This window comes from Natator depressus, chromosome 3, assembly GCF_965152275.1.
Source record: "Natator depressus isolate rNatDep1 chromosome 3, rNatDep2.hap1, whole genome shotgun sequence".
Classification (NCBI taxonomy): Eukaryota; Metazoa; Chordata; order Testudines; family Cheloniidae; genus Natator; species Natator depressus.
In genome coordinates this window covers 116,420,330-116,564,508 of record NC_134236.1, presented here as the reverse complement: position 1 = coordinate 116,564,508, position 144,179 = coordinate 116,420,330, and the positions used below count along the sequence as shown (strand labels likewise).

The 144,179-nt window shown below is 41.2% G+C and overlaps 1 protein-coding gene across 11 annotated transcripts; it reads left to right on the top strand.

The window, feature by feature from the left end:
* The first annotated feature begins 62,615 nt into the window (after positions 1 to 62,615).
* Positions 62,616 to 135,285, top strand: RGS17 (regulator of G protein signaling 17). 11 transcript variants are annotated; one of them, XM_074948645.1, is made up of 5 exons: positions 62,616 to 62,931; positions 108,356 to 108,499; positions 128,519 to 128,608; positions 130,595 to 130,829; positions 135,060 to 135,273. In XM_074948645.1, exons 2-5 carry the CDS (start codon positions 108,381 to 108,383, stop codon positions 135,246 to 135,248), a joined length of 633 nt encoding a protein of 210 aa, XP_074804746.1. In that variant the 5' UTR covers positions 62,616 to 62,931; positions 108,356 to 108,380; the 3' UTR covers positions 135,249 to 135,273. The 11 variants fall into 11 exon arrangements, with proteins under 11 accessions (XP_074804746.1, XP_074804735.1, XP_074804736.1 ...); XM_074948634.1 differs by having other exon boundaries at positions 62,800 to 62,935; positions 135,060 to 135,276; XM_074948635.1 differs by having other exon boundaries at positions 62,802 to 62,931; positions 128,531 to 128,608; positions 135,060 to 135,274.
* Positions 135,286 to 144,179: the final 8,894 nt, after the last annotated feature.

Sequence of the window (144,179 nt, the reverse complement as noted above, 5' to 3'; positions counted from 1 at the left end):
TAGAGCACCCATATGCCAGTGTAATAAGTACAGAGGTAGATAAACTCCACAAAGAAATTTCCAAGATGTGCAGTTACTTTGTTATATGTAATCTATATGGGGGGGGGGGACAGATAGCTCAGTGGTTTGAGCATTGGCCTGCTAAACCCAGGGTTGTGAGTTCAATCCTTGAGGGGGCCATTTGGGATCTGGGGCAAAAATTGGGGATTGGTCCTGGTTTGAGCAGGGGGTTGGACTAGATGACCTCCTGACCAACCCTGATATTCTGTGATTCTATGAATCTTGTAAGAAAGCTTACAGCATAAAAATCTTCTTGGTACCTGCCATAAGAATAATAGAATGTTTCTGCATTTCTGGGAAACATGCTTTTCCAAAAGAGGGAGCTAAAGAACTATTAGAACAGAAGCACCTTCAGTCACGATCACCCCTGATAAAGAGCTACTGACAGACTATATCTGTGTGTGAAATCTCAGTCAATTCTAAATATATGTACTAGGTATTTTAGAGTCTGTCAAGCTGCAGCTGAGTGCTGTAGAGTATGTGGCTTCTCAATGTAATAGTACCCACAATTTCTGCACAACACAGTAAGAGCCCAAACCTGAATGCCTCCTCTTGTTGCCATTTTTTAAATTAGATGTAAGCTATATAGACCAGGGATCAAGTCACTTTATTTTTACTGTGAAGAACTTAGCAGACTTTTGATTAGTGTAAAGTAAGTAACACAAACAATTTAGATTCATTCTTTCTATCTCGTTATTTGTTTTGTAAAGAAATTACACTTGTAAAGATTAATGGATCAATGTTGCTAAAATGCAAATTCCTCTAGATATTTATAATTTGGACTGGTTCTAGCATAAACTTCTCCTTCTGCCTATTCCTGACTTATCACCTCTTTGTGATGTATTTCAATCACCATGGCAGCTCAGTCATTCTTAATGAAGCGCTTCCATATGGGGGTAAAGGTGGGTAAAGAGTTAGACATGGACATGGAGTTAGGCATTTGCCTTTTAATTTTCTAACTATTCATTTCTATTTCCCAGCTATGTCTGTTACAATAAGAGCTTGTCTTCACAGCTCAGGCTCTTCTGATAGTCATGGAATGACATCATAAACCTGTATTTCTGACGTATATCTGTTGCTATGGAAATTGATATGATGTCACAAATTCAATACCTTGCTGCATTGATGTAGGATAAAGAGAAAATGGACTGGAAACCAGACATGGCTAAAACACAATACAAACCCTGCTATGTTTATAAAATGATAAAATAGGATAAATAAATAATTACTTCCTCCTCCCCTGCTCCCTCACCTGGCCATTTTGTGTGGCACTAGATAGGTGCCTAAATTGTTCTTGCAAGAAACAGTATAGGCTCTTGGCTCCAGGAGAGGGGTTCTCAGCTGTGGATCACAGGGCTTCAGACACACCCCTCTCCTCTGCATCTTCCATTAGCTAATTTAGGCAGGTCCCTGCCTAGTCTGCTGACTTTTATGCATCCCATTTCCAGGGGCCTAGCATTTATTGTATAAGGAACCTAACTCAGGCTTTGTTTGATTCCAGTGATTTTCCTACGTGCCTAAAAGTTAGGCATTGCAACACTCAGCATTGCAGTACCTAAGTCTCTTTGAGGATCCAGGCCTAAGATACTACGGAGATATATAAGCCACAGCAAAGCATAAAATAAAATGTCATGATGTCATATTGAAGAAAAACTGTAACTACCACTACTCAGCTGTTGGGCAACCCGAGTGTAGCTTTAGGGAAAAGCTGATATGTTTTGCACATCCGCAGGTGCTAGGCTAGAGTACAGTACTTAGAAATTTATTTATCCTTTCCACAATTTACTAACAGGCTGGACTCTCAGCTTCATACAATAAACCACACACCTCCTTTTGCTGAATAGGCCCATGAGAGCTGAACTTCCCTACCCTGATCAGTGATTAAGGCACATAAAGCCCATTCCTGCTCCCATTGAAGCTAATGTCAAAAATTTCATTGAGTTTAACGGTGCAGTTTCAGCCCCTTGATGGGATAATGTCACACATTCTTGACATGACCCAGTAGCTTCTATATGTTTAGCCTCATCAGTTAGATAATGTAGGTATGGCCTATAAAATTTGTTGTAGTTATTTATTTCTTAACCGTGTTGCATTCTCTCTTAAACTGTTTTAGTTCTTCCAAAATTGATGAACCCTGTAATACTTACATAATATGAACCTGCCTAATAACTAAAAGAAATAGGTCCCCAGACCAGATGGTACTTGTGTGGGAAACGTCTTTGTTGCAGTTCATTTTGTGCTATTCCTTGTACCGCATTAATTTTTCTTTCAATACAAATATTTCTTTTAAAACCTCGTCTGTGAAAAACCCACTCCAACCTCTTTGAGTGGAGTTTGAATGCTGTAAAATTTCTCTGTGCCTCCACAGAATTATGTTTTCAGGACATGATGTATTTTAGAAGTAAACAAATTAATTTCATTTCCAGACGTATTTCCTGGCTCCATGCTCACTACATACATTTTTTTCAACCTCCCCCTGCACACCTGCTCTTCATATATTGTATTACTACATGTTAAGTTTGCATTGTAGGAAATGTTTGTAAAGGTTCCATGAACAGAACCATTACACTTTGCTTCCACTATTCGGCTTATACCTGCATCTTGTGTCCCTTCTGTAGGACTCCACTGTAGTGAATTCTGGTACCCATTTTATACTTTTAGGTCCTGATTCAGCAAAGCACTTCAGCATGTGCTAAGTGCTTTGCTGAACAGGGATGGATTTAAGCACACGCTTAATATTAAATATGTACTTCAGGCACTCACATACCACAGTGATGGGTGCCATTTAAGAACCAAAGAGAAGAAATTGTGCCATTTACTTTGAATTACCTTACTCCTTAGTTAGCCCTATTGATTTCAGTGGGATGGTCAAATCTGGCTCCTACTTACTTAATACAATTAGAGTTAAGTGCAAACAGTCATAGTTTTGTTCAAAAAAAGAAAACGCAAAGAGAAGTTGACTGTCTTTTGAAGGTGCCATATGAAATTGAGCATCACTGTTGTGGAGCTGCTACAAATTTATCTATTAATCATTAATAGATAATACTAACATAAATATTGGGAAGGAGATAAAACCTCATCTTTCAGGGTTTAAACCAATCTCTGGCTATGTAGGTCTCATCGTAACCCTAATGTGGCAGCGAGTAAATGCAGGGTTCTTCCACTTCTCAGATGAGTGCCCTAGCCACAGGACTACAAGATGATTCTGTTTCTGGCCCAATTAATATTTAAATAGTCATTTATTCAATTAAAGTGGCAGAGCTTCAATAGGAGAGACTGAGGGAACCCCGCATCAGAATATCCCATAGGCTTCTGGTTGGGGCACTCACCTGAGAGGCAGCAGATGCCTGTTCAAACCCGCTCTGATCAGGAGGAGGGGAACCTGAAGTGGGGGTCTCTCACATAGCAATGAGTACCATTACCACTGGCCTAAAGTTTTTAGGGGAAATGGTCCTCCCTTCCTCCAGCCATTTGGTGTGGAGTTAGGCACCCTCTGAGCATGCCTAACAGATTGGGCCCTGTGATGGGTTCAGTCATAGAGATCCCCTTGGGACTGTTGCCTGATGTGCTGAAATTATCTGAGCCCATTTTCCCTTCCAGCTTGGGACCCTGGAATCCTGCCTTGTTGAGCCAGACATGCTAGCCTGCTGCAACACAGACCCAGGGTCTGAACCACACGCCCCAAAGCTGCAGACTTAATTGAAAACAGCTTAAGAAGTTCTCCTATGTCTAGCACCCAGACATCCAGCTCCCCATGGGATCCAAACCCCAAATAAATCTGTTTTACTCTGTATAAAGCTTATACAGGGTAAATTCATAAATTGTTCACCCTCTATATCAGTGGTTCTCAAAGCCGGTCTGCCGCTTGTTCAGGGAAAGCCCCTGGCACGCCGGACCGGTTTGTTTACCTGCCGCATCTGCAGGTTCAGCTGATCGCGGCTCCCACTGGCCACGGTTTGCTGCTCCAGGCCAATGGGGGCTGCGGGAAGCGGCGCAGGCCAAGGCATATGCTGGCCGCCGTTCCCGCAGCCCACGTTGGCCTGGAGCGGCGAACCGCGGCCAGTGGGAGCCGCAATCGGCCGAACCTGCGGACACACCTGGTAAACAAACCGGTCAGGCGCACCCAGGGCTTTCCCTGACCAAGCGGCGGACCAGCTTTGAGAACCACTGCTCTATATCACTTATAGAGAGAGATGTTTGCTCTCCCAATATTAATCACTTACTCTGGGTTCATTAATAAACAAAAGTGATTTTATTAACTATAAAAAGTAGGATTTAAGTGGTTTCAAGTAATAATAGAACAAAGTAAGTCATAAAGCAAAATAAAAAAACATGCAAGTCTAAGTCTAATACATTAAGATACTGATTACAGGTAATATCTCACCCTCAAAGATTTCCAATAAGCTTCTTTCACAGACGAGACTCCTTCCTAGTCTGGGCCCAGTCCTTTTCCCTGGTACAGTCGTTGTTAGATCCAGCAGACATCTCAGGTGGTAAGCAGGGGTGTTCTCATGACTGGCAGCCCCTTTTGTCCTGCTCCACCCCCTTTTATAGATTTGGCAAAAGGCAGGGATCTTTTGTCTGTGCTTGGCCCCACCCCCACCTCATCAATGGAAAAGTACAAGGATTAAGATGGATTCCAGTATCATGTGACATGGTCACATGTCACTGTAAGACCCCTAGTCTCCATTCTTCCTGGATTGGCCAACATGTACACAGGAAGGCTTGCAGGTAAATAGACCATTTACAACCAATTGTCCTAGTCAATGGGAGACATCAAGATTCTAAACCACCGTTAATGGCCCACACTTTGCATAATTATAATAGGACCTCAGAGTTATACTTCATATTTCTAGCTTCAGGTACAAGAATGATACATGCATACAAATAGGAGGAATATATTCAGTAGTTTATAACCTTTGTTATGATACCATACAAGAGACCTTTTGCATAAAGCATATTCACACGTATAAGCATATTTCCATAAATCATACGGAGTGCAACGTCACAGGCTCCATACACAACTTAGGCAGAAGAGTGCTTATCTTCCCCTGGTTTGTGAATTCCCCTTTCGACTCCAACTTCTTTTTCTTCTGCATTTCTGTCCAAACATAGCCGTTCCTTCTGCAAACCCAACAACAAAATATGTAAGTAAAAAATGGTGCCAACTTATTACTGTATTACTGTATTCATTTGCTTATGTCAGATTCTCTATCCTAACCCTTCATCTATGTGAGGTGATATTGGTTTTGTGGATAGCTCAGATCAAAAATAAATTGCTACAAAACTTCCCAACCATACTTTTACTCTTTTCCTCAAATTTCTCCAAGATTTTTTGCATGGTTGGGAAGTTCTATAACCATTTATTTTTTTTTATCTGAGCTATCCACAAACCCAGTATCGCTCTTGATTGAGTTTATTAGGTGGGAGATGAGGCTCCTTGCATCCTATCCTATGCATGTGTAGCAGCCAGCCCGAGTCTGGCCTGTTACTCACATGTGTAGCCCATAGAGCTAGCTTAAGGTATTTTATGTAGCAGCAACACTAGAAACTTAGAGGCCTACATCCTGTAAGATATTTAGCTTAAGGAGCTGGCATAAGGCTGTGAGGCCTATGAGCCTTAGAATAAGTGAGTTACCCAACAGTGACTCTGAGTTATTGGGGAACTGGGAATATTATGTTTAGGGGTGTGACGAGGCGCCTCCCCTGCACTGGCCCTGAGAGGGTTAAAACCATCCTAGGGAGGCTGAGCGGCAGGCAGGCAGCCAAAGGAGTGGCTGCAAGTGAAACAGCCAATTAGGGCAGCAGCTAGATCAGCCAATCAGAGCCCCACCGGCCCATATAAAAAGAAGCTGCAGACCAGGATGAGGAAGTCTGCTGCAGGAAGCTATAGGGAGAAGACTAGTTTCCTAGAGGGCTCCTGGCGGGCTGCCAGGATTTGCAGGTTCAAGGGCCTGGGAAGAGGGCAAAGGAGCTGGAGCCAGAGGCAGGAGTAGAAGGAACTGAGGCTGCGGGGAAGTGGCCCAGGGAATAGAGACAAGTCAGCTGGAACGAAGAGGCAGCAGGGAGCTATTTGCAGGGTCCCTGGGCCGGGATCTGGAATAGTGGGGAGGGTCTGGACCTGCCCCACTAGCCACTGAAGGAGAAGCCCGGCTGTGGACAGCCTTGAGATCTTTGTTAGGATATAGATATTCAGGCCTGTCTGTAAAGGCCTATGCTCTAAGAATTTGGGTGTATTCTTATCACTTGGCTAGTTATAGAGCTATAAAAGAGAGAATCAAAATCACTGTCTGCCGGTGTAAGATCCTTCTCTTACTGTGACAGTCTGAGGCCCTGTTCTTAGGCTAAGGCCTTTGGCTAAGCAGCAGAGGCAGCCATAAGCTGGGAAGTGACCGGTCACATTCCAAACTCTTCACATTGAAAGAAGGTGCTATTGGGCTGTTAGGAATACAGTCCTGTCCTGATAATGCCTATCGCCTCCAGAGAAAGGGAGTGCCTAGAAAATGTAAAAGGAAACTTAGTTTGATAGCATCCTGTCTGGCAAGAACTCACTTATCAATAGCTGGGATGTGAAATCCTCACTTCTGTATTGTTTTGTCATTATAGTTCCCACTTTGCTATTGTTTGTCTGTATAATCTCTGTCTGGTTCTGTGATTGTTTCTGTCTGCTGTATAATTAATTTTGCTGGGTGTAAACTAATTAAGGTGGTGGGATATAATTGGTTACATAATCATGTTACAATATGTTAGGATTGGTTAGTTAAATTTCAGGAAAATGATTGGTTAAGGTATAGCTAAGCAGAACTCAAGTTTTACTATCTAGTCTGCAGTCAATCAGGAAGTGGGTGGGTGGGTGAAATGGGAACAGGGCATGGGGTGGGGAAATTGGAATCATGTTTGGCTAAGGGCAGGAATGGGAACAGGGACACAGGTGTAAGGCTCTGTGGTGTCAGAGCTGGGAAGGGGGACACTAAGGAAGGAAACTGGAATCATGCTTGCTGGAAATTCACCTCAATAAACATCGAATTGTTTGCACCTTTGGACTTCGGGTATTATTGCTCTCTGTTCATGCAAGAAGGACCAGGGAAGTAAGTGGGTGAAGAAATAAGCTCCCTAACAATCTTGACCATCAGACTCGCTTGGCATGCTGCAGGCAGGGTAGGACCCTTGTGGAACACCGCCAGTCTCTCACCAGTAGGTCTCCATGAGAAGGCTGTGAGGGGTGGTGCTGCCCAGTAGCTATATCTTCATCTGGAATCGAACATTTTGTGGTTTTACTAATAATGCTAAGAAAAAATACTTAAAGCTTTGTTTTGGCCTCAGTGTCATCGTCTCTTTGCATGCTGGGGCTCCCCAACCAGATATTGAACTTGATTCTGTTGTGCCTGATTCTGAGACTAGAACCTTTTAAAACCCTCACATTTTAATCAGTCTTTGGTTAAACTGATTTTGAGAATTTTCAATTAATCACCGCTCAGCAATATCAGGCAACACACGTGCCTTCTTTTTCTTCTAAGCTAATTAGTCTCTGCTTGCCTTCTACATTTCTGAGGAACTCTCTACAGCCTTGTGCATTTATTTATTTAATCAAGTCAATTTGGCACCATCCCAGTGGCAACTGCTGAGCCTCTGGGTACTACTATGATTTTGTGAATAGCAAAACTACTTTTAGCACCTGATTTTTCCATTGCCCTGCACCTTGTGTGGTCATTTAGGCTTACCTTGCTCTAATGTAAAGTAGGTACAAATGCTACCATTGTGACTCGGTAACACTTTACACTCACCTGGCACTCATTTTGTGCTAATGTAAATGACCACAGATAGTTCAGGACAATGCAGAATTGGGGCCTTTGTATCAAATGTCCTATTAGCCTTCCATGCGACCATAGTTTCTGGTGCTGGTTTCCAATTAAGCATGCCTCCAGCCTGCTGTGCTTCAAGTTGTATATGTGTACCAGTAGGGAGACCAATCTCATCGACACTGCACTGGAAACTGTGATGTATTGAAAACTGTGTTAAAATTCCAAGTTATCAGCTTAAATTTGTAAAGATGTTTCCTGGTCCTGCATCTGAAGAAGTGTTTTTTTTACCCGCGAAAGCGTATGCCCAAATAAATCTGTTAGTCTTTAAGGTGCTACCGGACTCCTCATTGTTTTTGTGGATACAGACTAACATGGCTACACCTCTGATACTCTTCCTGGTCCTGCTCGCAAGTTAGCGGGCTCTATTGGGAAGTGTGAAATCCAGTCCTTGAGCAGTCAGTTTGAAGAAAGCCAGGTAAAGTAAGGTGGGCTGAGTTGTGCCTCTCTGTTTTAAGGAGCAGTCTACTTTGTCTTTCTCTGTTTTGTGATTCTGAATTCTAAGAAATAAAGCAGTGTTCCTTTGCATCCTTCTAGCAAAAGTGTTAGATACAAACAAATGTCTCTGTGCATATGCTGGGAGAGAAATTTGCTCTGCTAGGGAAATTAGTATCTTGAGGCCAGAATCAAATCTGTTATACCACTGAAAATCTAGAGACACTCCACTGAATCAATGGGGTTACTCTGGATTTACATGAGAGTAAGTGAGATCAGAATCTGTCTCTTAACCAGAGCATGTTTTTTATCCTCTTTGTCTCTCGTTTTTAGTGGGGTTTTTTTCTTTTTAAAGCTTTTTTTTACTGAATGCAATGCAAGACATAACTCTTCTACTCCATTTTATACTTTAATCAACATCTTTTCCATGCTCCAGGCCATTGTTCTGATTTTCATGGCAACAACACTTTTTCCTTCCAACCGGGGTTGCCAACCACCCATCTGTTCAGTCAAATAAACACTAGGTGAAGGAACAGCATGTGTTACTGGACTTTCCTCATCAACCATTATGGAAAAACTGTCCTCATATACAAAGAAACACAATTGAAGATGCACACGCAGATCTAAATGAGAATTAAAAATATGATGTCCTATATCATTATCTTAAATCATAGTTTCTCTCTCGCTCACAGTAGCATTGTGTCACAGAATATGCCTTCCTAAAAGAACTTCAGTAACTAGTCCCTTTTATATTGATGAGTGAACAACTGCAGTGTTTTAGTGCCTTCTTGTGTTGATGCCTGGAAATGCAGATAATACACTAAAGATGTATAGTTCACTCTGTTCCATACATAATAAACAAAATATTCCTGCAGTTCTCCTCCCTTGTTATTTTGAAAATAATTTCAGATGTGAATCTGAAATTGCACACACCATAAAAAAGGGAGAATTGCTTTTGCAGTACCAGAAAAGCAGTTGAACTTAATCAGTGGGCTCTTAAATGTCTGTAGTTTTGAGTAATTCTTACCTTATTTCAGAACCTCCATGGTTGGGGGGAGGCCAAGGCTGGGTTGGGTTCTAGTGTGGGATGCATACTGATCATCCCCTCTAGCCCCACAGAGATTCTCCCAGACAAAGTTATGCATTCTGGGGCTGGTTGACCTGGCCTTGTGTGTATCTGCCAGAATCTTTATGTATCCCTGCTGAGCTGCCAGATATGGAGGTAGGTTCTGGCAACCTATTTCATTGAAGGGGAGGGCAGGGATATGCAAATTGTCATCCCCAACACACACACACCCAAAAGAATGTTACAGGTTTTACTGCAGGAGGAGATGATCCAGGTGTGGGCAGGAAATAACAAGAGAATCTATCTGGAAAAGAAATCTATGCAGTATTAGTTGTGGGAGGGAGGGAAATTCTCTGAAATCCAAACATTTGGAGGGGAGCTATTTGAAAAGGACTAGCAAGAGATAAAGTAAGGGGGAACAGGGTTCTCAATCCTCTGCTAAAAGCAGAAGGAAGCTCCCTCTTCTCTCCCTGGCATAGTGATCAGTACTTTGCCCCAGCTCCCCCTCTTCCTGGAGTGGAGCCATGACAGCTCCCCGTCCTGTTCTAATTATTCTAACCATGAATACTAATGGTGAAAAAGGACCAAAAGGGGATTTTGTTATAATATACAGCATTTTATCAACAAAGAAGAAGGTCCCTTCCCCAGTATGCTTACAATCTAATTCAGACACATCATCATTTTAACATATGTCAGCTGGGATGTTAAGGAGAGTTTAAACCAGGGGAAAGGGGTATCTAACACTCAGGAATTTATCACAAGTCTCTCTGTGTTTTTCTTAAAGCTCCAGCTTCTAGGGGCAGGTGACGAGGTAAGAATCTCAGCTGTCATTTTTTGGGGGGGAGAAGTAAGTTTCCAGCCCTCCTGGTTGCAGAGAGAAGCTTGAAAATATAACTCAGCCGCACCCAACAAGCTCAGAAACCAAAAAGCATATAAAAAGATCCCCACATTTATTTATTTTTTAATCTCATGATTTGTGAACACTTGGGGTTGGCAAGGCTGAAGTTAAAACTGCTATTAATGGAGGATCATTTAAAATTACAGGATTGCAAGTTTACTTTTCTCTTTTCTGTTGTAGGTTTATCTATTTTCTGTGTTTTCTTAAAATATGTTCTGGGAAGACTAGATAGCGCTGGTGCTGAGCTTATGGAACACTAATGGGATATGATCTTAAAATGAAATTATATAAAAGAAAACTTAGGTTGGATATCTGGAAACATTTATGAACAGTACAATCTACTGGGCTATCAAACAGAGTCACAAGGGAAGTCTTGGTCATCCCATTACATGAGTCATTTAGAGTGTGATTGTACTCTGAAAAGTGAGTCTCTATAAGTGGCATGATAAGGCTCTATGTTCATGTGGCAATTATTTCCTTACTGAATGGTCTAAGATTACAAGTAAAAAGTTGTTTCTAACTGCCAGTCCTGAAAACTAAAAGCTGAGAGTCATGCTAGATTCTCTTTATTATTCACATTGTGATAATGGTTCCCCAGTCCAAATTATACTCCCAGTGACACCCATTCCCTCCATTGTGCCTTCAATGGGTTTGCACAGGTGTAACTGGTTGGAGCTTAATAAATAATTGTGTTGATTCACAAGACTAAATGGACTCTGCATTTCAATCTTCTGAAAGTTTGGCTCTGCAGGACTGACAGGAATAAAGGGCAGTCAACATGTATTTTGTCACTAATGTTAGCAGAGATGATTGATTACAGACAGGAAGCAGATCTGTTGGGTCAGACTGTGCCATTTTTATGCAGTCATATTAACATTACTTTGAATGAAATGCTCTAGAATATATAGTAGGAAACAAACCTCTAATGGCAAGAAGATAGAAAAGATGACCTAACAGGTAGTTCTGTTTCGAATTTCTGCTACCATATGAAGATCTAGATCAGTTCAGTATGTATTTCCTATGGTGTTGCTGAAGAAACTATTTCTAAAGACAGCTGATATTTTATTAAGGGTATCACCTGTCACCAACCTTCCACTGAGCCTCCAGCAAAGTTGCTCTGCTGTGCAAAAAACTAATCTCAGAGGGGCAGTATCTGAAATAAGAATATCATTACTGTAAGAATGCCTTTGTCAAAAATCATAAATACGCTTCAGCCTGGAACTGACTTTCTGTAGGTCAGAAAATCAGTTGGCTTTAATTTGGACCAAGGTTCTTTTTCTTTTTCAGTAGCTATGATCAGATGAGAAATCCTTTCTCTTAATGTAGTACATCAGCCTGTCTCAACAAGTACAGACTTATTGGTGGCACACTGCATAACAATAAATAGCAAGAGCCTGATAACAATTTCTGCCTTATTGATCCATGTAATATCTCACCTAGATTCCTGATTTGTACCAGGAAGAAACTTGACAAATGGGGTGAAATCCTGGCCCCGTTGAAGTGAATGGGAGATTTGTCATTGACTTCACTGGTGAAGAGAGAGAGATCGGAGGTGAAATAACTTTTCCCCTCAGTGTTTTCAAACTGGGTAAGCCGCTAGCAGTTTAACAGCAGCCAGAGAAATTAAACCTTTATGGTTTCAGATATAATCTCTGAACAAAAACATAGCTTAATTCAAAATGAACAAAAACATAGCTTAATTCAAAAGAGAAATAAACTCTGTCAGGCAGGCAGTTGTTCAGGACTCTCTCTGTGTTGCACTCCCTGAAAGGGTAGTGGGGCAGCTGCTTGCTCTTTATGCTACCCAGGTTTCCTTGAGGCAATACCTGCCTCAGGCACAATGCTTCCCAGAATGCCCAGAGAAGCCATTCTCCTCCTCATCACCCTGCAGCTTTACAAAGAGAATCTCAAATAAGGCTTCAGCTCTTCTCAACTCCATTGTGTAAAAAGACCTTTCAGAGAGCCTCTTCCTGCAGGATTGGGAGAGGGATACTGCTCCTTAGAAATGTGAGACAAGGTGGGGGAGGTAATATCTTTTATTGGACCAACTTCTCTTGGTGAGAGAGACAAGTGTATGTGTGTAACATTCAGCACCTCTCTCCAGAGAGGTGAAGTATGGCACCTTCCCATACATTACATAGAGCAGAAAAGGTTTGATTGGCTGCAGGCCCACTGTGGGCTCAAATTCTTCAGCAAGACTTGTGTTCATCTGCTTGTGGCAGCCCAGTGATGTGTTTTAGTGGAAAGGTGCTGAACTATTTGGCTACAACTACATTTGAGCTGGGAGGTGTAATTCCCAGTTCACATAGATGTACCTCAGCTTGTGCTAGTGCCTAAAAATAGCAGTGTGGCCACGGTAGCATGAGTCGCAGCTTGAGCTAGGCACCCAAGTATATACCAACCCGGCCCCCTTGTATGTACACTTGGCAGCTAGCACAAACTTCCACTCATGCTACCAACATGGCTATTTTTAGTATGCCAACTCAAACAGCACTAGTGCAGGTACCCACTTATGCCATCTGGGAAGCATTGGCCCAGCTCAAATGTAGATACAGTGTAACAAGCTCCTTCCTTTGGATGAGGTATTACAATGAGTTCCTTTTAGCCTCTTTCTCGGGCCCAATCCTTTCTTGGACATAAGATGGTGTTTTCCTCTGGTTGGCAGAGTTTAAAAAGAGGAGGGAGAAAAACTCTTTCAAATTTCTTCTATCAGTAAACCTGTTTTGAGTGTAGTATCCAAAGCTATGTGTGGGCTATTGTTGATCTCTTAAAGGCTGCTGGGTTGTCTTATATAATCCTTGTGCTGTCAAAGCCTAGAATAAGTCTTTATTTTGTAGAGCACTTTGAAGTATGTTAAATATGAAAATGATATAAAAAGCAAATTCACTTTCCAATATACAGAAATATGATTTTTTCTTCCTAGTGTCCCAAATTCTTTCAGATCTGTTTTTTGCAAAAATATTTGGTGAGAAATGAGAAACTTAAAGGTAAAGAATTAGACCTTTCACTGTGTCCCTGATAGCAATATTAGCCAGAAGATATGCCTCACATAACTACTTGAAATTACATAATATTTAGAAGCTTAGTAATCTTAGTCCTCAAACACCGAAGGCTGAGACCCAGTAAAATGTTACAGTAATCTGAGGAGACAAACTGTGCATGTCAGACCTTTGTTGTAATGTGAGTCTATTCAGATATAATAAAACAGAATAACTAGGAATAGAAAACCATATTTGACAGTAAATTCTATTTCGTTGTAAGCTGCACTGAATCTATTTTTTTGCTAATAGAGTGTTCACAATGATAGCACTCACATACAAACACAGCTGCAAAGAGGGGGAGAATTGGGGATGGGAGAGAGAGAAAGGTGGTAGAACACAAGGGAAGGAAGGCTAGGAAGGGAGAAAGAAGGAGGGTCTAGCAGGGTGGCTGGGTTCTTCTACAGACACACTATGTTATGAGGTGTTTGAACCCTGTAGAGGGATGCCAAATGGGCCTGCTAACCCACTGTGGCAGTTTCCACATATTCATCCACCAGTGAAGAGAAAGTAGAATCATATAATATCAGGGTTGGAAGAGACTTCAGGAGATCAGCTAGTCCAACCCCCTGCACAAAGCAGGAACAACACCAGCTAAATCATCCCAGCCAGGGCTTTGTCAAGCCGGGCCTTAAAAACCACTAAGGATGGAGATTCCACTACCTCCCTAGATAACCCATTCCAGTGCTTCACCACCCTCCTAGTGAAATAATGTTTCCTAATACCCAACCTAGACCTCCCACACTGCAACTTGAGACCATTGCTCCTTGTTCTGTCATATTCCACCACTGAGAACAGCTGAGCTCCATCCTCTTTGGAACCCCCCTTCAGGTAGTTGAAGGCTGCTATCAAATCCCCCCTCACTCTTCTCTTCTGCAGACTAAATAACCCCGGTTCCCTCAGCCTCTCCTTGTAAGTCATGTGCCCCAGTCCCCTAATCATTTTCATTGCCCTCCGCTGAAGAGAGAGGAGAAAAGGAAAGTATTTTTTAAAAATTATGAAAACATCTCTAAGTTTAACATTGTAAAGGACTGGGGCATAGGGTGGTCTGGCCTAGCAGTCACATGTCTGCCCACCAGGGACAGTAGCCATCCAGAAGGGGTTGGAGGAATCGCAAGAGCCAGGTCCTGTAAGCAAGAACCAGGGTCAGGCTGGGGTTGGAAATGGGAGATCAGAGATATTACAAGGCTTGAATCAGGAGGCAGAAATCAGGGTCAGAGTCAGGCTGGAGTCAGAGATCAGGAGATCAAACAAAGTCTGGCATTGCAGCAGACCAAAGTCTGTGTGGTTACCCAGACAACTTCCTGGGGCAACCCCTGAGATTAAATAGGGTGCTGGCCAATAAGAGAGGGCTGCAAGGTACCATCACTCTGGGTCTTCTGTGGTGCCAACTCTCCACAGTGCTCCCTGGCTGTACCTCTGCATGGCCTCCCAGTGGCACTGTGGGAACATCATCTGTCCCAGGCTCTGCAGACCCCTTGGTCTAGTCCCTGGATTCTTACATCTATTATAGCAAATAGCTTAGTTTTTAAAGTGGGATCAGGTATTCATGAATAAGAACAGCGTTTGGTCTTGTGAAAATAGCATGACAAAGGCTATTTGTATCTATCTTCATGCTTCAGGATATAAGATAATCATTAACTGGGTTCTGGAAGAAGTTTTCCTCCATTACATAGTGTTACACAATTAGATCCAGTATGGCTGCGTAACACGTTCCTGTGAAGCATCCAGTACTGGCCACCACTGGGAGACGAAACTGAACAAGAGGGGTCTTTTTCTTAGATTTTTTTTTTGGGGGGGGGGGGGGGGAGAGTTCTGTGTATTCAGGGCTTGATCCTGAACTGTCCTGCACCCTCTGGACCAACACAGGAAAGCACTTACAGCCAGCTTTTCTTTTTACTTTGTTAACAGAGTCATTCTTTTATAACAGAAGTCTTATAAAACTTGTTTTACAACTGGAATAGAGCCACTCTTAGTACCTACACAATTACAAATTGACCTCTGGAAGTCCCTGCCACTGTATTGATGAGACTTGCTACCAGTCAATTTCTTCAACTTTGTAGTATTGTTCACATATTGTGGTTGATGCCTTTTTACTCTGTCTTCCTCTTTGGTCTTGTCAATCGGTATCATTGGTTTAAAGTCTTTCGTTATCTCTGTTTAGGTCCAAACTTCTGTTTTCCTTACCTTGAGATGTATAACCTATTTATTTGTTGTCCTATCAAATGCTACACACTATTAAGCTTTTTTCCTTTTTTCCTCCTATCTTCCTTATTTTAATATCTTAATTTTTATTTTTATTTTGACTAGTGTTGAAGAGGTTTCTAAATTGTCCTGGAAATTCTGCATCTTATAAAAGCCATAAAGAACTGATCTTCATCTCCTAGTCGCTGTTAGAATGACCATTGCATGATGGTGGGAGAGGAATGATTCCCTTAAAATAATTGATTGGTATCAAAAAGTGTAGGAAATTCTAGTACAACAAAAAATAACTCATCCAGTCAGAGTTCTACAGATTAGAATGAAAAAAAACCAACTACTTAGAAATTTAGTAGAACTTTTTGAAGTTTGCTGGAAGAGGGTAATCTCCCACCACTGATAATTTTAGGGCTAGATTTTCAAAGATATTTAAGTGCCTAAAAATGGAAGTAGATATCTAGTGGGATTTTCTAGAAAGAGGAATATGGATGATGTGCATAATTCCTCAGTCACCGTATGGAAAATTTATCTTTCCCTCAGAAATCTGCTGAATTATTTGCAATTTAGTTAATGTGGGAATATTGGGATCATATGATTATTTACATTACAGTAGTGCAATGGGGTCCCAGCTGAGATTAGGACCCATTATACGAGGACCCATTGTTTAAGAAACAGTCCTCACTGTGATGTTGCACACTATATGATTTTAGGAAAATATGCTAATGAGTGTGAATATAATGTAACTGGAATATGCTTTATTCAAAAGGTCTCTATAAGCTTTGTAATGATACTTTACAAATCTACTGAGTGTGGTCATCCTATTTGTATAAATGTATCACTCTTGTATCTGAAACTAGAAATATGAAATACAACTCTGAGGTCCTATTGTAATTATGCAAAGTGAGGGCCATTAATGGTGGTTTAGAATCTTGATGGCTCCCATCAACTAGGACAATTGGTTCTAAATGTCTCTGTTTACTTGCAAGCCTTCCTGTGAGTCAGGCCAGGAAGAATGAAGGCTTGGGATGTCTCAGGACATGTGACCCTGTCACTTGGTACTGGGATCCATCTTAAACCTGGTGCTTTTTCATTTAGAAGGAGCGGTGGGGACCCAGAGAGACAAAAGATTCCCACGTTGTGCCAAAACTATATAAGGGGGTGGAACAGAACAAAGGAGGTTCCAGTCATGAGAAATCCCCTAGTTACCACCTGAGCTGGAACTAACAAGGACTGTACCGGGGAAAGGATTGGGCCCAGACTAGGAAGGAATCCAGTCTGTGAAATAAGTTTATTGGAACATCTCTGAGGGTGAGATTTCATCTGTAATCAGTTTCTTAATGTATTACGCTTAGACTTGTGTGTTTTTGTTTTCTTTTGCTTGGTAACTTACTTTGTTCTCTCATTACTTGGAACCACTTAAATCCTACTTTTTATACTTAATAAAATCACTTTTGCTTATTAATTGACCCAGAGTAAGTAAGTAATACTTGGGGGAGCAAACAACTGTGCATATCTCTCTCTCAGTTTTATAGAGAGTGGACAATTTATGAGTTTACCCTGTATAAGCTTTATACAGAGTAAAACAGATTTATTTGGGGTTTGGATACCATTGGGAGCTGGGTGTCTGGCTGCTAGAGACAGGAGCACTTCTTAAGCTGTTTTCAGTTAAGTCTGCAACTTTGGGACGTGTGGTTCAGACCCTGGGTCTGTGTTGGAGCAGACTGGCATGTCTGGCTTGACAAGACAGGGTTCTGGAGGCCCAAACTGGCAGAGAAAACAGGCTCAGAGGTAGTCTCAGCACATTAGGTGACAGTCCCAAGGGGGTCTCTGATTGAACCCAACACACTCACCCCAGAGAGTTTAGAATCAAAATAGACAAGGCAGACAAAGGGTGAGGTGGGAAACAGAGAGGTACTCAAGATCATCTGGCAGCAGAGCCAGGAATAGCGCCCAGGTCTTCTAAGGCACGGCACAATTCTTTATGCACTAGGCCAGGGGTCTCAAACACTCAGGCTGCATGCGGCCCACGGAGTTATTTCCTGCAGCCCGCCATAGGCACCAACTCCACCAGCAGCCAAGTTTCAAACATTACTGAGGTGGTTATATTTTATTAAAATCCCTCTTCACATTACAGTTTAAAAAAAGTTAATACATTGACTTTTAATAGCATACTATATTACTCTTCATTTTTTACAATACTTTTGTATCATTGTATGAAAAGGTTTCAGTGATGCGGCCCTCGGGCCAATGTACTAGTCCCCATGTGACACTCATGGTGATTTGAGTTTGAGATCCCTGCGCTAGGCCATGCCATCTCTAAGGCATAGTTGGTTGTTATTTCAGTTACTTAATCCTATTCTGTTTGTTTTTAATGTTGTTGAATACTGTTTCTTTAAGAGATTAGAAATATAAAAACAGGAAGAAATATTTTACTCCTGGGGGAATTCTGCACCTCTGCACATGTGCATAATTGATGTCCCCCACAGGTTATTTTTTCTCCGCGTAATATAGATTCTGCTGGAGAGGCACTGCAGTTATAGCTTTCACCCAGCAGGGGCTGCTGTGGCACCAGAAGAGAGGGTAGCCAGTCAGAGAGGCTGCCACAGTGGGGCCAGGTGAGGAGGCACTGGACAGACAGAGAGAGGGGCATAAGGGGCTTCGGGGGAAGGGAGGGGTTACAGACTGTGGTTCAGAAGGGCTAGTAGGGGGACAGATTTGGAGTGGGCTCAGGAGCTAGTGGGGTGATAGCATTGAGCCAGGGACTGAATGGGAGGTGGGCTGCAGGGCTATGTGGGGACTGGGGGTAAGGAGGTACAGGTACACACTGGGACGAGGGTAGGCGGTGCAGGGACACTGGGATTGGGGGGTGCAGAGACATATGGAGACAGGGGCAGATGTGCCTGACTGGGAGAGGCTAGGGATCAGCCAAGGTCTGCTCAACTTCCTAACAATCCCTTCCTCCCAACCCGCAAAAAACCAGTTCCATACTTCTCCCACCCACACCCTGTAATCCTCCAGGTTTATTCACAAGCTCCTTCCCTCTCCCTCAACTCCTCTGTTAGCCCTGACTCCCCCAAGCATTTGCACTGCTTCTGAGGGGTTCAGGGGAAATGATTCTGTATTGTAGTTTAAATGAATTATTCCAATGCTGTAATCTAGCCTTTCAAGCAAGAAATTTCTTTACCTAACATCATACGTATTTAATTTTGCCCTTCACTTTACAAAAGGATTAAACAGAATAGGACCTGAACAGAGCCTGACTAACAACTTTCGGTGAATTCCTGGCTCCATTAAAGACAATGGCAAAACTTCCATTGTGTTCCATGGGGCCAGGATTTCATCACTTATTGTATTTATTGCATCAAAATGCATCATCTGGAAGATTAGAGGAAAAACAATATCTACAACGCTGGAGTTTAGTGTGTTTTGGAGGAAGGGGTGGAATAAGTAGAGGAAGGAATTTCACTATGGATGTTTAATTTTGAAAGAAACTAAAAAACTGATCTATCTACAATGTCTGTGGGTTGAGTTTACTTCCAGAAATATTGCAATCAATAAACTAGTTGAGTTTTCATTTATCTCACGTTATGCAATAGTAATTAAAAGGTACAGTTGGAAGGTGGAAGTCAAAAAAAAAATCCACTTCGAAAACTGAATCCCAGATTAAAAAATAAAATCTTAAAACTCCACTTTGGTCCCCGGTTATTACTTCCACATGATATAGAACTAATTACTGCTACAAAGTACCCTTGACCCTGATTGTCTGCACTGCTTCCAGCACAGAGAAAAGAAAGTTATTGAAATTATAGACCTTAGCTGAAGTTACATTATTCAAAAGATGTAATATAGCTTTATATCATCAGTTAACACTGTTTTATTTTGGACTGTACTTTAATTGGGTTACCCTGCTGGAGGTAAAAGAGTGAGCGTTTTTAATATATTTTCACCATACCATCATGAGCTCTATGTACAAAATGTTATACTTCAGATCTGTTTCCCATTTTCTCATCTCAGAAGCTCATTTGTAACATATACTCTATATTGACTAAACCTGTGTCTATGAGATGGAGTGCTAGCAGTTTAGCTCAAGTGCATTCAGTTTACTTGGGCACATCTCACCAGTTATCTGACTCTGTAGGTACTTAAAACTGTGCATCATCCCTGCAAATCTCTCCAGTGATTAAAGGTCAGATTTTGAAATAGTAAAGCTTGTGTGCTATGCTCTGAACCTTTAGTTTGAATCAACCATCTGCTACAGCCCAATCTTCAAAGGTCAAGACTCTGAGAAAAGTACAGAGTATAGTGACAGGTTTCAGAGTAGCAGCCGTGTTAGTCTGTATTCGCAAAAAGAAAAGGAGGACTTGTGGCACCTTAGAGACTAACAAATTTATTTGAGCATAAACTTTCGTGAGCTACAGCTCACTTCATCGGATGCATTCTGATGAAGTGAGCTGTAGCTCACGAAAGCTTATGCTCAAATAAATTTGTTGGTCTCTAAGGTGCCACAAGTTCTTTTTTAGAGTATAGTGAGTTTTTCAGGTAATATTTTTCCAAATTATTATTGAGTAATGAAAAACAAAGGGATAGCTTGTCAGTGCTGCTATCTCCCTATCAATGTGTAAACTGGGCATTCAATAAATTGGGTACTTTGAGAAGCTGTGCCTCCATTTCTCTCTAATCCAATGTGCTTGAATGGTGCCGGAGTACTAATGTGCTATTTCAGTTGACACTGAATTCCAAGGATAAAGTTAGAATTAAGGAGACCAAATCCAAGGTGTCGCACCGATGAAGTCCAATTTTTCAGAACACTGATGCTTTGGGAGCACATACAGTTCTTCAGAGGAAGTTAGCTATTTTCCCTTTTCCATACAAAATGGGTTGCATTTTTGCAAATGAAAAAATATATATATAAAATTAATAGGCCACACATACAATGTGGGAAGTAGAAATATCTAAGTAACAGAGCTGGTCAGAAAATTTCTAAAATTAAAAAACAAAACTGGGTAAAAAGTTACAATTCACTTCTCCCCTATTTTTTGACTAGCCTTGCTGGGGAGTAGAGCCATTTTAACTGTTTGTCCTTCCTACCTAATTATGTATGTCTCACATGGCTTGGGTGAAACTTCAGGTTTTTTACATTTTAACAAAGTCAAGGGTGTGGTTTTGATCAAGATATTTCAATTCATCCACAGCATGCTTTGACAAGAGTCTGTGCTTTGTTGCTATGTAGCCAGGGCAATGGAGATAATTAAGGCCTAGGACTTTGACAAATGTATTTAGAAAGTTTTTATATGGATTTCTGTCCTTCTATGAAGGACAACAAAACCAGGTGGGCCTAATAGGATCTGAATAAATCCAAAAATGGTATCTGCATACACTGAGATGAGACCCCTACATTATAATTGCATTAGTTTCTTTTTGCAAATATTGTAGCTATGAGTCAGACTGTGACAAGAAAAACATGGGTGCATAAATCCCTTGCAGCCAGTGAGCTGGGAAGGGGTTAATGCATGCACAGAAAGAGGCATGCAACCAGCTGGGTTTAATTTGAATTCCCTTGTAAAGAGACCTGGCTTTCAGAGCTCTCTGGAAAGGATTTAGGTCCAGATTTTTAAAGATATTTAAAGGTGCTACTTTGCTCAGTATTGTGAGGCCTAGGAGAAAGTCAGTGGGACTTAGGCTCCTAAGTATCCAAGTCACTTTTGAAAATGCGATTTAGCCAAGTCACATTCTTCCAGATTTCTGAAGAGATGTAGGTGCCTAAAGATGCAGAATGGAAATTAGGCACTTTTGAAAATCTCACTATCTGCATCTTTACGCACCTAAATACCTTTAAAAATCTGGGCCTTAAGACTCTTAAGCTGAAGGTTCTTGCTAGTGTTTGCATCAGGATCAGCAGGTGCTTAGCATGAATAGTCTAAGTTACAGCTCATTTGTTTGGACGGAGTGTTTTATCCCTTTTTCTTTTTGTATTGGGCCATTGTAGTGAGGTGGAGTGGATTCTCTGAACTGGAGAGCGAGGGACCACGACAGTCTCCCTCGTGGGCGGAGCCGAATCCACCCCACTCCTGGCACAAGAAGTCCCAGGACGGGACAGAAAGTATAAAAGAAGAGGCCTGGAGCTCAGTTGGTAGTGGACTGCCACAGAGAGCAGACGTCTCTTCCAGGGAGCCAAGATCACCTTACCTGATCACTCTTGTTACAGTGTGCATGGTAACACCCATTGTTTCATGTTCTCTGTGTATATAAATATCCCCACTGTATTTTCCACTGAATGCATCCGATGAAGTGAGCTGTAGCTCACGAAAGCTTACGCTCAAATAAATTTGTTAGTCTCTAAGGTGCCACAAGTACTCCTTTTCTTTTTGAAGATCTCTACAGGATCCTGGACTAGCCCCTGAGTGGAGCTGTCCCTGCGGTCAGAGGACAGACTAGTAGCCCAAGGAGCTGCCATGACCACCATCAGACGAATGCCCCGAGGAGCTGTGGGGACTGCCAGCAGCCAAGTACCCTGAGGAGACCAAGGACCTTTGAACTATGGAGCCCTACACCCAGACCGTGGTAGGAAGTAGCCCCGGGGAACCAGACTTTAGTTTGGTTTTGGAGCCAGCAACTGAGACCGCATGTTTCGAGTGGATCCCTGCTGACCCACTATTAGGGCCCTGGGCTGGCACCTGCTGGAGTAGGGTGGGCCCCCACACCCCTGCAGCCAATCCCACCCCTGTGGTGACAGCCAACTCCCCCATAGACAGTTTATTGCTGTCTGCCTCAGATTAGGCGGCTGCTGCCTAAAGACTGTTTGTGGCTCTGTCCCCCCCCACCCCACCCCCGGAGAGGGCCAGAGTTTCCTCTATAGACTGTTACTTGCTGTCTGCCTGTAGTGAAGTGAAGTTGTCTGCCTCCCCACCTGAAAGCAAGGGACATTACAGATGTAAAAAATCCCCAATGGAGTTTTGCTCATCTGTACAAAAGAGGGACAATGCACCACTTGCAAACAGTAAGGGGAGACGATAAAGATTCAACTTTGAGCTCCAAGTAGAGTATCATTCTTAAATGTGCATGTTAATTATGTAGATATAAGTGAGCACTCCTTATGATTTCCTCTCTTCAGGTAGAAAGGATCCATGCAGCATCGGTTACCTATAAGTGCTGATGTAGGAGCTATGTAAGTGGCTTGTATTTATTGGATGAAGCTTTTTTTACAGGCAATTCTGCTCCTTTCTTCTGAAAGGTACTTTGCTTGACCAAGAAAAAGGCTTCCTAGCATCTAAGGGTCACAAAATCAGGCCTAATTAGAGAACATTAACCAATCTCCACGCTTTATCAGCACTAGAGCAACCCAATATTAAGTTAGTTCCATTTAATGAGTTTCTGTATAACATTTTTATTTCTGTGGCTAAATGGTTTTCTCAGCTCTTCAGAGCATTCAAAGCATTAGGCAATCTAATCAATAAGCTTAATTAGTGCTGTCCACTGGTGGCCTAGACTTCCTCAGGCAGGAGGTGATGTGAGCATGATGCATGGTTTCTTCAGTTTCCCGGTTCTGCTGAATATTTTTGTCATATAAAGATCCTTACTTGCCAGTGATCTTATAAAAGAGATCACAGAGCACATCAGATTCTGTAGTTTCCTGTTTACCCAGAAATATGTTAGCTCCTTCAGTGTTGTATGTTGTAATTTCAGCTTTCAATATTTTGGATGCAACTAGTGCCAAATTGGAATATCGGCTAAGATTATCATCAATTTCTGGTATTTGTGTTGTGCTATTCAGCTTCAGATAAGTGCAAGAACTCCAGTCAGATATGAATTCATGTCCTAGTTTTTATTTTAATTTGAATCATATCCTAGTTATAATTTCCAAGTAAAGCCTTGCATTCCATGCTTTTGTAGCTATCACTCAGGAAGCTTCTCCAATATTATTGCTGATCATAGCTAAATGTCTACAATCAAGGAAGTGTTTGTTCATTCATAGGAATTTCAGAGGTATTAATTTCACTTCTTGTAAGAATAATTTCATGAAGCAACTTCTATTTTTACTGGTTTCCTAGTAAGACTGTTCCATTTCTACGGTTCTCTTTTTTTTTTTATCTGACTTTTTTTTTAAAAATTTTTCCACCAGGAGGCAAAAAGTTTATTCTTAATAACGATTTTAGTGACATCCCACAGTAGGCCCACCTCTGTTGCAGGAGTATCATTTTGAGGAAGGTACTTGTCTATCAAGTGAGACGCATGTGCTAACTCCAGAGCATCCTGCAATCACAGTCTGTTGGCAAAGCAACTGTTGAAACATGATTCACATGGGGAAAAAATTACTGACTGTGTCACATGCCTGGTAAAGACCCCTCTGCTGGCTTGACATTCACTAGACTTGTGTTTGGGGCTCACTTCACTAGGTCTTCTGTGCTTTAAGCCTCCTTTAAGTCTGAACAGAGTCTGGCACTGCCATGACTGGGGTCTCTAAGCACTCTCTCTGAGGGCAGATCATCTGTTTAGCACCCCCTTCTAAGACCTGGGACCCAACAGTCTAACTGCCTAGACCCTGGGACTAATGCTAACCCCTCAGACCCTCCTGTAGTTTAAGTACACACCATCCCTCGCCCAGAACTCCAGCCAATTTGGTGCTCTGTGTTTACAGTTCATTTCTTCAGGGTCACATGATAACGAAGCAAACAGACAAACTTTGCACAGGATTCTAAACATAATTTCTATTTACTTAGCATGAGACATGCACAGATCTAGACAAAATAATAAATACAGTCATATGTATTCTCTCTGGTTTGGTTTCCTCACCACTCTCAAGAGTTCTTTGGGCATGGGCCAGAGTTGTCTAGGGAGTCCAGAATCCTTCCTCTTCTCCCTGCCCTCCTGCACATGGCTTCTCATCCAGACCATGGAATCTCTTGTCTCTTCTCCCTCTCTTTAAGTGGCTGCTGAGAGGGCCTTTCTTTTACAGCCTCCAGCCCATGGATCAGACTCATCATGTGATAAAAGTCCCTCACCGGGTGATCCGTTGCTTAATTACCTCTTTCCCCAGAATTTGCACTCAGAAAACTAGTGTGCCCTGAGCAGCAGCTATTTCTCTGTCCAAGGTGCTCTATATAAATGGGCAATCATTTAGGTTAATAACTTCCCATTGTCAGCCCTATGTCACTACCCCCTTTGAATTTCAGTCCAACATGAAAGTAAAAATACAAGAGAAGGAAAACAAGCTGCATGTTCAAAATCCAGTTTGCAGCTCGACAAAGGCGCAAACAGACAGTTCACAATCTCACACAGAATTCCTAAATTGTACATAGACAGATACCCCAAACTGTCACATTAATCTAACAGAGTCATGGTCTGAAATTGTGATAATATCTTTTTCTCAGTCAGCACCAAGATTTTGCAGCATATCTAACCCAAAATAGAATGGTGTCCCTTTGGAAAAAATACTGTTCCACAGCATGAATGATGGACCTAAATAACCACAGGTTGTTCGTCATTTATAAACTTTTGCAGTACCTAGAATCCAATTTGTGAGGCCTAGCACTTGAACAGCACTTCACAGTCAAAGCAATATAATTCTCACTTACGAATGCTCGTCTACCCTGTGTATTTGCCACTAAAAGGGAAACATAGTTTTTAACAAATATGTCTGTCCCTGCTCCAGAGGTACAGGTTCAGTCAGTGGGACCAGCCTTACCTGCAACACCAGAAGGGACCACTGAGATCATCTAGCCTGACCTCCTGTATAATACAGACCACAGAACTTCCACCAAATAATTCTTAGATTATATCTTTTTTAATAAAACATCCAACCTTGATTTTAAAAATTCAGTGATGGAGAATCCACCGTGACCCTTGGTAAATTGTTCCAATGTTTACTTATTCTCACCATTAAAAAGTACCCCTTATTTCCAGTCTGAATTTGTCTAGCTTCAACGTCCAGCCGTTGGATGACGTTATACCTGTCTCTGCTAGACTGAAGAGTCCATTATTAAATAATATGTGTTCTCCATGTAGATACTTAATCAAGTCACCACTTAATCTTCTCTTTGTTAAAATAAACAGATTGAGCTCCTTAAGACTGTCACTGTAAGGCATGTTTTCTAATCCTTTAGTCTCTGAACCCTTTCCAATTTATCAACATCCCTCTTTAATTGTGAGCACCAGAACTGGACACAGTATTCCAACAGTGGTCGCACCAGTACCAAATAGAGAGGTAAAATAACCTCTCTACTCATACTCGAGATTCCCCTGTTTATGCGTTCAAGGATTGCATGATCCCTTTTGGCCACAGTGTCACACTGAAAGCTCATGTTCAGTTGATTATCCACCACAACCCCTAAATCTTTTTCAGAGTCGCTGTTTCCTAGGGTAGAGTCCCCCATTGTATAAGTATGACCTACATTATTTATTCCTAGGTGGATACATTTACATTTAGCCATATTAAAATGCATATTTTTGCTTGCACACAGTTTACCAAGCAATCCACATCACTCTGAATCCGTGACCTGTCCTCTTAATTATTTACCAGTCCCCAACTTTAGTCTAACTTTAGTTGCTTCTGTTTAACATCCTCCAGAGATACTAGTGGAACGGAAAGATTATCTTCACCATATGATGAGACTATATCATCTATTTTTCCCCCCCAAACATTACAAATATTATTGTTGAGAGTCAGTGGGCTAAATTCTGCACTGATTTATACCCCATCTAACCCCATTAGCCATTCATATGAGACTAATGTAAACTGCTGTGCTTCTAGAAGGCATCTATTGAATGCCCCATTTAGCATAATAGATTGATGTAAACAGCACTGATAAACCATCCATTTGCTTGATAGTCACCATTACTCTGTAGTACTACAAACCAACTGAGTAATTAAGCCCAGAGTTTTAAAGTTATTGAGGAGTTGCTACACCCAACATTCAAATGCCTTAGTGACTTAGAAGTCTAAGTCCCATTTTTAGAAGTGATGTAAGGACTTAGAGACAAATTTTAGAGATATTTAGGTGCCTAAAGAAACAGATAGGCATGTAGTAGGATTTTCAAAAGTACTAGGCATCTAATTTCCATTGATTTCATTAGAACCTGAGATTCTATTCTGCTGCAATTTATACTCCTGTGAGATTGTGCAAACTGTAAGTCAATACAGAATTTGATTGTGATTTCATCTGTCATTACAGTTAGATTGATGTTTCTTCTGTTGGGCAACACCTCTTCTTTCCAGTCTGCTAGGAAAATGGTGACATTCCCTGATCCATTTCTTCTTTATCTTCTCATGTGCACTTGCAATTAAGTAAATCTCATGTTGGATGGTTAATTTTACCCACTATATATGTACAAAAGTGATTATGCAAGTTCTTTTGGCCTGGAAACTAATTATTTTGGGTAATCTCTTAGAGCCCCTTGTAACATGGTGTGCTGAGTCAGGAGCTAATTCAGCACACTGTCACTCTACGGCCCACCAGTATATATTAATTGGGACCTAACTGGAAAACAGATCACTCATCAGCTGTAGCTCTACTCAGTTAAAGCTAATTGAAGTGGAAGCAACTCCAGTAGGTGAGATTATATAAATTGACAGGAAGGAAGTGCTCAGGGGAAGGAAACCTGGAGTAGGCAGCACTATGCCACAAATACTATACCCTTCCCTAGAAGCAAGTGGGGAAGCTGGCCATGAACTGTAAATATGTGTAAATGACACTACAGGCTGTGGCCTGCTGGAATGCAATAAAACATGGTGGTGAAGGAGACCAGGAGTGGTTGTGGTCTGTGGTTAATGCCCAAAAGGACTCTGAGGGGATCACCCTGTGACATCCCTACTGAGACTAACTTAAATTGGAATTTAATGAGAGATTTGCCCAGGCATGGAATTCAAGATTGGGTTATCTAGCATTAATAATTAATATTTTAGGTCTGATCAAAATACACACTGTACATTGCTGCAAGTATTTGTTGCGCTTAGAAGAGGATAAATGTTTTATCTACCCACCATCCCACTGTAATATCTATCAAAACCATCTAAAGGAACTGTGTTCCCAAAGCACAAAATCATGTGAAAGTACACTAACATCCTATGAGCAAGATTTAATTAATCCCCAAAATATAAAACACCAAATAAAGGACAATTATTTCTTTCATAATTAACAGGGGAAAATGTCTAATCTTGCAGTATTAGCTCTGCTGCCATTCCTGCCCATTCATGCAAAGAGTGATCTATGATGATATATAATGGAAAAAGAAAAAACACAACTTACTAATAATTCTGAACAAGAAGATTAATAAAATGGAATCCAATTTTAGATAATAAAATGCAGAATTTTGCTGGATTTTATCTAAATCAGAATTTGCAACCTAATAAACATATAAAAGACCTCATCTCAAAAAAGATATACTGGCTTAACAACCATGTAAAAGAAGCAGTGAGAGATAAAAAGGCATCTTTTAAAAAGTGGAAGTCAAATCCTAGTAAAGTAAATAGAAAGGAGCATAAACACTGCCAAATTAAGTGTAAAAATGTAATAAGAAAAGCCAAAAAGGAGTTTGAAGAACAGATACCTTTTGAGTTTTTGGCTAATAACAAAATGTTTTTTAAGTACGTCAGAAGCAGGAAGGCTGCTAAACAACCACTGTGGCCCCTGTTCGATAGAGATAAAAGGAGCACTTAAAGACGATAAAGTCATCGCAGAGAAAATGAATTGTTTTCTTCAGTCTTCACGGCTGAGGATGTTAGGGAGATTCCCAAACCTGAAGCATCTTTTGTAGGTGACAGATCTGAGGAATTGTCACAGATTGAAGTGTCACTAGAGGAGGTTTTGGAATTAATTGATAAACTCAACAGTAACAAGTCACCGGGACCAGATGGCATTCACCCAAGAGTTCTGAAAGAACTCAAATGTAAAATTGGAGAACTATTAACTATGGTTTGTAACCTGTCCTTTAAATCAGCTTCTGTACCCAATGATTGGAAAATAGCTAATGTAACGCTAATATTTAAAATGGGCTCTAGAGGTGATCCCGGCAATTACAGACCAGTAAGTCTAACGTTAGTACTGGGCAAATTAGTTGAAACAATAGTAAAGAATAAAATTGTCAGACACATAGAAGAACATAAATTGCTGGGCAAAAGTCAACATGGTTTCCGTAAAGGGAAATCATGTCTTACTAACCTATTAGAGTTCTTTGAAGGGGTCAACAAACATGTGGACAAGGGGGATCTAGTGGACATAGTGTACTTAGATTTCCAGAAAGCCTTTGACAAAGTCCCTCACCAAAGGCTTTTAGGTAAATTAAGTTGTCATGGGATAAGCAGGAAGATTCTTTCATGAGAACTGAGACAGGGAACAAAACATAGGAATAAATGGTAAATTTTCAGAATGGAGAAGGGTAACTAGTGGTGTTCCCCAAGGGTCAGTCCTAGGACCAATCCTATTCAATTTATTCATAAATGATCTGGAGAAAGAAGTAAACAGTGAGGTGGCAAAGTTTGCAGACGATACTAAACTGCTCAAGATAGTTAAGACCAAAGCAGACTGTGAAGAACTTCAAAAAGATCTCACCAAACTAAGTGATTGGGCAACAAAATGACAAATGAAATTTAATGTGGATAAATGTAAAGTAATGCACATTGGAAAAAATAACCCCAACTATACATACAATATGATGGGAGCTAATTTAGCTACAACTAATCAGGAGAAAGATCTTGGCGTCATCGTGGATATTTCTCTAAAGATGTCCACGCAGTGTGCAGTGGGACTCAAAAAAGCAAACGGGATGTTAGGAATCATTAAAAAGGGGATAGAGAATATGACGGAGAATATCTTATTGCCCTTATATAAATCCATGCTACGCCCACATCTTGAATACTGCATACAGATGTAGTCTCCTCATCTCAAAAAAGATATACTGGCATCAGAAAAGGCAACTAAAATGATTAGGGGTTTGGAACGGGTCCCATATGAGGAGAGATTAAAGAGGCTAGGACTTTTCAGCTTGGAAAAGAGGAGACTAAGGGGAGATATGATAGAGGTCTATGAAATCATGAGTGGTGCTGGAGAAAGTGAATAAGGAAAAGTTATTTACTTGTTCCCATAATATAAGAACTAAGGGCCACCAAATGAAATTAATGGGCAGCAGGTTTAAAACAAATAAAAGGAAGTGCTTCACACAGTGCACAGTCAACCTGTGGAACTCCTTGCCTGAGGAGGTTGTGAAGGCTAGGACTATAACAGGGTTTAAAAGAGAACTGGATAAATTCATGGAGGTTAAGTCCATTAATGGCTATTAGCCAGGATAGGTAAGGAATGGTGTCCCTAGCCTCTGTTTGTCAGAGGGTGGAGGTGGATGGCAGGAGAGAGATCACTTGATCATTGCCTGTTAGGTTCACTCCCTCTGGGGCACCTGGCATTGGCCACTGTTGGAAGACAGGATAGTGGGCTGGATGGACCTTTGGTTTGACCCAATATGGCCATTCTTATGTTCTTATGTTCTAATTTGAGTCTGTGTCCCCTTTCCTTGAGGAGTTCCAAGTCAATAGAATTGATTGAGACAAGTCTTTTTTTTTAAATGAGCTCTAGTTCACAAACTACTGTTTAAAGAAAATAGTTGCTTGCCTAAGAGAATAAAAGTGAGTTTCCTCCAGAATCCTTACCATAGTCCAGAGGTTCCCAAACTTTTCTTATCATGTACCCCCTTCCAGCTCTACCAGCTGCCTGCATACCTCCTTCCAGATCTGCGAGCTGCCCATGTACCCCTATCCTTATCATCACTGATACGTTATATGTTCTTCTTAACGCTACCTGTCTTTAGTTATCTGTCTATATTTCACTGTTGCATACAGATATAGTTATAGTGCAACTATAAAAAACAACTGAAAAAAACCCCTAAGTTCTGAACTCAATTTGGCTAGAAAGTTGCTGGACAACTGAGCCCATGCTGTACGGTGATTGGAGGTGAGGACTCTGTACATCAGCGTCTCTGAGTATCTGTGTTTTTAATTCATACATCTTGAAGTAAATTAACTACCATATTTTATATAACAAATTCCCACAGAGTTTTAAAGCTTTGTCTGAGTAGCCTATTATGAAAATGCAATAAATAAAATAATAAATAAAATCCACCATTACACAATTTCAGCTGTATACACCCCAGTGGTATGTGTACCACGGTTTGGGAATCCCTGCCATAGTCTATTGTATACCTTGTTTTTTAGTATATGTGAGTAGGAGCTCTAATGCTAACCAGCAGTTCTTCGCACTCTCTCTCTCTCTCTCACTCACATATATGCAGATATCAGAGATAGGGGTGCTGGAACAATTTGTATAGTGGAGGTGCTGAGAGCCATTGAACCAAACTGTAAACCCTTTAAATGATGGAAACCACTTCACCACCCTAACCGTAAGGGCACCAGCACCCCTAGTCCCAGCACCTCTGTTGAGATCCATGTCGAGTTTTGTAACCAGAGTATGGCCTCTGTATCAAGGGAGGTCAAGCATTGTAGACCACTCTCCACATATTGGGTTGGGCACTCTTCTACCACATGAGTTATTGTCTGAGATGCTGCCCCATAATCACGTCATGGAGAGGAAAACAGGCCAAGCCAGTACATGGTTGTGGCAACTCTGGTCGAGCCAGGGAGTAGCCTCTGAGCCTGGTCCAGGATCTGTGATCAAGTGGACAAGGAAGAAGTGCTGCAATGCCACCCTGAATTTACTTAGTGTGTTAGATTCTCTTTCCCACAAATGCTTCAACACTTGTAAAGACATAATTTTCAGCTCTCTGGCAGCACTAATCATCCATGCCTGGTAAATGGCCATTGTGTTCTTGTCCCAGAGTGTGTGAGCTGCTGTAGCAAAGTGGTGGCAAGAGACCAGCCATAGTGTCAAATCCTGAACCACAGAAGCGGGATTGTGCACTGAAATCCAGTTAGATGAAAATCTACTGAGTGTCTTGTTTCTAATGGCTCCCCCATCTCAGTGACTTACATTTTCTGACTGTGATTCTGATTTTTTAATCCTCTTTAAATTTTTCATCATAAATTCAGCAGCAAAGAGATTTTTTCTAAGAATAACGGGGTGGTGTTTTTACATATGTATTAGATATTTCTTCAGTAGCAGCATCTTGCTAATCTTTTTGGCAAATCAAAGTGAAGCTCAAATTTCTTTGAAGCTTGTAAACTTTAAATTCCAATGTTCTAGTTCAAGCCAACCCAACTTGAGAAAATTGATTCTCTGGTATGATACTGTAATTCATTTGCACGCTTATCTGTAAGAAACCAACATTCACAGTTTTAAATGGAGTCCTATCTCCTGATGGATAAAAATATTATGCCATGCTCCCATTTCTTAGATCCAGAAACTAAAGAAAATCCAGCAATCATTTCCTGTTTAGGAGCTGACAGTCATAGAATCATGGAATATCAGGGTTGGAAGGGACCCCAGAAGGTCATCTAGTCCAATCCCCTGCTCAAAGCAGGACCAATCCCCAACTAAACCATCCCAGCCAGGGCTTTGTCAAGCCTGACCTTAAAAACCTCTAAGGAAGGAGATTCTACCACCTCCCTAGGTAACGCATTCCAGTGTTTCACCACCCTCTTAGTGAAAAAGTTTTTCCTAATATCCAATCTAAACCTCCCCCATTGCAACTTGAGACCATTACTCCTCGTTCTGTCATCTGCTACCATTGAGAACAGTCTAGAGCCATCCTCTTTGGAACCCCCTTTCAGGTAGTTGAAAGCAGCTATCAAATCCCCCCTCATTCTTCTCTTCTGCAGACTAAACAATCCCAGCTCCCTCAGCCTCTCCTCATAAGTCATGTGCTCCAGCCCCCTAATCATTTTTGTTGCCCTCCTCTGGACTCTTTCCAGTTTTTCCACATCCTTCTTGTAGTGTGGGGCCCAAAACTGGACACAGTACTCCAGATGAGGCCTCACCAATGCTGAATAGAGGAGAAGGATCACGTCCCTCGATCTGCTGGCAAGGCTCCTACTTATACAGCCCAAAATGCCGTTAGCCTTCTTGGCAACAAGGGCACACTGTTGAGTCATAACCAGCTTCTCATCCACTGTAACCCCTACATCCTTTTCTGCAGAACTGCTGCCTAGCCGCTCAGTCCCTAGTCTGTAGTAGTGCATGGGATTCTTCTGTCCTAAGTGCAGGACTCTGCACTTGTCCTTGTTGAACCTCATCAGATTTCTTTTGGCCCAATCCTCTAATTTGTCTAGGTCCCTCTGTATCCTATCCCTACCCTCCAGCGTATCTACCACTCCTCCCAGTTTAGTGTCATCTGCAAACTTGCTGAGGGTGCAATCCATGCCATCTTCCAGATCATTAATGAAGATATTGAACAAAACCAGCCCCAGGACTGACCCTTGGGGCACTCCACTTAATACCGGCTGCCAACTAGACATGGAGCCATTGATCACTATCCGTTGAGCCCGATGATCTAGCCAGCTTTCTATCCACCTTATCGTCCATTCATCCAGCCCATACTTCTTTAACTTGCTGGCAAGAATACTGTGGGAGACCGTGTCAAAAGCTTTGCTAAAGTCCAGGAATAACACGTCCACTGCTTTCCCCTCATCCACAGAGCCAGTTATCTTGTCATAGAAGGCAATTAGGTTAGTCAGGCATGACTTTCCCTTGGTGAATCCATGCTGACTGTTCCTGATCACTTTCCTCTCATCTATGTGCTTCAGAATTGATTCCTTGAGGACATGCTCCACGATTTTTCCAGGGACTGAGGTGAGGCTGACTGGCCTGTAGTTCCCCGGATCCTCCTTAGCACCTGGGTGCTCTGGCTTCCACAAGTCAAGCACCTACGACATGCTGCAGAGTAGCCTTGGGCTGTATGGCATTGCCTTAATTGACTGTGCACTGGAGTTGGCCGGTCTAGAGATGCAATGATCAAGTTGTGCTGCATTACTGGCCCCAACACCTTTGACTGTGGCAGAGAGCCTCAAAATATGAAGCATCTTCTGCGATGCCAGCTACTTCAGTGAAAATACTCTTCCAGTGACCTGGCGGAGTGCAATGATCAGGCAATGGCAGGTGGACAGTGTCATATGCTGTCTGGAGTGGCTCACAGCTGTGAGTGCCTACATCACAGCAGACTGTCAGAAAACAGGGCAGACACCTCACGCTGTTGGTGTGTTCCAAAAATTAGATTCCACCAAGACAGTGACAAACGTGAACTCCTGGATCACTATAACAGTCTTACCATAGAGTCACAGACAGTCCCCTTAAACTCTCCAGTCTCTCCTACCACCCAAACAAACTGGATTTTATGATAAAAGGTCACTTAAACCAAAAATCACACCACATCAGGCTGCTCCCAGTCCCAAGAGACCAGTCACTTACCCAGATCAATTGGTACTCCAGATCTTATACCAAAGAAAGACAATGCTGGTAGTCAATTCTATAGTAAACTAACTAAAGGTTTATTAGCTAAGAAAAGGAAGTGAGAGTTATTGAGAGGTTAAAGCAGGTAAAATATATTAACAGATAAAACACAGCTTGTAATTCCAAATGGTGGCAGTGATGTAATAAACTGCCAGTTTCCCAAAAAGCTTTTCAGAGTACTCAGATTGTCTCTGGGGATCTCCACTTTGCACCTGGTACACTTCCCTGTAAGAGTCCAAACAATCCAGAGATGAAGGATCTTTCCTTGAATCTGTATGTATAACTTCTTCTGACATAAAGCATGCTGACAGTATATCTATCCACGTGGGCTTTTTTTTTTTTATGACGGTGAGTAAGGAATGCATTTTGAATCTTTGACCTCGGATCATCACACACAATGGCCACTTGCTTTGAAATTAGCTCTTTTCTGTTGAAGTCCTTCATCAGCATTCCACAAGGCTTCTTTGGTGGGTTATTTAGGTACAGGGGTATAAACAATGTAAATGTTTGCTGCTGCATGAAAACATGATACAGACAAGTGAAAACAATGCAAGTAACGTCTGATTAGTTTTATGAAGTCTAAACACGAAATGCACTCTTCTACCTTTAACAATCACTTTGATCTAAACTAATAGACAAGTGAATTGGCCTGAATACACTCTGGCATGACCTGGTCTGCCAGCATCACACACAGTTGTGCCGGGAAGCAGTATGAGAACATGACAAGACAATTTAAGAAAGTGTAGCTAAATAATCTCGTGAGCCTCATCTCTGTGAAACAAAACATTGAAGACCAAGCCATGAAGGTCTAACTTAGTCTTAACTTTGCAGCTTGACCCTATCTATCTCTATCTAACATCTGTAAAAAATAAAAACAAAAAAATATCTGGAGAAACAGTAGATATAGCATGGCCCTTGCCTCTGAGTGGCACTTGCTCTTGATGTTGTCAGTGATACATTATAGATTCAGCGTTAATGGAAGTCTTTAGCAGGGAAAAAGAGAAGAGGGATGAGTAGCAAACTGGTCTTTGATAGCAAAAAATGAGGCATAATATTTTAACACTGTCAGCTAATAGATATTTATTGTGGTATGGACACACACTACAAGGTTTTAAAGTCTTGAGTTGACACTTTGGGTTGAGCTCCCAAGAGTCTGCAGAAATACTAAGTGGGAGATTGGTGAGTAATATCCACAATTAAAGAGCATAAATTTCACTAATTATCAAATTTTGTTGGTTTATGTTTAGACATTTTGTCTTGCCACTCGAAGGCTGGCATTTTGGTCTTCCTTCACCAAGTAATTAAAGTGCTTTTGTAAAGCCAATCTATTAATATGCAAAAAGAAAAGGAGTACTTGTGGCACCTTAAAAAGAAAAGGAGTACTTGTGACACCTTAGAGACTAACAAATTTATTTGAGCATAAGCTTTCGTGAGCTACAGCTCACAAATTTATTTGAGCATAAACTTGGTAACTGTTCAGACCCTAGGCAAAGTAAGGAAATAATTACTCAGATGTAACCTTTCATATAGCTCCTTCCCTTCCATCTACAGATTTGCTACTCTTGAATAACCTGACAACTATTCTGTCCTTGACTCTATCATCTTCCCTACAGGTTTTCAGAATCAGACTGTGAAGGTAGATTCTCTGGTTTCAATGAAATGATTTGGGAATCTACTACATGACTCATAAATAGAGCCTGCCAGAGGCTGACCATTCCATTTCCCAAAGACTTTTGAGGTTCCTAAATTTGTTTTTGTTCTACATTAGCACATAACCCCAAACTCTTTGAAAGCTTTTGTGAGATGGAATTTTAACAACATGTCCATTTTCAGAGTGAAAAGGTCAGGTTTGGATTCAGCTCTCTACCTCTTTGGAATTGATCAGAGTCTATGCTGGATCTCAGGAACATTTCCATCAAAATTGATACATCTCCATAACATATTTTGGTTTTGATGAAACAGCATTTTCCAACACAAACAAGTTGCATAAAAAATGTTCAGCTTTATTAATTGATTAGTTAATGTCTGTACTGTGCTTTAAAGAAGTAAAACTCTATGTGGCATTATTATAGTTAATTATTAGAGACAAGTAAACTTTTTTTAATGTTGAAACTGGAAAGCAACTTTTTAAAATAAGATTTTTATTAGGCATGTGATACTAAATTAATGCTTCAAACAACACCATACTAAATATATACCCAAGAAAAACTCTCTCTCAAAATTTCACACAGTCTCATAACTACATATCCCTCATGCTGGACCAAAGGACCTGTTCTGATGGTCTGTTCATGAAGGACAAATACTTCTTATGCTGTCTATACAGTTTCTCCTAACCAGAATAACATTGGTCCTTTTGATTAAAGGTTGGTGTCTATCATTTGTGATTTAAATTTTCAGTCAGGGGACGAGGCTCAACCTCCCACTGCTATTAGAAGAACAGGTATCTGCTACAACCAGGTCAGCATTTTTTCATCTCTTAATGGTCAGGAGATTATGCCCATTTTTTTGGATGTGGCCCTTGCAACCATTATCCTTTGTGACCTCCAAATCAGGCTTTTCTAAATCACCCTCCATGGGGCTACACCTTAAATTAATCTGGGATTGAAGCTGGTGCAGAATTTAGCTTCCCACTTAAGCAGTCTGCCATTTTGTGAGCCCATTAAATCAGTGCTCTACGATCTGCACTTGCTGCCTGTTGGTTTCTGGGCAGATTTTTAAGATTTTTTTTTCCCGCTAGTAAAGCCTAAGATCTACCTCTCTTTTCATAAGATGCAGCCACAGTAATGGTCAGTGGAGGCACCTGAGCTACCGTTCCACTGGAAAAAAAGGAAGGGGCTACTGGCAGGGCATTCTCTGGGCTGGTCTCTTCTACGGGAAGATGGACGTATCAATTATGCAGGTTTAGTGAAAACCCACTAAATCAATGGCAGAGCGCTCTCCGGTCAACCCTGGTACTCCAGCTCTCCAAGAAGAATAAGGGAAGTTGACTGTAGAGGGTCTCCTGTTGACTCAGTGCAGTGAATTGTTGAATTTATTATGTCTTAACTGTACTTTTAAGAGTTTATCATGGATGGCCAGATCCTGGGATGGACATGCTTTTATGTCACTAGTACAAACCTCAGATAAGTAAATAAATAAATACATTGTATAGCTAGATTTCATTTAGCAGGTTTTATATATTTGGGTGGTTACATATATCATCTCAAAGACCAAACCAAAACATCTGGAGTCAAATCCAGAAATATTAGTCAGCTTTTTTTTTGTTCAGTCGGCTTTTTATTTTAGTCAGGCAAACTTCTATTGACTTCAGTAGGAGTTTGCATGAATAAAGCTGAATGAACATTGAATAGAACCTGAATAAAGACCTTAGGACTTGACCTTAGCAGCAGCAGCGGCGGCGGCGGTGGTGGCGGTGGCACGGGCTGGCCATGCTGAATACAAACCTGTCTGATCCCCCTGAGGACATACTTGGCATGTCTAGCCTGTGCTTCCACTGCCACTGTCCGGGCTACCTCAGATATGCTATTGCTTTTAACACACTAGCTTAGATGAGAGCTAGCACAAGTATATCTATGCAGGCTAGATGTAGTATGAGTTCTGGTGTTTTTAGAATGTGAAAATATTACATAAATTAAAGTCTTAACAGTTGTAAAAATTACAGTCAGGCCTGGATAATCTGCACTAGGTTTATCCATGTGTCTAAGCATCTACAAGAGACTTAGGTGGTAACCAATCCCACAGCATTTGTATATATTTGAAAATAATTTGGTAAGTTGGTACTTTTCAATTTGAATGCAAGACATTTGCAAATTGATTGAGATTGATTATTCCTGAGGCATACAGTCTCTACGGAGTTGCAACAAATGAAAAGAAAATCTCAGGTGTGAAATCACACAAGATTTTACGTGCTTTTATAGAAATTATTTTTACAATTTATGCTTGTCAAATCACATTTCTGAAATTATATGTAACCATCAAGTTAGTATAATCTATATTTTCCTTGCCTGGCCTGAATGTTATCTGTGTATCATGTTATCTGCACAATATTTTCTGTTGTATTATCACAGTTGTAACAATAAAATGATTCTTTTATCCATGCTATTTTTAACAACTGTGAAAGATTGTGTGATCAACCTTTGTTTTTAATTGGTCAGAGATTCATAATGTAAGTAATTGGATTTTTAATTGGTTCCTTCGACTTTCTATTTTTGGAGTTCCTTGCAAATAACCAGTAGCTATACTGACATTGTGATGGAATCCAATTGTAATTAACATTAAAATTTCTGGCCCCATGCACTGGAACTATGGTTCATGTCCTGGCATTTATGGTGACCCTTGGAAATAATGTGATAAAGCGCTCAGGAGTGTTCAGCCAATTAGAGTGCATGGATGACTGAACATTCCATGCCATCTAATTTTAGAAAGCGGGTACCTCATGCTGTGGAATGTTGTCTCTCCAATGTCTCCTAGAAGACCCTTGCTCCACTAGATTTTGGGACCAAGGCAGAAAATTGCAATACAAATATACTCTACTGAAATGAAAGTGTGTTCGCCAGTTCGAGAAAAAGGATGTTATAGATGAAGAAGCATAAGTGTATAGTCTGTTCCAGTAGTATTCTGATTGTGGGTGTCTGATTTGCATAATTCTGACAACTCTTATAGTATATGTGCACTCTGATTAACTGACCAATCAGAGTATAAAGGTTTGCGCAATCACTCTATGGTTATTTCTCAGTTATTGCACTGGGGACGTTCACCTCTGTGCAGAGGGACCAGCACAAAGTTTACTCACCATTTACCTTGTCTAGCCTGAGCTTTAGAGCTGGTCAAAATTTTCTGAATTTCACGTTTTTAAAAATTGTACTTTTTATGGAAAAATTTTTCAGCAAAAACTTTTGCAGAAATTCTGATGAGCTATAAACCTAGTTGGAAATCGTGGGTGATTTGGGAAAAAAAGTCAACATTTTTCCAAAGTTCAAGAAACAGTGAAAATGTTTGACAGAAATCAGTGAAATTTGTTTACTGATTTTTCCACCCAGCTCTACTATTTTGAGGACTTAAACAGGACATAACATAGGCCTTGTGCTGGGCCTCTGTTCAGCGGTGAATTTCACCCACTGTAAATATGTAAGTATCACTACTGGATTCTATATTAATTAAGTACTGACCATGTATTAGTAGAGGATATAGATATTAAGGCACTTCACTGCCCCGAAGAGTTTTAAAATCTAGAAGTCTCATGCAAAAGGCAAGACTCACTGGGAGATCCAGGAGAAGATACTTTAGATAATCTTTTTTTAATTAATAAAAAAACACATCCTGGGCTTCATCAGAGTTACACCAGGGATGAATTTGGACCAATAATACACATTAGAGCTGGTTGAAATGCTGTGATCAAAATGATGAAAAAAGTTCCTTTTTTGTTTTTTTTATGAAAAACATTTTAGTTGTTCTAAGTTTTCAGCAACTGAAATATTTCTTGATTTTTTTTTAGCATAAACCTGTAAAACATTTTTTGGGGGGAAAATAGTTTATTTTGAGTATTTTAAAGAAAATACCATTTGCTTACCAGCTGTAATAACTTACTGATCTTGCAGAAGTTTTCTGAACTTAATTCATTAATGTTTTTAAATGGTGTTGAGATCCTGGGATAGAAAGTGCTAGAGATGTTCAAAATACTGTTATGCTTACATATGCATACTGTGTCACCCCGTTTGTATTTTAGGTAACAAAATTGCTCAACTCTGCTTTCTATAGTGGACATATGCATTGGTCCTGCTCTGCTCAGGTATATCCCAGCTACAAAGTGATTGATTGGAGTCACTGAATTTCTAGACCTCTGTTTGTCCATGCATGGAGAGGACAGGTATCATTTTCATGTGCTAAGAAGAAAAATAACACTGGAGAAGAGGAATGAAATGAATTGTCTCAGCACGTGCTGAGTGGAAGGAACTTTTCATTGGCTCCATAATAATAGTGTGGTTGGAAAGCCCCAGTATGCTCAATTTCCAATCATATAACTTTCTTACTTTCCAATTACAACATATATGTTAACTTTTCTGAACCAGCTGAACTCTTTAGCCTCTCTGTTTCTTATAGTGTCTGAAATATAGACACGCTCTGTAGGTTGCACAAAGCAGTGTCTATTAATGTCTGATTGCTCACATCTGAAGGGAATAAGACACAAGATCAGGCATGATTCCTTGAAGTGTCAAGATTAAAGTTAATAAGTCATAAAGTAGGAGGTGCAACCAGAATTTTCATGTTAAAGAGATATAAATGTTAAACTTGTAGAGTGCATTTACAAAAGGCTGACAAACTTTCGTTTTGTTCCCCCAGGAGAATAAATTGTGGGTACAAATCTGAGTACTGGTGCCTCTTATTAACTCACTTGCACCCACAATTAAATTGAAGGTGTAAACTGAAGAGAGACATTTTTCAGGGGTAAATGGTGCTTGTCAGAAAAAAAGAAGAGGCTACTCTTTTGAAAGCCAGACCCACAGTGTTCATTGTTTAATGTGCCTTTAACTTAAGCATGCATTCACATTCTCCTTTAAAAAGAAAGCCAGGGGAAAAGGTCAACTCATAAGAAATAATTGTGTGGGCCTGTGATGTGATTTACCAACATGTTCCACAGCACAATGGATTTTTTTTAATAGTTCTTTGTCCCTTAGCTTGGGTAACAGTATCCCTAGCAGGGGGCAAATTCAGTGATCATCTTCTTCTTCAACAGTTAGCTGAACTCTGGGCCATAGTGAACTTTCACCATTTGATCCATTCCTGTGTGGCCGCAAGGGCTTGACAGGCCGAAAAAGCAACATCAGAACAGACTTCATGCACACAGGTAATAGGGGGTGTGCCTTTGGGCTGCCTCCACCCCTCGGTTGGTGGAATTTTATCCCAAATGTTACAAGCCATCTGGAGAACTTGCGGCATTCTGGCAACATGTCCAAAAAGCATAAGACGCCAGCTGCGGATAATGGCCCCTGTAGTCTGTAGATCGGAGCAACCGTAAATGTCTACATTACAAATGAAGTCATTCCACTTTATGCCCAATATCCGATGTTGGCATTTTGTGTGGAAAGCCTCCAGCTTTGCCCAGTCTGAGCAGCATAGTGTCTGTTTCGCAACCATACAGCAGTATGGAGAATATTGAGCTCAAATAGATCCTGAACTTGGTTACCGTGCCAAGATGATATTGATTCCATATTTTTGGCAAATAACCCATGGCAGATGCCAATCCAGTGAAGAACCTCCATATGAGAGTTGGAGGAACTGGTGAGTATTGAGCCCATATAGCAAAAGCTGGAGACTGCTTCAACTGTTTCATTATTCAAAGAGACTGGAGTCATGAGTAGACTTTATCCTAGGTTTTCCAACTTTGTCTTTGACCACAAGCTCCTCCTCCATTTGCTGGAGTACCTCGCAAAACCTGTCAGGGCTTTGTACTGGAAGAACAACAACCTCCGCATAGTCATGGTCTGATGGAATACTACATTATGAAATCCATTGCCTGACAAAAGAGTGCAAGGGCCAAGACACAGCCCTGCCTGACACCACATACTTCTTTAAAAGGTACCGACATCCGATTCCCGAGACACGCACTGGCAGTTGTTCCGTTATGCAACTTGCTAATCAAGTCCGGCAGAGTGGTTGGGACACCTACATACTTTAAGGCTTTCCATAGTGCTACTCTGTCAACTGAATCAAACCCAGCCTTAAGATTGACATATGCTATGTACAGAAGCTTCTTGAACTCACTGTGTATCTCGGACAGCAAACGGGGCCAAAATGGTATCTGATGTGGACCTGTTCCTCATTGAGCCTGACTGTTGGGGGCAATGCTTCTGATGTAGCATGGGCTCCAAATGCACCAGCAGAACATATGCAAACACCTTCCCTGACAACAAGGTGATAGACCTGTAGCTCTTACATTTGCTGTGCGGTCCCTTGCCCTTATAAAGTGACATCACAATACTGTCCTTCCAACTCTCCACACCAGGCAAAAGATGACCAAAAGTGATTCTGCTCCAGGATGAAAAGCACACGTTAGCAGTTCTAGGGGGATGGCATCAGCATCAGCTGCATGTCCGTTTTCCAGTTTGCAAGTGGCGCGTTTCGCTTCATCCAGCATTGGTGCATCAGTACAAGTGTCTGGGTCCGAAACCACCATGGCTGCCAAATCTTCAAGCTCAGAGCAAAGTGGTTCAATGATGGGGAAAGTCATTTCTAATTCTTATTTTGCTTTCTATAGTCTCCCCTCACTGCTGCAATTTTCAGATGGGCATAAACTACGAAGGAAGCTGGGGTGAGGCAATGCAGAGGGCCAAGGCAATTGTGCAGCATCTTTCTTCTTCCATGTAATCACCCCTCTGCAAAAGATATTGTACGGGAAAAGGGGGGCCTGGCCATGGGAAGAGACAGACTTAAAAGTATTTTCTCCTCCACAATAAGAGGAACATAATGCTAATGTTGCTTCAAACAATGTTACCTGCCTTGTGCACTCTGTCACCCCCATTAGTGGAGTCTTAGATTGCCATCATGGGTCAACAGCCAATGGCAGAATGCTACTGGCCCAGTTTTGTTGACACAGTTGGGGGACAGGTGGCAAGGAGAATGCAGTCCTAGATTCAGTGTAAATGGCTAACTAGAGATCCACAGCGTTGGGGCCACTGATATCCAGAGGGTTCCAGCCTTTGGTTCCTTTGCTGATCCTGACGCTACTCATTCCACACTCCCTGCCAGCCCTGCAGACCAAACTCAATAAATGTGCAGAATGTTTGTATTAATATGTATTTGTGCAAAGGAGGAGCATATGGGTGTGTAATCCTGCTTTAATCCTCCTTATCAATTCTGGGAAGGTCTCCTCTTTGATCAACACTGAAGTTGTCTATTGCATATGCTACACTGAATAAGTGCGGAATATGCCACTGATACATACCCATATTGCAAAGAAAAGATCTGGAGCACAGATCAAAGAGGAGAATTTTGCTTTTGGCTGATCAATGTTTATGTTCTATTTGTTCTATTTCTTCAAAAAAGTCTTTGGCTAACTAGAGCCTTAGAAACAGTCTGGCATAGCAAGCTCCCTCTGGAAAGTTCACTTTTTTCCACTCATGCAGCTTTAGTTTCACAATACTAGACATTCAGAAACTCAGCTTGCAGCCTTTTTAACTTTCTACCTTTCCTAATCCAGTCACAATACAATACTAAAAGAGCAGCATATAAAACCTTATCCACACAGGGAACATCTCATAGCATTATGTTCAACTTGCTTTGAGCCATGGGATTCTCATTCCTAAGTACCTACCTTAGGTATTTACATGGCCCCCATAAACTTATTGTCAGATCACCTCATAGTCTTTACTGTATTTATCCTCACAGTACCCCTATAAGGGAGGGGAAGTACAATTATGGGGAATCAAGGTTAGTAAAGGAATTTCATATTCCCCCTTATTGCTCTCCACGGCCGCACAGCAGTGATCATAGCTGAGTCCTTTCTTATTTTATATTGTGCACAATGTAGATATCTAAGCCCTTGACCCTGCAAATGGTTATGCACATGCTTAATGTTACATGCATGTTGTTTCACATGCATAACTTTAAGCAGATGGGTGGTCCCACTGAAGTCAAGCATGTGTGTAAGTTAAGCACAGGCAGAACTGCAGGATCATGGGCTAAGACAGTGCATGAATTTTATGATAAAAGAGACCCAGGAATCTGGGGAAGAAAAGCAAAGGAGCACCAAAAATCCATTGGAAAAGATAATGTAAAAAGGAGGTCAAAACATCAGGAAGGAATTGAGCTGAGTAGAAGGGTCTTGCACTGAATTTTCAAAGTAGCGATGGAAGGACTGACTGACACAGCTGGGTACAGAGTACCAGAAATGAGGCCCCTGAAATGCAAGAAAGGATTGGCCAGTGGTTAGGGTACTAACCTAGCACTCCAGAGACATGAGCTTCCCACATCCTGGGGAGAACAGGAACCAGCAGGCTGCTACTCTCTGACAGGGCTGTTGGACGGGAGTTGGCCCAGAGGAGGAAGTAATCTACACCTGAAAAATAGCTGGTACAGATTGCTTTCCCCTTACTTCAGGGTTAAAGTATAAATTAAACTCTGACTCAGAATTATGCACTACCCCATACTTAGTCTGACTTGTAGGGTTAGCTCAGCCCACAATAAATAGCCCAATAGGAAACGTACCTTTGTTGATGTTTGTGTGGTCAGAAATGACTATTCTTAGATATGTTTTTTTGCAATTAAGGGGAATTAAACTGAGACAATGGGGCATAGAACAAAATATGTATCTTTTCAATTCTATTATGCAATTCTGAAATAGGATCTTATAGCATGCCTATCACCATGTCTGAACACCTTTGGCTGTTTAAAATTATTTCTGCAAAGCACCCTGTTGAAATAGCTTCTTGCTTAGATCACCAGTGGTAAGTGGCAAGAGGCTAACTGGATTCCAGTGGTTTTTTACTTCTATTGGGAATAACTGGTCAGCATTTGCAAGGAGGGGCTCTATGCATAATCACCACCTTTGGCTAAGCATATTTCATTTTTCTCCAAGCACTTTGTAACTGTTTGATACAGAAACAATTCAGTATATTGGAGGTACTGCTTCCCCAAGCTTCTGGGTCTTTGCCCAGTTGCAATCTCAGCAATGTTATTGCAGTTCCTTCCTGTCCCTTTGATGTAGCATTTGCTTTTTAAATTCCTTTTGGTTTCACTCATTTTTCTCACTCTGCTTTTTGGCTTGATTTCTGAAGGTAGTGGGGCTCTTTCAGGGAGCAGGCTTTATCAGAGAGGGTATGCCTCTCCCCTCTGTTTCATGAACTCATAGTGTTACAGTCGGATAGATTTATTAAGCATTAACTGTCCCCAGGAATACTGGGAAGGACTACATCAAACAGACCATACATCGCATTGTGCTTGGAAAAATCCACTGCAATAACAACTGAGAAAGTGAACACTGTTTATTTCCAAATTGATCTCCTTTCTGCTCACAGGGCCCCAAACTTCCCTGTGAGTAGGAGTCCAGCACCTCCAAGGATGTATTCAGTGCCTTGCTGGATAAGTCTTCTAAGTGCCTAGCTCCCAGCAGCACTGAGAGTCTGGAAATGTAAGACTATATAAACTATACTAAGGGGGACTTCATTTCTTCTTTCTCATGGTGGCAGCAGAAAGAGACCCAAAAAGCAAACAGAAAATAAATACTGGAACGTAAATTGGATATTTAAAATTCTTTCAGTTTTAATCACCCAAGGTGCTATTAGTTACATAGGTAAGAACATTTGTTTCTTACAATATTTGTTTTTAAGTTCACAGTGTGCTTTCAACTCAGCACAGTTACTAAGGACATTAATATATCAGGGGGGAATAGACATTTTGTGCTCTGTACAAGTGGGGAAAAAAGAGGTAAAAATCTTGTCATTTCCAAAAAGAACATGCCAACTATACTATTTTCCCACTAAAATTAAGTGTCTAAAATATAGTTAATTATCCCTCTGGGCAAACTAAGAGGTGCCCCTGGTCTATATTCAGAATTTTTAATGCCCACAGAATTTACCATACTTGTGGTTCATTTAAAAAAGATGGACCTACCATTTTGTCATATATAAAATGCAGGTTTGAGTAGCTCAGGATTTTATCATTAGTTAGAAATCCAATTGATAATGGGCTCCAGGGAAATATTTCTCACTCAAATAGGCATTGTGGTTTAATGGACTGAGCAAAGAACTAGCAGTGAGGAACTCCTGAGTTCTATTACCTGTCTAGCCTTTGGGCAAGTCACTTAACTTCTACATGTCTCAGAATCTATCTGCAAAATGGGGATGATAAATATTTGCTTTCCTGCTTCACATTCTTCTTCACATTAAGGGCTTGATCCAGCTCCACTGAAGTCAGTGGGAGTTTCACCATTTCCCTTCAGTGGGAGCAGGATCAGGCCTTAATTATACACTACTTTTGAAGTGTTGAGCCAAATTCTACCCTCAGTTACAGCTTATTGACTTTAATGGGATTGTTCGGGTGCCACTGCAGGCAGAATTATTCTATCACCATAGCATCTCAGTGCCTACCAGGATTAAGAATAAACAAGATTAGTGTCTGTCATGAAGTTTTCTCTCCATTCCTCCCCGAGAGGGAAAAGTTAAGTGGATGTAGTGTGGGAGGATGTTGTTTTTAAAAATGTTATATGTGTGTATAGTGAGAGAGAGAGACAGAGAGATTCATATATGCTATGTGCTGCTTATTGGGAAAGTAAATTGAAGGTGATAACTTCGCATTTGGACTGGAAAGTAATGAGGCTTGTTACCATTCTAAGATCCTGTTCTATGAGCTAGATTTTCAAACACCAGTCTGTTTTTGCTCACATAATCTTGCAAGAACAAAAATTGAAGTCTGGTTAAGGCAGGACTGAAAATGTGGCCTCTAAATTGTATACATTTAGAAAGGAGAAGAAATGAACACTCAAAGCCTTGAAATATGAAAACATTTTAAGCATCCACATTTTTTCTGAAGGGTTACAGCCAACCTTTTTTTTTTTTTTTTTTTTTTTTTTGATAAAAGGAAAAATGATAATCTTGAAGACATTTTCATGTTCTCCAGCACGGACCATCATCTCATTCTTTGCACCCACAGCTGAACTGCAGGTACAAATCTAAGTATGAGCATTTCTAACCATACATCTAGGTAGGTAGAATTGCAAGTACTCAGGGCAAATCCTTAGCTGGTGTAAGCTGTCATGACTTCATTGAAGTCAACAGCAGTTCACACCAGGTGAGGGCTCTGCCCCTCAGCTTTTTGTATGCAGTTAATTCTGCAGGCCAGGGAAGATTCTGTGGGTAAGCAAAGGCAGCCTAATGTCACAGAAGGAGAAGGAGATCTTCGCACTGAGATAGTCCTGGTGGGACACTGTGAACATTCCCACCCCCGGGCACACCATGTCAGACAATGTCGTATCTCGGAGTTATGCTCTCCAAACAGGTCTTCTTATGCAAGAGAAATGCAGTAATTTTTTAACAGGGCACACGACATCACCTACTTATGTTGAGATGTCATTTTCTCAGTCAGTCAGAGGGCAGGGATGCTGAACAGTTACTGAAGCAAAATTTTACAGTTTTATTGCAAGTTATGCAACCTGAACTAGGGTTGGTTTGGAATTTCAATAACCATACCACATGCCAAACTTTTGAGTGTGTTGATGCCCACTTTTAGCCAGTCATAGGAAGAGACTGGCACAGTTATTGCTCAATAACCATCCTGTAAATATGCAGAGCTATCTATTTGGATGGCCTCTTTTAACCACTCTGCTTTGGCTGGTTCCTGCACTCGGACTTTTCAAGCTTTCTGTCAGCAATGATGATGACACCTCTGCTTCACAATCCCTTGGGTTAGAGAACAAAACCCTCCAAATTGAACTAGAACAAGAGTTTAAAACAAAAAAATGGATTGTGGAACCGCTGCAATGGGAATAGTTTTAGACGGGGTTACAAACCTTTTCACTCATTTACCTCCTGTGCCTCCCTTCCCTCCTCACACGGCAGCCAGGCTGTCATTCCCACAAGCACTGTTAGATAATTGTGGTGTTGTCATTGCCTGTGAACACTAGACGACCCCCAGCCCTTCCCTCCTAATTTTGAAACAAAATTCTGCTGCCAGTTAGAGCCATGTAAATCCAGAGCAATCCTATTGGAGTCAGGGGGAGTTTTGCTTGAGTAAGGAATGCCAGGAGTGCTGGAACAATTTTTCTAGTGGGGATGCTGAAAGGCATTAAACAAAACGGTAAGCCCTGTTTCTGATGGAGGCCATGCATTCAGTTATTATTGTTATTGCACCCCGCTGTACACCTAGTGCCAGTGGCCGTAAGGAATGCTGAATAAGACCTGGAGTGAAATCTTTGGATCCATCTGAAGTCAATGGCAAAATTCCCATTGAGTTCACTGGAGGCAGGATTTTACCCTTTGTATTTTATGCTAGAAAAATGGATCCAACATCACTTTATGCTTTTTTCACTATTATTTTCCACCTTGCCCCCATTAGAGGAATTTGTCCTGCATTTGGCCCTCAACATATTGAAAGGTCTGGCCATGGCTAAGGGGCTGTGGTAGGTAAAACTTTCCTGTCAGCTCCAGCACACACATGCAGACTATCCAGTGCTGCACAAACTCTTACAAACAACATTCTAACAGCCTTTGTCACCAGAAAACTCAGACATATTACCCCATATTGCGTTCCACAATAGCACACAGTCAAACAACCTCTAAAAGAGTCCATCCCAGATGCCTGTTGATGACAAGGTCAAGCTTGGTTATAAGGAAGCTGAGGATACTGAGCCTGTCCATATATGAAAAAGGTTTGAAATGCAGGATGACTTCTAAATGACTAGATCTCATTGTAGTTACTTTCAGGTGTAAAAAGTCATTGATAAAGGAGCTAGTCCACCCTCAAGGGACCAAATCCTGTTCTCAGTTGCCCTTGTTTAAATCTGAAATGTCTCCACTGAAGTCAACAGGGTTACTTTAAAATGACACTGGTGAAATTGAAAGTTCAGTTGGTTCAATACACAGCAATCCATTAAAGCAATGGCTTGGCCACTTGCTTTAGTTATTTTATGAGCATATTTTCCCCTGAAGCTTGCAGCAGTGAAGGTACTGCTGCATATGTATCTGGATCAGTGTGTGCATGCACGATATGATTTGTTTTATTTTTTCCTATAGCCAGTGACTATATATACCTTGTAGATGCTGTTTCTTTCTGTAGCACTGTATGACAGTGTGGCAAACAGAGCAGAAGTTATGTTTGCCTTTTCTTCCTATCAGCGATGTTACCAAGCTGGTGCCAAGGGAGAAAGGACTTTATTGTTTTGTTTTAAAAACATGTTGCCCTCCTGAGCACCCCTCCTTTGGCCATATCCCTCCACGCTGGGGCTTTGTGAGAAAATTAACTGGTTGTACACTTCTGCCCACAAGCGCAAAAACTGGTTCTGTGAACCATGTCTGGAACTGAGTTACCGTGGTGTAATCCTGTGTTAACTCTGTGAAATTCAAGGGAGTTTCTTTAGATTTACACCAGAAATCAAACTGGGGCCAAGATTTTCTAAGGTCGCAAGTGATTTTGGGTGCCTCCGCTTCAGGGCAATCAACTTGAGATGCCTTAAAGAAACTTGATTGTCAGAAAGTACAAAGCAGACCCCCTCTCTAAAAATCAGGCCCTTTATGGTATCTCAAGCTGGGCAGCCAGAAACCTAAGGCACTCTAAATCACTGGTCACTTTGGAAAATTTTAGCTTATATCTCAGCACGTTGGCTTTGCCTTCCTCTGACAACACATGAGTCATGAGTAACTGCCTAGACCTTTAAATAACAGTTGGTTAATGGAAGAGATGTATTGCAATCTAAGATGCTCTGTTATTATTTTATCATGTGCACTTCGATTTAATTCATAAAATAGTACATACAAATTCCTTGTAGTGCTCTTTAGCAGCTATGAGGCTCTTTTGGCTAGAGGGTGACATTTTAAAATAGTCAATTTTCAGAGTAAATTTGCTCTTTAAGTTCTGGTCTATTGTCTTCTGGATTGTGGCAGGCACTGAAATGCTCCTAACAGATAAACAACAATAATAATTCTTTTCTAAAGGAACATCCAGTTATTTCTTTATTTTCTCTGCAGTCTTTTGCAGGACAACTTTGGCTACATCTCATTTACTGAAACATTAATCTTCAGACAGGGCTGGCAAACAAGCCATTGATCTGAAGAGCCAGGATTTTATGCTATGCAAAAACTGGATTCACTGCCTCCTCCATATATAAGGTTATATTACTATCTTCATTTGCTTCTAGACTAATCAGAGTTGTTAACCCGTTTGTGTTTCATTGATGAAAAAAAACTTTAGACCAGATTTTGCTCTCATATAGTCATGAAACTCGCTCTGAAGTTAGTAGTTGTGTATTAATATCTAAAACACAGTTTGGCCTTTGTGTAGTATGTCATTCTGTGTAATATTATTGTTAGCACTTCTGCGAATTATAGATAAGTCCATCAGATGGCATAATGTTAAATAACCGAGCTCACTGTGAACTTTTATAGCTATAATTTACATAGTGCAGTAGATGAGCATGGTCCTTTACAGAACAAAGAAGGAGTCTCTGCCCCAAGGAGCTAACCATTTTAAAAAAATGCCAGACGGAGAGAACAAATACAGGGAAAGTTTGTGAGAAGAGGAGGAAGGTGAAAACAGTAAGTGTATATGGCTGCTTAGATGAGTGTGGCATGCATCGCTGGGGTTCTTGTTTTATTTAAATTACTATGTAAGGACTGTAGTTTACAAACCTCTTTGGAGAAATGGGTTTTGAGAAGGATGGAAGGAGGAAGTGGAGGCGTGGTGAGCTGAGCCCTCATGTCCAGGCACAGAAGGCTTATTAAAAGGAGATATACAGGTGAGTGTGGAAGGACAACATGAAGGACACAATCAAACCATATGTTGATATTTAGTCTGACACCAGTGTCGTTGTCATCTGGAAAGTGATATTTTCTTCCCTGACAAGAAATAATATGTGTAGAGTGAGCAGGTTGACATGTCTAAAGAACCCTAAACATGCCACCAACTAACAACATGACACCCTATTGCCTTTGCAGGGAACAAGGAATGATACCCCCTGCCTCTGCCTCTCTCCCACTTTGCTGTATCTGTTCAGTGTGGGGAAAGCACTGGGTTTTTCACTATCTGCGTCACGCTAATAAAAACAAGAAAGAATGAGCACATGCTAAATCTGCCCAAAAGAGCCAATTCCGACTAATGGGATAAGCAGCTCATTAACCCACAAATTAGGTACCCTACCAGCTTCTTGAACATATGTGTCTTTACTGCCAGGGGGTCTGTTCAGAATGCTTCATATACAGCCCACTGTAAACCGTACTTTTCCCAGATTTTTGGAGTTTAGTTCTCCTTAATATGAGCTGTTCTCTGAGAGTCTGGTAGTGATTCAAGGTATTTCTTGTCCTCAGAGATCAAGCACGTTGCCTCCTCGCTGGTCCTCTCCTAGAAAGCAAGACAAGTTTGGGAGTAAAATTCAGAAGTCTTGTCCAGTAGCCAAGCTGTGAAGCTGCAAAACTACTCATTTAAATTGTCACTGGTTGGCAGTGTGAAGTGTACATGGCTGCAGTCTCCGTGCTGGGTTCTGGGTTTAGTTCATTTTGCTGAAGCGGAAGGCCGCTCTTACTCTGTTTGTTAAATAGTGAAGAGGGAAGTACCAGCATTTCACAAGGACTTGCTGGGATCGTGGCCAATATGATGAAGATTCAGAAGGGTTGGCCAAAAGATAGCAGCATAAAGAAAAGGTATCAAATAAACTAGAAAATAAGCAAGGGCCACAACAAACTTGTTGAAAACATAATGAGAATACGAGCAGCCGCAGAGACTCCATAATGAGCAGGAAAGGGTGCACTTTCAAAGCAACTTGTTACTGAATTATGCCTATTTCCCTATCCTCTTGCTCTGCCACTCTGCCAGAAGCACAGGTAGCACTCCTGGACTGAACTCAGCACAGCCAAACCACAGTGGCTAGCTACTCCTTGGACTGAGGAGAGGTAGTGTAGTATATGTGATACTATTCAGGCATTGCTAGCCACATACAGATAAGCCTCCATCTGCCCCATTCCACTCTCCAATGGGAGTGATGGGATCCTCATCCAGAAGTGGCCCGGGGTGGATTTAGGAGGCAGTCTAGCTCCTTGCAGCAGACAGATTGAGCGGCATGTTTGCAAGCTCCCAGGGGCTGCACTGAGCTCAGAGGTAGAGCTGGCTGGGAAACTGACGTATTTGCCATTAGAAATTTCAAATAGAAAACTGAGGGGAGGGGTCAAAAAATTCAGTTTTCCAGCAGGAAATTTCAAACCAAAACAAAAATTTTCTGTTTTGAATAGACATTTTGAAACAAAATGATAACTTTTATTTAGTTTACATAAAAGGTTGATTTGTTTTGGTTTCTTTACACCAAAAAGCCAAAACAAAACTTTTCACAAAAACATTTGTTTTGACATTTCTCTTGGGAAAATAGACATTTTTAATCAGTATTGATTTCCATTTAAACAAATTTTTGGTTACATACAACACAGGTAAATTGTTCAGTGGAAAAACTTCCTACATGAAAAATTTCAAGCAGCTCTACTCAGAAGCCCCTGGGAAACGTTTACAGACTGTCCCGGGGGAGCAACCTACTGCTTGAGAGTCATTGTCCTGTCATAATGTATATAAACAAGAACAAAGAGTTAGTCACTGCAGGAAAATTAACTTTGTGTGTCCTGATCTTTTGCAATACAAGTTTGAACCTTAATATACATCGATGCCGTTTGTAGAAGATAAAGCATGACAATTTTTGCACAGTAACTTCCTGGGTTCAGAACAGTTGATTATGATAAATGTACTTGAAGGTACATTGTCAAAAATGACAATCGTCAACACTTCAACTTTTAAAATGACATGTTCTGTTTTAAAATGTCTCTCTGGTAGGTTTAAATAGCAGCATTTTCCCAAAAAAGGGCATAATGAAAAATCCCATCTCCTATGCTGAGTTGGTTGGGATGGTGGAACTGTGCTTGAATATCATGCAACCATGTATGTCATGACATATCTGTCCCCTTTTCCTCTCAGCTCTATTTCTATGAGATGCCAGGGGACTGAAATTGACAAGAATCCTGTCTCAAGTGCGCAGAGAATGAAAATTACTTCCATTTGTAAGCCTCTCACAAGAGTAAATCTGGCACAGACAGCAGCAGGAGAGCACCGCATTCACATCTGCAAAATTTGTTGTCTGTTGCCCACTTTAGGAGCTCTGTTTTAAGTCTGCTGAGTTCTTGCTTTGGAAGGACTGATGGGTTTCATTGTAATGTCTTTTATTAGAGTAATATTTTAAAATAGAAAATACCATGTTTTGGAAATGCAAATGTTGAGCTTGTCAACCTGAACAGTGTCCATAATCAATTGTTCTTACATCATAAAAGCATAATCTATTGATCTGACATCAGGACAACTGATTGTCTTTTTCCAGACAGACAAGTCATCATAAAAAGCTGATAATTGCCAACTAAATAACTGACTCCAATAGTGGTTGAAAACCCCTCAACATTTTTTAAAGTTCCAGCTGTTATTATCACACTTGTATTGACAAACATTTAAAATATCATTATTTCTTTAAAAATATTGTATTTCTAGCAAAGGTACACAGGTTATTGGTGTCAGATAAAATAGCCAAAGAATGTACCTTCTTTTCCCGTTTGTTAATTATTTGGCCAGGCACCCTGCAGATGTATTGGTTACTCACAAATATTTGATGAATTGTTTAAGAGGACAAATGTTAGCCTAGTGGGGTGTCCATTCACACAGAGTTCTCTTTTTATTTGGGCTCAGTTAGTTAGCAAAGTCATGTGATTTTGTTTCTACTCTGATTAGATAAACTTTTTTAAGAAGAGGCATTCACTAGTAACAAACAGCAAATATTGAATAGTGAGTATCAAACAGAGGATACGCTTGTTTGCTATGAATACCCTTGCTCACATGCAAATAGAATTTTTTGCAGACAGAACAACTGTTCTCCAAACACTTGCGCAGAGAAAACCCATTGGCACAAATGTTCTTGGATAGTGAATGATGAACATGGGCAGACCAAACAGTTAAGCTATTTTTCTTCTGTTGTCCGGTTCTAATTCATATAGGTAAGCCCTGTGGCCTGAAGCTCTAGAGAAGGTAGGGAGCTCTCTGCTCCCATCTATTGGTGAACAGGGAGAAGTATAGCTACAGGCAGAGCTTCAAAGTATAAGCTTTCAACCCAGCATAATTCCACTGGCTCATTTGGGAGTCACCATAAGAGTATGCAGATTCAGAATTGGTCAGGTAATGGAACTGAACAAGAGAAAGGGGAAGAAGACTTCTACTTTACAGCAAGGGGATTCATCTTCAGTGTCAAGGAGTCTGCTCAAGTGTTCTATGTGATCCTGGTTCCCATCCATTAAGGATCCTGTGCTTTGGGAATACACAGGCAACGATACAGAAGCAGCTCCTCAAAAAGGTATAGTTGAAGAGGACTCTTTACTGAAACCCAGCAGAAAGAAGTGACTCTGGTGAGTAAGCCCCACCCCCTACACACACGTTCTCTAACCTCTACATAAAGCTGAAATCACTGAACCTGAGTTGGGTAGTGGAGCCTCAAGACAGGACAAGGCAGCACTTACCAAGGGACTGGAGACAGGCCTGCTGCCCATGTACACCTCGGGACTCTGGGACCACACTACCACTGACCCCAAACTGTGAGTAGGGTTTAGCACATGGGGACATGGTAAAGGGACACTTGCCAATTGAATGATCATGCCAATAGGTGAGTAACAGAGTTAATGAACAATTGCCAACAGTACTCTGGGGGAGTATTTATTTATCATTCATACAGATACTGTTGCTACTTTTTCCTCAAAGTAATGCTATGTTGCCTTTTCCCCTAGTAAAGTTCTCCTTGTTCCATACGCAGACTCACTGATTATAGACAGGGAAATATTGCCCTTTGGGGGTATTCAGGGAAGATATTTAATGATCCCAGAAATTCAAGGTGAGGGCTCAAGCCAGTAGCACTTATGTAAGAACCTGGCTCTTGTTGCTGTTGACAACACCTGGCAAAACGGTAACACATATTGTGGGAAATAATTGGGTGGGGGGTGGGGGCGGAGGAATGGGCTGAAGTTAGTTACTGGATATGAAGTTAGATTTGTCTCATCATCGTAGGCTTTTCATTTCCATTCCAGTTCTGTTCTCATGGTTGATATATCACCCTTAGGTGAAATAAAATAACTTGCTTTACTCCACCTACAAGACTTCAGATGAAATTTATGCTTGTTTTTAGAGATGGTCCAATCACTTTTTTTCTCTTGTATTCTCTGTCTTCAAATATTTGGGTTTCTTTTAAGTTTAATCTTTGAATTTTCTGAGTTTCCTCAGGTTGTCTTGTTTTGTTTTGTTTGTCACTGCCATGTTCTTCTGAGGTTCCTCCCCAGTGAATTACCAGTTTGTACTCTCAACTATAACTCCAGTTTAATAAAGTCCATTGGGAGCATGAACACATAATATTAAGTAGAAATAAAACTGTGTGTATAAAGCAGGAGTGGCCAAACTTACTGACCGTCTGAGCTGCACACAATAATCTTCAGAAGTTCGAGAGCTGCAAGACACTCACAACCTGCCCTGGGGGGTGGTGCCTGCCAGGATGCAGGGCTTCTGCCCTGATGCCCCCTTCCACTGGACTAAAGCCCTAGACCCCACCCTCTGCAGGGCAGAAGCCAGTAGTCCCACCACCCCCACAGGGCAGAAGCCCTGAGCTGCCCCCTGCCCAGTCTTGTAGGCGGAGAATGGGAGGATCTCTGGGGGGCTCCTGGAGCCGCACTTGAACTGTAAAAGAGCTGCAGGCAGCTCACGAGACACAGTTTGGCCTCACCTGGTGTAAAGATTTACTGCAAGTACATCCCTCCCTCAGTTTCCCCTAGTGGACTTTCAATAAGTCTAATGAGGCTTACTTATACTGAACAGTGCCCCTTCAGGGGTATAGTTTATTTAACCCAAAGGTGGAATGTTACACAAACAGGTTTCCACTCCAGTGCCCTAGCTGCAGGGGAAAGGGGCTGAGTTAACCGCGGTCCATCAACCTGACTTATGTCCAGGTCCCTTATCAGTGAGGCCCTCTTGAGCCCATATCCTCTTCTGGAGCCAGGGCTTCTTATCACCTGGGAAAGGGTCTCTCCTCTTGGAACCAGGTCCCCACAGAGATCAAACTGCAACAACCCTTCCTATGATCTGGGGCTTCTGCTGCTACCTGGTGAAGCCCTTCCATGGGGCCAGGCTCCCCTAAGACTTGGCATTCATAGCTCCTTCCTTTCAGAGCCTCTCCCATCTCGGAACTTTCTTCCTTCGTTTCCTTTTCTGGTGAACCCCCTTCACCAAGCTCCCCCTGAGAAGCCCTCCCCTTGGGAACTTCCTCTTTCTAGGGACAGTTCCTCTCCCCAGGAGCCTCAGTTCTCTAGGGAGACCCCACTGGGAGCAGCTTCCTAGCCAGCTCCCCTGAGGAGTTATTTCCTCAGGCTCTTCTTCTCTTGTGTTTTCTCTTGCCTGAGCCCACATAACCCTTTATAAGGCCCAGGTGTTCCTTAACTAATTAACTAGTTAGGCCCAGATCCTTAGGTAATCATTTATCCTCAGAAGGATCTGGGCTGACTCATTCCCTTTGGCAGAGCCTGTCACAGGAAGGCTGAGAGTCTGACCATCCTCAGGGGCCAGCTCTCCTGTGACAGACCCCCATTCATAAAAACTTCAAAGCATGTGCTTAAGTCTACCCCATTCAGAAAAAATCCTTTAAGCATGTGCTTAAATCCCATTAACTTCAACAGGAGTTAAGCACACTCATATATTATAAGGTCAGAAGGCCATTGCGAACATCTTAGTCTGATATTCTATATAACACAAGCCATAGAACGTTCCTCAATTAATTCCTGTTTGAACTAGTGTGCATCTTGTAGAAAAACATCTAATCTTGATATTAAAATTGCCAGTGATGGAGAATTCACCACGAACCTTGATAAACTTGTTCCAATGGATAATTACCCTAACTGTGAAAAAACTTGTACCTTATTTCCATTCTGAATTTGTCTAGTATCAACTTCCAGCCATTGGATTTTTTTATACTTTTGCCTGCTAGATTGAAGAGCTCATCATCAAATATTTGTTCCCCATGTAGTTAATGCACTTATAAACTGTGATCAAATGACACCCCTCCCCCGCCCCCCAGACTTCTCTTTGTTAATCTATATAGATTGAGCTCCTTCCTCTATCACAATCAGGCATGTTTTCTAATCCTTTAATCATTCTCATGGGTCTGCTCTGAACCCTCTCCAATGTATTAACATCCATCTTGTATTCTGGACACCAGACCCGGACACAGTATTCACACAGAGGTCGCACATGCCCCAAATACAGAGGCAATATAACCTTTCTACCCCTACTTGGTATTCTCCTGTTTATACATCCAAGATCTCATGACACCATTTGGCCACAGCATCACACTGGAAGCTCATGTTCAGCTGGTTATCCACCATGACCCCCAACTCTCCATGACCTCCAACTCTTTTTCAGAGTCACTGCTTCCCAGGATAGAGTCCCCAGTCCTGCATGCTTTGTTGTTTACATTTGGCCATATTGAAATGCATATTATTTTCTTATGTCCAGTTTACCAAGCGATCCAGATCACTCTGTATCAGTGACCTGTCCTCTTTTTATTATTTGCCACTTCCCTGATCTTTGTGTCATATGCATACTTTATCAGTGATGATTTTGTTTTCTTCCAGGCACTGATAAAAATGTTAAACAGAGTAGGCCCAAGAACTGATCCCTGCAGGACCCCACTAGAAACACACCCACTCAGAGATGATTCCCTGTTACAGTTATATTTTGAGACCTGTCAGTTAGCCACTTTTAATGTAAGCCATGTTAGCTGTATATTGCTCTAGTTTTTTAATCAACATGTCATGCGTACCAAGTCAAATGTCTTGCAGAAGTCTAAGTACATTCCATCAGCGCTATTACCTTAAAGGTAGGCATGTGCTTTAGGTATTTCTTGAGTATACTTGGGCCAAATTCTGAAATCCTTATTCATTTTTTACTCAGTTCTTACTCAGACAAAACCTTAATGAGTTTTGAATCATGACATTAGTATTTGTCCAGTTATCTTTAAAAGTAATTAGGGATGAAACAATAATGGATTCTCACACTGGTGACAGAGCATGTAAATTGTTTAGACCTCAGTGGGGAAAGCCATATGACCCAGAAACAACCTGCCCAGACTTCCAGAGAAAATTAAGTGAATCCAGAGTGTGACGTTCTTTAGAAAATGGCCAAGAATGATGCTCACCCCACTGACAGCGCTTTCTATCCTAAAAATTCCACCCAACAAAGAAAAAAGCCTGAAACAAACCAGCAGATTAATACATATTTTTAAAAAATCTAATTCCTATCCCAAGCAGAGTTTTTATGCCATAAAGGGAGAATTGCCAGAAACCCCATGAAGTCCGCTAGAAACACCACGATTGCTACTGATTTTACAAGAAAGGTGCTCATATATTCTGGTTATGGGAAGCAGTATAAAATTGACAGACAGAAAAAATACCCATAATCCTTGAAAACAGTGTTAGGATGTAAACAGGTCACGGGCAACATCCTGAGATGCCAGCTGCCAATGTTTTACATGAAGTTTACAATAAGGCTATACTGGTACTTTTGGAATTATCACAGCTCTTTTTTAATCCTTTGGCTAGTAGATGGTATCTACAACATTAGCATCTTTCAGCTGTTGCGATGCTGTGTCTTACTCCCAAATATTAAAGAGAAGTAAGGTTATATAATCGATCCATGCTTCAATTATTTCTTTCAGTTATTGATTTTATACTACACTGAAAGCAGTGTTGTGGGCATTAACAAAGGTCACAGCTTTCTGATCCAGTTCAAGATTTTGTCTTTTCGGGTGTTTTTCTAGCATAATCATCATTGATCTTTGCCATTTTTCGGGTACTGAAGATGGTTATATTTATTTTGCTTCCTAATAGGGCTAGTAGACAAAACAATAACTTGGGTGTTCTCATCATTTGCCTTTTAACCTTTTAGAATATATTTCATTCACTGACTAAAATGTTTCTAATTCTAAAATGTAAAAGAAAATCAAATACATTGTATGAATACTTCAGAGTGCCACAGAAGTTCAAAAACCAAAACCCCTGATTATGGGGGGGTTTTTTTAGAGAAAATAATCCCATAGATGTTTCATAAACATGGAAAGGGAGTCATGGAAGGGGATTTAGGGTACTGAGGTATGTGGGACTGGATAGGATATGAAAGGAGGAAGGAAGAGGGGACATAGAAATGAGGACAGGTGAGAGGAGGGCCTGAAAGAGAAGTCATGGAATGGAGTGCAGGGGACTGCAAGAGTCATGAAAATAAGTAGTCAGTGATCTAAAGTAAGATAAAGAGAGTGAATGGACAAGACTGGGATGTATGGAGGGAAGATCAGGAGACCACAGGAGGTGAGGGTATGTGTACATGGAACCAGGGTAGATACAGATGGATGGGTTTGCTAGAGACTGGGAGGCATAAAAGGAGACATAGAAAGGTGAAGTATTTCAGTCAAACCAAAACTGTCAACACTTCAGATTTTCCAGATATAAAACTTGAAGCCATGGAAGTTTTCTCTGCAGATATGTGGATAAAAGCTCCCCCTCCATTTCCCTCCACTGTCCATTACCCCAGAGACAACCTGTGCAAATGGGAGGGGGGGGGAAATGACCCCACAACCCCCGCCCTCCATGTGTTGCCTCTGCATGACCACCACCTCCACCAAGGCATAACTTCTGTCATCACACATACCTACTATGAGCCTGCCAAGTCTGCAGCTGGGGAACCTTGCTTTGATAGCTTCAAAATACCTGTCAGAGCAGGGATCCCCTCCCGAGAAACTTATAAGCAAACCTGATTTAGGCTCCAGTTCAGGAAATCACATGCATTTAAGTCTCGTTGATTTCTGTGGACATAAGAATGAACTCGTAGCTTCCCAGGCCAGAAGGGATTACTTAATCTGACCTCTTGTAATACAAATCATAGAACTTCCCCAAAATAATTCCTAGATCATATATTGTAGACAAGCATCCAATCTTAAGTTAAAAATAGTCTGTGATCGTGGTCAGTCTTGGCAAAGATCGACAGTAGTTAAAGCATAAACCTTTTTAGGCAGTGGTCCTGCATTATTGATGAGCGGACAATCTGCTGTGCGGACTCCCTTTAGCCCTTACAAAGTACAGCTATCCTATCTCTGTCATCTTAATCAATTTAAATACAGCCATGTGAGGACAGGCAGGAATATAGAGGATTGCAGAGCTATGTGCATGGTCTAATTGCACTGAATCCCAGGGCCTGCTCCTGGCAGGTGCTGAGCACTCTTTTCCCACTGAAAGTGGAGTTGAGGGTGCTCAGCACCTAACAGGAGCAGCTTTGAGTAGGGGAAATGTGGACGAGTGTAGAGCCACCACTCTGGCCTCTGCACTGGCTATTACTTCTGTTCCTGCCCTGACGTTGGAGAAGGATGTCGCTTTTCCTTGGCCATGTGCAGCAAGCTGATGATTCTGGGCCATTGGAAGAGGCCCTGGGAGTGACTGGGATTGGGTGGCAGCCCTTGCTAAATTATTCCAATGGTTAAATACTCTCACTGTTAAAAATTTACACCTTAGTTCCAGTCTGAATTTGTCTAGCTTCAACTTCCTGCCATTGGATCATGTTATATCTTTCTCTGCTCAACTGCAGAACCCATTATTAAGTATTTGTTCCCTATGTAAGTACTTCTAGACTGTAATCAAGCCATCCCTTAACCTTCTCTTTGTTAAGCTAAATAGATCGAGCTCACTGAGACTATCACTATAAGGTAAATTTTCTGATCTGTTAATTATTCTTGTGGCTCTTTCTGAACCCTCTCCAATTTATCAACATGCATCTTGATATGCTTAACTTCAAAGTTAGGCATATGCTTAAGAGTTTCTCCTAAACAGGATGCTTTCCTAAAATGAAGCCTTAAAATTGTGTTGCTCATTAAAAAATATAGGACGATCTTAAAAAAAAAAGCTTTTATTTAAAAATAACATTACAGTTGAACATATGCTTCAATGGAATCCAGCAAACACCCCCAAAACAATATTACTTTCTTTATGAAAATTATACAGATTCTCATACTCTCACATTAAGAATCCTGAATATGAACAAATATGGAACGCAGACAGTTCCCACTGTCCCATCATTCTTTGCCGCTCACTAGTACTATCAATCCTTCCTGAGTTTTCCATATGGATCCCTACTCTTAAGAATAAGCAAATCCCAATGCACAAACTCATCATCTTCGCAAAAGCAAAAAGAAAAGGAGTACTTGTGGCACCTTAGAGACTAACCAGTTTATTTGAGCATGAGCTTTCGTGAGCTACAGCTCACTTCATCGGATGCATAAAGCAGTGACTCTTGTTCCACCCCCTCAGTCATGGATCTTAAGGTATAAAAAGGGTGTGGCTTCACCTGCCCCTTTCTTCCTTCTGACCATTGCAGTTGGATCTGGAGCACACGCAGTACCCAGGACACTTCAAATATCAGCTTTTCTGCTTGTTTGGGTACTTTGTTTGTTTGTTTTGTTTTAATGTAGGCCAAAATTGTCAAACTTAAATACATAAAGTTAGGTGCCTGCATCCTTATTTAGGCATCTAAGTGGCCTGATTTTAGAGGTGCTGAGCATTGACTCTGATTAACTTCAGCCCTCATCATTAGGAGCTTGAAGTGCCTCTTCCCAGAATTCAGGAACAGAGGCATATGATTACTATAGTTGTAGATTTAATCTGTAATTTGACTATAGTTAGTCAGTTTTTTATTGTAAAAGGAAACAAAGTGTTTGATGCTTATGCTGTTGTGAGGCTAGTCCTCCTGGGCTGCTTACCTTTCCTTTATTTCAGCTGTGTTAAGACCTTGCCAGTATTTTTAACACTGTTCCACCACAAGACTTTGGGATCTAGATTATCTGGTGGACTCAGAAAAGCTGCATAGACATTAAAACTGGGAAGCGGGGGGAGGGGTGTGTGTGAGAGAGATATGCAACCAAAAATTACCTGGATCCAGCAGGGTACAGGTGCCAAATTAAAGGTTTTACACCTTCCTTATACCATGATGTGTTGGGAAACAGTTTGTTTTGGTTGGCTAGTAGAAAGAACACTTGTTTTCAATTTTGATGTTAGAATTTCTGGATTTGTGACAAGATTCAGTAGGATCTAGTTGTCAGATCTGAGCTATTGTGGGGCTATTGCACTGGAACACATCAGGGGCCAGATTTTGTAAGGTGCAGCAAAAATGACTAAATGTGTCCTCTGTTTAGGCAGTGGAATTTGAAAGTTTGGCAAAAAGTTGGCAGGATCCAGATTTTTGTATCACTGTTCCACAGGGTGAATCATGGTCTTGGTTTTGTCTTTGCACTTGGAGCACCCACACTGGTTGTCTGTTGAGGCATTAGCACTTGGGTGCATGGAATTCAAAAGTTATCCAGATGTTTTTTGTGTCACTTGTATTGGGCTGCATCAGGGTCTGGGTGGTCTTTTCTGTGTGTGCAGTCGGAGCAGCTCGACCTTTTGTCGCTGTGGCTAGTCCAGTTTGGAGGTTAAGGTACAAAAACAAGCAGGATCCAGATGGAGCTAGCTGTTACCTTTCCCCCCTCTGGCTGTATTTATCCATGGGACACAAGGTGGCTGAGGTAATATTTTTTTATAGTGGGACTATTAACTTCGGTATTTATTCATGACATTTATTTCCATTTCAGAACCAGAAAAGGAGGCGCCTGTCCCAAGCTGCCCCTGCTCTCCACACAAAGCACAGCTGGAATGAGTGAGGTGGCCAGCACCCCACTGGCACACAGCCCCAGCTCACTCCTCCCCAGAGCCAGGTGATTTAAAAACCCATCGCCAGAGATCGAGTCTCCCTCCCCAAAGCAGCCATGTTTGGCTGGAGACTCATTCCTAGAGCCCTAGGACCACGAGCACCGGTTCTCCCAGTGCATCCCCTGGGGACCACTCCCTGCTCGGGGCTCTTTGCCTGGCCCCTTGCTCTCAGCCAGCCCGCTGCGGGCAAGCTCCCCAGGGAGGAAGCGGAGGCAGGGGACTGGGAGTGAGTCACGCCGGGGAGAAGCGGGGAAACTCCAGCTGCTCGGCCGGGTCCAGCGCGAGTGGCAGGGCGCATGTGCGCTCGCTCCCTGCCTCCCTTCTCCTCCCTCCCCGCTCTCTCTCCCTGCAGGCTGGGTGCTGAAGTTGGGCGGATGGCAGCAAACCAGCTCCGCTAGGGACCAGCTGCACGAGCCCTTCCCCGGGATCGCTCAGTGCCAAGCACACGCAGCCAGGCGGGGGTGGGTAAGCCAGACCGCTGTGGTGTTTTTTATCATTATTTTGAACCTGAACCTTGTTAAATGGCACCAACATGTCTGCTGTATCCTGGTGCCTGGCTTAGAGAGACAGGGTGGGGTGGGGGTGAGGGGCGGCGGGGGGGGGGGAGGGGGAGTACAACTGCAAATGCATTCACACGGGGGGTGGGGGGGGAAGGTGTGTGTGTGTGTGTGTGTGTGTAGCGGGGCGGGGGGGGACAGCCGCGGTGGCCCGGGGGCTGAGCTGCAAGGTGGGGTCCGAGCGAGTGTCGCTCCTCTCCAGTGATGCACAAAGGGGTGGGGAAAGGGAGCGCGGTGGCTCCACTGGGCTCCCCAGATATTGGCTCCTGGGCTGTGGCTCTGTGGAGCGATGCTGCTGCTGCTGGGCATCGGCTGCATCAAGGAATCCTGATCCGTCCGGGCGGGGGGTTCCTACCATATTGGGGGAAAGGAGGGGGAATATCGTTTGCAGATGTGTTTGGAGGGTTGTTGGGGAAGGCGGCGGGGGGGTCGTACCTTTCCTCTTGACCTTCTCCTCTGGCTCCCTTAAGGCAGCTTCTCTTCTGGGCAGGGGAGTGGGGACGATGCACCCTTGCGTTTTGCACTGATTTGAAACCATCGGAGACCATGGCCTTGTAGAAACCACACGCACCGTTTGTCTGGGTTCCTTGGAAATGGAAGTGATTCCCTGTAAGACCTGAACAGAGGCATGTAATGCAGGGCAGACTGCTGGCTGAGGGAAAGGGGGGAGGACGATAATAAAGTAATAATAATAATTAATAATAAAAGGACGAGGCCCCCACTAAGTCTGTAGAAGCTGCTTCGGTGCAGGGCAAAAGGAGAGGTGGCTCACACGCACCATCCTTGCTGTTCATTATTCTGATGAGTTATGGATTTTCTTTCCACTCTCTCCATAGTCTTTCATGTCACCCACCCATCCTCCCCCCTCATTATTCTGCGGCATCAGCAGGGAGCTGGGGTTTAGCCGGGTTCTTCTCCCCCTGCCTTTCTCTGTGTGTGTGTGTGTGTGTGTGTGTGTGTGTGTGTGTGTGTGTGAAAATGTCGGAGGCTGGAGGAAGGACGGAGCCTATGGGGAAAAGCAGGCGGCTACAGATGGTTTAGAATGAGGCTCAGGAAGCAGGAGGCTGGTTAGTGGCTGCTAGCAATAGCGGATCCTTCCCGGCTGGCACCAAGTTATGAACAGCGCAGCGCGCTCAGCAGAGGGGCGCTCACAAGCCAACTCTCTGGCAAAGGAGATCAAGCCCACCGCCCTGAGCCCCTGGCGAGGACTTTCTCTGACACAGGACAGACACTGTGCAGGTGCCCAGCTTCCTAAGGAAGAGAGCGCAAGAAAGACCCTGTCTGGAATGGTTCCTTTCCATTCGACATTGTTTTTGAGGGATTTGATTGTATTTAGCTCCTAAAATCCGGGATTAAAAACCATGAGGTCTTAACTTTATCACCAATAAAATCGCTAGAATATGAAGAAAACCAACAAGCTCTAGTTTATCTAGTTTATTTCCAGAGCGCTCATCACCATACCATCTGAGTACTGCATTATAATGAGCTTAGAACTGGCATGACTATGTGTTAGGGTTTCCAGTATTGAGAGGGGATCCTTATCTTCCGCATTGCTAAGGATTTGGGCTAACCTGTCATCAGCTTTGCAGCTGGGATGCATATTATTATATTTACCAATACATACATACATAAACCTTGTTTTTTGTTTAGTTTATCAAGTGTTGGGCAAATGGATGAAATCCCAAATGCAATAATAGATTGCATTATTTTTAAAAAGCTGGAAAATATAAGTAGGTAAATTTATTAGCTGTTGATAGGTTTTATAGAGAAATAATAAATAACTCTGCAAAATGAATGCATACTACTGTCTATTTTTACAAGTTTTTAAAAGGAAGTTAATTCCTTATTCACATCAATGGAAGCTAGTGTCATCAGCCACATTATAAGATACATAATTAGTGTCATCATGAAAAATTGGCATCTATGTAAGTAAATGAATGGGAATAATCCATTGTTTGAGGTTTGTAAGAAACAATGTTACCTAAGATATTATTATTGCTAATAATTATTTATTTGAATTTCTTCAGCACCCAAATGTGCAAGGCACCATCTATATATACAGGAAGACACAGTCCCAGCCCTGAGAAGTAAGATGCTTCTGAGCAGCAGAAATGGAAAATGTGTACTTAAAATATACATTAAGTGATTGTTGTGTTTATAAAAGTTGACAGCACTAGAGCCTAGCAGTGTCCTCTCCTTATAGATGCGAAGGCAATTCAGTCTCCCACTCTGCCAGTCCTTGGTCTTGCTGCTGAGACTACAAATAAGAATTGCAGTGATGAGGGCTTGATTTTGTGTGTGTGTGTGTGTGAGAGAGAGAGAGAGAGAGAGAGAGATGGACACACAGAACTCACCTGAAATCATCAACTCAGTTCATAAAGTCTACTGAGCAGTCATTCAGTGGTAATAACTTTCCATCACTAATGATTAGACCAAATTTAGACCTGGCATCCTGGTAAAAAATCCCTATCCTATTCCTGTTATCTGAACCACCTGGTTCCTGGGAGCCTTGGGGAGGAGGGGGAGCGCATTGTTCTCCAACTATTGTTTTTGGTTTGGTTTGTTTTTTCTCAAAAACTAATTTAAATGCAACATACAAGCTATATAGACATGGCTTTGTTGCTGATTGCCTTAAGTTATGGTTCATTGTGTGTAATGTGCATTGTTTGAAAAGTACGATAGAACTCTCTTACCAAAAGCAAGACAGCAGTGAAAGCCCTCTGACCTAATTGCTTCTACCAGAGAGTAGGACTTCAGTGAGGATCATGCATAAAGAGCAGTAGAATTGATCAGGCTTGCTTAGGAAAATGCTTGCCAATCTTGCGATAGGATCACAAGTAGGGGTGCTTCAATTTATCTCTCAGGAACTGTAGAGGAACAGGGACATCATGACCTACTGCCACATTATTGGAAAAGCGCTGTCAGCAGCAGTGTCCACATGACACTGGAACATGACTGTCGGCAGAAACAACATGGATGAGGCGCAAGGTAGTATAGCAGAAACTCATCTGAATGGAGGGTCCCTCCATAACAAATAAAACATTGATGCAGGATGCTGGAATACTCCTCTCCCAAGAGCTGAAGAGGAGATTAAAGCAAACTGCACACTAAGACATAGAAGAGAAGATACCAGCTGATCTGAAAGTAAAGCCAGCTAGACACCAGTGTGGCCTGCCACTTCAGCAATAGCATCTGTATGTAAACTTTTCTTCAAGGTAAATATGGTGGCTTGAAAAAAATTCAGTGCTCCCTCTACAATCATCTAACATTAGCCTCTCCCCACTTCTATAACAAGCAAATAGGGCCTTGTCATTTATCTACTTTGCAGAGATCTTTGAATGTGAAAAATGTGGAAATACTTGTTTTATAAAAGTGTACCCAGTGAAACAATGTTAGTTAGTATGGAAGTGCAGTTATTACACCGTAGTTAAGGCAGAGGTATATTTAGTACTTAAAGCAAGGACTCAACTTCTTTTTCATATGAACAATACAACATATCCTCCCCATATTTACAGTGTTTTCTCTTTGAGTGTAGAATGAATTTTCTGAGAATTTACAAATCAATCTGTTAATTAGGTTGAGTTAAAATTCATTAAAAACTAGGTCCTTTAAGAAATTTCACATCTCATGTCAATCTTTTCTTTCTGCTGAATTATCTTAATAATGAAATAACACAGGCACTTCAAACTTTCCATATTATTAGAATTAATCGGAAGCTTTTGCATAGGCTATATCTGAGGAAATTAAATTGCAATTAAGATAACAATTAGATGCAACTGTTAATAACTTATGAATATATAGGCTGCAGACAGGTGCAGGTCAATAGCTCAGGTAACTCTTAAGGGGGGCCATTGTGACTCTAGAGGTAACTCAACCAATCATCACCCTTCCTCTGCTGTAAATTTGCATGGAACAATTCTATTGGTTGTAGTGAGTCATCAGTATGAGGGAGACTGGATGCATGTGTCAGGAGTCCTCACTGGTAGCTTACTTGGTTCAGCTGTCACTGTTCTTTAAAGATTTAATGTCTGCATGCTAGTTTGGGCATCAGAACTTGAACAGCTTCCTATCTGCAGTACTGCAATCTCAGCTCCTCTGTGCACAGAGGCAGCACTGATGGGGTGGTAACTGGGGCAGGAGTCCAGGGTAAGATGATAAACAGCACCAACATTGAGTCTCAGGGCATGGGTTCTCTTTGAGCATTCTTTTTGGGTTTCCTGTTTAGTTTTCATATATGAAATTTTTAATAATTTCTTAAAAATAAGAAAATGACCATACAAAAAAAATCAGTGTTAAGATAGAGTTAAAGTTGAGAGTATGTATCAGAAACCAACAGGTAAAAAACATTACAGGCCTATTGTAATCATCCCCAGATCAAGCATTACAAATCCAGGAACATACATAATTAAGGTTACACTTAAAAGAAATCTAAACATGTTAAGGTAAGAAATGCACAGTTATAGTACTTAGACAACCTTAACTATGCCTTGTTGTGATAACAGGAAGGGGAAAACATATGAAAAACTCTAATATGTCTAAAAAACAGTTGGAACTAATATGAGACCACAAATACTACAATAGCTTAATCATAACTGTATGGTTATTGCATGACATCAGTACAGGGCAGAGTTAAGTTTGTTTGGGTACCTTAATTGTGCATTTCTCACCTTACTATGTCTGGATTTCTTTTAAGTGTAACCTTAATTATGCAGTTCTTGGGTTTGTAATGCTTGGCTTTGGGGTGATGACAACATCCCTGTAATGTTGTTTTTTTTTTACCCTTAAGTTATTAAGACATGCTCTCAACTGTAACTCTATAGAAATGCACATTTTTTGTCTGGGAATTAGTAGTAGTTGGCAGTCACTAAGAGGGGAATCAGGAGAGAAATGTCTTCATGCTACCTCGTTTTTTATAACAATTATATATTGGACAGTCCAGGGACCTCTAATGCCCATACACCTGGGCATTTTTTCTCAATTTCTGTAAAATGTTGAAAAATGAAGCTGAAACTTTCACTGGGCCTGATTCTTTGCTGTGCTGTTTCTGGTGATCACAGCAGAGTGGGGGGACAATATCTCAGCCCTAATGCTGGCACAGATGAGAGCAGCCTGGGGGCCATTCTAACTTGTGCTGGCTGGAATTGGTCCCCAAAGGATTATCCGCAAGCTGGGGTTAGCAGAAGCACTGTGTGCTCTGGCCACTCCTCGTCACTGATACACCTCTTCCCACCCTGGACTTCCCCCCTATGCTTGGGCGCAACTGTGGGGAGGGAAGGACAAGTGTCAACTATACCAGCTCTGTTCCCACTGAGCCTCCATCATGCCAGGGGTATGTCCAGCTGGGGATTTATGTGCAGTCTCACTCCTTTGGCATCACCTGGTCAGAGCAAAAAGTGTGGAGCGGACCAGAAAAACCGGCCCACTCTGTTTAAAGAAAAACTATGGATCCGTTATGAAACAGTTGATACTGCTGTGAAACTTACTGAATATTCCCCCTTCCTCTGGATCGTTATTTGAATATGATTCTGTGCAGGCCTTCACTTTCATTTGACTTTAGGAAAATAGAATATGGCTGGATCTCTGACAGAGACAGATTTGTTATTTTGTGTGAGACTCATTTTTAATTTTAAAAAAAGGAAACATGATAAAACTGGCATAGTCAGTGCCACACTGTATAAATAGGTCTAGCCTAGGGTACAGCAAAAGCTGTTTATCACTGAATAGTGTCAGTAAAATAACATTAAAGAGTCTGAGACAAAGTAGCTAAACTACATAAATTATGGCTGAAGGCTGCACGGTATCCTTAACTCAGCACCTACATGCCTAGGTATTGCAGCTCAGAGGGCTCCTATCAGGGGATCTCAAAGCACAGGACGTTCTGATATATAACCTGTTCTGCCATTCTGTGGCAGAGTGCTGGACAAAGACAGCTGTACCAGCACTCTGATCACTGGATCATCAATTAAATCGCCCTGGACTAAATCTGGGGGGCCAAACTGTGCCTAACTTATAGATTGGTATAGGCTGAGGAGAGCGCCAAAGGCTAATTAGCTCAGAAAGTAGAAAAGACACAGGAAGGAAGTGGTCAAAGGAAAGAGAGAGAGACAGGCAAGCTTTTGAGAGTCAGAGCCAGGAGAGAGCTTTCAGGGGGAATCCTAGGATCACAGCGTTAGAAAAGACTGCAAGGGTCATCTAGTATAATGTCCCTGCCCCGATGCAGGATTTGTTGTGTCTAAACCATCCAAGCCAGATGGCGATCCAGCCTCCTTTTGAGAACCTCCAGCAAAGGAGCTTCCACCACCTCCTGAGGCATCTGTTCCATTGTCCTACTGTTCTTACAGTTAGGAAGTTTTTCCTGAAGATCACTGTCTCGCCCACTCCTTGGCTGAATGAGTTAAGGTTTGCATGTTTATAAATACAGAGCTGCACAAGTTTGTAAAGGTGGTGGGGAGAGCACTGTAAATACATTGCACAAGGCATTTGACCAGAAGGTCTCCGAGCAGTTTGTGTCTAGAAAAGAGACAGGAGTAGGATGATGCCTTGTCACACATTCCTTGGCACACAGCAGGCTTGAGGCAAGAAGGCTTACCAAGAAGTCCCTGTATTTCTTGCTTTGTTTCTGACCAATAAAAACGTTACCTACATATTGATCTGAGCACTTCCATGAAAGAAAAGGTATAATGAATGACAAATTTCATGGTCATTGCCTAGTGGTTGTATTTCTCTGTTGACATCACTTTCTGAAATGATGAACTCCTCATCCAGTGTAAAGTTCACATTATTGCAAAATTATTATAGGCTAGATTCTGCCATCTTTACTCACATTGGGCCAGATATTCAGCTACTGTAAATGGTTGTCAAATCAATGTTCTATGCCAACTGTCTCAGCTGGGGATCTAGCCCACTGCATAATATCTTACACCATGAGTAGCCCCATTAAATCGAACATAAGTAAGGTGGTAAATGTAGTCCTAGTTACTCAGCACCTGCTAGTTAGTTTTGTAAGTCTGTTGTTTTAGTTTATTCAGAAATGGCAAAACATTAATAACAATCAGCAACTTGCAAAAGTTATCATTGCGTGGGAACAGACATGTAAGGTATTTTTTGCCACTCAGTCACACAGTGGTTTAAAAATGGGTACAAAAATATTTGTGCACCTAGATTCAAACCAATAGGATTTAATGTGTCTGTAATATAGCAGCCTGAACATCTGGTAATAATACTTCATATTTATGTAGTGTGTTAAATGTGTTCAGAACATTTTACAAATCTAACTAATCTTCCTAATATAAGAAACTGGGGCTAAGAAATTCTGACAGCTCTTTAACCGTAAAAGTAAGCAGCATACAAGAACAGAGCAGAGGATAATGACTATCAAACATTAGATTGGATTATTTTACACTTAAGGCCAAATCCTGGAATTTTCCACCACATCCAAATAAATGTGTTTTATGGAGGTTAACCCTCCACACACTGGCTCAAGCAATGGTGCAGCCATTTCACAAATGTGAACGCTGTCGTAATGGCAACTGTGCTCAGTAACTTCATGCAGGAGTGGGAGTTGGGTTGGTCCGTGGATTAATGTATTTGAAAACTCATTGGCCGTGCCCACTGATGAGCTGCCAAAATCTTAACAACCGGTTCCCTATAAAAAGTTCTGATTTAAGGGATGTGCCCCAGTATGTATTTTTTGTACCAACAGGGTTACCATACGTCCATATTTTCCCGGGAGGAATTTTTAAAATTCAAAAATTCCTCCCAGACGGCAATTTAAGAACCAAAAAGCCTGACCTGTCCGGGAAAATACGGATGTATGTTAACCCTGCCTAAAGTTCTTTTTTAAAAAGATGGGCCTGAACTAGAAATGAGCTCCGTTTCACGTGTGGGTCCCCGCCACTCCCTGGGGGTGTGCTAGGGTGACCAGATGTCCCGATTTTATAGGGACAGTCCCAATTTTGGGGTCTTTTTCTTATATAGGCTCCTATTACCCCCCACCGCCTCTCCTGATTTTTCACACTTGCTGTCTGGTCACCCTAGGGTGTGCACATGTGTGGGTCCCAGCTGCTCCCTGCCCCCCTCATTGAAGCAGGTGTGCAGGGTTACTGCCTTGGGAACTGCAGGGCACCAGTGGACGTGGGGCCAGCTGCAGACAGGGGCGTGGGGCAGGGCTAGCTGGAGGCAGGGGGTGCGGGGCTGGCTGCGGGCAGGGCAGGGGGTGCGGAGCTGGCTGGAGACAGGAGGGTGCGGGCTTGGTTGCGGGCAGGGCAGGGGGTGTGGCAGGGGCTGGCTGCAGGCAGGGGGTGCAGGGGTGGCTGGAGGCAGGGCAGGGGGTGCAGGGGCTGGCTGCGGGCAGGGCTTGCAGGGGCTGGCTGCGGGCAGGGGCTGGCTGCAGGCAGGGGCTGCGGGGGTGGCTGGAGGCAGGGGCTGGCTGTGGGCAGGGGGGTGTGGGGGTGGCTGGAGACGGGGGCTGGCTGCGGGCAGGGTGGTGGGTGCTCACGGGGAGAGCAGCATAATGCAGCCCAGGCCCAGCAGAGCAGCCGGGGACCCACCAGGCAGCAGTGGGAGCCCCAGGGCCGGGGAGCAGCAGCAGCAACAGCGCTCCTGCCCAGGGCCAGGCGGCAGCCCACATGGCTCCCGCAGCGCAGCGCCCCCGGCGGCTGGAGGAGGAATTACATCACTTCCCGGCCGGAGCCCATCAAAGCCTCAGCGCCCCCTGCAGGGAAGCGGGCTAACAACCGGTTCTAAAACTGCTTCAAAATTTAACAACCGGTTCGCGCGAACCAGTGTGAACCAGCTCCAGCTCACCACTGGCCATGCCCATATCACTCCCTTGCTCCAAGCCCCATCTGCATAGTTGTAGAGAGAACCACTGAGATGTTCATATGCCATGTTGAGGAGCACAGAATAGATCTGCTCTGTTGCAACACTGGTAGAGCAAGTCCCTCTACTCAGCCTCTCCCCAGTTTACCCTCTGTGCAGTGGAAACACAGCAGTTCTTCTTTCTTTATATCATCTACATGCCCATTAAAAGTGGGCAGTATTTGTCCCTTTTTGTCCTTTTGTATTTTAGGTCTTAATATTCTTGACTTCCAAATGACAACAGATTTGGTTTCTCAGCTGATTATGACAGATGTTTGTAATGCTAATCCCTTTTTGTAGCCACAACAATTTTTAAGAAGTGGTTATGCTTTTATGTTCTGTCTTCACCGTCCTCCATATAATACAGCAGAGAGAATTGTTTAAGCATATTCACCAGGACAGCATTATAGTTTAGGATCAGGGAGTGACATATTATATGTGTGTGATGCAATGTGAAAATCAAGCTAGTATACTTTATGTGCCCTTACTTCCACTGGTGGTTTTATGGGTCAGGCATTTCATTCCACGACAAAACACAGTGACCTGTTTTCAGTCTGATTAACAAACAAAAGGAATCCTAATGATATTGTATGAGATATATTATATGTAAAACTTAGTAGTATTTCATGAGGGCTTCAGAAAAGCTACAGAGAACCCCAAAAAATGGAGACCAAAACAGCAATAGGAAAATATCAGTGACAGAACAAAAGGAAAAAATATTTATCCCCAGAGGAAAGGAGCTTTCTTCTAGAGAGCGCAGTAATCTTGAACATATAGACAATTTAGTAAATACTGAGAACAATTACAAAATAAATAATCCAATTGGCCATTATTATTATTAGTAGTAGCAGTAGTATTTATTATCTTTATAGGTATTGGTTTGTGGTTTCAGAATTAACATAATGTATTAGTATAATAATACCAGAAGACTTTGCCCATAAGTATCACCTTTTCATCAAAGAATCCCAAAGCACTTTTCAAACATTAATTACTCCTCACAGCACTCTGGGACACAGTAAACAGCTTTGTGTTTATTTGACAGATGGGTAAAATCAGTCCCAGAACAGTTAAGCGATTGTCCAGGATCACAGAGCAAAGCAATGGCAGAGTGAGGAATAGAATCCTGGGGTGAAATCCTGGCCCCAGTGAGGTCAGTGACAAAGCTCTCATTGATTTAGCTGGAGACAGGATTTCACCTCAAGAGTCTTGACTGCCAGTCTCACTAGACAGCACTCCCTGTGGAGAAATACCACCAAACACTCCCTGTATAAAAACATTGTCGATAGCTGAAGATACCTAAAAGGTCCAGTTAAAAACAAAGCAAGACGATTTCCAGCGAAGTAAACACGGTTGGTCTCTCCATTCACTCCATTGTTTCAATAATTTTGAAAATAACTAGAACAAAACACCAACCATTTTCATTCAGTATATTTATTCCTTTTTTCATCTGATCATGTAACCTGAATATCAACTTGAAAAAATGAATATAAATTTGCAATTGAAAAACTATGTTAACATCAAAATCCATAGTGAGTAGGTGACTTACAAAATTTGGAGGCTCGGGATCACTTATAACGTCTCTCTAAATTTTGTAACGTAGGAATTAAGCTATAAATACTGAAAATTTTACAGTAGACAGCCTGATACTTGCTGTGTTTGTGTCAAAATATTCAGCTTCTCTTTGATCAGTTCTTTAACACAATCTGCCTCTTTGGGGATTCATTAAAACTTAGCCTGTTGATCTCCCTCTTTTTTATGCAGACAACACCAAGACAGTTAAAGTTAGTTAAATAAGATCTGTCCTAGCTTTGGCAAATTTATGTATAAAATAATATGCTGCAAATTTCCTTTGTCTTCATTGTTAGCTTTTCTGATAGAACATCCCATAATATTGCAGTCACTATATATATATATATATATATATATATATATATATATGGCACAGCTAGAAATGTGTGCAATTGATTACAATAGACAGGAGTAACAGATCGATCTATGGCTAAGTTCTAGCAATTAATATATAAAACAACTGCTGTAAGAAGGCTAGATGTATTTTATCTGGATGTGTGACCCATTGAAGACACAACTCTAGCTTGTGTGTAATTATTTTAAAAACTGCACCCATAAGGCTAGCTGGTGTTTTGAAAGTCCATATGGGGCCTGACCCAACTCCCATTAAAGTCTACAGGAGTCTTTCCGTTGACATCAGTGGAGTGGGACTAGACCACGATGAAAAACAGTCTCCATCTACACAGTATAAGTCACCAATTATGTTATACATTTAGCTTTATAATTACAAAAGTATACCTGATCTCCCTGTAGGCAGCAGCCACATTGCTGAAAAGTAACATCATTTGTGACAACAAATGAATGGGAGCCCAGATGTTACTTAATGCAAACTGTTTTTCTTCCTCTTATAGGGTCCAGTGCTGTAAAGTGCTGAGCACCAGCAACCCCCAGCACAGTTAGTGAAGCTGAGGGTGCACAGCACTTTGCTGGCCAGGGGACTTAATGTGGGTCTAACAAGCAGAAGGCAGAACTTTTATGGTTTTCATTTAACCAAGACACATAATGTTTAAACAGCTAAAGTTTGGTTTTTCTGTGTTAAACCCAAAGGCAAGCAGGTTAGTGACTGATTTAGAGCATGCTACAGTGTGCGTGTTAGGGTAGGTCTACACAGGGATAAAAGACCTGTAGCCTGGACACAGATTGCAGCTTGAGGGGCTTGGGCTGTGGGGCTAAAAATCAGTGTAGACTTTTGGGCTGGGACTGGAGCCCAAGCTCTGGAACCCTGCGACAGTGGAGGGCCCCAGAGCTCAGACTCCAGCCCCAGCCCAAACATCTACACAGCGATTTTTTGGAATGCCGGAGCCCAAGCCCCTCAAGCCTGAGTCAGCTGACCCAGGCCAACTTTGGGATTTTTTGTAGAGGTAGCCATAGACTATGTTAGGACCAAGTCCTGCAAGGTACTGAGTGTATCCAGTGAGGTGCTGAATGATTCAGCTCTTATTGAATTCAGCCTCACAAGGCTGACAGCATCTCAATGGATTAGATCACTTCTGATGTACATGCCCACCTCCAACGGATGGCCTAGAAAGGCACTTTAGATAACATTTGGCCCAGTTGTGCTTCTGAGTCCACGGATGGAATGAAACCTCTGTGGTGCAGCCCTCCCCTTCTTACACAGACAGTTGGCTCAGATCCCTCGATAGCAGCATCCCTTCTCCCCACCTAACCATGAAAAAGGCCCTCAGTGGATCAAGTTCCTCAGGTGATTGTGGGGAGAGGGGTTGGGGAAGGGATGTGATGCAAGAGAGAGGCTATATCATTTCCTCTCCTGGGCCCAGTGGCACTCACAATGAAAGTTTAATAGGCTGTGTTACATTTCCACAGGTCTCTCCCCATCCCCTTTTACATAGTGAGGATCCATTTTTAAGACGCTTTCTAGGGCAGCTGTTATCTGAGGAAATCTCCCTGGCTAGAACTGTGCTGACACGGGTTGGGGGTTTGGGACGCAGAACTATCATAGGGGTACAGGCTTCCTGCTGATCCCCCAGGCTCCATAGAATCATAGAAGATTAGTGTTGGAAGAGACTACAGGAGGTCATCTAGTCCAACCCCCTGCTCAAAGCAGGACCAATCCGAACTAAATCATCCCAGCCAGGGCTTTGGGGATCCCAGAGGATCCATGAGGTTTGTAGTTGAGCCTGTTGTACCTACCTGCAAAGAAACAATTATGGGGGAAAGTCTCTGCAAGAAGAGATTTCTTCCATGTTAGCTGCCTCCCACAGGTTTTTCCACAGGAGTAGTAATTGGGCCCTTTCTGTTCACTTAAAGCTAGGCTGTGGAACCCTTCCTCAAATCGTGCATTTACTCACATGAATAGTGACACTGAATTAAATGAGACTACTCAGGTAAGAGAGTGCACACCAATGTGAGTGAGGACTGCAGTCTAGCCCTAAATTAGAGCCATATTCTGCCACTCTTACTTGGAGTAGTAACTTATTCCGTGAATAATCCAATTGACTACTATTTATGTGAATGTCATTACTTAACATGAGTAAAGGTGGCAGAATCTGGCACATAATCAATGTAATTACTAATTACATCATATAAAATACAAAGAAACACAACAATATGACACTTACCATTGCCTGATAGAAAAGAAATAAATGACAGTATCTTCTGTTTTGTATATGGTTTCCCAGCTATGCAACAATAAAGTTCCAAATAAACAAAAAGAGAAATAAAAAAGAAATGGAAATATAAACAAACTGGGAGGATATTTAGATATAACACAGACAAACAGGATTCTAATCAATCTATGAAATTTACTTATGCAAGCAAACTACTGCTGGCTTCATGAAAGTTGGATAGATCAAATTTCTTAAACAGGCATCAGAGTTGTTTTAAAGATATTGCAAAGCTAATAAAGAGAGCAACAAAACAGGGTCTTACTAAGTTAACAGCTAAAAATCTGTTGTGATGAAATTCTGGATAAGGTTGCCCAAAGAATCCAGAGTTTCTTCTTGATGGCAAGTGGATTTATTACAGTCTAAAGATTCTTTCCCTTGTCACCTCAAAAACAATAGTTAATGCTTTCCAAGATGACACACTTAAGGCAAAAATTAATGATGCTTCAACATCAATATGAAAAATTTATTTTTCAATAAATCTAGTCTTCTTCATAAGCTACTCATAAAAGACTTTTGTCTGTGCTCAGCACCACACTATCTATGTGTCCACCTTATAGCACTAGATAAATCAGATAAGTAGACATAACCTAGCTAGAAATTAGGACCATATGCTCTTTGCCAATGGGATCATGATCCCAGCAATAATGACTGTGTGAGACGACTGTGTTGGCTTCACCTACATCAACTGAAGACAGACAAGGATAGACAAGGTGTCACTCTCTTTGATCTGAGGCTATTCAGATCCCCTTCTTAGTAAAAAATCAAATCATATAGATGGTGGACAAATTCAGGCTCCTTGGATGAATCACCAAATCATTCACTTGGGAGTGAGGCCTTCTTTAGAGCTGGGCAGCAAACAATTATTCCATCCCACAAGAGTTGAGCTTTAAAAAAAAAAAAAATTGCATCCTGAATCAAGGTGAAAAGTCAAACTTTCTTAATTTTTCTTGAACTGATAATCCAAAAAAAAAAAAAAAAATAGTATCAGGTCAATTGAAACATTTCATTTTGATAATTTCAAAACATTTGGTTTCAATTTCAACTAAAACAAAGTTGTTCTGAATCGAAAACAAAACTCTTTTGTTTTGAAAATGTCAAAATGGACATTTCAACAATTTTTTAAAAATTAAAAAATTGAACTGGGAGATGAGTCAACACTGAACCTTTCCCACAATCAGTTTAGGTTGTGACAAATAAGCATTTTCTGATTGAAAATGATCATCTGGGAGTCTAACTTGTTAACGAGAACTCTAAATTGCTAACTCAGTTGACAAACAGAGACACAGAACCTTAATCAAAGTGACCTTTCACATATCTTATGGTTGATTCCACTGTCCTACTAACATCAGCTCAGTCTTTTCTGGGATGACTCTCAACCAGGTTGTGGTCATCCATGCCCCAACCATAACTATACAATGAGACAAACTGAACCACACCTCTGAGAAGGATGAAATGGAGAGATAAAGCTTAGCACCATCAGCATATGGAAAGCACTTCACCTTATGCCTCCTTGATATCCCTTCCAATGGCCAACATACAGGGAGGGTGACAAGATGGAACTCTGCATGTGAGAGAGCCCTTGGGACAGAAAAGTAGTTACCCTCCGGGGGTCTCTTGGAGAGACAAGAAGGAAGTGTTCACAAAGCAGCCCTTTGTTAGGTCTTCACACAACTCAGCAACACTTCAGGATCAACAGTTTCTAAAGGTAGCTTATAGATCTAATAATGTCAGCAAGGACATCTGATCTTTATCAGTCACTCTGAAGAGATCATCAGCCAGAGTTACCATGACAGGCTTAATGCCATAATCAGGTGTGAAGTCAGACCAACAAGGCGCTAGGAGATCTGAGGCAACTAAATAGGGTGAGACATGTCTCACAACAACTGTCTCCATAGTTTTGCCTGGAAGTGGAAGGTTAGAGATAGGCATGTAGTTGGCTAGATTGTCAGTGTCAAGAGATAGTTTCTTAAGTGACAGGTTTCAGAGTAACAGCCATGTTAGTCTGTATTTGCAAAAAGAAAAGGAGTACTTGTGGCACCTTAGAGACTAACCAATTTATTTGAGCATAAGCTTTCGTGAGCTACAGCTCCGTTGAAGTGAGCTGTAGCTCACAAAAGCTTATGCTCAAATAAATTGGTTAGTCTCTAGGGTGCCACAAGTACTCCTTTTCTTTTTTCTTAAGTGAAGTGCACATACTTCCTTAAGAGTGCTTATCACACTCTGTTCTCCTTAAATGAAGCATTGAGAATCTCCACTGAAAAATGATCCCAAGCCTTCAACAGGGAGGAAGTATATGGGCCCAAAGCAAAAATTACCAAACAAACTTCTTCCAGCATTTCCAGAACCTCCATAAGCAACACAAACCTAAACTGAAGCAGAGGAGCCTCTGTCCCCTCAAGATCCTCCGCTGCTACCGTAGTTGAAAACAGTTGATCTGAGCCTGAAATTGACCAATGTTCTCCGAAAAATAACAAGAAATTTCCTGACAGCGGGAAATACTTGAATCAGCTCCCAGGAGAATGCAGCTTGAATTAAGCAGGCTATTCATTAAATGGGATAAATCTTTTATTCGAGATTTTGCAGATGCTTCCTTCTTTGTCTCCTGCATAGCCATACCATATGAGCTTGGAAAATGTTTATGTCACAATTGGTCACACTCAGACAGGGCCTTCTGCCTCTGTCTCTCCAGCAGTCTTCCAGCTCACATCCTGAGGCAAGAGTTGCTGAACTGGAGGAGCAGAGAGTCTGAATTATTTATAGAGACAACCTACAGGGAGATTGTCTAGTGGGCCCACCTCAGAACTGGCTGCCCCAGTTCTCCAGTTGAGCAAGCAATTCCACACTTAAGGGGCAGTGTGTAAAAGGGCATATATTTAGGAAAGGTAGAAGGAAATGGAAGGAGTATTAAGGCAAGTGGATGTGGCAGAGCATGGGATGTGTGAAGGAAAAGAGTAGAGTCCAGAGTGGAAAGTTGGGCAGGATAATTTGAAGGGTCTAAAAAGTGATCTTTTCTTTGCTATTTTACAATGAATTTCACTGAACCAAAGTATAACCTTTACATAGGTGTGTAGAAATGTCTATGTCTGCTACAGCCCTGGCTGGTTTTGTCCCAGCCTTCCTCCTTATACTTGCCATTACTGAACATGCGGCACTAAATTATATCTGCAGAAGCCTCACCAGAGCAATAACTCTTCTCTAAGCCATGGGCAGAGCTGGCTGAATAGCAAGTGTGGCTCAGAAATAATAGCACTGGATTCAATTTGATTCATGAGACTGGGAGAATTTTGGCAACTGCATTTGAAAACTCCTTCTAGAAGCTTGTTGGTGGTTCTCATGTTTAAACTTTCCCACTGAACTGGAGAGCCTAAACAACAAGATGCACCTTGGATTATCGCACATAATAATGTGATTAATACACACTGAGTAGCTGCAGCAAATAATCTGCAGAGACCCAGGGCCTGAAAATGGCTTGTCCAAACTATTAGGCCAATAATAACTAATGAATATCTTTCAAGAAAATCAGGACTGGGTCTCTAGCTAGAATAAAAGCTAAATTCATGATGAATATTATTGGCCACAAATAGTTGATGAGCTCTCTCTGTGGGGACTGAAGTTGTTATCTAAGTGGGCTCTCACCCTGGCCAGACAGCCAAAAAGGTATCCTTCCTTACTTGGAAGTTCTGTAGCTATTTGGTCATCTCAGGCTCCCAATAAATAGTAATTCCCCCCTTTTTTTGAATGTGTGTGATCCTCATCAAATATTGGTGCTTCAGTTGGATGTTGTCCATGGCTACAAAATAGGTGAATTGGCCAATGAGGGCAGGCCTCACATCCTGAGAATTTCCCAGGACACAGAGCATGGGGGGATAGCTTCCTTCTGGGCTTGTCATAGATTTGTATCCCATAACAGCAGTTCTAAGATTCTTGCTTTCCTCTGAATCTGTCTGCCACTTCTAACCCTCAGCTGTCCTGTGACTCTTCCCATGCCAGAAAAACTGACTTGTTTTCCAATGTTAAGAACCATGTGTTAAGAGAGGTCCATGCTGTCAACTGTAGAGTACTGTAGGTTTTCGGATCCTTACAGGGAATTCTACAAAATATTTGAAAATTCTCCATCAGCCCCTGCTCCAGAGAGCTATGGTGGTGACAATAGGTGTTTGCTTCAGTTGTCCCAGAACACACTAGAACAACACATGCTGTACTTGGATGCTCCAAACCATTTTTTTTTAACTTCCTATTTGGACAGGCTACAGTGTTGCAGCCAATGACTGACTAGAGTCTATATCTCTGCAATGTGCATGCTTAGTGTAGACGTGGCACCTAGTGTGGTACACAGCAGCTGTAGAGGGGATGTTTTCTGAACTGAGAACAACCTCCTTGTCCCTGTAGCTCAAATCTCCAGCCCAGTAGCCAAGGATGCTGACTTGGCCTTGTTCATTAAATAAAATAGGTAGTCCTCTATGGTTTGCAGAGAACTTAAAGTCATTATTTTTTGTGAAATTCAAACTTTTCATTTCAAAAGTGTGTCTTATCTGACAAACTGGTAAATGTGAATCATAGCAGTATTGCCTTCTGGAGCATGTAGACAAAGTGGAAGAATAGCTCTAAGGGATATGAAGTGCCCTCATTCATATCAATGGGGGTATTTCGCAAAGCCTAGTTATTTTAAATGTAAACACTAATTCTTGTGCAGCTGATTCTCCAGAAAGAAATAGCCACCAAATGAGCTTATACACTGTTGGATTTAAGGAAGTGGAAGGGGAGAGAAGAGGAAATGGGCACTGGAAGACAAACTGGAAAAAGATGCACCATGATCTATAGTAGGAAAGAGAAGGTGTAGTGAATTCAGAACGGGAACAACAGTAAAACAAAGAAAGAGATTTAATGAGCTACAGCTCTTAAGTACAATTTTAATTGCCAGTGTCACAACTGGAGCACAGAACTCTTATTCCTTTAAGTAAAAGGCATGATATGATGGTAGAGGTCTTTCACCCTGGCTAATGGGCTTTGGTAAATTTTTCAAGCTTCCTGTGCAAGTGACACAAACGCACAAAACCAGGAATAAACTAATCAAGTGTGGAAGGAATATCCCCTTCCCATTGCACGCAATATGTCTGGTGAAAAATAGCATGGAAAAGAAAATGGCAATAAATAAATATCTATTTATTTAGTACTATGTTCGTCTTGTGCTTGAAGCTATAAAAGCTAGAAATTCCCGGGATAAGTGTTCTGTGTCCTTTTGAGTGGAGGAGCTTTCAGAAGACAAATTCCTACATTTTGCTATGTGTGTCAAATGAATAAAATGCTTCTAATGGATTTTAGGGGCTGGTTCTTGAAAGAAGCAGCATAAAGTTGATTATGGTAAAACTAGAAAAACAGAGAATCTGTCTTGAATAGAGCCATGTCAACCCTGTTACACCAGAGATACCATTAGGGGTGAACTTACTTTCACTAAAATGAGGCCTGTTTCACTTTCCAAACTGACCAGGAAAAGTTGCCAGACCTGCCTAAAAATGACTAGCTGTCAGAGTGTTTCAGCATATGGTCCTGCATCCGTTGCTGGTCTGACTTCCTGTGATAGTTTTAAATTTTTTGTATCATTTGGAGGCTAATACATAACCCATTAGATTTGACAAAAACAGATTTTTATCTTAGGTATCTTAGAAAGTAGTGCATCTTGTGAGTCAGTATAATTTATTTATTGGATTAGCTAACCTAGACTACAGGGACTCTGCCTTCCAAGAAGCTGTACTTTATTTTTATTTTTTTTAAAAAAGTCTTTCACTAGTTACCTTTCCTCAAACTGGCATAAAGAAATAACTAGTGTAATTATAAGATCATTAATATTTGTCTGGACAGAATTAACTGCAGAAAACACCTAAAAGAACACTATTGTACAAGCAGAAATGGACTGGAAGACCTTAGATCTCTTCCATCTCCGTTCTATGATAGACTTTATCTGGGTGGTAAGGACCATGGTGTTCTCCATCTAAGTGCAGAGTAGACTCCATAAGTTCACTGGAGCTAATGAACTTGGCAAGAACTCAGCTACTAGAAAGATAAAATGCTGCTGCAGGGAACCACACTGAGGAATAATTTCTTAGATAGCTAACTTAAAAATGACTCAAAACCTGTAGGCTGGACTGTCAAAGAAACTACATTGCTTTAGAATTTCAATTACTCAGTGATTTCTTGACTAGCAGGGTAAACACAGCTCCACTTTCCCTTTACTGACTGGCTGTGAATTATTCACTAGAACCTCAGTGGGTGTGTCTGTGAGTGGAACATGAGCACTGACTGAGATGATGTGGTGGGATTAGATGGAGGTTGTGGGATGGGGGAAGGAAGAAGAAGACAATGTCTTTGAAAATGGAAAACAAATTCCACAAAGGCACACTCCCATGCCTGGGCATGGGCCGACAGTTTGAGCAAGGGGTGGTGCACAATTCACACTGCTCTGCATCTCCCCAGGAGTGACCCTGAGGGACTTCTGAATCACAGTGCCCCCCAGGCATCTACCTTCCTCTCAGTAGGAGTAGTAGTCTTGCTGCTGGTCTATATAGCAGCATGCCCCATGCTGGTTCATCCACATTGGCAAGGCAGTGAAGAGTGCAGACCCACGGCTCTGTGCACTCCCCTTTTCCACAGGCAAGGAAGCAGGCATGGGTAGTCCATTCTATGGTATAGAGTAACAGCCGTGTTAGTCTGTATTCGCTTCAAGCTGTAGCTCACGAAAGCTTATGCTCAAATAAATTGGTTAGTCTCTAAGGTGCCACAAGTACTCCTTTTCTTTTTGCAAATACAGACTAACACGGCTGTTACTCTGAAACCTACGGTATAGAGGGGGTTCTTGTTGCCCCTCACTCCTTTGCGTCATCAAAACCACAGTCTAGCCCTCGTTTTGTGTATGGAATTCTCTCTCTTTTCAGTAATGAACATCAACTGCGTGGAACCGTCACTTGACAAATTGCTAAAAGGCAATGTGGCCTAGTGATCAGAGAAGAGAACTGGAAGCCAGGATCTTATTCTTGGCTAAGCTATAGGCTCACTGTGTGACCTTGCCTAAAAACAAAAAAACTTTACCTCTTTTCCACAATTTACCCATCTGCATGTGAGAATTGAGGGACGTAAGATTTGCCATCCTTGCAGGGCTCTTGTGAGACTTGATTCATTAATGTTTTTGAAATGCTCTGAGGCTGATGAAAGTGACTAGGTAAGTGCAAAGTCTTATTATTGCATAAAAGATACTAGATGGAGTACAGTGCGTAATGCTGTTTTCCTACAGAACAAAGAGCTGTACTACAATAGCTCAAACAGATATAAACCAGGAAACCTACCGAACAGTAAAGAAAGTGAGTTTAAATGATGCATCTCTATACCAGATCACACATGGAACACTCCTCACTGGTTAGTCGTGTCATTTTTTTAAGACCCTTGTTCTGATAGCCTGTCCAGCATAATACTTACTACAGGGAGGACAAATTGGCTGGTAAAACATTTAGTATTTGTGGTTCAAGGTTTATTCCAACTTTAAAAAAAGCAGCAATGCTAACAATAGACATGTATCTCTTATTAAATAAAAAGGAGAGTTCTTTCTTTCTTCTTTCCCTGAACTATAACTTTCAGGAGACCATCCCTGCAGATCACTCATACTTGCTGTAGAATAGTGTCCTGACAGGAATCTTGTTAGACAGCTTAAACAAATTTAAATCCAGAAAAAAACAATCTCATGATATCTTCAGTAAACTGTCATAACCTCTACAGATCCGATAGAAGGAAGTAGCCATATGTCCAGTTACTCTATTTGCATGGGAAAGACATCTACACAGACATGTTAATCAACTCTTGGTTACACTATGTAAAGTGTGTCTGTAAACAGGCCGGTAAGCAGCAACTATCCTGGGGGATAAAAAAAAGCTCTTAATGAATTTCTAGCACTTTGTGCAGTATAGGTACTAGAGCTAGGGGTTCTGCGGGTGCAACCCCCTGGTTTGAAACGATTTCAATCATACACAGGGTTTACAGTTTGGTTCAATGGCTTTCAGCACCCCCACTATAGACATCGTTCCAGCACCCCTGCTAGGCAGGTGCCAGGTTGATGGGGAAATTGAGCCTCTTCACAGTCATGCAATATAAAGCACAGGTAGTAACACTGCAAGCCTTTGTGTGCAGCCCTGTCAATGTCTGCTCTAGAGTGAGCATGTCCAGGAATAAGTGTTTAGTCTCCAGGTCCATTCAGTGTCTGGCTTGTCTGCTATATAGACTACTAGAGAGCTTACCATTTGATACCAAATGCAGAGGTGGTGGCAGCCAGTAACAATATGGCTTTATAGCCTCTCTGTAGGTTGGCCACTAGAGACCACGATAATCACAAACTTCTGAGCAAGCCTTATCTCATCCAAGAGAAAGCAGTCGTCTGTTATATATTCAGGATGCATACAAAATCAACCTGCCACCTCTTTCATTATCACATCAAGGGAAAGAACTAACAAAATTTTACTTGCCCATAACTTGCCTCTTCCAAGTGGGAGTAGAACTCTGCAGGGCTCTACTTGCTAGTACATTAGAAAGTTGACAATCTTCTCACATTTTAGAAGATTCTTAGAATCTTCTCACATTCTCACTTCTCACCACATTAGTGACCCTTCGGAAGGAAAGGAAGGAAATGGGTCCTCTTATTTCCTCCAGCTTCTCCATTGACATCTTTATAATCTGGAATGGATGTAAATTCACAGGAGGCAAACTTTGTGTTTAAGACTAAAGCATGTTGCCACATTAAATGCCTAGTTCAGACCATGGTGGATTAAGCTGTCTTGAGGGGAAAGCAAAAGGCATCTGCTAAAGGTTATATTCCATGCCATGCACTCACCTTATATGGAGTGGAGAGGATTAGAAAGACCTATTACCAGGTCTATGGTATCCTCTTGCTGCTTCCATCCCCCAAAACGGTATCCTGAGGTATTGCTGTTAGTGTGTAGAAGACATCTGACACAAGCAGGGATGTGTATAGCCACACATCCATTTCAACTACCTTACACTGACATTTTTTTGAGAAACAAGGTGAGTGAGGTAATATCTTTTGTTGGACCAACTTCTGTTAGTGAGAGAGAGACAAGCTTTTGAGTTATACAGAGCTCTTCAGGTCTCTTCTTCAGAGCTGCAGAAGAGCTCTGTGTGGCTAGAAAGGTCTTCTCTCTCACCAACAGATGTTGGTCCAATAAAAGATATTACCTCACCCACCTTGTCTCTCTAATATCCCTAGGACTGACATGGCTAAAACTACACAGCATACCTTCTTTTGAGAACACAGTTACCACCAAACTGGAACAGAGCAATAGTTGATCTACGGTAGTCTGGAATCCTGTTGCCAAGGCTGCTGCTAGATGCCTTTAGCAAAAGAGTTGAAATAATTGTAATGCCCCTAAATATGTAGGTTATGATGCTATTAATGTACAGAAAAAACTCCTCCTACTTGGAGTTCAGGGACCAGTTTCTGGTTCACCACACTATCAGAGGCTTGTTCACCTGCACATCTACCAATGTGATATATGCCATCATGTGCCAGCAATGTCCCTCTGCCATGGACATTGGTCAAACTGGACAGTCTCTACGTAAAAGAATAAATGGACACAAATCAGACATCAAGCATTATAACATTCGAAAACCAGTCGGAGAACACTTCAATCTCTGTGGTCACTCGATTACAGACCTAAAAGTGGCAATACTTCAACAAAAAAACTTCAAAAACAGACTCCAGCGAGAGACTGCTGAATTGGATTAATTTGCAAACTGGATACAATTAACTTAGGCTTGAATAGAGACTGGGAGTGGATGGGTCATTACACAAAGTAAAACTATTTCCCCATGTTTATTCCCCCCCCGCCCCCCCCCCCACTGTTCCTCAGACGTTCTTGTCAACTGCTGGAAATGGCCCACCTTGATTATCACTACAAAAGGTTCCCCCCTCTCCCCGCTCTCCTGCTGGTAATAGCTCACTCTGGTTACAGTGTGTATGGTAACACCCATTGTTTCATGTTCTCTATGTATATAAATCTCCCCACTGTATTTTCCACTGAATGCATCCAATGAAGTGAGCTGTAGCTCACGAAAGCTTATGCTCAAATAAATTTGTTAGTCTCTAAGGTGCCACAAGTCCTCCTTTTCTTTTTGGTTCACCATTGTAAATCTGAAGTAACTAATTTGCTTCACTAGCTACTATAGATTTGTCTGCAACTGAGAAAAGAGTACAACTTTGTGTGTAGTTCATCATTCAGTAGTAATGATTTTATTAGCTGGAGAAACTTTGGTAACATGAGAAGCTGTTATTTGTATTTGACTTAAAATAAATAACTGGCTATTAGGCAATGCTTTGTACCTGGTTATCTATAAATAGCATTTCAAAACAGTAGCAGTCACTTAATTACAACCAGGTTGGCAGTGTTTGTTCATTTCTCAAGAAACCCAGGGTATTGACACACTAGGAAGGCACTCAGTTAATAATAATAAATGTATGTATTTGCCTTTTTGCAGCCAAATATTTATGGATACTGCTGCTCAGGATCTGATTTTCCTTTCAGTTGTCTTCTCCTGTTTAATCATGCCACAGCAGTCCTCCTCCCCACTTCCACGTGAACATTCAAGGTATTTTTATCACAGCTGCATGAAAAAAAGGTAAATTGGGCTGGGAGAAGGGGGAGGAATATGGCTGGAACTAGAGACTTATAGGCAGATGAGAAACAAATCTTATCTTAAGAGTATTTTATCCTAGTTCTAATCTACCATAGACCCTGACAACTGGTTCATACGCAGTCTGGCTCCATGTCCAGACTGATATAGGAAATGGTTGGCAGCTGGACCCTGTGCTAAGGAAACATGGTATTTGGGCAGCTGGGAGTTGAAAAGGAAGCTGGAGGCTGAGGGCATAACCGTTAAGGTGATGTAACATAAAGGAGCTTCTTTTCCCACTAAGATTTCATAGGGAACTCAGACCATTACTGATTTCTCTTATATGTGGTGACAGCAAGGGGACCAAATGGGTGGAGTTTGCCTCAGCCCAATAGGTCTGTATTGGGGGCAGAGGGAAACTTGTGCTTCTTAGTATGCTCTATTCTCCGCCATTTTGCCTGAGAGTCAGTCACAATCCAGTATTCATTGTGCTTCATAAAATATCCCCCGTGAATGAAGCAAGGCCCGCTAAACACCTTACATGCTGCATGTTACAACGTTGCAGGAAGGCTGCAGGGGACCATGTAGTCAGACTGCATTGTACAGCTTAATTGTCACAACATAATATTTAATGGAATTACCTAGGCCTTTTTAAAGGGGGGAGAATTCTATACTCTGGAACTCTTGACTAGAAACTACAAAACACCTTGCCCTCCGTGAGTGCACAATGCATGAAGGAAGATACTGCTTATGTAGGGACTTCAGTCTTCAAATGCTTCAGACGGTCCAATCAAAACAAATTTTTTGTCACCAGAATGTAGCAAGGTAGCACTGACAACTATTTCCTTCTGAAATTTTAGCTTTCTATCCCCAGCCATTTTGGGTAGTAGATAATTAATGTCAATGAGACCATTGTACTTGAGAGCACATGAGAGATACGCATTCTCTGAGGAAGAGAGCTTGAGTGAGAGAGCCTACAGCTCTCTTCCTCAGAAGATATCTGTGAGGGATTTATTCAGCACTACAAATTGCTCAGTTTGAACATGCAAATAGGTACATAGGAAAATATTGAATGAATCTTCATTAAAAAAACCCCTCTAGGAACAAGCTCTTCATGAGAGGGAGTGTACCATATCTAAATTAAGGAGAAAGATCGATAGACTGGACAGAACTCCTTTTGAGACTCAGTCTGCTAGAACAATAGGGGCTGCAGCACAAGATTTGTATGGTGTAAATGAGACAGAAACCAAATCTCTGGTTCTTTAACAAGGTGGCATGAGAACCCCTTCCTTCACCAATGAAACTAGAAATACAGCACTCTCGTTGGCATAGCTCTTCCTGTTGTTATTGAGAGCTATGTGCCCTCATCCAGGGGAGGCTAGATCACATTGTATATGTGTATTACACTTAACTTGCAGAGAGTAAACAAGGGTATACAAACTGCTTTTATTGAGGCCAGAAAGACGTGGAGACTGCAGGGTCCACTGGGGCCTCAAGCCAGACCTGGCTTTATTTACGTTGGATACACTAATGCCTAGAAGATGGACAATCAAAGAAAAGTATACTGTGATCTTCTCACTACTGAATGAAAGTCTGGAGGGTACATAGTTAAAGGGTCTTCTGCAACTGTACTGCTGTAATAACGTTATAGTGGTCAAATCTGTTGGTCGATACATTACATGGGACGAAATCCATGCTCGCTTACACCAGTACTAGAGCTGCTCCCAATTTGCAAAGTTAATGAAGTCACTCCAAATTTACCCCAGTGTAAGTGAGATTAGAATCTGGCCCAGTGTCCTTACTACTACAATTCATGAAAGTAAAGTATTCACTTCAATAAAGGCAACTAAAATGATGGAGAGCTATACTGTTCCTATTGTGAGGGTGGAGAACCTCCACAAGCAATAGTTTGCAGACGAGAGTGACTGGGGAAAGACTGCAGAAGTGGAATAGGTGTCAACAGAAACTTTCATCCTCTCCTCTGGATCTGACATAATCAGAAGTGGAGCTGAGCAGAAATCAGAATTTCCATCCCATCCCATGGGAAATTCTGATATATTTCAACATTTGTTTGTTCTGAATTGGGATGAAAACCTGGAAGAGCAATTTTTGCAGAACAAAAAGCGTTTGAACTTTAAGTGTCAATGCTTCTTTTTGACATCCCCAAATTGGAATGTTTCAAATTAGTTCATTGTTAAATGGAATCTTCACTTGGTGCCTCATTCTCCCCTCTGGGACAGGTTCTCTGCCTGGACTACATTTCTCATGATGTACCATGTGGCCTGGTCACAGGGGAGATCACAGTGCATCATGGAAGATATAGTGAAGGAGCCCAGCCCATAGGGGAGAATGAGGTAACAGGCACCATAAGCAGATGCTGCTTAATATTGAAGGTTTATCTACTATCACATCAATAGTTAAACTTCTCTAGTGATTGTCTAACCTAGATTTATTATGATGGGGAAGACTTTTGTGGAGGCATTTGCGCATATTAATAGACAATCACAACTTCTTCAGAAGTGTGAAAAGTGGACTGGGAATCTGCAAGCACAGGAGAATAGGATAAATATAGAATTCATAAGAGACAGAATAATTAATACAGTCTGAGTAAGTAAAACAGCCACCTACAGTGTCTACATAACTTATCAGAGGCCTTTAATGTTCATTTGTGGTATCTCTTCAGTGATGCAGTATACTATCCTATAAAGACACTACAAGTACTGGCTTGTGTGCGGTAACACTTTGCCTAATTATAGTCAGATTAGGGGTAGAATTAATCAACTTGACTAAATTGTCTGAAAACATGCATTTAATTACTTCCTGTTTGGTGCCTCATTGTAAACATTCCTTTCTTCATATGAAAGAAGGATGGTAGATGTATTTACAGACAAATATCTCCCTTATTTTGTCACTTTCTCTGATTATAAGACCAGTTTGTTCAATTGATATTCCTGTTCTCACAGTCCTGTACTCATGTGAGTCATGCTTACTCAGACAGTCCCACTGACTGTGTGTGAGTAACTTACCCTGAAAAATGGGGTAGTCTCACTGAAGACATGAGTATAGAAGACTCGTGTGAGTAAGGGATTGCAAAATCTGGCCTTCCCTATGGTGTCTGAAAAGGGTCAGATAAATCAAAGGAAATATTAGCGGAGTCCACTGCAGGAAGGATGTGAGGAACAGTTATATAGTGCAACTGCATTGAAGTCAGTGGCCAAGGGGATCCAGGATGAGACCACTAATAAGTAGGAAAGTACCATCATAAGTATTTCAGTATATTTCCCACTGGGGTTTTCCCTCAGCAACACACTGTCCACCTATCTTAACAGACTTCCAGTAAATCACTGTGATATTGCAGTGTAAACTGCTTGCTTCTGCAGATACTGTCCCCTAAGAGCACTCGTAGATTGGCACTTTCTGTAGAATGTTTGTACAATAGGCATCCTTTAACAGCACTTGGAGGCAAACAAAACATGGGTATAGTGTAAAGAAGCAAAAGAATATTTGTCTTCATCAATCGTCTCAGTCTTCTCAGACATACAATCTGTTGTTGTTATCTTAAATGTGCTCTTTCCAAGACTTGTCCTCTTCTTCAGTCCTGTGGGGAGGGAGTGGAGAGGGGAAGAATGGAGATGCTAAAGAGCTTGACAACACAGATTTGGCTAGATAGTGGAAGTGGTGGGTGAAATTCCCTGGCCTGTGTTATGCAGGAAGTCAGACTTGGTTATCATAATGGTCCCTTCTGCCCTCAGTCTGTCCCATGATCATAATACTTGGGATCTTAAATAGTAAATGGACAGCTGTTTATAATAGTTCCTGAGAGATACGGTTTAAAAAAAAAAAAAAAAAAAAAAAAAGCCCTCCAAAAACTAAAGTGGAGATAGAGCACAACAGTTATTCTAGTGGGCATGGTTGGTGGGCATTCTCCAAACTCAGATCTACTGCAGTCTGGAAATGTGTTCTTGCCTACAACATCAGGCCTAAAAGGGTTTGAATTACATCAGCTAGATTTTGATCTTGGGTACAGTTGTCATTCCAGACTAAATTCAGAATCTGGTTCCATATTGCAGTTGAATATTGTATTTATAGTTAAACCAAAATTCTTCTTTGCATTGCACTGGCCCTCTTATGTTCAAACCATTCACCTGAATATTATCCTCATCGGGTTAGGCTGTGACGCTAACTTTAAACAAACAGTGCAGAATGGATAGCTCATTTGTAAATAACTGCTATAACCAATCTAAAATTATTAGAAGAGTTAAAAAAATGTATGGCATTTTGACAGGCTAATAGCAATTTTCCAATATTAGCAAATAAAAAACAGCTGAGTTATTTTTAACATGCCTATTTCTGGAATTCCTCAGCAATACTAACTTATTCTGCTCCCATGAAATGACCTTCATTCTCATTCACACACATGTGCAATAGCGGACCATCGTTGAAAATATTCTGACTTAGTCTATTTTCAATTACTTTTGAATGTCTGGTCTTTTTCTGTGCTTGCTAGTTGGTCTGGCTCCACTACCTGGCTCTTGGCTCCTGTGATGTTGCCTAGGCAACTGGGCTCAGAACCTCTACTCCGCATGTGTGCCTGGGAAGTGGGGAACTTGGAGATGGCCTCAGTTGCTGTGTTGTTCGTCAGGCTGGCCAGTCTATGCTTCTACGTGCCCTAATCTCTGGCTGCATGTTGGGCTCCAGCTCAGGCTCCCAGATTCCCTGCTGCCTAGCTCCATGAAACAGGGCAGTGGTCACGCACCGTAATACAATTAACTTCCCTTTCTGGGGAAATCAAGATCTAGCTGCAAGCAGGTCCTAGCAGGGCAGGGAGATGGGGAAACCATGTCAATACCTGGCTAGAGCCAAATGAAGTTCTGTAGCAAAAAAAAAAAAAAAAAAGCCATGGCATGTTGGAAGAATGCCAGGCTGCAGAATTGGAGTCCATAGGGGCCTGTCCATAATACTAATAACTTGATTTAAAGATTTAAATCTACACTTTCTAGTTTACTTTGTTCGGGAGATATTGCTTCTCAAGGGACTATAAACACAAAGGTCCATTCCAGCGCAAAGCAAGTCTGTTCTCCACACCACAGGAAATTCCTCCATCAAGAATTAAAGTTGTTTCTCATAACTTACGCTCCCTCTAGTGGACTCTCCCCTAAGGTACAGGTGGCTTCAAATTAAGATGCAGCATACAACTCTCTGCCACCAGTCTCAGTACATCAGCGAGTAGCTTACATTTTCAGTATTTACCATGTATGTGAGCACTGCTGTGCATCAAGTGGCAGTTGCTTTCAGCAAGTCATCTCATAGCACTTAAGCCACAAACTCTAGTGGTTTCAGAGTGGTAGCCGTGTTAGTCTGTATCAGCAAAAGGAATGAGGAGTACTTGTGGCACCTTAGAGACTAACAAATTTATTTGGGCATGAGCTTTCGTGGGCTAAAACCCACTTCATCGGATGCATGCAGTGGAAAATACAGTAGGAAGATATATATAGAGAGAGAGAGAACATGAAAAAATGGGGGTTGCCATACCAACTCTAACAAGACTAATCAATTAAGGTGGGCTATTATCAGCAGGAGAAAAAAAATGTTGTAGTGATAATCAGGATGGCCCATTTCCAACAGTTGACAAGAAGGTGTGAGTAACAGTAGGGGAAAAAATTAGCATGGGGAAATAGTTTTACTTTGTGTAATGACCCATCCACTCCCAGTCTTTATTCAAGCCTAATTTAATGGCGTCCAGTTTGCAAATTAATTCCAATTCTGCAGTTTCTCATTGGAGTCTGTTTTTGAAGTTTTTTTGTTGAAGAATTGTGAATTTTAGGTCTGTAATTGAGTGTCCAGGGAGATTGAAGTGTTCTCCCACTGGTTTTTGAATATTATAATTCTTGACGTCTGATTTGTGTCCATTTATTCTTTTGCATAGAGACACAAAGTAAAAACTATTTCCCCATGCTTAAATAAACTGGTTAGTCTCTAAGGTGCCACAAGTACTCCTTTTCTTTTTTCTTTTTATTAGTACTGTCTTTTCAAATGGCTTCCTTTCACACAGGAGAGCTTTAGTGGAACTCTATTAGCAAAGAATGGCAGATTGGAGTTAGGCAGACTGATTTGTGTCAAACATGTTAGGAAAAAGCACAGAGTTTGGCTTTTCAGTTGTGCATTTACTGAATATGCCAGAACTCTGTAAGAGGAATGAGTCAAATACAGTGGTGCAAGTGGAATCAATTTCTTACTGGTACGGGGGGGAGGGGAGCAGCTAACAAGGGACACATGACCTCCTCACATGAGCCTCCATGTGCCTCCACCCCACCCTCAGCCTGGGGCCCCCTCGCTCTCCTTGTCCCCTCCCCGTGATCCACCCCCTTTACCTGGTGGGGAGCTCTGTCCTCCTCCCGCTGCACAAAAGACTCGGGAACGGCAGCGGTGAAAGAAACAGAACATGGAGCCACCAGGTGGCTCCATGCTGCAGCTCCTCTGGCGGGGCTGCTGTACAGACGGAGGAGACCCTGCGTGGAAGGGCAGGGAGCGGTACAGCTGCACTGGAGGAGCTCCCGTTCTGCTCCTCCTGTGTCTTTCCGGTACACCATACCAACTATAAATATCTTGCTGGTATGGCGGACTGGACCGGACAGCCCTACTTGCACTGCTGGTCAAATATAAAACATAATACTAAGTCATCACTTGGCTCAAGTGTTTTGAAGCAAAACAGTGGCCTCTTTTATTGATAAACACAATGTTTATGTCCTTTTATAAAAACCTTTGCCCATATTTAAAGTCTGCACTCTAACAGGGCATAGCCATGGAAAGAGAATTACAGTAGATCCCTGATGCAGCACATGGCTGTGCCATACTTCTGAGTTTCTGCCACATAGGAAAAGGCAAAAGTAATTTCCATTAGCTGTATGAAGGCATAGTGTTATCTATTGCTCAGTGAGTGGTTGTCCAAAATAGCCTTTTACTTTAAATTAGAGCACTAGAGGAGTCATTGATCAGCATTATAGTACTTAAAGGCATATGTTATAATCAGTCATCCCCATAAGTGGGTTTAGTATTGTGTTTTAACACATGTAGATCTCCAGCTGGTGAAGTGAATCCTATGCAGTTCACTGTGTTTAGATCTCTTATTTTAAAGCTCTCATCCAAAAGTCCCCTTTGTCCTGCACAAACATTAAAGGTGGGATTTTAAAAAGCACTTAACATTGCTCCTATTGGATTTAATGGAAGTAGTTTTTTATCATTTCACTCAGCATAGGCAGAGGTGGCTGAATGGTTCTTAAATACACACATAACTTGTAAAGTGCTTTGGGATGAAAGGTACTAAAACAGGCCTTTTAGTTTAAAACTGCAGAGTCACTGTTGGTCTCTTGTAAAATATATATGACTACAGAAAATGAGAATCCAGAGATAAATGCAAGTCCACCAACTCTCCCTGTCACTAAATAGACAAATCATCTTTTATAGCCTGATCAAGCTCTCATAGACTTAAATTAAAGTTGTATGGGGCACTAAGCAGAGAGCTTTAGATATGACTTCGGCTAGTAACAGGAGCAAGACCATATCTAAAAGGGCTCTATTTCAAGCCGTCTGTGTTTGTGTCAAAAATGGACTAAAGTAGTACTAAGCCTACTCCTTAGCCCACATAGCTGGGCTAGATACTGGGAACCACACCCCTACCCAATACCACTACACCTAAAGCAACAGAACAGCTGTGTACTCAATAGCTGGACTAAAAACTTGCACAGATCCCACCCTTGTAGGGAATATAGCCATGCAGCTGCAGGGTTGATGGGAGCCACATGGGGCTGTGCGTATTCAGCTGGCTTGTGATCTTTCACCGGTGTAAATCAAGAGTGTCACAACTGACTATGGAGTTACTTGGTTATAACTGAGCAGAACTTTGTCCTTATACATGCATCTTCTCCACCAGACTCACTAGCTACATTGCCAGCAGAGACTCCTCCACCAGGGAGGTGTCTGCATCTGGTCCAAATTGTATATCCATTCTGTCATTAAACTTTTTAATGGCAGGGGTTTTTTTGTTTGGGGAGTGGGGGCAGGGCAGGGGAGGGGTTGGTAAGGCACTGCTTAGTGGCTGGCTCACCAAACTGAGTTGTGTTCCTATTTTCGTATTTTTGTAATGCTAATGTTAAAACATTAAATTGTCAGGGTACCTAAAGCTCTTGTATAGGTGTCTCAGTTATGTATATTATATGGTCCTCTTCTTATTCTTTAACTTAATCTTCTAAAATTCAGCACGTAAGCATCCATGTTTCATTGGCTCAAGGAAATAGTTCTGTATGCCAGGGGTTCTCAACATTTTTCTTTCTGAGGCCCCCACAACATGCTATAAAAACTCCACGGCCCACCTGTGCCACCACAACTGGTTTTCTGCATTTCAAAGCCAGGGCTGGCATTAGGGGGTAGCAAATAGGACAATTGCCTGGGACCCCACGCCACAGCGGACCCCGCAAAGGTAAGTTGCTCAGGCTTCAACTTCAGCCCCAGGTGGCAGGGCTTAGGGCCCCAGGCTTCAGCTCAGAACAGTGGGGCTTCAGCTTTCTCCAGTGAGTGTAACTCTGGCCCTGCTTGGTGGACCGCCAAAAACCTGCTCGCGGCCCCCACAGGGGGCCCCAGACCCCTGGTTGAGAACTGCTGCTGTATGCAACTCTTCTTCTACTTTAAAGCAGTTTAGGTAAAGTAGTTTAGATGACAGGGCGCTGATGAACTTCCCTCAGGAAGCTCATAGTCTATGCAGCAGTAAATAAGGATATCAAACAAGCAGCAATTGCCCAGGAACACAATTTATAGGAAGATCTGTGGCAGATATGCATGTCAAGCTTTGTTCAGTAATCTATAAAGACCACGTTCTAAGAGGTTTCATCTGCTGATCACTAGGGACCTGTTTATCAAAATTAAATGTGTTCACAGTATTCCATTGCATAGTTGAATGGAAGAACTACTTAATGGTTTGCTGCATGTTAATACAGCTAAGGGATTAGCACAATTTACAATGCTTAGGATAAGATTAGAGAACTGGGAAACATACAGATCTGACTAAGCAAACATTGTCACACTCAAATTTAAATGTACCCAAAGGATTTTGAAAGACTATGTTTCAAGTTTTGAGAGCATGTTCTTCCTTCTTTGCCTCTGAACATTAAACTATTTAATACTGGTACAATATATAGAAATGGATTCTGATATATCACAACTGGTATCACTGAAAAGTAGCTTCAAGTTCTCTCTGTTAAACTTCATCGAAAGTGAGATGTTACATAAAAATGTCTGTTTATAATTCTCTTATAAATGGTCTTCAAAATATTCCTGCCTTAGATATTTTCACTGTCTAGATATCAAATTTCTCACTTTTTTCAAAAACATCACTACCAAATCCTGCCCTCAATTCTACCTGTGCAACAAACAGTGTGTTGAATATGGTGCCTTAAAAGGAAGTAGGGACAAACTTGGCTCCATGAATATCATTCTCTCATATGGACAGTTGTGCTTATTCTGTATTTTTTTTAAAAATGTGTTCCCTAAAAGAAGAGATTTGATTTTCTACCTGAACATGTCTTTTAAAATGCAAACAAAATGCTGTATGAGTAACCCTAAATGCTTGGGAAGTTATCAAATATGACCATTTTCAAAGCTTTCCATAGTAAGACATCTATTGCTTTCTCTGGGAAGATATGTTTTGGTCTTAGTTATTGGTGAGAAGCAAAGAAATGAGTAAATACTTGATCTGCCAGCTAAGAATTTTTCATTTAGTTCTGGTTGGAAATCTCAAATTTTTTGCAAAAATGTGATGAAAAATGGTGTGGGGCAGGGTATAATGACAGCTACTATGCGTTTTTTTCTTCTTCTTCTTCTTCTTTCATTTTATGACTAGTTTTAGGCCCTTTTGAAAATTGCTATTGCTAGTCTCCATGTCCCTCTGATTTTTTCCAGTGCCAAAATCTCTCACTAAATCTCAATCTGGCCACGTTAATTTATGAAATCCAGTTTGATTATGCCTGTATTCTTGCATCATCCCTCATGTTAAGGGCAGAGGGAGTGGCACATGGGTGTCTGCCCCTAAACAGGACAGTTAAGGACCATCAACAATTAAATAATCTTGCACTAGCAGGACAATGCCTAGGAGTTTACCAGCTCACCAGGAAGAAAGGGTTCCAAGCACCAGATTACCTGGCCAGGGACTTGAAGTCACCAAGGTGATCTGACAAAGGGAATTGCAACTTCATAAAAAGAACTTACTCAAGCCAGGGGAGCAGGCCAGGACCAGAAGCAAACAAGGCTGAGAAGAAGAGGAATCCTGGACTCCCTGAACAGACACTGACCAAACCCCAAAGGGCAATTGGAGTGGTGAGGAAAGAGAGGCAGGGATTTGCATGCAAGTTTTGTTTTTCCCATAGATCTGTAGATCTCTTGTGCTCCTACATCGCTTTGTGTTTAGAAATTCCTTGTCGAGCCTGTGTTACTTGTTTTCACTGTCAGAATCCCTGAAGAGGGAAACAGTAAATCCACAGATTTGGTGGAACTCTGGGAATGTGTAGTAGTGACCAGGGAGGCTTGGGAAATCCAGCTCTGGTTTCAGGGCCTACAAAAGTGGACCACAGGGTCCCCAGAACCAAGAGCAGTGTCAGACACAGAATCTGCACCTGGAGTGAGAGTCTAGGTGCCCAGGGCCAAAGAAATAGTACCTAAACTCTGCCTAGCCCCAACAAGCCAATAGCATGTGGGACATGAAGGTTGGATCCAGTACTGCACCCTGGTAAGTGTTTACCAGGGACCTCACCCACGGTTTGTAACACTTAAACTCCTAGATTTTCAAAAGTCACTTAAGCACTTTTGAAAAAACTTTACCCTAAGTCTCCAACAAATTCCTGTAGGAGTAAGCCAAATATTTGCAACCCCTTTCCCAACATTTGACTAATAAATAAAGAGTGTTCTTAAAGCAGTGCCCATATTGAAAGAATTGAAGAGAAATCAGGAGGAGGAGGCAAACTGACTTCTTCCTAATTTATACCCATGTGAAAATTTACCTCTCCAATTCTGCCAGTGTTGGCTTTCCCCTGTATTCATACTTTCTACTCTTCCTTTTTCTCACCCAGCTGAGCATTTCTGAAGAAGGTCTGGGTATGCTTTAAATACTTAGTGACTTTCCATGGTTTTCAACTCTACCTTTCTAAACAGTATTTATTCATCATCCTTTGCCTCCATAGGCCAGGAGCATGAGATTTACTTGCTCTGCTTTGACTTGTCATGAAAGCTGGTTGTTTTCTCCAGCCACACTTTTGACCAAAACAAACCTTTTTTTTTTTTTTTTTAGAAAGTGTTTATTTGGGAAGGTGGGGCTGGGATTGTAGCATAACAAACCCAGAAACTTCCAAATTATCAACCAGCCCCACTTGCTGTCTGTACCTTGTCCATTGTTAATTCCCTGACAAAGGTGAGTCATTACCTTCTGCTAGCTAGATCTAAGGATATCTTCTTTATCCTCATCCTTTGATGTCTGCTGCCCTTTCATTTTCTTGATGATGTCACTATTTGATTTCTATGCCTTTGCTTTCTTTGAGGCTTGGTGTTTGCTCCTTAACAGGGAAAGTGAGGGGAGAAGAGAACTCACCTCAAGCCTGTACTACTGTCATGGTTCTGACTAACTCCGATATCTGACCTTTCATCAGTGTCTCTGATTGTATAACCCTTGTCTGTGCCCATAGCCTGTAGCAACCTGCATGGAGTTTAGGAGGTGTACAGGTTGCAGGAGTGAAGAGTATGAGGGAGGCATTAGTTAGTCGGTCTGCATGCACATGGTTTGAATGCTAGCTACAGTTGCAATGCTGCTTTAAATAATTCTCTTAATAAAGAGCCAATTTAGTTTTAGAAGGATGGAGTCCTTCCATGTTATCCATCATGCAGCACATGAAACATGGTGGCAGCAATCAGTCTAGCAAGACCCATGGCCAGGAAGCATAATTAACAGGTAAACAAAGCAGCAACTAGAAGCAGAGCATGGAAGAACTCAGACCACAACGAATACTGGGTTTCCAGACAAATCCCTTCAATAATTATAGAAGCAAGAACTGAGTCTGCATACAAAGCTGACCATTAGGGATAAAGATGAAAAATAAGGGTAAAGCTTTTTTACTACCTCATTTGAGGGGATGAGAAGTGAATGAGATGCTGTTGCCAGAAATAATGCCGGAAACACTGGAACAGCTGATAAGTGTTTCAATACTGTGACTCCAGATAGAATGAGACTGTAGATACTGTTTTTGTTTTGTTTTTTGCCTGAAACCAAGAAACAGAAGAGGAAATAAATACTTACATTAGAGCTGAGAACTCTGATAACTACGATCCATAACTAGAGACAAAATCTTTTTTTTTCATAAATTCATAGATATTAAGGTCAGAAGGGACCATTATGATCATCTAGTCTGATCCCCTGCACAACGCAGGCCACAGAATCTCACCCACCCACTCCTTTGATCAACCTCTCACCTGTGTCTGAGCTATTGAAGTCCTCAGATCATGGTTTAAAGACTTCAAGGTGCAGAGAATCCTCCAGCAAGTGACCTGTGCCCTATGCTACAGAGGAAGGCGAAAAGCCCCCAGGGCCTCTTCCAATCTGCCCTGGAGGAAAATTTGTGGGACGCTGTTCATTGAACCGTCTCTAGAAGTGCTTATATTGTGGACTGACATCTTCTAATGTTACTCTGAACAAATCAAATGCCTAGCACCTGACACTTTAACTCTCATTGCATAAAAAGTATGGCCCCCTCAATTGGTTTGAGAGTTTGTTGTCCCATTGATATTCCTTCCCAAAGCATGCTTTGATTTTGCAGTCTGTTTACTGTTGTATAGTATACTTAAATCTCTCTAAATGAAAGATGTGTGTAGTTATCTGATTAAAATTCTATATCTACACAAATTTGCTGTTACTCCTGGTAGCTTACCAAAATGGCTCTCTATGCTGCAGAGATTGTGCCTCAGTGTTTTTAAAAAAAATTATCTTGAACAAATATCTTGCTTTCCTTACTCTAGTCAAAATTCTTTGACTGACCTACTTATTCTAATTGTAAAATTTCTGATTAAATTGTACAGGATGTATGCGGGTCACAAAGCAGTAAAATAAGTAGAACTGTGAAATGAGATCTGGCTTTTTTAGTGCACTGAGAATCTAATGCTTATGTAGGAGCTACAACAGTGGTGGCTTCAGGAAAGCTGCTTGCTTTCTGTGTCATTCAAGGCTCCCATGAGTAAGCTCTCAGTGGAGTACATTATACACTTGACCAAAGATGTTTATGTCAGGATCTGCAAGCCCTCTCTGGAGGGAAAATAACTTTTTCACCAGTTGCAACCAACGGCTTCACTTGGCAAAGTCAGCTGCACTCATACTAGCCAGAGAAACAGGATAGATAAGTGAAGCACCAAATGGGAATCTCCGATGCTGTGCCACACATACAAATATAAAATATGCTTCGGAAATATGGAAGGCTTCCAGGTGAGTTTTACATCCTGCACTTATAAAATGCTCCTGAAGGCTGCAGAGTGCTTCTCATAATTTTAGCACGGCTTGTTTAGTGTTTTAAGCTTCCTTTTAAACACTGAAGCAAAAAACTGTGCATGTACCCATCTCAAACTTTTAAATAAGTCATTACTGTCAGGCTTAATCTTTAGTAGCTGGGTAATATTGCCTGGTTTAGAAGTATTAATCCATAGCTGCACTGTAATGTAGAGACTTAAGTGGGGCGTCGTAAGGATACTCAGTTCACTATAAAATGATAACAAGACATGTCAGTCAACCTTCTCAACCATGAAGGCTGTCTGGCAGATTCATACAAAGAGATTGTTGTACACGGAGCAAGGTCTCTGCAGTGTCCAAACAAATTACACAAGCTGGTTTTGGTAGGGCTGAGTTAGCATTCCCAGATAGTCCAATAAAATATTAAATATTTGAACAGCTTCTATGTAATTTCTTAATATCCTAGGAGGCATTGTCTTCGCTCCTGGACACAAGGGGTCCAGTTCTGAAAAGAGGCGGCATATGCCTACTTCATGTGGCTAGCATTTAGGGAAACAGTTTTGTTTTTGTTTTTTCAAAAGATTGACTTGTTTAGAATGTGACCAAATTATAACTCTCTGAGAGCAATTCTTCCTCTCCCTACAATTCCACTTACTATATTCAGTGATTCACAAATTGAAAAATGCTTGCTCCTATAACAGAGGAAACAGAGAAAAATGTATGAAGAGTAGACTTTTAAATGCAAGAGTTTGCGGGGCTTGTGTACCAGAGCAGGCTAGGACCAATTTAAAGTAGGGGCCAAAGATCAGGCATTCTAGACTGATGTAGGAGCCGGCTCTACAAACGGTATGACTGCCAGTGAAAACTGATGCAATGTGATGCATGAAAGCAAAACTACTCTGCTTTTGAGAATATCTGACGGTGAAATGAATTACTGCCAGGGAGTTTCTGTGTGACCTCAGATTGTTGTATGACCATGTTCCAACCAGTTTTTAAAAAGCCAGGATGAAGGGCCAAACATATCCAGAATAGAAGGGTCTGACATAAGAAAGATGTTCTATGTGCGGAAAACTCACATGTCTTGGAGTTCATTTGGGCAAGGGTTAGGTGCAGCAAGAGCAGCTGCCGTCAAAACTTATTGTCATGGGGAGGCGATAAGACTTATTATGAAGCTACTTGAGAGCTCCACCTTCAGAAGAAAAGTTAGTCGGCGGAGCAGTAGTCTGCTCTCAGAGACAAGCAAGTATTTTACAACATAGAACTGTAAAAGGGATGGACCCAGAGGAGGCTTAGACCTGTCATTCATAATGGAGAAGAAGTAATTTGGGGGAGTACAAGTGTTTGAGGCAGGATGAGGTATTTACATGACCCCGCTGAAAACTAAAGAAAATCATGGCTTCATAATATGATGGCTGTCATCTTTGCAAACACTGAGAGGCCTTCAAAGTATAAAGCATTAGTCTCCAGGACTTAGCTAGAAAGCCTGTCTCTCTAGCTCAAGAGCTATCACATACACATCCTCTGGACTGACCTCTCCTGTTCTATGTTAACACGCTGACGGGTACGTTACATTAACACTGTATATTATGTAGTTGCTTCTTGTAACTCCGTAGCTCAAGCAGTTAATTTTGCACTTAAAGCAGGGATTCAACCTCTTGGTTTGTGAGTGAGGGGGTTAGTACAAAATAGTGTATCCTCAAATGTACAGAACTTATGGAGTGCAGAATGAATTTCTGGAGAACTTACAAGTAAATGTGTTAATCAGTTTGAGTTGCAATTTAAAGAGGTTCTTTAAGAAACTTGGCATCTGTCAGTCTCTTCTTCCCAAATGATCTTAACTAGGGCATAATGCAAACACTTTCTATATAACTGCAATGCATTTAAATCTTATGCATAATTGATATTTTAAGAAACTAAGTGGCAGTTAAGCTAAGTTAATTGCTTCTAACTTCTAGGCTGAGATAACTCAAGTGGGGCCATTGTGACATAGAAGGTAATTCAACCAACAACGCTTCCTCTACAACTAACTTGCAAAGTCTATTGGTTATAATGAGTTGGTGTGAGGGAGACTGGACACAAGTCTAGAGTTCTCGATGGTAGATTACTTGAGCCAACTGTCACTGCTCTTTAAATATTCTGTAGCTGCATGCTAGCTTGGGCATCAGTGCTTGAAAGGTTCCCCATGGCATGCGGCCTTGGCTCCACTGTGCATTGAGGCAGCACTGCTAGGGGAAAGGAGGCAGGAGTGCCGGGAGAGACACTAGGACTGTATTCTTCCTGCCTGCCTTCACTTAGCACTGGTCTCACTAACACAGCCCCCTAAAAACATGACTACCTTGTAAAGGAAGGGCCAAATCTGTTCTGCTTTGCATCACAAGAGCAGCGCAAGCTGCTGTAAACCAGCTTAACAGGCTGGTGCACTCTGGCAGGTTTGCACTGCTCTGATACACCAGTGGGTCCACCTTTAAATAAAACACTATTTTAAGACTGATGCTAGATAGCAAATAAATAGAAATATTGCATGCTGGCGTTCTCTGTTGGGTGTTTTGAGTAGTTAGTCATCATTTGTATGTCTCTTTAAAAAAAAATCCCAGGCAAACCGTTGTAATAGAGTTAAAGTTGAATATATATCAGTAATAAAATACTATTGGAATTTTGTAATTATCTCCAAATGAAGCATTATAAAATAATTCTGCCCTGTGGTGATGTCATGAAGAGGGAAGTGGACATGTGGAAAATCTAAATGTTTTTTCTTTAAGACTTGACTTTATTCTGAGACCACAAACCCTAAAATGCCTCATTCATTGTATGGGTATTGCATGCCGTCACTATAGGGTAGGGCATTAATGTTGGCTGGGTGTCGTAACTATGCACACTTTTTATCTTCATATGCATCTTAATGCTTGTTTTTTGGGAGAACTACAACATCCCTCATGTTATGAAATACACACAGATTAGCAAGAGTGGTATCTAAAGAATATGAAATAGGCCAGAATAATAATCTGAAGTGTGGCTATAAGAAATGTATAGAACCACATCCTGGGCTGGTACTAACTGGCATTGCTCTGAAGTCAGTGGAGCTGTGTTAACTTAATCAGCTGAGGATTTGGTCCTTTATTGGTAAAGTTAAAGGAAGCAGAGCAGTGGAGAAGAGCTGGTGTGCCAGATCATTCAAAGAAAATATTTTTAAGGGCCAAGGATGTGACTCTGCAAAGATCTGAGCACCCTCAACATCCTTTGAACATCCCTAATTTGCTACCTGTCTCATTCTTTTTTTCCCCCTCAGCATCTTGAAAAAGGCATGTTACTTAGACTGACTCTGTGGCAATCCTATCCTGAAAGCTGCAATGTTTTGCTCATAACTTACCACAAAAGAAGGATCATTCACTGCCTATTCCACAGAAAAGTGACTTGGTTGTCAGCTCCTCCACATGTCGTAAGGGCCTCTCCAAAATAGACATTGGAGGGGAGAGTGTCTGCTGCACTTCTGAGAGCTACAGCACAGAATTCTCAGCCCAGGGCAGAATGGGGATAGGTGACTTTAAAATATCTTTGTTATCTAATCCTGGGCTGCTCCAGGGGCTGAAGAGGCCCCCAATATAGTGTAGATATCCCATGACCACCAGAAATATCTAAGTTATGGCAAACTCCCTGGGACTGCCCAAGGGGCCCACTGCACAGCCCAGAATCTCTGCAGTGTAGTTTGCTGGTGCCCTGCTCCAGAATGACCCTTCTGCCCCCTACATGCCTCATGTTCCAGAGTTGTAAGGTGGTCCTTGGGAGGCAGCTGTACAGCTGTTTTCTGCAGTACCTGAGTTAGGGGAAATCCTTCCCAAGCTGGCTCTAGGGCTCTCAGGGCCCCTTTATACTTCTCTAGACCTTTTATGAGGCGTAAAGGGGCTGGAGCAGGGGTTCCATCCGTGATCTATGCCCTTAGGAGCTCTGGTAAATTAGACAATAATGAGAGAGCATCAAGACACAATGGGGTAGGGAAGGTTGGGGTAACATCACTAAAATTATAGAATCATAGGACTGGAAGGGACCTCGAGAGGTCATCTAGTCCAGTCCCCTACACTCATGGCAGGACTAAGTATTATCTAGACCATTTCTGACAGGTGTTTGTCCAACCTGCTCTTAAAAACCTCCAATGATAGAGATTCCACAGCATCCCTAGGCAATTTTTTCCAGTGCTTAACCACCATGACAGTTAGGAAGTTTTTCCTCTGTCCAACCTAAACCTCCCTCAAACACTGCCTCAAACAAGGACTATTTCACTGCATGATGAAATAAAGAGGGTGGATTTTATTTGACTAAATGGATGTCTTCGTTAACTTCTTGTAGATGTTGCAGCAGTAGGGTGATGGGGGACAGACTTAAATGAGGTGTGAGGGTTGGGGAAGGGGGGGAAGTTTGCAAATCAGGAAGGACTTTCCAATGTAAGGGGAAGTGTGGAAGAAAGTGCAGGGACACTTATAGGAGTTGCAGGTAAATGGGGTATCAAAACAATTGATGGCGGATGAGACAATATAAAAAAAAAAAACAGCTCAGATACGAGGAGGGGCTGTTCTGTGTGGCTTTGAAGCACGGACAAGAAGCTTGATCTTGATGCGTCGGAGGAGAGGAGCCAAGAGAGCAACTGAGTTGATGTGGCCTGGGTCTGGTGGAATGTCCAAAAGGCAGGAGAGTGAAGAATGCTGTATCTTGGGGATTTCTGGGGAAGAGATTTAAGAACTTAAGTGAAAGCCCCATGTGAGATGGTGGGGGACAGGAATGTGAAAGGGGTTGTGAAGGATCTTCTCTTCATCCTCTAGGATGAACCATTTGGGGTTTGAACTCCTCAGTCAATATCCATTATGCTTTCTCAGTTGTAAGGTGTGTAATGAAGCAAATGTTATTTAATAGATTCCCTTCGTTTTGAGGTCTCTTCCCAAGATATTGCTCTGTGTGCTAGAGGATTTCTGTGCTAATTACAGTGAAGTTTTTGGTAATTATGTCTTAAATATGTCCGTAGGAGACTTGGAGTCAGGCTCATTGTCAGTTGTATGGAGTTGACAGCACTAAGTTTTACAGGGTTTGTTCATTTCATCTTAAGCTAATATGGGTCTCACTGCACACAAAGGATACATACATTTCTCTTGCTTTGCTGCTTTAAAATTTTATGTACATGTTACTCAGTTACTTAATCTACCCTCTACCCTGTACACTTTTGCATCTGTAAGATGGGAATAGTTCTTTCCTGCCTAACAGGGGCACTGTGAGGATAAAATCCATTGATTATTATGAGATGCTCAGATGCTATGGTGATGAGGGCCAGAGTACCTAGATAACCCCTAGAAAGTGAACTGAACCTCTTGTGTAAAATGGAGCCAGATTCTGATCTCACAAATTGGAAGTCATAAAATTGAAGCAAATGGAAATATCCAGATGTAAAACAGTGAGAAGGGAATTGGGCCCACGGTGTGTTGCCTGGTACAGGAGAGTCTATCTAATCTCCTTTGTAGTGCTCGGAAGAGATGCTGCTTCTATTGGGGAGATGGACTTTTGCCCCTTATTTCCACAGTGTTCATGCCCAGCACAGAGCTAATTTCACTCTGGGATCTCAGGAAGAGTGAGACCTTTCAAAAGCTAAAATGCAAACTCAAAATTTGTAATTCCAGCTTTGCATCACTATCACAGAATCTCTGTTCAAAATCAGGTCACATAATTTTGGATCTCCATTGTCATTCCCTTACATTTGGTTCCAGTCAAACCATCATATCACTAGATTGATCTGAGTTTAGAATTCGAAACTTCATTTTCATAACCTGGATCAGACAAAAGGCATCCCCATCATATGACTAAGTCACTGTTTACATTCCATAGCTCAATCACTGAATATATCCAAAGAATGAGTTTGATAATCCCTCTCCTACAGCCTAAACACTTAATGAATCAATGGGAGTTTTGTCAGAGAAGACAATAGGATCAGGTCTGATATTTGCAAATACAGTAGTTAACAGCCAAAGCAAGCAAAGACGAAAAGCTTGACTCCTGCTCACCCCCGCACAACTGTGCTCAGTAAATGAATGTCTGGCTTGCACCACCACCCTGGGGATTTGCTGACTGCTTGTAGACTTTCCCTTATAGGAACTGAGGGAATGTCATGCTCACAGAAGTGTAGGACTGATAGCATTGACTTGAGCCAGGTGCTGTGTAAGCTCTGCAAGTGCACCTCAGTCAGTGGGAACAACACCCTCTGCTATTCTAGTCTTGAACGTCGATAGAGCAGACAGCCAATCGCGTCAAATTAAAGCAATGTTTTGTATTTTCAGATAAACATACTGTAAAATGAGGTTGAGGCTCCAAACTTGTATCAACTGTGACCAAAAATGAACTTGATGGGGTTGCAGAGGGCAAATAGTGCCCTAACCCTCTGTGCCACCAAGATCCCTGCACATTATATTGGGACTATAAAGACACAAGTGTGGTCAATCTACCATGCTCTCAACCCCCTGCAAAACACAAGCCTTGTATTAGTCCAAATCACTTGTATTAAATAATAGTGTAGGCCAGGGGTTCTCAACCTTTTTCTTTCTGAGCCCCCCAAACATGCGATAAAAACTCCACAGCCCACCTGTGCCTCAATAACTGTTTTTCTGCATATAAAAGCCAGGGCCGGAGTTAGGGGGTAGGAAGCAGGGCAATTGCCTGTGACCCCATGCCATGGGGGCCCCCCGTGAAGCTAAGCTAAACTGCTCAGGCTTCGGCTTCAGCTGCAGTTGGTGGACTTAAAGTCCTGGACTTAAGCCCTGCGCGGCAGGGCTTCGGCTTTCTGCCCTAGGTCCCAGTGAGTCTACTGCCAGTCCTGCTTGGCAGACCCCCTGACATCTGCTTGTAGCCCCCACAGGGAGCCCCAGACCTCTGGTTTAAAACTGCTGGTGTAGACAATTGTGGGCTTGGGTGGGGGGGGGATTGGGAGAGGGGATGGAGCTTGTGAGTAACTCACTTAAGAAAGGTACAAGAGTCTGTAAGCACATCGATTCTGGCAAAAAACTGAAATGGTTCCAAGTCCCAGTCTCTCAACCTGACTCGATGTAATTAATATCCCTGTCACATGACAGGTGGGAATGTGTGGCTGTATAACCACAGACTCCCTTAGCTACTGTTATGAAATGTAGTGCTGAAAATACTTCAGTGATTTTAGAAATAAGCCATTTAAGATTTAACTTTCACTGCTGCTGTTTTGGTGTATGCAAACTGAGTCATATTGTGTGCACCAGTGGAAAAAAATCCCTTAATAAAATCTAAAATCCCTTTACTCTTATTCTCCTCATTTGAAAAGTTCAGCTAATACATGGAATATTAATTCCATCTGGAATAAGTACAAACCACTGGAAGGAAAAAGTAGCTTGGTTTAAGAAAATCTGGGAAGTACTGGTGATGAGGGAAGGAAAAACTTGCCTAGCCAAAAAGCCTAACACTGGGAAAGATTTTGAAATGTTTACTTTTCCTTGGATGCACAGATAACTCCAGTAGCCAAACCCACGGTAATGCTAATCTGGACTAATTAATGGTAAATAATAGGTATTGGCCCCGACTGACGCAGCGCATTAGTTGTAATGTTCCAGTTCAGACTTCAGGGCAGTTTAATTCTAGCTTACACTGGAATAACAAAGATCAAAGCCAGGCTCATGTTTTAAGTGAATTACCATCTTGCAATAATTTTAGAGAGATGGAAAAAACAAAAAAAAAGTTGAATAGTCATATCGTTGTTGATATTTTAAGGGCTAACAAAGTGCTATACAATTGGTGAGGTGTGTGCTAGTGATTGTAAGGCTAACAAGCAGCCTCTTATTCTACTCAAAGTGACAAGAACAGGCGCAACCCTAAAGTACTGTAGCATAAGCATGTCACCGGAATATAGTGTTTTAGCAAAATGTTTGTATTGTAAAATTACTACTTAGGCAGCACAGATGATGGGTATTTGTCTTCATTGCCAAAAGTTTTTGAGAGACTTAATACAACTAATGTAGAAAATGTGATTGTACTTCATGTTTGTCTGTAGTAATTCTATAAATCTCTTATGTCTGTGTTCTTGTAGCCGCTTGGGTACTGAAGTAGCTGAAATGAGAAAAAGGCAGCAGTCACAAAATGAAGGAACATCTGCCGTGTCTCAAGCACCTGGAAACCAAAGGCCCAACAACACATGTTGCTTTTGTTGGTGCTGTTGTTGCAGCTGCTCATGGTATGTCCCGTAGTGTACTTGGTATCATATCCAACACAGGTAAACAAAGAGAGTGAAAACTGCCAGTTGCTGGGAATGTATGGAATTCTCTGAGAGTCGCACTGCTGAAAGTCAGACTTTATTTTTCGACACAAGAATTTTATTAAATAGTTCTCTGCTCTTTCTGGACCGCTTGTGTTACAGATGAGGGAGTGGGCATTGAAAATACGACTTTAATTTTGCCCCCTCTCCAAAGTTACTATCATAAAATGAGGAAGTAGCAGGTGTAAAACTCAGATGGGCAGATGATCTTGAAAATGTCTTAATTTTACATTTAAGACACTCTTGTTTCAGTTTGTATTTTTTAGTATTTAAATTGTTCCCTCTAAACTATAAGAAATGTTTCAGAACACTTTGTCTTTGCATTCATTGGGCGGTAAATGGGCAGAAATGAGAACTATATAGAGCTGCAGCAATTTAGTTGTTCAATTAATAAATTGTTAACTAAATTCTCTAGTCTGAGAACATTAAAAAAATGGATTTCCACTGTGATCTTTCAACTAGCAAAAAGCACTGTTTTAGCAGGGAAAGTCGTTGCTACTCAGCTATTCTTAAAGGAAGAGTTGGATTGCGGAGTTTGAAGCTTAAGTCTATGAAATAACTTCAGTTAATCATTTCGCTGCGCTGTATGTCTAAGGTGTCTGTTGCCGTAATATAGAAGGCTCCAATTTATATACATGCTTAACTTTACGCACATGGCTAGTCCTAATGTAGCATAAAGCTACTCTCAGAATTGTTCAGGGCCTATGCAAAGATATAATCATCTGAGTCTTTTTGGAGTGGCCATTCTGTGTACATCTCTCCTATTTTACACTTAAGTCAGCCATTTGCTCCTTTTCCTGCATCTAAAAATGCACATCAGAGGGTACCAAATATCACAATGGCACAGCTTCTTCTGAACCTCTTCCCTGCCACGTCCTCCTCTTTGCCACAGGAGCAGGAACAGAGCGGCACAAACGTCCAGCTCTCACAGAACCAGAGGATCCATGGGAACAAGAAAGAGTTAGTGAGGACATGCTATTAGGAAGCTATCCTGCTTCTTGCTATATGCTCACTCCATACAACACAGAGAGGCTTGAAGGGTCTTAAATGTGAAGACAAGCACTGAGCTGCCTCTGCTCTCCTCTGGCCTGTGTAAAGGGTATGCAGGGCCATAAGTATCAACTTTGCTTATGGATCTTTATAGGCTGCACTGGGATAGATATTTGAATAATCAGTTCTCCTCACACATCCTTAGAGCTTTGTTTCCCTTGGAGAGCCTTCAGGGTAGTATGCAGTTCCCATACATTTGAACAGCTTGTGCATAGTCAATCTAGATATGATCCATCATTGCATTACAATGTTGGGTGTACTCTCAACTGCTTTTGTAGAAGTGTTTATTGCTGATCATATCCTGACGTTTTTTCTGAATGTGGACTTGATTGTGCATGAAGAACCCTGTCTGGGTAAGCCTAGTTTCCATCTTAAAAGTAAAGTCTAACAGGCTAGCTTGAGGGATGTAGTGGAAATGCCATTGCTTGTGATTCTTAAAACTAACCTGGACAATATAATGGTGAAAATAAATCCTGCACGGGCAGAATGATGACCAAATGGGTCTCCCATCTCTAACTTCTGAATCTGTGATTGAAGCCCAAAGAAGGTGTGGGAGGGGTTGAGGGGGAGTCATTTCTGAAAGGCAATTTTGGCCCTTTTAGAACTTGAGTCAAAATGAAATATTTGTTTTAGTGTGGAATTTGTCTTGTGAGCTTGTTTATGGCTACAAGGAGCCAGCATGCTACTTTCTTTCTCTCACTCACTGTCTCTAATAGCTTTTATATATATAAAAAAACCTACATGAGAAACCTGACTTGCAGATTATCATTGCAGGCAAGAAATTCTCTGGAGCCATATTATGCAGGAAGTCATATTAGATTATCATAACAGACTATACTGGCCTTAAACCTACCCAGACTCTCCCCAGTTCCATCAGTTCTTATATCTGGAGTATTATGAATCTCACCAGATGGCTTTATGGAGACGTTGTTGGGTTCATTACTGGTGACAATGCTCTAATTGAACCTGCCAGTACTGATGCTGTTGGCTATTTCCAGCTCTGCCAGCAACATGTGTGACATTAGACAATTCAGATCGCTTACCCTCTCTGTGCCTCAATCTCCTTGCTGTTAAAAAATAAGTACAATACTTGCCCACCTCGGAGCATGGCTTGCGTAGCTTATAATGAATGCTTTCACTTTTGTCAATAACAAGGCTGTATCTGTTCAAGGTGCTAGTTCATTAGCTGACAGCTCTGGACAAGTCATTACAGTTCTAAAAATATCCTAGCGAGTCATGTGATATTTCAGTTTTCTTTCATTCCACCCAGTGTTAAAGTCAAATGAGGATTAAGACTCTGTTTACATAGCAACTTAGTCAAATACCCACACCTTTGTTTGTGGAAATAATATCTTTCCTAATAGAGAACTTGTTAGCAGCATTAGGTCTTTATTCAGAAAGCTATTCCGTGTACCTTATGAAAATGATTAGTTATGTTGTGGGTTATATTTTTTAAACTATGTATTTTTTAAATAAGTGGCTCCTGTTAATTTTGGAAGCTATTTCCAATAGCACTGGAAGTCTAGTGGTAGTAAGCATTAGCAATTTAAAAGGTGCTGGTCATAGGGGCAGGAATTAGAGGTGCGGGGAGTGCTGAAGCACCCCCAGGGGCTCTGCTCCTGGCCCCGCCCGGGGCTCCACGCCCAGCTGCTGGCCCCCTGCCCGGGGCTCCACTTCCGGCCGCTGGCCCCATGCTGCCCCCAGCTGTGGCCCCAGCCTCAGCCCCCTTGCCCCTATCTGCATCCTCCCCTCCCGGAGCCATGGCCCCACTCCTGGCCCCAGCTCTGGGGGACTGGGGCGCAGACAGGGTAAAGGGGAGCATGAGTAAAAAGTTTGGGGACCATTGCTTTACAGTTAGCTGACTCTCTGCACCCCCACTATAAAAAGTGTTCCAGCGCCATTGATGTGGGTTGTCAATGCTGGCTGTTACAGGGAGAGGTGGGAGAGAAACTGCCCCTTTCCGTTAACCATTTCACTCCAAGTAAAAACACATTCCTAGAGTGCAAGGCTGGAATGGACCACTGTGATCATCTAGTTTCACTTCCTGTGTAATACAGGCCATAGAACTTCCCCAAAATAATTCCTCTTGAACTTGAGCATCTCTTAAAAAAAAAATCCAATGTTGATTTGAAAATTGCCAGTGATGGAGAATCCAGCACAACCCTTGGTAAATAGTTCCAGTGGTTAATTATTCTCACTGTTAAAAATGTGTGCTTTATTTCCATTCTGAATTTGTCTAGCTTCAGCTTCCAGGCATTGGATCGTATTATACCTGTCTCTGCTAGATTAAAGAGCCTATCATTAAACATCTATACCCCATGTAGGTACTTGTAGACTGTAACCAAGTCACCCCTTACCTCCTTGAATCTACCACTGGAAGGTATCTTTTCTAATCATTTAAGCCCCCTGCATTCTCAGGGCTCTTCTCAGAACCTCCTCTAACCTACCAACATCCTTCAATTGTGGACACCAGAAATGGACACAGTATTCCAGCAGCAGTAGCACCAATGCCCAACAGAGGTAAGGTAACCTCTCTGCTTCTACTTGGAGTTCCCCTGTTTATGCATCCAAGGATTGCATTAGCCCTTTTGGCCACAGTGTCTCACTGGGAGCTCATGTACAGCTGATTTATCCAACGTGACCCCCAAGTCTCTTTCAGTCACTCTTTCACCTCCATCATGTAAGTACGGTCTATGTTCTTTCACTCTAGATGGATGCATTTACAGTTAGCCATATTCAAATGTGTAGTTTGCTTACATAGAGCTTACCAGGCAATCCAGATCGCTCTGTATCAGTGACCTGTCCTCTGAAATATTTACCACTCTCAATTTTTGTGTCATCTGCAACCTTCAGCAGTGGTGATTTTATGTTTTCTTCCAGGTCACTGATAAAAATTTTAAATAGTGCAGGGCCAAGAACTGATCCCTGGGGGATCCCACTAGAAGTAAACCCACTCGATGATGATTCCCCATTTACAATTGCATTTTGAGAGCTATCAGCTAGCCAATTTTTAAACTATTTAACATGCACCACGTTAATTTGGTGTTTGTTGTAATTTTTTAATAAAAATGTTGCACAGTACCCAGTCAAACACCTTGCAGAAGTCTAAGTATATTACATCACCACGGTTACTTTTATCAACTGAACTTGTAATATCATTAAAAAAATACCAAGTTAGTTTGACGAGACCCACTTCATATAAAACAATGTTGATTGGCACCAGCTCTATTACCCTCCTTTACTCTATTAATCGAGTCCCATATCAGCCACTCCATTATCTTGCCCCGGATCGATGTCAGACTGACGAGCCTATAATTACCAGGTATCCCATTTACCCTTCACAATATAGGTGCAACATTCATTTTTTTCCTGTCTTTTGGAATTTCCCCAGTGTTCCAAGACTTAGTGAAAATCAACATTAGTGGTCCAATGAGATCCTCAGCCAACTCTTTTTAAAATTCTTGGATGCAAGTTACCTAGGTGCGATTATTTTAAAATGTCTAACATTAGTAGCTGCTATTTAATGTCCTCCAGAGTTACTATTGGAATGGAAAGAATCTTATCCTATGATATGACTACATCTTCTGTTTTTCCCCCAAATACGCAACATAAATATTTATTGAACAGTTCTGCCTTTTCGGTATTATTATTGATAATTCTACCATTTCCATCTAATAATGGACCAATAAAATTGTTAGGATTCTTTCAGTTCACAATATACTTAAAAAACTCCTTCTTATTGTCATTAATTCTGCTGACCATCAAATTCTTCTTGTATCTCTTTGATTCCCATATAAATTTTCTACAATTCCTGGCTTCTGCTTTACATTCATTACTACCAACTTCCCTTTCATCCATTTGTTATATACAGATATATGTTATTGAGTTGTTTGGTTGGTTGGTTGATCACTGCATTTGCGTCTCCTCTAAACCAGTTAGGTGTTTTTAACCAGTATGACCTTCTTCCTTGATTGTGGAATTATAGCTTTTGGGGCATCTAGTAAAGTGTTCTTGAATAATTCACAATTATCACACATACTTTTTCTGGTTTAAATTCTTCCTTTAAGTTGATTTCTCTCATAATTAATTTCAGCTTTGTGAAATTGGCCATTTTAAAGTCCCAAATGTATATAATTAGTTTGGACTTTATTCTTTTTGCACTTTAGAAATGTGATCAAATTATGATCATTTGTACCTAAACTACCATTAATGTTTGGTTCTGTAATCAATTTCTCTTTCTCTGTCAAGACAAGGTCTAATATAGAAATCACAGATGTTGGCTACAAAGTTTTTTGAGTTAGGAAATAGTCATCTATAACACTCAGAAATTCCAAGGATGTTTTAATACTGGCAGCATGAGATCCCCATATGTCACTCAAATTGAAATCCCACCTCCCCAATCACTCAGCTTTTTTCCCCTAAGCTTGATAGTTAGGTGCGCAAGCAGGCATTCATCCTGTTCCCTAGCGTGATTTGATGGTCTGTAACAGACACCAATTACTACCCTATCTTGTGCTTTATCTGTTAGGATATTGATCCATAAGCATTCAAGAACATTTTCTTCTGAGTTAGCAATGACTTGGAAACAGATGATGCCACTTTTGACATAGTGTCATTCCTCCTCTTGATCCTTTTACCCACTTGATCCTTCCTAAAGCGGTTAAAATCAATGGCTATAACATTCCAGTCATGTGACTCATCCCTCTAGGTTTTGGTGAAACTACCTAGCTCAAACTTATGTTCATAAATGAGCAATTCCTCTCGTTTGCTATCCAGGCTCTTAATACTGGTGTGAACATAATTAAAGAATTTATTCTCTTCATATCCTTTGGTTCCTTGATTAATTTTGTTCTCAAATCTTATTTTTGTGCTAATTGAGCGCTCATACCTTTCTGCCTTTTACCATCCCCTTTTATTGTTAATTTAACACCCTCCTGACTATCTAGCCATCCTGTCCCCAAGGAGATTGGTCCACCTTCTATGGGGAGATGGGACTGTATAGTTTGGATGGCCTGCACCTCAGCAGGAGGGGAAACCAATGTTCCACAAAACCAAAACTCTCCACCCTACACCACTTACCTAACCAGTGGTTCAATTCCAGAATCTTCTGCCTTCTGTCTTCATTCACTCACAGGACAGGAAGGATCTCCCTGAAGATTGTTTGAATATGATTTTTCTTCAGCACCCTTCCCTGAAGTCATCTGTTGCCTGAAGTCATCCGAGATGTACTGTCATTAGTGCTGATAAGACCCATCACAAATGGATCCTTTCCCATCAACTTCAAAAGCTCATCCAATCTTAGAGTGATATCTCGTGTCTTGGCTCCAGGAAAAGAGCACATCATCCTAGTGCATGCCTGTCTTTTGCAGAATGTTCATTTGATTCTTCTTAGTATAGAATCCCCAGCAAGGATAGTCTGTCTTCTTGGATAGTTAAAGATTCTTTGTGGGCAAACTTGCTGTATTGTCAAATGTACAGTAGCTAGAATGTCTTAATGCTCTATGGAATGGTGGTAGCACAGCAAGAAACCTGGAGAACCAGAAATGAAAGGCTTAGCCAACATAAACCACTTCATTTGTTTGACTGGCCCTAGAGATGCAAAACTTACAACAAGTAAAGACTGAGGATGATTAACTTACCCTGTCAGGAGATTAACTTTTTTGGTGTTGCCTCCACGCTGTGGGAACTGCATGCCTAGCTCTTATACTAACTAATCATTTTTAGCTATAGTTGGCAGTTAGGGTATTGGATCCTTATATGCCAATAAATACACATACTTGTTACATACCTACTTTCTTTAACAGTCCCTTGTTTCCACTTAACACCTAGCAGAGCAGTCACAGAGCCAACTCCTTTCTGTCATGTTAGTATAAATATTTGTAAATTGCATAGTTCAAAACATTATAAATCTGAACACATATACGGAAGTTAGCTGTCTTTCTACTTTTAGTTGGTTTCTGCTGAGGTTTTACCCAAGTTGGCAGGTGCATCTAAAGGATTTTAAAAGGTGTTCCTCGTGAATTTAGCAGGACAACTTGCACCTTTGAAAGATACTCTGCCAAAGTATGATGTCTGCAAATCCCTCTTCCTTCAACACCAAAACCAAAAGATTTGGTCCAAGATCTGCTCCTGCAAGAGAACCTGCTAACATGAGTTTGGGAGACCTTCTAAGATGGCTTCCCCAGGAAAGAGTAAGCTAGCCACAAAGCCTTCCTTGGTCCGGAAGCCTGATACAAATTCCCAGGCTAAAAGGCCTTATCTGTTTTTTAAAGCCTTCATTCAAACAGCTTCTGAAGGTATCTCCTGAACCCTCCTCTTCTGGAAAATGGAAAGGCACCACTCATGTCAACATTTCTGACTTTGGAGATTTAGAATGGAAAAGAAATTTGGACACTACTCCATTTTATTACACTATGGGGGTGGGAGGGGAAAGGGGAGAAGTCGATTTTTTTAAAAAAATGTTGAATAGAAATTGTTCCATTTCAAACCCTGCTAAACAAACTCAGAATAGTTCACAGTTCTTTTTTTCCATTTTTTGATCAGGTCTAATACCTTGATGGAAACATCACCTCTCTTCCATGGGAATTAATTCATTCTAGGTCACAATGGGCTTAGCTGGTTCAGTTCATGCCTCTTACCTCCATGGGCCAGTCTTGTTAGATCTGTGTCAGAGTAACTATCAGGGAGTGCACCTGAGCTTCCCTTCTCAAGCAAAATTCCCAATGAAACCAGTAAAATCTGAATAAAACTCACAATCTGGGCCTAATTCTCACACTATGCAGAAAATGTTCTTGTGCAGACAATCTTCTAAATTATCTTCTCTTTGGATCCATTAACTCAAAGTTTCTAGGTTGCTAGACAGAGCTGTCTAGCAAACATTCTCTTTTTGCATCACAAGACTTGGGGGACAGGGCAAAGATTTAACTACTTGAAACACCTGAAAACTGGCCCCACTCAAGGTTCTCCAAACTACTTAAAATGGGAAAACTTAACTTTCAGCTTTTGGACAACCAAAAAGAAGACATTCTGACTGTTAGAGTACTCTTTTCATGCCTTAATTGGTTAAATTAATGGTACTTAAGCAATACTCCAAACACTTGTCCTAAGAAAGAAAGAAAGAAAGAAAGAAAGAAAGAAAGAAAGAAAGAAAGAAAGAAAGAAAGCTGGTACCACAACAGGGTACAGGGTACCACAAAGGGAAACAGCAGAGGGGGGAAAAACATGTATAATCCTAGAGTGTAACATTAAAAATAAACATGCTCACTCTTCAGTCATCATTCGGCAGGGGCAAGGATTTTTCCTTCTGATTTTACTGGAGCCTTATGAATATTTAGTGCTTGTAACAAGGCTAGAAACAGGTGGCTCTGTGCACACTGTTTACACAACTCTCCCAGGGCATCGCAATCTGCCTTGCAAACCTTTGGACCTGGGGCCTGCCCGATATACTGTGCCAGAATGTGTTCTGGTTTAATGAGAAGGGCAAACTTCCAGCAATTAGTAGCCTGAGATTAACAAACACTTCTCATGTGTGATTTAAGCAAGAGAGAGATCTGGGCTGAAGAACTCCAAAGATAACACCCAAGAAACTGACAGATCATTGCCCAGCACCTTATTGTCACTTACACCAGTGCAATGTGGGTGTAAAATGGTACTATTCTGACTGGTAGTACTTCATATCCACTCTGTGCTTGTGTAAATGATTACACAAGGTAGGGATGGGTGTTCAGTTGGGTACCAAGTGCATTACTTAACTACTTAAGTAACTATTCCACCATAACTTCAGAACAAGAGTGAGTTATTTGATTTGGGGTTTTTGGAGACGGGGGGGGGGGGGGGGGGCATTTAAAGCCATTCCACTTGTGAATTTGAGTTTTGATTCAGATGAATTGGAGAATCCAGAATAGGAATCTAATATATAGGAATATAGAACAGACACTATAATGCAGTACTCTAGGAAATTGCTGCACTGTTATTGGCCAGTTGTTAGGGTAGTGGGGGGAAGGGGTGTGTTTCTGAAACTGTAACCTAATTTTTCTGACCTCAAAAGTTCACGTTAGTTCTGAGATGCATTGAGGTTTGTGTCTGTATTTACTGTGACTTGTCCATCTGTGGTAACCCAGGAAGGATGGGCTGAGGGGAAAAACCTAAATGTATGGAATTAGCAGGTAGTCCATAACTTAAACTGAAGTGTCACAAAACAAAATGGAAAGACCTTTATGTACACAATAGTCCTAAATTCAGAACCCCCCTCATTCTGATAGCAAAGTCCCAGAAAATAAGAGGGAGAGTTGAAATCCCCCACAATGAAAATCTGATGGGCCCCATTTGAAACCAACAATTGGAAATTGCTGGGAAAATTGGGGTGCAAAAAATCAGACCCCCTGATTTGAAGAGTAAATACGTGGGGTCACATGACCCTTAATCTTATTCAGCGACACCTAAGCTGCTGGCAGTAGTTTCTTAGAAGGAGAGCTAAGACTAAACCAAGTTAATTTTAGAAAATGATCTTGATTCCAGCCTGTTGCAGCACCACTTATGCATGTAGGGGTAGCTGACCTTGAGGAGAAATGCAACCCTGAGAAGAAGGCAAGGAGTGGAGGTACCCTCTCCATCAGAAGAGGGTAGCTTGAAGACCCTCAGGGAGATGTGCTGATTCAGCACATCTTGCTGGCATCCTAGCCCTCCCTCTTCACATCCAACCTCACCTACCTTCTGGGCAATGCCATTCAGCTCTAGGATTGGGGAGTACGGGCTGTGGGAGGCTTGAAGTGTTATAGTCCTGCCACGGGTGGACTTTCTGCCACCAGGACAGATGAGCAAAGCTGTGTTGCTGGAAAAGAAACTGGAGAGCTAGGGCACCTGAGTCCTGCTCACATTGCAGTTCGTGTGAATTTCATCGGGTAGGAGTGTTGGCCCCATGTCAGTCCAGAACATATTGTGAAGAAGCTTTGTCTTCTCCTTTCACATCTGACCTTTATATAGCTACACAAAGATGCATTGACTTTAGACCCTGGAAAAAACACAAAACTGCTGCCAGGGGAGAGGCTTAACATAGGCCTAAGTTGAAAATAAAATGGGAACTAGGACACTCTGTATGGTACCTTAATGGAGCAAGGGGAATTTTTGTAAGTTTTCCGTTTTATTCAACAGTGGCATATAACAGGACATTAAATATTTAAGTTTTATCAGGAGAAATTCTTATCCAAATAAGACACTAGTTCCTAACTGAAAGGGAAAAGGTACTGGCTCCAGTCAATTTGTTAGCAGCATAGCTTCCAACTGGTAAAGGTTTATCATGTAACTATGTATTATTCCAAATCGGTTTAAGATGTCAGTTGAAACAGGAATAAATGTCATTTTAAATAAAAATGAGGATAGATCATGGAAATGAGTCTTTGTAGGCTAACTCCTAGTAGATAAAACCCAGAAGATGAAGAATCTTCTGTTAAAAGTAGGCCAGTTACTCATCAAGGCAGAAAAAAGGAGATGACAGTCTTATCTAGTCATCTTAATATGATTCAAAAATACAAACGCATGGCCAGATGGCAGCATTCGTGGTTATAAATTAGGTACTGGTACTACCACCCTCCACTCGGTGCCCTCAACTCCCTTTGACGTCTCTGTGTTGGGAGCACATGCTGGCTCAAAGATTGGGCCCTTTGCTCTATGGAAAATTTGAAAAATAGCAATTAAAGTCCATTGTGAAACAGTGCAAACTTCTGTCTATATCCATACAGACTTCTGTGATGATCACAACCCAGCAGTGTGTTTAAAAATAAATAAAAAATGAACGGTTGAATGAAAATGAAGGGGTAACATCCCTAATTTGCCTTGAAAAGAGTATAGGCAGGTGTATAAACACTCATACTTAACTCTGCCAATGCACCTCAGTCCTAAATAGCAACACCTCTGCTTTTATCCGGTCTTGAACCTCTCTCTCTTGCTAGAGACTATCTGTACTAAATTGTGTGGTGGCTATTTTATATGCTCCTCTCTGTAGGTGACCTACGGGAGGTTTCAATATGTATCTCTGGAAGTGGAAGACTGAAAGTCTGTCTTAACCATTTAATCTGTTATTTCAAAATCATAACAAAATAGAATGCAATGCTGTGCAAAATCAGTTTAATCCTATTTAATTTATTAAGGAGGTATGTTCTTCAATATCATAATAGGAATCTTTATAAAAAACGCAGACCCCCTAAGCCAAAAACTTAATAATGCTTTTGAATAAAACTATGAGAGCTTAGCAGGAACATTCCTGTCATATCTCCCCATTGTGAAAGAAGCAACAAGAGTGTAACAAGCTGGTGGCCTTAGCAAAGCTAACCCTCGTCATGCGCTTGGCAACTTGCTAATGGGCTCCAATTCTCCACTGCCTTATACCTTGGATAGTCACTCACCCTGTGCAAAGCAAATGTAAGTGGCTATACAAAGTGTAAGGCAGCAGAGACCTGAGACCCAGTGTGCACTTGTTGGAATAGCATTGGAATCACTAAAGTCACCTGCCAAAAGACTACTCCAAACCACTCTGATGGTGAAGCTTCTGTTCACCTCATGTCCCTTTAAATTAGTATCCTTTCTAGTTCTCTGGGTCCTAGACGACAGGTGCCTTTATGCCTTTCAAATATACTAATCACTTGTAGAATAGCTGCAGTCAGTACTAAGGTCTCTGGGGCATGTCTAGAAACTACACATACCCACTGCACGCAACAGAATATAAAGAGCAACAATATTTTGAAGGAAGAAATGAAACTGACAGGGAGACAAGTGGACTGATTTGGTGAGTTGGTGGGACGGAGATCAGAGTACGGTAAGGGCACCCCAAGTCCAATATTTGCCTAAGGCATGAACCAGAGGCCAGCCCTGCTGAAATAGAACCAGAATAATTCCATTAAAAATCAGTGATAAGAGGATTTAGTACACCAGATTGCGGTAGTGGATTTCTTAAAGTGCACTCGACATTTGAGACTAAAATAGGACGCTTTTTCTGAGAGAAGACTAAAAGTTTCCAAAATATTGATTTAATAGCTTCTGCTGTAAATACCATATGAAAGCAGTGTGATTTCTTTACGATGGAGGTCCGTTGAAAATTTTTTCTTTCCATCAGTGTTCACTATGAAATTCTGGGAGGAGAAAGACAACTAGGAAATAAGCAGGGTTTAGTAAAGCCCCCTTGTGGACAGTGTTGTATCACTAGACCTTTTAAAATGCTTGTGTGCTTTTGTGTGTCCTCAAGTTCACACTTGTCATCAATGACCTCAAAATGTATCTCCCACCATTACCCAGGAGAAACCGGTATTTCTTAATTTAAATTTTGTTAAAATGGCTCCCAAACTGTACCATTTAACTCAAATCTTTCTCTATAAACATGATCATAGTGACTGTAAATTACCTGAAAAAGACTAAACTCTCAATCTGAATTTTTATTAAAGCTAATGTTAAAATTATATAATGCACAGGTTGAGGGAATTGCATTGGTACATCTGGGTATAGGGCTTAAATTATTCAAAAGTACAACGTGTGCTTTAAAAATCATAAAATACATATAGTACATAATCAACAATAACCCAAATGTAGATTGATAAATTTAATTATACAGTTTAGGTGTCAGCATCCAAATATTAGGATACATCAGTCATGAAAAGTTTTACAGAGAGTTGGTTGTAGAAAGAAAATATAGCAATGAGTGGAGATTGTCCCTCGGTCATTGAACATTTGGGACTGGTTGTCCCTCAGTAAATACAGTACATCAGAGAAGTATTTATCTACGTATTGCCCTTAGCCAGAAGTCCAATAAGTAATAAGTACTGGCACATATGGAAAAACAACGTCAAAACCTGAAAATAAGTGCATATTTCTAAGTAGAACAAACTATTAGGATGCTGTACCACATCGGCACCTAGGCTCATACCTGACAGCATGGTACCAAGTTGAGTGTAGAGGTGCCATACTACAGAGAAAGGGGTCCCTTCTCCACATCTTTGGCTATCTTGGCAGCAGAGAGATTCCAGAGCACATTCAGAGCTGAGGTGAGAAGAGATAGAATTTCAGAGTTTTGGTCAAAGTTCCTTAGTAAAATACAGTCTAATATTACGGCTGCTAACTGTAGTTTGGTGCATAATGTTTGCTGTGTCTGCCTCCATGGCAGCAGCACCACCAGCATCTAATGACATCTTAATGGATTTGAGATGCTGAGAGTATGAAAGGCTCCACTTAAAACCAGATTTTCTTATAATATAAATTTCTGTTATCTAATTAGGAAAATGCATATGAATGTACAGAGCAATATATTCTTCCCTACACTCTTATTAAACTCATATTCTATAGAAGTACATAGATTGTGTACTGCAATAACAAATATATGGTACCAACACGACTTCATATTAAAACTAAAACACTGTCTAAATCAAGGAAATTCACAATAAAGGCTAAAACTCTCTCCTCTATTAATTCCATTGTAACTAGTTTATTGAAAGACTTGCAGAATCTCATGCAAGGCCACATTACCCCTCCCTACCCCCAGGTTTAGGAAGACAATTCAACAAAACTTCTTGCTTTTGTGGGTTCTGTTAGGGTGAGGAGGTATCCAATAGAGACTATACTTCAGTTTGACATGTAGAAATAAAAGGCACGATCCTACTCTCCTTGAAGCCAATTGCCAGTCTCTCACTATCCTCAATGGGAAGAGAAGAGTAAGTCAAATTATATTTGAGAGCTTGCTCAGGGAACATGAGCCAAAACTAATTGCATGCTAATACAATGAAACCTGCCTCAAGCTACCTGCTAGGTTTTGCCTAGTAGGAGGTGACCTTTAAAGTTTATAAAACTTTTCTAAAAATCATGGAGACTCTTAACTGCATGCTGAAGACTGACTTGCCTGTTCATGGTGATGTGCATGTTCATGCATATTTCACTGTCTGAATTGCTGTCTTCTAGCAGGTGGCCAACAAGCCTTTTTGAATAATACACTAGTGATTGTGGAAGACAAAACATATATGTACAAAACTACAACAAGCCACAGACCCAAGTGATCATGGACATCAGTGTTTGGCCCTTGAATGTACATTAAGGGGTAGTATCCTGACTGGTAACCTCATGTTAAGAGGGAAGAAGCTGAACAGCTTAAATATATAACCTGTAAAGAGACCTTCCTGAGAAGAATTAAGCAAAAATAACTGATCAGGAGTGAAATACATGACACTTTGTTTTAAAAAATGCTTTGCTCAGCTGTCCTCCTAGTGAGTGAGTGAAGTTTCCTAGTTTAGTTTTCAGACTATTAAAATCCAGCAGATTTTTTTGCAGTCTCCAGAGCAGCAACTACAGGAAAAGACCCGCTCAGCCCAGGATGGTGCATGCACAGTCTGGTCAGCAAGTGGGATCTGTCAGGAGCTGGATCATGCTCAGTGCAGATAGGTCCTCCAGAAAATTAAGCTGCTGAACTCTTAACAAGTCTTTACTGAGCATGTCTGAACTTAAATTTTCAGAGGCTCACAATTTGCCCAAAAGGGGGCATATTTTCAGAATGCAAAAGGCACATCCCTGACACCAGAGGAATTTCTGACCATCAGCAACCCACTAAACTTCTAGTTCCTGTTTCAACGTACCGAGGTGCCAGAGCTTCTCAGTGAAACAATTGTAGGATTTTTTTTTAACATGGGCAAATATATATTTTCCCCTGTAATTGTTTGGAGAAACTGTTTTTTGCTGAAACTTTCCAGGAAAAGTCAGTGTGAGGCAGACACTCAGAATGGAAAACTTCAGCTCGAATGGTTAAAGTTTACAAAGTTACAAGCAACTGAAAACAGGGGCAGGTTCTGAGAAGTATCTCTACATGCATCACCTAGATTAGAAGATAATGTGAACTGCTCTAACATGAGCTTTCTGAAGCTGGCACCAGGGTAGCTGCACCATACAAAGTTCTAAAAAACCACGTGGTGCATAATACAGAGAGTTGGCATTCAGCTGCTGCAGGCTTCATCAGTCCCATAAAAGCCAGCATGAGGATTTAATACTGCAGAGCCCAAAGTGCATGCATGAACTAACTTTAATTTCTAAATCTTGCTTAGAAACCTCTCTATACCCATAACCCCTCTATACCCAAAAAACTAGCACTGGGTACCAATTCTTGTGAAGTTCAAATAAACATGGAGTCTCTAGGTCTTGGGAACTGAGACAAGCCAAAAAAGTTCAGAAAATATTAAATGAATTAAACCTAATACTGGTATTCTCCTTATGGCCTCTCACTTTCAAAAGCAAAATATCTATCGCTGTATAAGATTGAGTGTGTGAAATTTGAAGCAGATAAGTTTATTTCTGGCAAAGATCAATAGGGAGGTAGGAGAGAGGTTTATTGACAAGCTAGGTTCTGTATAACATAGCTTGGAGGTTGCTTGGCTGTATCATTCATAGTTGTACAACTTTGTCAATGGATTTTACTAGTATTTCCGTGATCTTTTCATATAATAGAGCAACATTGTCGTGCTTCTCTGCTCCTAAATAAACATTGTCCTGCCCAGTTTTCACTAGCCTATGGTTCAAAACTTCCAGCTGACTTACAAGTAAGGTGCCAGACAACTTATTAATTCTCTTTTCTACTGTATAAAAAAAAAAGCCAATAGTCATCTGCTCATATGCACTGCAATATCATGGCACTACATTAATCTCTAGCTCCAGTGGCTTCAGAATCTGGCCCCTAGTCACTTCTGAGATGTATTCAGTTTTGTCTCGATTTGGGGATGACCATTCCATCGCTACTGCTTGCTACAGGGCATAGTTCTTAGTCTCCCTGCCAATGCAGGAACTAGTAACTAACTGGAGGACAAAGGTATAAGAAGATCCTCCATCAGGAAGCTGAGACTAGAAAAAATCAAACTAGAAATAAGGTGCAATATTTTAAACAGTGAGGGTAACTAACCATTGGAGAAACATAGCAAGGGTTGTGGTGTATTCTCTATTACTGTGATTTTTGTAATTAAAAGTGGATGTTTTTTCCAACAGATATGCTCTAGTTCAACCACAGCTATTGGACTTGAAGTGGAAATTAATTCAGGGCCTGTGTTTTACAGGAGGTCAGACTAGATGATCACAATGGTCCCGTCTGTCTTTAAAATATATATATCTATGACCTTACCATCTTTTTTTCCCAGTCTCTTAATTCTGTGATAATTAGACTTCCCAGCAGCAGGAAGTGTCTGTGAACACTATGAATTTTAACCCCAGTGAAACAGACACTACCTGAGAACAAACAGGTTACAGAGAAACATGTCAGAATGTCTGTCTGCCCCCAGTAAGTTTAGCCGAGAATATACATTATTCTTGATACTAAATGTATACAACACTGATTTCTAGTTTTAGGGTTAAATTCTGTCCTTGGATGCATGTAAGTTCCATCAGCTTCATCTGGTCCTTAGGCCGCAGTGAGGATAAATTTCTTGTTTATGTTACAGCAGTGTCCAGAGGTCCCACCAAGATCAGGGTCTCATTTTGCTACTCATACAGATGCATAGTAAGAGACAGCCCCTGCCATGAAAAGCCTACAATCTAAACATACAACACAAAGGATAGGATAAGATGGAAACAGGTGCAGAGAGGTGATAGGATTTTGCGCCAGGTTGCAGAACTGGGAATAAAATACGAATTTCTTGACACTCCAGTGCTTTTCCCACTAGACCAGTGGTGGACAACCTGCGTCCCATCAGGGTAATCTGATGGAGGGCCATGAGACATTTTGCTGACATTGACCATCCACAGGCACGGCCCCCCGCAGCTCCCAGTGGCCACGGATCACCGTTCCCGGCCAATGGGAGCTGTGGGAAGCAGCAGGCAGCACGTCCCTGAGGCCCGCCGCTTCACGCAGCTCCCATTGGCCAGGAACAGCGAACCACAGCTGCGGGGGGCCGTGCCTATGGATGGTCAACATCGGCAAAATGTCTTGTGGTCCACAATCAGATTGCCCTGGTGGGCTGCATGTGGCCCATGGGCCGCAGGTTGCCCACCATGGCACTAGACTATGCTCTCTTAGTTTGACTTCTACTTTCCATATACTCTGCAGCATACTGAATGACACCAGGGAAAGGGTTTTAATAACTTCCTTATTTTATGTTATAGAGGTATAGAATGTGCATTGATGGGTATATAGTGATTTCAAAAATACCTTAACTGTTTGGAGATGATAACTGAGATCATGCATGTATAAATACCAATTGATGACAGCCATGAATGGGCAGGACATCAGCCTAATCACCTGGTTACAATAACATAGTAACAGTGCTCTTAGTTACACCTGTGTAAATCTGAAAAATATAGAGCTCCTGTCCCAGTTACTGCTCTGATAAATAACTGCTTTGGTGTCTAGGTTCCTATTTCTTTTTTGTACTCACCACCCTATTCATTTTTTTTCCAACTTCAGTAGCCAGTCCTGATTCTCATACTTCAGCAGAAGCTTTGCATGAGCAAATCAAGCAGCATTTGACCCCAAATATCTACTTAAACTAAGTACAATCTTACACCTCTTGGCTGAGAAACCTAGAGCCCCATTTAAAACCTGGGGTGTGGGTGGTTTGGAGTGGCTCAGCCCTGAGGCAGGCTGAAGAGCTCAGTGCAGTTTAACTGCTGCTCACATCACAGAAGAAAAAAGACGGGTCATTTCCTTCTCTTTGGGCTGAATTTTCCTCATCTTACCCATCACGCGAGCGCTCCCATTAAAATTGCATGAATAAGATGAGTAGGATGTGGTGAATCATAATGCTTTAACTATTTTTAAAAAACTGTTTGCAATCATAAATTAATAAGGGCTTGATGTACCTAGCAAGCAGGATTATGTCTGTGATGCAAAGCTATATTGTCCCCGGGGGAGCTTTGGGAAGGATTGTGCCTTGGGTACAATCCCTCACAGAAGCACAAAACAGAGCACATCTGTTATACGATCCTTTTGTGCTCCCACCCTACACCAATCAGTGGAGTTCTCTGGGAGCTGCCAGTTGCCTTTCTGTATCTCCTCCATGGAGTGACTTGTGACCACAGGGGCACTGAAGTCCCTGGGATCTAGAGGAGTGTAGGGGCCATGACAGAGGGAGGGAAGCTTCTTGTGACATCTTCTCCCACCCCCAATAAACCTTTGTGCTCTAACCAGGTACAAACTGACCCCAAGCAGTTACACGTGTGGACTTAAAGATTACAAGATGTAAAAAGTGGATGGTCCATATTCTGTTCTTGTTCTATACATGGAACTCCCAATGGCTTCGGTGGGTGCTCCCTTTATAGAATGACAGGAAATGGGTCAAAAGGAGATGGAAAAGGCTTTTTACCTGCCAACCCCAGAGTTCAGGATGTGTTGTTTCTCCTGCAGCAGTTGATGACATCCTAACACCTTAAGCAGCACAGGAGCTGCATTGCTACGCTGTAACAGGGGAAGCAGAACCAAGGGCCTGAACTCAGGTCTTGGCAGGTAAGTGAAGAAGCAACTGATTTCAAGCAGCTTTGTTTGAAAGTGTATATCTTTGTAATGTTTAAGTCTTAATATGTAATCTGCAATATTTGGAATTTTGTATTTTGGATTTTTAAAAGAGCCCTTGAGTTCACTTATAAGCGCTGCCAAACTGATGATAAAAGTGTTGATCACGCACCTGAGTGAAGAAGGGGTGGAGGGAAACCTTATTTACGGTTAGAGTGACTCAGAGTTGGATTTCTCTTTCAGTGTGAGTGGAAGGTTCTCAATTCAGTCGAAGAGGGAGAAACTTTTTTATTTAAACTTTTTATACTTGCAGCTACATAAGATGATCAGGGGCATTGTGGATATTTGATATTCAAAATGTGAGCTACATTGGTTGGGGTTTTTTTTCCATTGGACAAACTGTTCATTGATATGTTCCAGTTCCCAAGCCTAACTCTTACAATCAGAGTTCCCATGCAAATATTGATGCCATTCAAAATTTGCTTCCTGTAAGCATCTTCCAGTATTCAATTCATTGTTTCTATAAACGTTCCTGCTCGTAATTTCACCTGCTAGTATGTTCATAGAAAGCAAAGAAAAATGAAGCAAATGGGATTCAAAACAGGAACAAATATTTGAAGATTTTTTTTTACATTTTCATCTAGCTTTGAAGATGTATTTATTTATTTATTTTAGAAAAGGAAAGTCATTCTTCTCTCAGCTCCTAGTTACAGAAGGCTAACGGAAGTCTTTCTACTGAAAAACCAATACATTTTATCGGTTTGAAAAACTAATAGTACTTGGCATATGGACAAAAGGGCTTACCACTTAATGAAGTGTGATCCATTTAGCACACTATTTGCTAAGTTGGCCGTACATTAAAAATAAAAGTCAGTTTTCAAAGTAATGTGTCCAGGAGTCCTCACAAATTTGGTTAAAGAGGAAAGGATTCCTATGGGACAGCTACATGCTAAATCTTGTAATTGAAATCACACAACATAATCTTAATGTAGGGGAAATCTTGTTCCTCAAAGAATGAATGAATCCCCAGCATTGCTGGGGCATTTTTGTAAGTGCCCAATAAAGTCTCTCTCCCTTTTCTTTTTTTTCCTTCCTTTCCTCTTACTTGTTACCAGTATTATTCTGACTCCACTTGGGGCAATCTTTCCAAAAGTGACCTCTAAATTTATGCCAATCTTTGGGAGCACAACTATGAACTTATAGTAAATTGCATATGGAAATAGCATCTTCACCTCCTAATCTGAGTTCTGGGGCATGCAAAAATTTGTGACCAAAAAACTCTCCCAAAACTGGGTTCATATTTAGAAGCTGGAGTGAAATCACTTTGGAAAACGTAGCCCTAAATATATACATACCCCATTCATTGGAGCATTGCTACAGTCATTATTTTAAATTAACTTTCTCTAGACAAAATAAAGTGTTGTACTACATTGCAGCCTCACTGTTAGGAATGAAGATAGAGGGGACAATGCAGGACGGTCAACACATACAACCAAAATGGAGAGTATCCAAGTCATAGAGGAATGGTAAGTTTGTCACGTTAAGTCTTCCAGTGCTCACAATAGTTATCCAGTAAATCAAATGTCTGTATTTCTAACTTGGCTGCAAGTAATATCAGAACCTCACTTGATCTGAGGCTTCTAGGAACTTATCTGATGTTCCCTTCTTAAATCTTTGGATAAAAGGCAGTAAAATTGGACATGACGATGAAATGCGAGTAAAGGCATTCCAAGTCCTATCTTACCTACAAAAATAACTGTTTAAATAAGGTTGTGAAACGTTGTTGCCCAAACATGTGGGGAGGAGAGAAGATGGGAGTGGAGGAACTGTCACTACATATTTTCTGGCCCTCCTTCCATATACACAAATTCAAGGGTCATGCAGTTGCTGCTCCAACTTGGAGTGCAACTGCTGCTGTTCCAAGACCTTGGGGAGCAGGAATTTTTCTCCTTCTCTCTGCAAAATTCCCTAGCATCCAGCTGAGTTATTTGGAATAGCTGCTGAAGCAAGGATTTTAGCTTTAACTTACTGAACTTGAGATTCTGCTTATTATTCTCTTCTTAAATTAATGTAACTCTGGGGCATAGTGCCATCTTGCTCAAATATCTTCACCAGACTGTAATCTTCATGAAGCAAGGAGTGTCCAGTTTTAGAGCAATGAGTTAATGGTTACAAAAAAGGAACGTAATGGATGAAACCAGATTCAATGCCCTACTCAATCCCTAAAGTCTGAATAAATTCCAGACTCTCTATCCTACTTCTACCTGTTTCTGTACTTCCTGGAAGTGCTGTCTTGTGGACACTGCATGTATCCATGCCACAAACTCCTTTAGCTTTAGTGGAGTTGCTTCTTATTTTCACCATTCTGAGAAGAGAATCCTGGCCTCTGAGTCCAAGAAATTATCACTGACTGACAAAACAGAAAATATGGAGTCTGTATTACTTAACTAAAAAGTTATACCCATTTTGCTCAGGTTAGCTTTCTGGAAGTATAAATATTATATAACTTGTGTATCCTGTATTGCTTGTAAAATAAAGGTTGAGTAAATGGATTTGAGCATGAGACATATGGTTGAATACTGCTTATTGTGTGACACGTATACTCAAAAGTTCTTAAACACTGGAACTTTCAGAGGCTTCCATCGTGCAGGAAGGACAGGATGAGTACCCAGTATTAAATTTAACTAAATTTAATAGTAGTTAAATAACTTGAACGACTTAACCCTCAAGTTTATAATTTATATATTAAACAATGTAGTCTTCTGATCTCCTGTCCAGTGCTTAAAGTGTAACAAACTGGGAATAGCTTTCTTCTAAAGGTGGGAATGGTTTGGGTTTTTTTCCCCTTCTTCTGTATCCAATTTTGCCTGTAGCATCTGGTGTTACCCATCAAATTGTGTACTAATAGATTATCGTTCAGATCAGTAGCACCAAGCAAAGGGAAGCTTACCAACTCTTAGGTACTAGAGACATATGCTAATTTAAAATCTCTCTCAATTGGTATTTTGTTGGGCCTCATTAGTATGACCTTGGCTGTCAAGGGCCTCTTTGTTCTTCTCAGCCCTGCTGAACCAAATAATGCAGATGCACCTGATTGTCCTAGCATCTTCAGAAGCAAGCAGTGACATCAGATGTCACCTAAACCAGCCTTGAAAGAGAATCCATTATCAACCATTCAGAATCCAATCTCCTTTAAGTACAGAGGCAGTAATTAAATTCTGCTGTGTCTTTGCAGTATGTCACTTTATTCTTGAGTTTTATGGATAACAAATAACATTAGCAAAAAATCAATAGAAAACCAGGGTACCCTGCCTCTTAAAATAAGACAAATTTAATTGCTATTGGGATTATGAATACAGAAGTGAACACAGTGCAAAACTTTATAGTTATGAATGAAGCCCCATTGCTTTCATAGTTCTTGACTACAGTGTAACTGAGGAGAATTTGGCCCAATGTATGTAAACACTGTTACAAAAACAGAAGCATATTCTAATGATACTTTCTTTTTGCAGCCAAAACCCTACTGCAGATGAAATTATGTCTTGGGCTCAGAATTTTGACAAGATGATGAAAACACCAGCTGGAAGGAACCTTTTCAGAGAGTTTCTTCGAACAGAGTACAGCGAAGAGAACCTGCTTTTCTGGCTTGCATGTGAAGACCTAAAGAAGGAACAGAACAAGAAAGTTATTGAAGAAAAGGCGAGGCTTATATATGAAGATTATATTTCTATACTTTCACCAAAAGAGGTAAAGCTGGAAATACTGAACTTTCATTTGCTGTAATCAAGGATGGCAGGGCTACAGGTTCATGTGGTGGGGTCAGAAAACATACCTGATGTGCTAGATCAGACAGATTCTTCACACTGAGGCTCTCCAGCCAATGAAAAGGGGCCAGGGTTGGGGTTGGGGACATTTGGCACCATTCACTCCAGCTTCTCAAATCTCTGGGTAAAGAAGCAAGGCTCAGTGATCACAAGGCCAGCAGTGGTATGTTGTTCTCTGCTTTTGTAGTGGAAAATTCCTTTTAGAGATAGGGAGTAAGCCAGGGAAGAAGGCTTGAGGAGATGGTGCCAATTAACAACTGTGACATCCCATACCTGGTGTTTAATTGGAAATGGAGCCATGGGACATGTTCATGAATAATCTCTAATAATACTTAAAAAGTTGTGTGTGGAGTGATGTCCTGCAATCACAGTTGGGGTTTGTTTGTTTTTTCTCAATATTTTAGATAAATGCTTGGATCGTGTCAAGTACAATTAGTTCCTTTACTTTCCCTACACTTTGAACAAGATCCTCAGCTTTTGTAAACCATTCTAGCCCTAAGCCAATGGAGCTATATTGATTTATACCAGCTGAGGACTCGGCCCTATACATTTATCCTCCAAGATGGTTTCTAGAGGTAATTGCTTCCATTGTCATTATCTTGCCTTTCTTCTGTCTTGTAGTATGTTATGTTGTTTTTGAGTGAGACGACTGTCAGTATAGTAAGCTAATAACGTTTTTCTCTTTCACTTATTAATACTCAGATGGCTTTCTAAGCCATCATGTAGCCCACAGCTCTCTCCAGCTTTTAGGTCTGCTGTAGCATTTGAGTTTCATCATGCTTAATAGCTCAAAAGTGGTGACAAATTTCATGCTCTGTGTACATAAAGTTTTCCATGCAGATCCCCTTCAGTTTCAATGGCTATCCCAAATCATCTCCTGTCATTACTGTAGATCTTAAGAGGCAAGCAGGGGACCTCTTGAAATCACTTAGACAGGGGCATGTGGGCTGGGAACCTTTGCCCCAGCTACTATGCACCCTTTTCCCTATGCTGCTATGGGTTTGTCTGAACTATAGCTGTTTACAAACCACTTTAGTGCAAAAGTTGTGTAGACCAGTGTGATGTTCCCCTGGTGTTATCTGGACCGGTGATTTGCTGGGTCACTCCAGTCCTCAACTCTGGGAGCCAGACTTACCCTACTCTGCTGTGAGAACCCCCACTCCTGGGCTGTTCACGCACAGCCTCTGGCATGTAAGCTGCTTGGATTGTGCAACTGAATAACACTAACCAATATCTCTGGTCCCAGACACAACCCTAGGAACCTCCATCTTGCAGTGTCCAGTTATGCCCACTTGCTGATGCAAACTTATATGAGTTTGTCAATTTAACAAAGAAATTGATATGTACCAGGCTTGTTATCCCAACAGGAGTCTCTGACACACTTCAAACCAAACGCATTGTTTCAGGTAGAATAAACAAACAAATTTGTTAACTACAAAAGATAGATTTTAAGTGATTATAAGTCAAAACACAACAAAATGGATTTGGTCAAATGAAATAAAAGCAAAACGCATTCTAAGCTGATCTTAACTCTTTCAGTGCCCTTACATACTTAGATGCATCTCACCACAGGCTGGCTGTTTGCTCTTCAGCCAGGCTCTCCCCTTTGATCAGCACTTCAGTCGCTTGGTGGTGACGTCTGTAGATGGAGGTGGAAGAGAGAGGAAGAGCATGGCAAACATCTCTCCCTTTTATCATGTTCTTTCTTCCCTCTTGGCTTTGTCCCTTCCTCCCCCCCCCCACTTCGGGATCAGGTGAGCATTACCTCATCATAGTCCCTGACTGACCAAGGGAAGGGGGGTGACTCCCTCGAGAGTCCAACAGATCCTTTGTTGCTGCGTAGGCCAGTGTCCTTTGTTCCTGTGAGGCTGGGCTGAGTTTGTCCCATACATGCCCTGATGAGGTGTGAACTGCCCCTCTGTTCCTGGAGAGTTTTGCCTGGGCTTGTTTTAAGCCAGGAGGACACAGTTTCAGCCTCATAACTGTATACATGAAATTACAACCTATAATATTACTATAACAACAATGCTCAGTGCATCACGAGCCTTCTGAAGACACCCAACATGACAAACTTTGCATTGGATACCACACAATCATATGAATGTGGAGGTGCAGGGTGTTCCCCCAAGATACAGAGTGTCACAGCCAGCAATCAGTTATCCATACAAACTGCAGTCATCTTTGCCTGCACACTTTACAGGGTGATTGAGAAAATTCTAGATAAACTAGACTACAGGTGTGAAAGGTGACTCGTTTTAAAAATTCTATAAACTCAACCAATTTTCACCAGAACACTCACCAGCAAATATCTTCAATAAGGACTACTTGATGCCACTTTCTCTAACAAAGAGGATTAATCTGCTATCTGCATAAAATGAGACCCTAACACTGTTAACTTCATGCACTCAAAGGCAAATCACCCAAAGGAAAATCACTTAAAGCTAAGAATTTCAGGTCTAGGATAGAGAAGTACAGTTGGTCAGGAGTTGAAATCTGCCCCAAGCAAATTCCAAGGCTGCAATACTGCCCTTTGCAGCTGCTTCTTCAGTACTATAATTCAATACACTATCTTGTCTACAGCTTTAGCTATGCATGTTGCATCACACAGTGCTGTGTGCATGATAGGAGAGAGTTCACAACAGCCATTTATATGAAAGTACATAGTAAACAAGACAAAATATTCTCCAGAGTAAATAAATTAAGTAATAGGAAAAACTTGCTGGCATACATAGGAATCTGATATTTGCAGTTAAGCTGGCATCATAATAGTGCCTTGTGATTAACAAATGATTAGACTATAGAATGCATCTTGAAGAAGAGGACTTACTCTATACAAAGATTAAGCCAATCAAGATGTATTAGACTATTATGACAATAGTACAAGCACACAAAAAATGGAAAAAATACAAGGTGCTACATGTAGCTCGTGAGGCTGTAAAGAAAACTTGCTTACTGTCTTAACTATTCCAGTATTGCATTTGGTAATATATTTAAAGACTTTATTGCAGTGCATATGCAATATTCATTCCTGATTTTTTTTTTAATGCTTAACCATACACCTTTAACGGTCTTCTAACATCAGGGTGTCGCTGCTGCTTTTGGGTTTATATGGACTAAATATATTTGGACAATATAATTTTTTTTAATATGGGTAAAGTGCAGATATATAGAGCCAGATCCTCAGCTGATCTAAATAGCATAGGTCCGTTGAAGTTCATTGCGTGGCTCAAATAGAAGGATCAAAGCAACGAATTGTTCTTGGCTCTTCCATATCCATGGTCTATCTTTTTTCTCCACAACTAATATTTTCCTAACTGGACCCATTTAGTTTTCCCTATTGTAGCCATATTTTATTTAATCTGATATGAATCTTGTGTTTTACTAGAATATCAGGGGCAATGTGCCTCTGTCCTTCCTAGCTGTCAGAGTTCATTACAAAAGGAATATGTCAGAAATTCAAGTGGAAATTGCAAAATTGCTACCAAGTTAAATATGAATATAAAATTGCCTAAAAGAGGAAATTACCAGAATCTAAAAGGCCTTGAATGGAAGAAAAAAAATGAGACTTAAGACTAATAGCAACATTAGCACAACAATAAAAAAACCAAAACACTTTTGGCAATTTGTGACTAGTAAGTATAGTGTCAAAAATAAAACAAAAAAAACCAACAACGATGGTACAGTAAGCAGAAAATTTCAGAAGACTGAACAAAAGCAACTAGGAGAAAGCATTTCAGCCACTTAATGAGTCATCCAGTATTTCCCAGGATGAATATCTTTAAGTTTAGAAAAACTAAGTAAAATGATCAATGTAAAATGAAATATATATGAAGAGATCCATATTAATGTATAGCTTTAACTGCCCTGCATTTTTGCTGTGAGATATGGCATCTTTGTCTCATAATGCCTCATGTGAACACAAACAGCAGGGCAAATCAAAATGTGTTTGGTAGGCTCAGATTGTAGTTTTACTCAGACTTGTATAAAATTGACTTTTGAAGAAGCCGAGTACACAAAAAATATAACTGACAAAAGGAAACTAAGCTCTTGGTGTGCTGTAGATTTTTTTTTTTGAAGATCTATGAAATATAGATATTTATATGGCCCTTTCCAAATCTGTTGTTTAACAGACATCTCTTTCTATTCTCTTCAGGTTAGTCTTGATTCTCGGGTGCGAGAAGTGATCAACAGAAACTTGTTGGATCCCAGTCCACACATGTATGAAGATGCCCAACTTCAGATATACACCTTAATGCACAGAGACTCTTTCCCAAGGTTTTTGAACTCTCAGATGTACAAGTCTCTCATCGAAAGTACTGTAGGCTCTACTTCTGAAGCTTAGTTCTAATTTTTGGATGAAATAATCCGGGTTTTTTTGTGGTGGGGGGGAGGGAATAAAAGTAGTTTAATAACATCTGGCGCTGAGTTCCTGGAGAACTACAGTTTAGCACTACTCAGGCTACTGTGAAGAAAACAAATACATATTATGGTCTCTGTCTACATTTTTACCAAGGTCCTCCTTGCTTGAGTTTGCGGGGGAGGGGAACGATGGATTTGCCAAAAATACGTTTGTTTCACACTCCTTTCACTTAACTGCAGTCAAGATTGCAATGATGTATTTGTAGTTTTATGAACAGTCTCCTTGTGTATCCTCACACTGCATGTGCAAGATAAAATTGCTTCACATACCAATTATTTGTTGCAATATTTAATTCAATAACATAAATTATATCTGTATTTAAGAACTTTTTTGTGCAATACAGTCTTATGGTACATAGAAATAATTGCAGCAAACCAGGAAGGGGCTTGCATTTTTTTTTAACATCACTAACACAGAAAAAAGCCAATTTTTCACATGTAGCATTATTCAACATGCTCTACTGAGTACAATACACTGACTTTTTGAAGCCAACATTTCTGTATAGGAAAAAGAGCTATTTATCACTGTTTATTTAAAATAAATCAAAGTGGGGATTCCTCTGGTTGTTCACTGCCAAAACTGGCATTTTCATTAGCGTCTGCAATGTCGAAAAAAAAGAAAGCACAAACCACTTAAAGGGATCCATGTCTGGGTGACACGATTTATGCGCTGATATTGTTTAATTGTTATAAGAACAAAGTTTTTCAATGTACACTTCAGATGTCAGATACTGTAATTGATTTATTAAAGACTGGCGATCCAGTTCTAACACTGTTGTCTAATGTTATGTACTTCAGCAAAAAAAAAAAAGTTTATAATTTAGTTTTTGAATAAAGAAGTTTAATAAAAGATTGCCTACATGTAGCATTTTAGAGCATTTTAGAACATTTTGAGGAATTGCATCTGTCCTGTAAGATATTTTTCTTTTAAAGAGAAATCCAGTGAAAAGATGTTGTTTTTTTTAAAAGTAGTATTTTACAAAGGGGGAGAGGGGCTAAGGAAGACTTATCTCCGCTTGTAGTCTCTTTGATTTTGAAAAACTCCTTGAAAACAAGGGGTTGTGGAGATTAATGTTCAAGGGCTTGTGATCTTACACTCCTTACCCAGGCAAAACTGTTGAAGTTAACAGGTGTCTTTCCTGTTTCTTTCCTGGGTAAAGAATTCTGAATATTAAGGGCCCAGTACAATCAGAACTAAGAAGGCAGCACAGTGCTCAAATCACCTTGCTGCCAGGCTATTTTTTGCAGATGTCTGGCTTGGCCTTTTTTAAAAAAAATTGTCCTATTTTGATATGCACTTTGATGTTTAAAGATACGATAACTTGTAACTTACAAAACACCATCTTCATACTTACAGCACACTAAACTATATTCTGAGTGCTAGCATCCCCTGCAAACTATCCTGAAAGATAAATGATAGAATGGCTTTGAATAGAAGTTTAAAATGCCCTTATTACTGGGAACATCGTCCTTATACTAAGGCTTAGAGAGAGGCAAGAGTCTTCTCCCTTACATGCATATAAATATGGAGTAACTCCATTAACTTTGGAGTTGACAGATTATACCGTTTTGTAATGGAGCAGAATCTGGCCCTGAAATGTTGAGCCCTTCCTCCCAGTCTGTAAATTACTTCTGATGGGCCGACCTCTGTAAAGAGCCCTATTGAAGTCAATGGGACTCATACAGGCACAGGGATCTGCTTGCATGGAATAACTTGCAGGATTTGGAGATGTTTATTTTCTGGGGGTTACTTTTTTCCCTTTTTTTACTACCTCTCTCTCACACTTATTAATTATTATTATTTTATTTATAGAATATGTTTCAAATAGCCGGTTTGGGGAATTTTTTAAATTATTATTTTTACTTGAAATCTGTGTGTTTTTTTCTGGATGAATATGAACAATTTGAAGAATTGTTTCTTAAACTCATTTGGTTTTGTAACTTATATAGAATTCAGGATATTATTAAAAGGGCTATTCTTTATTCCCTATGCAAATATTTTAAATGTTGTAGTGTATGACAAAATGGGATTTTAAACAAATTCTGCAAGGCAGAAAACAAAATTCTGTTTACAGTGGCGTTGCTGACTATCCTACTATATTCAGCACTTTTAAATGTTGTTTATGAAAATGTAGTTTAAAATGCAAGACATAATATTTATAAACATTTCTTTTAATAAATACCTGTTTTGTCTGAAAGTGTTGTTGTGTTATGACATACTTTATTCATGTTGGTTAGCTATTTACCATTATGAATAAAATATTCAATTATATTGATATAGTAATAGCTATGATGTTTACAAAAAACTTTTCTTCCTGAAGGGGAGGATGGAATTCAACAAGGAAGAATTGCCTCCTTCTACTGTGAAATACAATTTTAAAAATGAATTTAAGATGCTTTTTCTTAATTAGAATTAAATTTGGTCCTACATATCTATTGTGCCATTTAGTTAGAATGATATTTACTATGGTACTATACATATATAGCATCATATATATATTTATATGGTATGATTTTAGGTTTGCTAGTGTTTGAGGCACAATGCATTTTGGTGCAAACAACTAGACAATGTGTAACAAGACAATACTGCATGTATAAGCCTTTAAAAATGTAGACTTGAATATTCTTGATGTTACCATTTCATGGTGACCTGCTAGCCATAAGCTATCTTTATAAGATACTTTAGACAAGTAGATGTTCTTGTCAAAACAGACAGTTCATCCTTTAGGACACTTCTCACTAAAGATAAAGGCCCTGAAATACATGTTGATTTCTAGCATAGGCATTCCAGAAATCTATATCTGGAAACTGTTACATCATTTTAAGAAATATTACATGGGTCTTCAGTGTAATATTGCAATGAGATTATGTTCTAAATCCCCTATTTTCAGGGATTTATAAACAGACCATAATTTATGACATAGAAACTTTCTTCCAAGGAGTAAATATTAATATAATTACTGTTAATATAAACTTCAATAATTGGGGTTTTCAAAATTATACAAATAGTCAACTACAGTCCATGTCAACTTATTGGATATCTCAAACTGTTTAAATTTCTGAAATTGATATTGACAACAAATTAGGTCATAACACAATCTCATTGCTTTTGGTACAGTATTTTGAAAAAAATGTAAACAGACGCTATTAAACTTGAAAACTGATTTACTTGCACATATAATGTACAATACAATTTTTAAACTTCCCAATCTGCTTACTCTATAGACTGGAATAACAAATATGTATATACCTTGCCACTTCTGGTCTCATGAAAAACTGAAATGCAAGTACAAAATATAAACATGAGCTTTAAAAAAGAAAAAAAGAAGCTTAAATGCAGATACATCATAGCGCCTAATCCTGCAGACACCTTTGCATGGCCCTGAATAAGCAAAGCATTTAGGCATATGCCTAAATCCCATTGGCTTCAAAGAAACTAAACATGGGCTTTGCTGAATTGGGGAACACGTGAATAACTTAGGGTTGCCCAAATAGTCTTATTGAAGCCAATAAATGGTTCTGTTTAAATTACTCACATGCGTAAGTGGTTTGTACTCTAAGTCAACAGTATGCAGGAAGCTACCCCCATTCTTCAGGTTAAATAAATATGGTCCAAATTCTGACTTGGAGCCATCTTTGCTCCCCCTGGCACAGGATGTCTACACAGATTGCACCTACCTGTGAAGGTAGGTGCAATGGAGGGGGATGCTCTCCCTGGGAGAGCAAGTGGATAGAATTGCTGCCATACATCAGGCTGTGGGGCCATAGAGGGGAAAGCAGCTTCAAATTACAGTAAGAGCTTCCTATAAGGCTTGTTTTGCAGAGGCTGACTAGGACATGTGTTCAATGAGCCTGATTCAAAGCCCGCTGAAATTGTTAGACTATTTTCTTCAATGGCCTTTGAATCAGAATCCATGTCCCACAAGGAGTAAGGCCTGCAGTTATCAATGACTGTAGTAACCCTTCTCCTTGCAGAGTTAACACAGCCAACGACCCACAGCGGGCAACCTGCTGATGGAACCTGGTGACTGAATGGATTTAGACTTTACATACTTGAATAACCAAAATGTCAGTTTCAACTTGCTTGTTCCTCTCTGGCTACCAACCCCAAAATAAGGCTCCCTTCAAATGCAAGTTGCTACTGTTCTGCAGATTCTCTGCAGACAAAACATTTGATGTGAGGCTTATGAGACCCGTGTTTTTAATATATATGCCCACTGACATATATATTAAATATAATATATATGCCCAAGTATGCTAGCTTGGAGATACTTGGAGTCAGAAATTGACCCTACTTATCCCATAAACTAAGATATCAATACAAAAACTTTCCCTGCAATTTAAAATTGTGATACAAGCCAGATAATTCAACTGCTGACAGTAAGTCATTAATTCATGCTGGCTTTTTTCCCTCACAAGCTTTAATTTACACTATATCATCATGTATTCTAAATTTCCTGGCTTTTGACTATTTGTCACAAAGCGTGTTTAATTATACATAGTAGTTATGAATTTCATAAATTCTAACATTCATAGGAACTCAACTATTTGGTCCTGTGAAATCCATAAAACTTCATCATTTTTCATTTCTCCCTTTGACAGAGATGCTTACTGTATTAAATTATCCATCATACTTAAGTGAACTCCACTGACAGATACCAGTGGATCACAAAGAAGCTTTGCATGCATGAATAAGGTTTCAGAGGCAGTGCTTTAGGCTATTTCTTAATGCCAGACTAACTTCAAAGACAGTACATTCGCTACATATCCTCTAAGTCTAATTTTCTTCTTTTAAAAATATTGCTGTTACAATGTATTTTGTCAATCCAATTGTACACAGCGACAGACTTGCTGAAAATGGTTTTCTAAACATTGCAGAATTACCATTTTTAATCAGCCCTTCATTTTAATATCCAAAACCACCTTCTCATGTTGAATGTATTTCCTGTGGATTTCCAAAATGGATCTGGATTACAAGTTTTCATTTCTGACTGTTTTGGCAACTTTACATGCATATGCATTACATTAACTTTTTTTTAAAAAATAAATCTTTTGAAATGAAAACTCACTAATGTAAGCTTGGGAGAAGTTACTGTTACTCTACTGGTGTATGTTAATTTAGTTGTAAAGTATGCTTATTTACTTCTGTTAATGTAAGATGTGAACATGAAAGGAAGAACAGAATACTTCAATTTGATTCCTTCCAATGGCTGTACTATAAGTTTATTGCTTAATACAATTTTACGGATAATTTCACCTTTTTACAACATAATAAAGTATATTCTTTAAACTACTTATGTTTTGAGTTTAGCTGAGAGTCTTACTTCTGATGTCATCCAAAACAAAGTGACTTTATTGCAAACTGTTTGCACACAAGGAGATATCAGAAGGGATGAACTGATAATACCAGACAGCAAAAATAAAGTTATCCCACAATCTTTTATCACACCACAGCCTACTAAATGACTTCTTTGTATATCTTTTACATTTCCAATGCAATTGAGCATTAAAATGTGTTTAGCAGAGCTGTGTTTTAGAAACTGGTATCCACTGAGCTTTTACTTCAGTAATTCTTGAAAACTGCCCTTATCTCTTTCTTACAAAACATTTTAGTTCTGCTTTTACTCTGAATGTTCAATTTTTGCATGTGCTGTAACTACAGGATACATATGCAAAGATGCCTAAACTATTTTAAGGAAGTTCTTTCACCACTATATTTTTGAGGACTCCTTATAGCAGGAGGAGTGGCCAAGAACTCTGAAATTATACTTAACAGGAGCCCAATCCTAGTACAGCTTTTACATAGGATTACAAACACTTCATACCTGTGCTTACCAGCGCCTCAATAAACTGACTTGGGCCTTATTTATCCTTTTTAAAAATAACTTAAGGTATGAATCTAAACAAATATAGTTATACCAGTCTAAACATAGTTGTTGACTCCTATTCCAGTATGTCTTTTTCATGTTAGCTTATGTTGCTCAGGAAGGGGTTTAAGCTAAATAAAACACACAAAAATTCTTATACCTGAAAATGTGTAAACATAGGATTATACTGGAATAACTGTCAAAACTCTTCAATATTGACAAGCCCTTATTTTGAGGCTAGTTGCTCTGATGTGAGTATGGGGCTGAAGTGACCCAGGTGGGATCCACAGTGTTTTTTGGGGTCTTAGGCTCAGATCCTTGAAGGTATGTAGGTACCTAACTACCTTGGAGGATCCGGGCCTTTGCGCTTGGGCTCATCTACAGTATCCATCACCATATATCGAAGTCATACCGAAGTTTGAGGAAATAAGATCCTTGTCCCTCAGATGTTTCACATTGTTTCTATGCTGGAATAATAGAGGTTCCTACTGTTACCCATATGGAACAGCAACAAAATGGAAGAAAGGGAGTGGGTTAGATCCCTGAGCTTGCCCCCAAAGGAGAAAAGAATGCCTTTACAAGGAAGAAATAGCTAGTGCTGATTGGGGAGATGGGGAGAATAGGATGATCTGTCTTCTTCCCTAGCTTCAGTCAAGGTGTGTTCTTGTGCAGTTCATCCTGGGAAGAAATCCTCCCTGCTACTTCCAGAGTCAACCTCGGTACATGCACAAAAGCTTCTCGTCGTTATTCACAGAAGGGTAGAGTAAGCCGGAGGTCCTTCCATCACTATGCAAGTGGTGTGGCAGCGTTTGAGGGAAATTCCACACCCTGTGCTATGCAGGTCAGGCTAGATGATCACTATGGTTCCTTCCAGTCTTAAAATCTCCCAACAGAGTAAGCCTGGCTGTGGAGTTCCAACAGCCTTCCCACTGCCACTGAGTGCACGAGTGAAGCATTAGAGACAATGAGATGATACTTACCTTAGTGAAACAACATTTGACAGCTCGTGTATGTATGTGAAGATGTACTTACTAGTAAAGAAATGGTTCAATCTATCTCCCAGTGGACAAAAGTCATGTGTCAAAATCACTGCCACAATTCATACTCTTGTTGTTAGTCTCCGCATTAAAGACAAAAATTTGGAAGGAATGGAGAATGAACTGTCATTATCCCATAGATATAGGGCCTCAAGGTCAGGACTGTGGACATATTGCTGGAAGCTTGCACTGCTACTGCCACCAAACATGGTTTGTGGAGAACCAGAAAAGGTTACATCATCAGTGCTGACTAACTGTGGCATCTCTAGTGGGCTTCTGATAAAGCCAGGATAAGCTTTCTAGTGCAGGTAAGGTTGAGCAAAGAGGTGAGTTTTCTATTTGCTTTTAACCTGGGTTTATAAACTTTTGGGGCTTGCTCCTGAAAAGGCCAAAGCAAACTAGCACAGGGCTGAGACTGCTCAGTACTGTGGATAACCTAGTCATTGGACTGAAACATGAAAAATAAAGTGTTCAAAGCCTCTACACCGTGCAGGAATGGAAGTGATGTAGATAGGGGCAGAAGTGATGTACAGGAGGGAGATGTATTAGGCAGAAGCAATGTAGATAGGGGACTGAAGCAGTGCATGGATGGGAAGTATAGAGGAGCTGAAGCCATGTACAGAAGGGAGGGTATAGAGCTGAAGCAATATATGTAGGTGACGGAAGTGCTATATGGATGGGAAGCATATAGTGGCTGATGGGAGGTGCACAAGGGCTGTAGCAATGTAGGGAAGGAAGGCATATAGGAGCTGCAGCGAAGGGAGGTGTACAGGGTCCACAGTGATATAGGGGAACAAGGCGTATGAGGGCTGTAGTGATATATGTGTGGAAAGGAGGTGTATAGTGGTTGTAGCGATGTAGCGAATGGAGGCATACTGGGGCTGAAGGGGCTTTAGCCATGTATAGATGTGAGGCATACAGGGGCTAGAGTGACATATAGATGGGAGGCATAGAGGGGCTGTAGCGACGTATAGATGGGAGGCATACAGGACCAAAGGGAGTCGTACAGGGGCTGTAGTGACATGGGGAGGGACGTGTACTGGGGCTGTAGAGATGTAGGGGAGGGAAGCATATAGGCACTGCATATATAGATGCGGGGTGTATAGGGGCTGTAGCGAAGTAAGGGATGGAAGTGTATGGGGCTGTAATGATGTATAGAAGGGCCAAGTACAGGGGCTGTAGCAAGGTAGGGGAGGTGTACAGGAGCTGTAGAGATGTAGGAGAGGGAGGTGAAGAGGAGCTGCAGGGATGTAGATGAGGGAGCTGTACAGGGGCTTTAGCAATGTTTGGATGGGGGGGCTATACCAATCTATAGAGAGGTGGGGAATAGGGGCTGTGACAATGTATAGGAGGGAGGGTATAGGGGCTGTAGGGATGTATAGGGGCTATAGACGTATATAACTACAAGAGGTACATGGGCTGAAGGCATGTATAGGGTCTGTAGAGATGTATAGCTACGAGGGGTACAGGGGCTGTAGGGCTGTATAGGGGCTGTATAGCTGGGAGGGGCGCAGGGGCTGTATAGGGGCTATAGGGCTATATAGCCAGGAGGAACGCAGGGACTGTAGGGATGTACAGGGGCAGTAGGACTGTACAGCTGGGAGGGGTGCAGGGATGTATAGCTAGGAGTACTGCAGGGGCTGTAGGGTTGCATAGCTGGGAGGGGCATGGGGCTGTGTAGCTAGAAGGGGCGCAGGGGCTATAGGGTTCGGTAGCTGGGAAGGGCGCAGGGGCCGTAGGAATGTATAGGCGGCTGTAGGGCTGTGTAGCTAGGAGGGACACAGGGGCTGTGGGGATGTATAGGAAGGAGGGGCTGTGTAGCTGAGAGGGGCTGTATAGGTAGGAGGGGCTGTGTAGCTGGCAGGGGCTGTGGGGATGTAGAGGAAGGAGGGGCTGTGGGGATGGGAGGGGCTGTGGGACATAGAGGAAGGAGGGGCTGTGGGGATGGGA

What these genes read in the sequence shown, in the direction of transcription:
- RGS17 (XM_074948634.1), top strand. Translation starts at nt 108,381, where the DNA reads ATGAGAAAAAGGCAGCAGTCACAAAATGAAGGAACATCTGCCGTGTCT. An exon ending in ATCCAAGTCATAGAGGAATG is followed by an intron (nt 128,609 to 130,594) that starts GTAAGTTTGTCA and finishes TTCTTTTTGCAG; the next exon opens with CCAAAACCCTACTGCAGATG. An exon ending in CTATACTTTCACCAAAAGAG is followed by an intron (nt 130,830 to 135,059) that starts GTAAAGCTGGAA and finishes TATTCTCTTCAG; the next exon opens with GTTAGTCTTGATTCTCGGGT.